At 45.2% G+C, this 144,179-nt stretch overlaps 1 protein-coding gene across 1 annotated transcript; it reads left to right on the top strand.

Moving 5' to 3' along the window:
- The first annotated feature begins 53,990 nt into the window (after positions 1-53,990).
- On the top strand, positions 53,991-113,115 carry CHSY1 (chondroitin sulfate synthase 1). Its single transcript, XM_040414254.1, has 3 exons — positions 53,991-54,709; positions 65,301-65,796; positions 110,004-113,115. Exons 1-3 carry the CDS (start codon positions 54,384-54,386, stop codon positions 111,594-111,596), a joined length of 2,415 nt encoding a protein of 804 aa, XP_040270188.1. The 5' UTR covers positions 53,991-54,383; the 3' UTR covers positions 111,597-113,115.
- Positions 113,116-144,179: the final 31,064 nt, after the last annotated feature.

Here is a 144,179-nt window from a genome sequence, read left to right as displayed (position 1 = left end):
ACCCAATCGATACTTTTGCACCGGCATTGATTCGATACCAGGATTTGACGTTTACCGATACTAGGCTGCGCTACCCCACAGTCTAGTATCACAGAACATGGCGCACGCTGCTCTCAGTGCGCTTCACGTTCCCCTCAGCAGCACAGGGGAGAAGGAGTCTTTCTCTCCCCACTGTGCCGCTGCCACCAATGAGAAGAGAGGGGCGGAGGAGGGGAGGGGCTGTGGCCACTGCGCCACCAATGATGATAACTAAACCATTAATACAAGCAATAACTGCTGCAGATCGCAGCGCCCTGTCATAGAGGTCTGGTGCCAGCTATGTGATTCTGCAGCCAGCACCCACCTCCTGTATTTGTATTAAAAGGTAACTTATCTTCATTGGTTGTATTATAATTATTGGTGGCAGTGGACACAGGGTCCCCTCTCCCCTCCTCCTCATTGGTGGCAGTGGTAGCTTCTTATCGGATGGCAGTGTAATCGCGGGGCTCCGATCGGTTACCATGGCAGCCATGATGCTACTGAAGCCCTGGCTGCCATGGTAAGCTCCCTGCTGCCGTGTGTACTGTGCACAGGGCAGCAGGGAGAGTGTGAAGTCCTATTCACCCTGATAGAGCTCTATTAGGCTGAATAGGACAAGGGATGAAAAGATCCCAGGTTCTAGCCCCTAAGTGGGGAAATAGTTATTAAATAAAAAGTAAAAAATTTTTAAAAAAAGTTTTAAAACAAACAAACACCAAAGTATTAAGTTTAAATCACCCCCTTTTCCAATTTTGCATATAAAATATATACCGTACTTTTCGCCCTATAAGATGCACCGGGCGAGAGGACGCACCAAGGTTTTAGAGGAGCACAATAAGAAAAAATATTTTTCATTAGATCTCAGATCAGGCCAGCAATCAGACCCCCAATGTTAATCAGACCTCATCTGACAGCCCCAATCAGACCCCCAATGTAATAAGCCCCTTAATCAGATCAGGCCCCCAATGTTAATAAGACCCCACTACGACCTCAGATCAGACCCCTATGCCTCAGATCAGACCCCATGCCATTTATGAGCCCCCATGCCATTTATGAGCCCCCATTAGCCCCCATTATTAGCCCCCATGCCAGTTATGAGCCTGTGCCATTTATGACCCCCCCATGCCATTTATGAACCCCCAGTGGCATTTATTATGCCCCCAGTATGAGCCCCAGTGCCACAGAGCAAATAAAATAAAAAACAAACACTTACCTTTCCTTCTGGACGCCGCCGCTCCTCACCTCCAGCGCGCTCTGTCTTCTTCCTGCTGTCGGCTGTGCTGTGACCTGGCGCGCACAGCGTGAGGTCACAGAGCGCCCTCACACTGTGCGCAGCCTTCACAGCCGACAGCCAAGGACCCTCGCTTTGGCACTGATACAGCCGTGTCGATCAGGATAAGAGAAGATGCCAACTGGGCCTGAAACAGTCTACTGTTTAGCATCTGTTTCTTTGGGATATCCAAAGCTTTGCAGTCCCTTTTGTACAGGAGCCAAGCATTGATCACAGCTAGGACAGTGGTATGCCAGGAGATGTAAAGGTACCAGCGGCAGGACTTCAGTGGAAACTTGTATTTTGCTGCAAATGAGTCTAACAAATCCACTCCGCCCATGAATTTGTTATAGGCAGCCACAATGTAAGGCCTCTCAACTTCAACAAATCTTTTGGCAGTTTTGTCCCAGCGTTGAATCTTCTCCACTGGTTGTGGGCCAGCATAGGATGACACAAGTATAACCTGCCTGTTGTCGAACCATTTCACAGCACAAATATGATCTGCATACCGTATTTTTCGCTTTATAAGACGCACCTGATGATAAGACACACCTAGGTTTTTGAGGAGGAAAATAAGAAAAATATATTTTGAACCAAAAGGTTGTGCTTTTGGTAGGTTTTGAACTAATGGTGGTCTGTGGATGCCGCACTGTTATGAGGGATCTGTGGATGACGCACTGTTATGGGGGGATCTGTGGATGACGCACTGTTATGGGGGGATCTGTGGATGACGCACTGTTATGGGGGGATCTGTGGATGACGCACTGTTATGGGGGGATCTGTGGATGACGCACTGTTATGGGGGATCTGTGGAGGACACTGATGGGGGATCTGTGGAGGACACTGATGGGGGATCTGTGGAGGACACTGATGGGGGATCTGTGGAGGACACTGATGGGGGATCTGTGGATGATACTGATGGGGGATCTGTGGATGACACTGATGGGGGATCTGTGGATGACACTGATGGGGGATCTGTGGATGACACTTATGGGGCTCTGTGGATGACACTTATGTCATCCACAGATCCCCATAAGTGTCATCTAAAGATCCCCCATCAGATGCATCAGTGTGGAGGGAGGAGGCGGAGACACTCATGGCGGGGCCCGGTGCAGTGATTCTACTCTAATACACAGGGCCCCGCAGCTGTTAAGTACATTCAATCCGATCCATATCTTAATGTATACCGCACTGTTCTGTACTTTCTGTAGTACCGTATGTATAGCATTAAGACGGCGCAGACCGGCAGCTCCCTCGGTCATGCGCCGCCTGCCCCAGCTCCCTCCTCATACGCCGCCTGCCCCGCCTGCCTGCTTATCTTACTTTATGAATGAACAGGCAGGTGGGGCAGGCGGCGCATGAGGAGGAAGCTGCCGGTCTGCGCCGTTTTAATGCTATACATACGGTACTACAGTAAGTACATAAGTGCGGTATACATTAAGATATGGATCGGATTGAATGTACTTAACAGTTGCGGGGCCCGGTGTATTAGAGTAGAGTCACTGCACCGGCCCCGCCATGAGTGTCTCCGCCTCCTCCCTCCACACTGATACTTCGCTGGCCGCGCTGTGCAGCATAGCGGCCAGCGAAGTATCCGCTTTATAAGACGCACGGCCATTTCCCCCCCACTTTTGGGGGTAAAAAGTGCATCTTATAAAGCGAAAAATACGGTAGATCTTGTAGTTGTGACCATGTGGAAGCAAGTTTCATCACAACATCCCGATAGTCCAAGTTGAGATCTTGCCCGTATTCCATTCACACTGCCTTGGTACACATCAAAATCACAAAGTATACCAGAGATTCCAGTCCTTGCCCACAGCTTGAACCCCCATGGGTTTGGCTTGCCACGCATGTACTGTTTGATGCTGCTGAATTTTCCCCTGAAAAGGATCATCATTTCATCAACAGAGTTATGTTCTTCAGGGACCACCTTTAGGCATTTCCCTCTGAAAGCATCAAGCCATGGTCTAAGTTTCCATCTCAGACACGGTTACATTGTTCACAAAATGTAATGATGTCAATAGAGACTGGAATCTGTTTGTGACATTACATCGGAGACAGGACTGTATCTTGTGTCTGCTTCCAAGTACATGCGGACTCCAGGCATTTGGACAAGACCCATCTTCAGATACATGCCAATCATCTGCTCTATTTCCTTTGTGTTTGTGTTTATGGATGATCCTTTCTTCTGAAAACTGTACTGATTGGTGTTATCTGCCAGAGCGTTGATCATGTCTTCGGTCACAAATTTCTGAAAGTACTCCAGTGGTGTGCAGAGGGATTGGACACCATTACTGACATCCTGACCAGAAAAATCAGTACTAGGACTGATGAAATTATTTTTTTTAGCCATTGATGCCTGTCACGGGGCATGGTCTGGGCATCAGGATGCACTGCCTTTGTTGGGGTGATATGAACATCAGAAGTTAGGTGGCCATTAGGTAATTTATTTTCCTTGTCCACTTCACAGATAACTCCATACTCCTCTTCATCACTTGAATCTGAGTCTAAGGACATTTCCAAGTCGCTGTCCCCATTCTGGATGGCCTCAATAACATCTGGCATTCTGAAAGTTAAAATAACAAAAAAAAAAAATCCAAGCTAAGTAATTGCAATGCAAATTAACTGTAATTATGCCAACACAAAAGATTCCCATGTTCCTAAAATTTCACACATTCGGAAGGTCCTACAATTTCACACATTCCTGAGCTCCACAACTCTTAGGCCTCTTTCACACGGGTGTCATGGATTTGGGCCGGATAAGATGTGGGTGCGTCGTGGGAAAATTCACGATTTTTCGGCACGAGTGCAAAACATTTTAATGCGTTTTGCACGCGCGTGAGAAAAATCGTCATGTTTGGTACCCAAACCCGAACTTCTTCACAGAAATTCTGGTTTGGGTTAGGTGTTGTGTAGATTTTAGTATTTTCCCTTATAACATGGTTATAAGGGAAAATAATAGCATTCTTAATACAGAATGCTTAGTAAAATAGGGCTGAAGGGGTTAAAAAATAAATAAAATGTAACTCACCTTAACCCACTTGTTCGCGCAGCCCGGTTTCTCTTCTTTCTTCTTCTTTGGGGAAAAGGACCTGTGGTGATGTCAGTGCGCTCATTGCATGGTCCATCACATGATCCATCATGTGATGGACCATGTGATGAGCGCAGTGACGTCACCACAGGTCCTTTTCCTCCTGGACAGCAAAGATGAAGAGAAGCCGGGCTGCGCGAACAAGTGGATGAGGTGAGTTAAATTATTTTTTCTTTTTTTTTTAACCCCTCCAGCCCTATTTTACTAAGCATTCTGTATTAAGAATGCTATTATTTTCCCTTATAACCATGTTATAAGGTAAAATAATAATGATCGGGTCCACATCCCGATCATCTCCTTGCGGATGCTTGCGATTTTCACGCAGCCCTATTCACTTCTATGGGGCCTGCGTTACGTGAAAAACGTACAAAATAGAGCATGCTGCGATTTTCACGCAACGCACAAGTGATGCGTGAAAATCACCGCTCATTTTCACAGCCCTATAGAAATGAATGGGTCCGGATTTAGTGCGGGTGCAATGCGTTCAACTCACGCATTACACCCGCGCGGAAATCTCGCCTGTGTGAAAGAGGCCTTATAAGGTAGACCTATTGTTCAATTAGTCATGCAAAGACTTAGGCCTCATGCACACGACCGTTGTGTGCATCCGTGGTTGTTCCGTTTTCCGTGATTTTCTGCGGACCCATTGACTTTCAATGGGTCAGTTGAAAACTCGGAAAATGCACCGTTGTTCATCCGCGGCCGTGATCCGTGTTTCCTGTCCATCAAAAAAATAGGACCTGTCCTATTTTTTTGACGGACAACGGTTCACGGACCCATTCAAGTCAATGGGTCCGTGAAAAAACGCGGATGCACACAAGATTGACATCCGCGTCCGTGGTCCATGGAAGTAGGCTATTTTCACCCCCCCCCCCCCCTCCCTCCCCTGTATTACATTCATTGGTGGCCAATGCGGCCTCCCCTCTCCCCCCCCCCCCCCAATTAAAATCCCCCCTCCCTTGTTTAGTTTAATAGCGGTCTGCAACCAGCGCAGGATAAATGTCTGCATTAATCCTGCATATAAATGTATATATATTGTTTGATACCTCCATTTGCAATATAACACGAAAAACCTAACATGAGCAAAAGCTGTTCCCTTAGACAAAATACAGTCAAAAACAAATATTGACTCAACATCATATCTTCTTAAATATCTCCGTGTCTCACTATCTACACACCGCGCACGTCTGACCTGGACATTTAAAATCTTCACAAAAAAAAATATATGTATATTTTACCTGTTTATAAGCTTATGCTGTTGCTATTTCTCATTGTATATGTACATATATCTCAGCAAGCATGCGCTGACTTCTGTATGGCCTTTAAGTCTGGGCCGGCACCAGGTGTAGATGCCCATCATTGGTGGCAGCGGAGAGTTCCGATCGGAGTCCCAGTTTAATCGCTGGGACTCCGATCGGTAACCATGGCAACCAGGACGCTACTGTAGTCCTGGCTGCCATGGTTACTTAGCAATTTTAGAAGCATTATATTTACCTGCGATGTCTGTGACCGGCCAGGCGCTCCTCCTACTGGTAAGTGAAAGGTCTGTGCTATAAGCAATGCGCCGCACAGACCTTTCACTTACCAGTAGGAGGAGCGCCTGGCCGGCCACAGACAGGCCGGCCACAAAACAACAAGATTATGTACTCCAAAGCAGGCACCCGGGTTGTATGACTTCATGGCCATATAAACAGGCCTATTTACACAGTCAACTATCCAATAGTGTTGCAGAACTGAACAATAGGACCTATCAGTAATGTACATGAGTTTTTAAAAAGAAGAAAATGGGGGAGGGTTTATTTTTGTAGCCTTAATGTGATGTTGTAATATTACAACACTGGGTCTCTGGGGGTTAACTTAATGACCGGGCGGTTTTCCATTTTTCTCTTTTTCACTTTTTACTCCCAGCCTTCTCAAAGCCATAACTTTTTTGTTTTTCCATACACATAACCGTATGAAGGCTTGTTTTTTTGCGGGACAGGTTGTACTTTCTAATGGCGCTATTTACTATTGCATGCAATGTAGTGGGAAGCGGGGAAAAATTCTAGTTGGGGGGAAATTATTTAAAACAAAACACAATTCCGCCTCACTTTTATGGGTTTTGTTTTTATAGCGTTTTCTATGTGGTAAAACTGACCTATTACCTTCATTCTCTGGGTCAGTACGATTACAATGATACCACATGTGTAAAGTTTTTTTTGTGTTTTAATACTGAAAAAAAAACTAAAAACTTTGGAAAAAAAACATTTTTTCTATGCATTTTCATATTCTTGCCACATAACTTTTTTTTTATGTGTACGGAGCTGTATGAGGGCTCATTTTTTGCGAGTTGATCTGTAGTTTTCATTGATACTAGTTTGGGGTGTGTATGACTTTTTAAACACTTTTTATTCAATTTTTTTGTGGCAGGCAAAGCAACGAAAAAAGTGAATTGACAATTTTGACATTTTTTTTCCATTTTGCCATTTTCCGTATGGGATAAATATTTTTTATATTTTAATAGTACAGGCGTTTTCACACACTACGATGCCTATGATGCTTATTTTTTTAATTGTTTATGTATTTTTATTTTTATTTTGGGGAAAGAGGGCGATTTTAATTTTTATCTTTTTTTATTTTCTTTTATATTTTTAAAACATTTTTTTTTTTTTTTTTTTTTTACTTTTCAATTGTTCCCCTAGGGAATTATAACAAGCAATAATTAGATTGCGTCTCTCATGGACTTTGGAGTCTATGAGAATGACACTTAAGTTCCTATTATAGGAGATAATGTGCAGTATCTTTGAATCAATAAAGAGGACCGAGGCTGCCGCTCACTACATCCGGCTTCCCTGATCCTTGCTAGGGTGAGCTGGTGAACGTCCGGGAGCGCGCTTTCCTGTTTTTTTTCCTCAAATGTGACTACAGCATCTGACTTGTTAAAGAGGACCTTTCATCGGTCCAAACATTGTTATCTTACAATCAGGCTGTGTAGAGCGGTGCCCCGGGCTGTGAGCTCTGCGCTGCGATTGGACAGCGCTACAGCCTGGGAGAAGGAACGCCCAGGGAGAAACAGGGCAGACTCCGCCTAGTATAACCAATCCAGCGAAAATACCGTGGGACATAGCGGGAGAACGGAGCGGCGCCCCGGATAATAGTAAGTGCAGTGAGATCCCTGGGCGCCGCTCTACACAGCCTAAGGCCTCTTTCACTCGACAGTATGGCTTTTTCAGTGTTTTGCGGTCCGTTTTAAACTGATCCGTTGTTCCGTTTTTTGTTTCCGTTGTGTTTCCGTTCCGTTTTTCCGTATGGCAAATACAGTATACAGTAATTTCATAGAAAGAATTGGGCTGGGCATAACATTTTCAATAGATGGTTCCGCAAAAAACGGAACGGATACGGAAGACATATGGATGCATTTCCGTATGCATTCCGTTTTTTTGCGGACCCATAGACTTTAATGGAGCCACGGAACGTGATTTGCGGCCAAATATAGGACATGTTCTATCTTTCAACGGAACGGAAAAAACGGAAATATGGAAACGGAATGCATATGGAGTACATTCAGTTTTTTTTGCGGAACCATTGAAATGAATGGTTCCGTATACGAACCGTATACGGAATGCAAAAAACGGCCCGCAAAACGAAAAAAAAAATCGTGTGAAAGAGGCCTAATAGTTATCTTACGTTTGGACCGATGAAAAGTCCTCTTTAAATGCGTGCGATCTACGTTATCATCGATAGTATACATTAGCACCAGGTGCCTGCTGTTTTACACTTGCGAGTGTAGTGGCCGCCATATTTAAAGTCTTGACCGCCGACGTATATCGTCGCAAGTATCGAAGAAGATGGGTCGGCACTGTGTTTTGCACATGGTGCACGCATCCAGGGAAGGCGTCCCACTAGTATATAGCAAACTTTTGCTGTATATCGTCATAAGGCAGTCGGGAATGGGTTAAGGCTTCATGCACACGACCATGGTATGGGTTTGTGTCCCAGTCACATTTTTTGCAGCTTGCACTCGGACCGGGTCCGTTAAAAATGCAGACAGCACAGGGATGTCATCCGTGTGGCTGTTCCTCAAGTTCTAAACATGTCCTAATCTTCGGTAGAGATTGCCTTGCGGTTCGCCTGGCGGTCGGTTCGCGGCGAACTTTGCTCGTTCGCGGTTCGCCGAACATGCGAACATATGGCGATATTCGCACCCGCCATATTATTTTACATTGTGAAGAACTTTGACCCATGACACATCCATCAGGTGGTACAGGACAGCCAATTGAGACATTTTAGCACATGGACATACCCCCTACCTTATAAATATACCTGATCTGGCCGCCATTTTACATTCTGTCTTTTGTCAGTGTAGGGAGAGGTTGCTGTGTGGAGCAGGAACAGGGACACCAAACGCCAGCTAATAGGGCCACAAAAGTCCTTTTAAAGACTGGTATAGGTGTACTATTGATACATAGGGGTGTAATATACTTATAATATACTTTCTAACATAGAAAGCATATTATAGTGGATTTGTATTGTGCAGCATTGTGACTGGTGAGCGGTTCTGCAGCGATACTACAACTACAAAGAGTGACAAACGCAATTAGAAAAAATTATTATAACTGGTGTCATATACCAGTGGCCCCCCAAAACGACAGATTGAAGCGGGGTGTTATATACCTTCTTCCACAAAGATTGCACTTCTCTAGAGACTTTTGTCACAGGGTCATTTAAAAAATGACAGGCAGAGGAAGGCCCTTCCGCTGAGGTGGTAGGGGTCGGGCAGGAGCACCAGGCCAGAGCCTAAGTGGGAAGTTGCAGAAGGTGATTGCGATTACGTCAAAGGACGCACTAGACTTGGTTGAGTGGCTTCTTCACCCTCCTCATCCTTTCTATCTGCACCCTCTTCACTCTCTGCTGTGTGCACCCCCAAAGACACCACCACCATATACCCTCCGCTCGAGTCACAGGAATTATTTTCCGATCCATTACAAGACATTTCCGATGCGCAGCTATTCTTGGCATCGGATCAGGAAGAGGAGGTAGCAACGGCCGCCACTCAGCAGTCTGACGACAGTACCCAGATCAGCCCAAGGAGGTTGGTGGCCGCTGTTTCTGCCTACTCTGAGATCTCTAATGTTAGTGGTGGTGAAGGTGACGTCGATGATGACGAATCTATGGACGTCACGTGGGTGCCCACAAGAGAGGAAGAGATGGACCAGCAGATAGGGAGGAGAAGCAGGCAGAACTTACATTGCACAGGAGGGAAAAACCTGACTGCTAATGTATCAGGAGCAAGCCATCTACCATGCACGGTCACATCTGGCGCTCCCAGGACGCTGGCACATGGCTCCGCAGTGTGGGCTTTTTTTTTACGTGTCCGCTGCTGACAATAGTGTTGCCATCTGCAGCCTTTGCTGTCAACGCATAAGTCGCGGTAAGCCCAACACTCAACTAGGGACGACCTAACCTCCCATTACCGAGCCCAGTGGGAGCAACGCCGTCAGAACCCACAAAGCCAGACTCCAGGCGCTCACCGTCCAGCCTCTTCTCCTTCTCCTCTCTCCTCCCATTTGTCCTCCACTCCACCTTCCATCGTGCCGTCCTCACGTTTATCTGGCAAAAGGCAGGCTTCCGTGGCCCTAAATGTTGGAGCGTAAAAAGATGATGACGCCGGATAACCCTCTTGCCCAACGGTTGACCTCTGGCTTGTCGGAACTGCTAGCCCGCCAACTAGTGCCATATAAACTGGTGGACTCGGAGGCCTTTAGAAATTTTGTGGCCATTGGAACACCGCAATGGAAGGTCCCAGGAAGGAAATATTTCTCCCAGAAGGGCATCCCACGTTCATCGGTAAGTCAATGTATCTCTGGCACACAGTGTCGGTGCCATGATACATCTGACCACAGACACGTGGTCTAGCAAACACGGGCAGGGAAGGTACATAACTTTTACTGCCCACTGGGTGAACCTTCTGACGCCCGTCAAGCATGCAACCCGTGGCACCCGTGTAGATTTGGTGTTATCGCCACGGATTGAATGCAGGCCTGCCTCTTCTTCTCCTCCTCCTACTCCATCCTCCCTCTCCTCCTCGGCTGACTCCTCCTTTTCCACTGCTACCTCCTCTTCCGCTGCGCACCCCAAGATCCCCAGAACCTATTCGACATGTCAGGTGAGACGTTGCCATGCTGTGCTGCGGCTGTTGTGCCTGGAAGTCAAGAGCCACACCGGTCCTGCACTGCTTTCAGCTTTGCGTTCATAGGCAGATCAGTGGCTAACCCTGTTCAATTTGACAGTTGGTAAAGTGGTGTGCGACAACGGTGCCAATCTGCTGAGCGCGCTGAAACAGGACACATGTCCTGAACTTGGTCGTGCATCGATTCGTTGCCAAATACCCCGGGGTCCAGGATGTCTTGTGGCAGGCCAGGAAAATCTCTGGCCATTTTAGAAGATCTTACACGGCCATGGCTCGCCTTGCTGACATTCAGCAGCGGCACAACCTGCCCGTCAGACGTCTGATTTGTGACTGCCCGACACGATTGAACTCAACCTTGTATATGCTTGATAGGCTGCTCCAGCAGAAACGTGCAGTTAACGACTACCTGTACGAACTCTGCGGCAGGACAGTTTCTGGGAGCTTGTTTTTTTTTCACCGCGCCAGTGGCTGCTCATGCGCAACGTTCAGCGCAGCAGGGGGGATCGTGACTGATAAGCGCACTCGCCTAGCTCACGACAGTGTTGACTACCTCACATTTCTAAAAATGAATGAGGCATGGATCTCGGAGGAATTCAACACGTGACCAGTAGACCATGTTTGATTCAAATTCCTCATGACAGCCCACAAATATCCGCCACCACCCATAACAATTCATGGTCCCTGTCTTAGGTAAATACAGCAGCATAAAAGGCCTTTTATGTCCGTTGAATACCTAATTTTTGGGGCCTGTAATGGCCGACACTTACTTCTTCATCCTGTGAATGCCTAATTTTGCTGACTGGAATTGAAAATCAATGGGTCTGTAACCGTTTCGCTAAATTGCGGAACGGATGCGGACCCATTTTACAGACGTGTGAATGGACCCTATATGTATTTGACATGTATTTACTGGCTGCTGTTAGTTCTAACTGATTTAGGCCGAGCTATTACACTAAAACAGAGCAATATTACAAAAACCAAAATACACGTTAAAACTGTATAAACGATTTATATAACTTATTAGAAAAATAAATACATTTTAAGGCAACTTTTCCAATAGCAGGAGCATCTCCTGCACCCCCTTCATGACCTGGCGGTGCCTCTCCTTCGTGGCCTTCATCCGCTCCTGAATGGCCCGCATATCCCGTCGGTGCTCCTTCTGCATTTTGGCCAATTTGGCCTTCAATGTCTTTAGTACTGTTTGAAAAAAAAAAAAGAACATTATTTTCAATTTATATTAAACCTTTATTTTGTGCTGCATCTGACTTTTTGATCGCTTGCTATTACACCTTTTTGGGATAAAAGTTGTCCAAAAAATGCCTTTTTGGAGAGTTTTAATTTTTTGTTTTGAAAGGTGTCCACCTGAGGGGTTAGTTGGTATGATATTTTTATACAGCTGGTTATAGATGCGGCAAGACCTAATATGTTTCCTTATTTTTTTGTTATTTCTGTTTTACACAATAAAAGCATTGTTGAACCAAAAACAATTCATGTTTTAATGTCTCCATAGTTTGAGAGCCATAATATTATTTTTATTTGGCAATTGTCTAATGGTAGGGTCTTATTTTTAGCCGAATGAAATGACAGATTGGTACTATTTTGGGGGGCATATGCCTTTATTTGATAGCTTGGTGTTGCACTTTTAGTGATGTTAGGTGACTAAATTATTATTATTTTTTATTGTTTCTATTTTTTTATTTTTACAGTGTTCACCTGAGGTGTTAGATCATAGGATATTTTTTAAGAGACGGTCGATATGTACACGGCGGTACAAAATATGTCTGTCTATTTTTTACCTTTTTTTTATTTATTTAAAGTCTTTATACACATTGACGATTTAAATCTCAATACGTTAGTGATATTTATGATGATTATATCGTTTATTAGTTTGTGATATTTCAGTACAGTATAATTTTATTTTGTTTGTTAGTTAGTGATAGTTCTATAGAGTTTAATATTATTTATTTGTTAAGTTAATGGTTTTAATGTAGATTAAAGAGTTATTGTCCAGTGTTCTTTTTTTGTATTACTATAGTGTATGTTGTCCCCTCATTGTTGGCCCTTTTAATGTTTATGTACATGTTATGGATACATAATCATATTGCTATGTGCTCATATTTACCCTCCTGGCGGGGGCTGGTGATCGCCTCCTCTTCCTCCGAGTCCTGAGATGGGGCGGTGCTGGAGGGTCCAGCACTTTCCACCTCCACCTCTTTCACTGGCTCAATCGGCTGGGAGGGTCCGGCCTCCTCCTCTTCTTCCTCCTCAACCTCCACCGATCGCCTTCTCCAAATGGAGGGAATAGGAACTTCTGTAATCACAGAATGTTCAGATTTTAGAGAAACAACTCAGAAATCTTAACAACATTAGATATAAAGAAATTCCAATATGGAGGGATCTATATATAATTGCAGTGGCTGCCAGCTTTTTGCCGCATAACTCAATAAAAAATGAACAGCATGCAAATAGACATCCCCTTCGCAGTGTCTTGATGAAACAATAGGGAGAGAGGAGACCCATGTGATGGGATTATCTCCTGAGTGTATCATAGGATGATCTACTTCTCTACACCGGAGTCGGCTACTTCTTAATCCCATCACTAACACAATAGAACAAAGGGACAAATAAACAAACACATTTATTGGGAGTTTCAGAGCAGAGTTAACCCTTAGGGTCCATTCAAGTCCGCAATTTGGTTCCGCATTGTGCGGAACGGAATTGCGGACCCATTCATTTCTATGGGGCAGCACGATGTGGTGCCCGGATCCGGAAGTGCGGATCCACACTTCCGAGTCCGCAATTTCGATCCCGAAAAAATGTAGAACATGTCCTATTCTTGTCCGCAATTGTGGACAAGAAAAGGCATTTTCTATTAAGTGGCGGCGATGTGCGGACCGCAAAATGCGGAACGCACATCGCCGATGTCCGTGTTTTGCGGATCCGAGGATCCGCAAAACACACACGGACGTGTGAATGCACCCTTATTGCGTTTTTGGATTCACACCATGCAACTTTAATGGGGAATATTAAAGATGTGGCCTCTAAACTCAACCAAAAAAATCATGGTTTATATTTCCCTCTAACCCAAATAGGTCGGAGTGGGGGTCTCCATAGTCCTGGCTCCATAGCCCATAGAAGGGAGGCTAGCCCTCAGGCTTCTACTGCAGACCCAGTGATGGTTCAGTCCGTCACTTGTCTGGCACCAAGCCACCACATCACATCACCCAAAGAATACCATCCCCACAGTGAAACATGGTGGCAGCATCATGCTGTGGGGATGTTTTTCAGCAGCTGGGACTGGGAAACTGGTCAGAGTTGAGGGAAAGATGGATGGTGCTAAATACTAGGATATTCTTGAGTAAAACCTGTACCACTCTGTGTGTGATTTGAGGCTAGGATGGAGGTTCACCTTCCAGCAGGACAATGACCCCAAACACACTGCTAAAGCAACACTTGAGTGGTTTAAGGGAAAACATATAAATGTGTTGGAATGGCCTAGTCAAAGCCCAGATCTCAATCCAATAGAAAATCTGTGGTCAGACTTAAAGATTGCTGTTCACAAGCTCAAACCATCCAACTTGAAGGAGCTGGAACAGTTTTGCAAGGAGAAATGGGCAAAAATCCCAGTGGTAAGATGTGGCAAGCTCATAGAGACTTATCCAAAGCGACTTGGAGCTGTGATTGCCGCAAAAGGTGGCTCTACAAAGTATTAACTTTAGGGGGGTGAATAGTTATGCACATTGACTTTTTCTGTTATTTTGTGCTATTTGTTTGCTTTACAATTAACCAATTAAAAAAAAAAGGTCTAAGTTGTGGGCATGTTCTACAAATTACATGATGAAAATCCTCTAACAATCCATGTGAATTCCAGGGGGTGAGGCAACAAAAAAAAGAATGAAGTCAAGGGGGGTGACTACTTTTGCTTAGCACTGTATACATTACAGAGTGTTGGCAAAACATAAAAAAGTTATTTGCGCATCTACCTGGGCATTTTTCGTCCCGGAACCTTTTTATAAACCGGGGGTGTCTGCGCTTCATGTCTGACCATTTTTTTATGATGGCCAGACGGCGGTGTTTGAGACCCGTTTTGCGCCAGATCTCAAATGCCAGCTCCCGCACAATCCGCAGCTTCTCAGCGTGGGACTGGGTGCGGTCGTATCCCCACCCCAACATCCGCTGCAGGATAAAAATGCAAGCATATAATCCCAATTTTTAACTATAATAGTATTGAAAATAATTTACTCAAGTAAACTGCAAAAAGTATTTAAGTCTTTGAAGTGGAAATATTAGATTTAGGCCGCCTGCACACGGGCGTGTTTTTTCACAACTATGGATCGTACAAACCCGTCCTGCAGAGTGTACGAGCGAACGGTGTCATTGCTTGCTATGACACCGTGCGCTTCCGGCCACCACCGCTGTATTGTGATACACTTGTATGATCTATACAAATGTATTAATGTACAGCGGTGGCGGCAAGAAGTGCACGGTGTCATAGCGAGTTAGCAACCAATGACGCAGTGCGCTCGTCCACTCTGCAGGACAGCAGCCTGGGTTTTTACGGTCCATAGTTGTGAAAAAACACGCGCGTGTGCATGCGGCCTTACTGTTACGGTTAGAAGATGGGATTGTATTACGACTGTATATGTTTGGGGTCTCAGCTATCAGATATTGTCCAGCTAAGCAGAGATGCACCTGTCTAGTGAAGTAACGATACGGTATGGGGTGTACAGCTGGTTTGCCTTCCCGGGATGCACCCTGGGTAACTGTAAATGAACCAGCAAATACTGGCGGTAAGACAAAGAAAGCTTCTCGTGAGTCGTGACCAACAAGATACAAACTACAGTATGATCTGTAGACTCTGTGTGTGCGCGCGGTATATAGTGTGTGTGTGCGGTATATAGTATGTGTGTGTGTGGTATATAGTGTGTGGTGTATAGTGTGTGTGTGGTATATAGTGTGTGTGTGTGTGCGGCATATAGTGTGTGTGTGGTATATAGTGTGTGCGGTATATCGTGTGTGTGTGTGCGGTATATAGTGTGTGTGTGCGGTATATTGTGTGTGTGTGCGGTATATAGTGTGTGTGCGCGGTATATAGTGTGTGTGCGCGGTATATAGTGTGTGTGCGCGGTATATAGTGTGTGTGTGTGCGGTATATAGTGTGTGTGTGTGTGTGTGTGGTATATAGTGTGTGTGTGTGTGTTGTATATAGTGTGTGTGTGGTATATAGTGTGTGCGGTATATCGTGTGTGTGTGCGGTATATAGTGTGTGTGTGCGGTATATCGTGTGTGGTATATAGTGTGTGTGTGTGTGGTATATAGTGTGTGTGTGTGGTATATAGTGTGTGTGCGCGGTATATAGTGTGTGTGCGCGGTATATAGGGTGTGTCTGTGTGTGCGGTATATAGTGTGTGTGTGTGTGGTATATAGTGTGTGTGCGGTATATAGTGTGTGTGGTATATAGTGTGTGCGGTATATCGTGTGTGTGTGTGCGGTATATAGTGTGTGTGTGTGCGGTATATCGTGTGGTATATAGTGTGTGTGTGTGTGTGGTATATAGTGTGTGTGTGTGGTATATAGTGTGTGTGCGCGGTATATAGTGTGTGTGCGCGGTATATAGGGTGTGTCTGTGTGTGCGGTATATAGTGTGTGTGTGTGTGGTATATAGTGTGTGTGCGGTATATAGTGTGTGTGGTATATAGTGTGTGCGCGGTATATCGTGTGTGTGTGTGCGGTATAACGTGTGTGTGTGTGTGTGTGTGTGTGTGTGTGTGCGGTATATAGTGTGTGTATGTGTGGTATATAGTGTGTGTGTGTGTGTGTAGTTGTGAAAAAACACGCGTGTGTGCATGCGGCCTTACTGTTACGGTTAGAAGATGGGATTGTGTGTGTGCTCTTGCAAATAATACTTTGCCGAAATTTTTACGATAAAAAAATAATGCTTGTAGATCGCAGATTCGCTTAATACTTCTGGTATGTCAGTGTCCATGTTGTGGGACTGTGTGTGCGCATCTAGTAAGTATTTTGTGGCTGCAAATATGACCTGGAGGTTTTTCAGGTTCGCCTGCCATTAAAATGAATGGGACCCGCCGCGAACTTGTCGTTCACGAACATTTGATTGTGTTCGCGAACCGTCCCAGCAGATGTTCGTCCATCACTATTCTTCGGTTTGTGTACAAGAAAAAGCAGTTCTATCAGAAAAATGCGGCACATCCGGTATCCATATTTTGTGGATCTGCGGTTTGCAGACCACAAAATATATACGGTCGTGTGCTTGAAGCCCCACCTGGAGCATTTTCTACACACCAATGTCAGAAAGGGTGTATTGTTTAAAGCTTGGGGGTGCAACTGCGGACATGGATGGTTCCTATAGGCGTCTCCTGTGTTTGTAGACCATCAGCATAAACCTCGAACACCTTGTGAGCCTTTGTTCTCAGGGTCCCAGCTGTGAATAACGGCCTTATCATTTACATAGAAAGAAAGAGCCCTCAGGTTGTTGTATCAAACGTCTACTCACTTATGCAGTTTGGAACTTTATTACCATTAAAGGGGTTGTCTCACTTTAGTAAGGGGCATTTATCATGTAGAGAAGTAAATACAAGGCACTTACTAATGTATTGTGATTGTCCATATTGCTTCCTTTACTGGCTGGATTCATTTTTCCATCACATTATACACTGCTCATATCCAGGGGTTACGACCACCGCTGGAGCACAGATACAAGGTGGCTGCGAAGGGAGCTGCTGCGTATGCGTGCCTATGTGCACTCTCCAACGGCCACTAAAGAGGCTGGAGTTCTTTTTATAAAACTTTTCCTATAGTGTGCAAGCACGACCACTTCCGCTGGATTGCAGGGTGGTCATAACCCCTGGATATGAGCCGTGTATAATGTGATGGAAAAAATGAATCCAGCCAACAAAGGAGGCAATATAATATGGACAATGACAATACATTAGTATGAGGCCCCTTTTCACACGGGCGAGAATTCCGTGCGGGTGCGATGCGTGAGGTAAACGTATTGCACCCGCACTGAATCCGGACTCATTTACTTCAATGGGGCTGTTCAGATGAGCGGTGATTTTCACGCATCACTTGTGCGTTGCGTGAAAATCGCAGCATGTTCTATATTCTGCGTTTTTTCACGCAACACATGCCCTATAAAAATGAATGGGGCTGCGTGAAAATTGCAAGCATCCGCAAGCAAGTGCGGATGCGGTGCGATTTTCACGCATGGTTGCTAGGAGATGATGTAAGTAAATTGATAAAAGTCAATTTACTGTATTATTTTCCCTTATAACATGGTTATAAGGGAAAATAATAGCATTCTGAATACAGAAAGCTTAGAACAATGTGGCTTTAGAGGTTAAAAAATAAAATTAAAATAAACTCGCCTCATCCTGTTTTTCGCGCAGCCGGCATCGTCTTTCTTCTTCTTCTTTCAGGACCTGCAAAAGGACCTTTGATGACGTAATAGAAATCTTCGATCTTCATTCAGCAGGACCTGCGCTGACGTCACCGCGCTCACCACGTCATCAAAGGTCCTTTTGCAGGTCCTGAAAGAAGAAGAAAGAAAACGATGCCGGCTGCGCGAACAACAGGATGAGGCGAGTCAATTTTTTTAACCTGTAAAGCCACATTTTTGTAAGCATTCTGTATTCAGAATGCTATTATTTTCCCTTATAACCATGTTATAAGGGAAGATAATAAAATATACAGAACACCAAACCCAAACCCGAACTTCTGTGAAAAAGTCCGGGTTTCGGATCTGGGTACCACAGTCAGTTTTATATCACGCGCATGCAAAAGGCATTGCACCCGCACGATAAAAACTGAACATCGGAACGCAATCGCAGTTAAAACTGACTGGAATTGCGTACCTACTCACACTATTTTCCCTGATCGCAGACACAACGCATCCGGACTTAATCCGGACACGCTCGTGTGCAGAACTGGACCTATTAGTAATGTACATGAGTTTTTAAAAATAAGAAAATGGGGGAGGGTTTATTTTTGTAGCCCTAATGTGATGTTTTAATATTACAACACTGGGTCTCTGGGGGTTAACTTAATGACCGGGCGATTTTCCATTTTTTTATTTATTTTTTGCTTTTTACTCCCAGCCTTCTTAAAGCCATAACTTTTTTGTTTTTCCATTCACATAACCGTATGAAGGCTTGTTTTTTGCGGGACAAGTTGTACTTTCTAATGGCACTATTTACTATTGCATGCAATGTAGTGGGAAGCGGGGAAAAATTCTAAATGGGGTGAAATTATTTAAAACATAACACAATTCCGCCTCACTTTTATGGGTTTTGTTTTTACAGCGTTTCCTATGTGGTAAAACTGACCTATTACCTTCATTCTCTGGGTCAGTACGATTACAATGATACCACATGTGTAAAGTTTTTCTTGTGTTTTAATATTGAAAAAAAAGTAAAAACTTTGGAAAAAAACTTTTTTTCTTCGCATTACCATATTCTTACGACATAACTTTTTTTTATGTGTACAGAGCTGTATGAGGGCTCATTTTTTGCGAGGTGATCTGTAGTTTTCATTGATACTAGTTTGGGGTGTGTGACTTTTTAAACACTTTTTATTATTTTCTTTTTGTGGCAGGCAAAGCAACGAAAAAGGTGAATTAACAATTTTGCCTTTTTTTTCCAATTTCAACGTTTTCCGTATGGGATAAATATTTTTTATATTTTAATAGTACAGGCATTTTCACACACTACGATGCCTATAATGCTTATTTTTTTTAATTGTTTATGTATTTTAATTTTGGGGAAAGAGGGCGATTTGAATTAATTTTTATTTTTAAAACATTTTTCTTATTTTTTAAACTTTTTAATTGTTCCCCTAGGGAATTATAACAAGCAATAATTAGATTGCTTCTCTCATGGACTTTGGAGTCTATGAGAATGACACTTAAGTTTCTATTATAGGAGCTAATGTGCGGTAGCTTTGAATCAATAAATAGGACCGAGGCTGCCGCTCACTACATCCGGCTTCCCCGATCCTTGCTAGGGGAAGCTGGTGAACGTCCGGGAGCGCGCTTTTCTGGTTTTTATCCTCAAATGTGACCACAGCATCTGAGTTGTTAAAGAGGACCTTTCATCGGTCCAAACATTGTAAGATAATTATCAGGCTGTGTAGAGCGGCGCCCAGAGATCTCACTGCACTTACTATTATCCGGGGCGCCGCTCCGTTCTCCCGCTATGTCCCACGGAATTTTCGCTGAATTGGTTATACTAGGCGGAGTCGCAGCGCAGAGCTCACATCCTGGGAGGTTTTTTTCTCCCAGGATGTGAGCTCTGCGCTGCGATTGGACAGCGCTACAGCCTAGGGGGAAGGAACGCCCAGGGAGAAACAGGGCAGACTCCGCCTAGTATAACCAATTCAGCGAAAATACCGTGGGACATAGCGGGAGAACGGAGCGGCGCCCCGGATAATAGTAAGTGCAGTGAGATCCCTGGGCGCCGCTCTATGTAGCCTGATAGTTATCTTACAATGTTTGGACCGATGAAAGGTCCTCTTTAAATGCGTGCGATCTACGTTATCATTGATTGCATACATTAGCACCAGGTGCCTGCTGTTTTAAACTTGCGAGTGCAGCGGCCGCCATATTTAAAGTCTTGACCGCCGACGTATATCGTCGTAAGTATCGAAGAAGATGGGTCGGCACTGTGTTTTGCACATGGTGCACGCATCCAGGGAAGGCGTCCCACTAGTATATAGCGAACTTTTGCTGTATATCGTCATAAGGCAGTCTGGAATGGGTTAAGGCTTCATGCACACGACCATGGTATGGGTTTGTGTCCCAGTCGAATTTTTTGCAGCTTGCACTCGGACCCATTCATTTCTATGGGTCCGTTAAAAATGCAGACAGCACAGGGCTGTTCCTCAAGTTATAAACATGTCCTATTCTTCGGTTTGTGTACAAGAATAGGCAGTTCTATCAGAAAAATGCGGCACATCCGGTATCCATATTTTGTGGATCTGCGGTTTGCAGACCACAAAATATATACGGTCGTGTGCTTGAAGCCCCACCTGGAGCATTTTCTACACACCAATGTCAGAAAGGGTGTATTGTTTAAAGCTTGGGGGTGCAACTGCGGACATGGATGGTTCCTTTAGGCGTCTCCTGTGTTTGTAGACCATCAGCATAAACCTCGAACACCTTGTGAGCCTTTGTTCTCAGGGTCCCAGCTGTGAATAACGGCCTTATCATTTACATAGAAAGAAAGAGCCCTCAGGTTGTTGTATCAAACGTCTACTCACTTATGCAGTTTAGAACTTTATTACCATTAAAGCGGTTGTCTCACTTCAGTAAGGGGCATTTATCATGTAGAGAAAGTAAATACACCCTGTACAGAATTATTAGGCAAATGAGTATTTTGACCACATCATCCTCTTTATGCATGTTGTCTTACTCCAAGCTGTATAGGCTCGAAAGCCTACTACCAATTAAGCATATTAGGTGATGTGCATCTCTGTAATGAGAAGGGGTGTGGTCTAATGACATCAACACCCTATATCAGGTGTGCATAATTATTAGGCAACTTCCTTTCCTTTGGCAAAATGGGTCAAAAGAAGGACTTGACAGGCTCAGAAAAGTCAAAAATAGTGAGATATCTTGCAGAGGGATGCAGCACTCTTAAAATTGCAAAGCTTCTGAAGCGTGATCATCGAACAATCAAGCGTTTCATTCAAAATAGTCAACAGGGTCGCAAGAAGCGTGTGGAAAAACCAAGGCGCAAAATAACTGCCCATGAACTGAGAAAAGTCAAGCGTGCAGCTGCCAAGATGCCACTTGCCACCAGTTTGGCCATATTTCAGAGCTGCAACATCACTGGAGTGCCCAAAAGCACAAGGTGTGCAATACTCAGAGACATGGCCAAGGTAAGAAAGGCTGAAAGACGACCACCACTGAACAAGACACACAAGCTGAAACGTCAAGACTGGGCCAAGAAATATCTCAAGACTGATTTTTCTAAGGTTTTATGGACTGATGAAATGAGAGCGAGTCTTAATGGGCCAGATGGATGGGCCCGTGGCTGGATTGGTAAAGGGCAGAGAGCTCCAGTCCGACTCAGACGCCAGCAAGGTGGAGGTGGAGTACTGGTTTGGGCTGGTATCATCAAAGATGAGCTTGTGGGGCCTTTTCGGGTTGAGGATGGAGTCAAGCTCAACTCCCAGTCCTACTGCCAGTTTCTGGAAGACACCTTCTTCAAGCAGTGGTACAGGAAGAAGTCTGCATCCTTCAAGAAAAACATGATTTTCATGCAGGACAATGCTCCATCACACGCGTCCAAGTACTCCACAGCGTGGCTGGCAAGAAAGGGTATAAAAGAAGAAAATCTAATGACATGGCCTCCTTGTTCACCTGATCTGAACCCCATTGAGAACCTGTGGTCCATCATCAAATGTGAGATTTACAAGGAGGGAAAACAGTACACCTTTCTGAACAGTGTCTGGGAGGCTGTGGTTGCTGCTGCACGCAATGTTGATGGTGAACAGATCAAAACACTGACAGAATCCATGGATGGCAGGCTTTTGAGTGTCCTTGCAAAGAAAGGTGGCTATATTGGTCACTGATTTGTTTTTGTTTTGTTTTTGAATGTCAGAAATGTATATTTGTGAATGTTGAGATGTTATATTGGTTTCACTGGTAAAAATAAATAATTGAAATGGGTATATATTTGTTTTTTGTTAAGTTGCCTAATAATTATGCACAGTAATAGTCACCTGCACACACAGATATCCCCCTAAAATAGCTAAAACTAAAAACAAACTAAAAACTACTTCCAAAAATATTCAGCTTTGATATTAATGAGTTTTTTGGGTTCATTGAGAACATGGTTGTTGTTCAATAATAAAATTAATCCTCAAAAATACAACTTGCCTAATAATTCTGCACTCCCTGTACAAGCCACTTACTAATGTATTGTGATTGTCCATATTGCTTCCTTTACTGGCTGGATTCATTTTTCCATCACATTATACACTGCTCATATCCAGGGGTTACGACCACCGCTGGAGCACAGATACAAGGTGGCTGCGAAGGGAGCTGCTGCGTATGCGTGCCTATGTGCACTCTCCAACGGCCACTAAAGAGGCTGGAGTTCTTTTTATAAAACTTTTCCTATAGTGTGCAAGCACGACCACTTCCGCTGGATTGCAGGGTGGTCATAACCCCTGGATATGAGCAGTGTACAGGGTGGGCCATTTATATGGATATACTTAATAAAATGGGAATGGTTGGTTAAATTAACTTCCTGTTTGTGGCACATTAGTATATGTAAGGGGGGAAACTTTTCAAGATGGGTGGGGACCATGGCGGCCATTTAGAAGTTGGCCATTTTGACTGCAATGACCCGGTTACTGCGTTCACCAGACATCAACACAATTTCTATTCGCTCCTCACGTGTTAACCTCGGCGACATCTCAATGGCTGTAAACAAAGAGAAACTTGTAAATAACTCATGAAAGAATAAAGTTACGTTAAAACCAAGCACACCATTGTTTTTCTTGTGAAATTCCCAATAAGTTTGATGTGTCACATGACCCTCTTCCTATTGAAAAAACAAAAGTTGGATTAAAAATGGCTGACTTCAAAATGGCCGCCATGGTCATCACCCATCTTGAAAAGTTTCCCCCCTCACATATACTAATGTGCCACAAACAGGAAGTTAATATCGCCAACCATTCCCATTTTATTAAGGTGTATTCATATAAATGGCCCACCCTGTATAATGTGATGGAAAAAATGAATCCAGCCAGCAAAGGAGGCAATATAATATGGACAATGACAATACATTAGTATAAGGCCCCTTTCACACGGGCGAGAATTCCGTGCGGGTGCAATGCGTGAGGTAAACGTATTGCACCCGCACTGAATCCGGACCCATTCACTTTAATGGGGCTGTTCAGATGAGCGGTGATTTTCACGTATCACTTGTGCGTTGCGTGAAAATCGCAGCATGCTCTATATTCAGCGTTTTTTTTTCACGCAACGCAGGCCCCATAGAAATGAATGGGTCTGCGTGAAAATCGCAAGCATCCGCAAGCAAGTGCGGATGCGGTGTGATTTTCACGCATGGTTGCTAGGAGATGATGTAAGTAAATTGATAAAAGTCAATTTACTGTATTATTTTCCCTTATAACATGGTTATAAGGGAAAATAATAGCATTCTTAATACAGAAAGCTTAGAACAATGTGGCTTTGGAGGTTAAAAAATAAAATAAAAATAAACTCACCTCATCCTGTTGTTCGCGCAGCCGGCATCGTCTTCTTTCTTCTTCTTCTTTCAGGACCTGCAAAAGGACCTTTGATGACGTAATAGAAATCTTCGATCTTCATTCAGCAGGACCTGCGCTGACGTCACCGCGCTCACCACGTCATCAAAGGTCCTTTGGCAGGTTCTGAAAGAAGAAGAAAGACGATGCCGGCTGCGTGAACAACAGGATGAGGCGAGTCAATTTTTATATTTTTTTTAACCCGTAAAGCCACATTTTACTAAGCATTCTGTATTAAGAATGCTATTATTTTCCCTTATAACCATGTTATAAGGGAAGATAATAAAATATACAGAACACCAAACCCAAACCTGAACTTCTGTGAAGAAGTCCGGGTTTCGGGTCTGGGTACCACAGTCAGTTTTTTATCACGCGCGTGCAAAACGCATGGCACCCGCACGATAAAAACTGAACATCGGAACGCAATCGCAGTCAAAACTGACTGGAATTGCGTACCTACTCACACTATTTTCCCTGATCGCAGACGCAACACATCTGGACTCAATCCGGACACGCTCGTCTGCAAGGGGCCTTAAAGAAGTTGTGCAGGGATTTTATACTGATGACCTATCCTTAGGATAGGTCATCAATATCAAATTGGCGGGGGTCCTACACCCAGTAACCCCACCGATAAACTGTTTGAAAAGGAGAGGGCGCTGCTGCGAGCACTGCTTCCTCTACATTACACTGCCCATTGTCTCGCTCTATTCACTTTAATGGAGTACTTGTAATTACACTACGCCACCGCTACAAGGGAGACAACGTGTAGTGTAATGAAGAGGCAGCAGCGCACAACCCCTTTAAGGCCGGCCTCTTTCACACGAGCGTGACGGATTGGCTCCTGATGCGTTCAGTGAAACTTGCACCAGTTTTCAAGCAAGTTCAGTCAGTTTTGTCTGCGATAGCGGTCAGTTTTTTCCACGCGGCTACAATGCGTTTGGATGAATTTTTTCACGTGTGTGATAAAAAACTGAAGGTTTACAAACAACATCTCCTAGCAACCATCAGTGAAAAACGCATCGCACGCGCTCTTGCTTACGGATGCAATGTGTTTTTCACTGAAGCCCCATTCACTTCTATGGGGCCAGGGCTGTGTGAAAAACGCAGAATATAGAACATTCTGCGTTTTTCACGCAACGCAGAACTGATGCATGAAAAAAGGATTCAGTGTGGGTGCTATGCGTTCACATCACGCATTGCACCCGCGTGGAAAACTCGCTCGTGTGAAAGGGACCTAACTGTCTACATGATAAATGTGGCGGGGACACCGCCCCTCTCCACTCTTTCAGCACTATTTTTGCACAAGTGCTGTTGAAAAAGTTGCAAACACACAGTTTGCAACTTTTTCAACTGATAAATTGTATCTGGCTTCATCCTTTTTTTCCTGTCCGGCAGCGTGCCATACGGGTCAGTGGTGGCAGCAGAACCGGAAAACCATTCATGTGATCACATATTCATCCTACATGATCCTAACATATAATAGTGGAACATGTGGAGGGGGTGTGCGTCCTTTGAATTTCCCTTTTGTACAGTCACTTGAATAAACTATTCATTGCCTTTTGCCCCCTGGTTAGTTTTTTTTCAATGTAAATGATTGTTTGTGGATCAATTAACTCGGTGTAATCTTCTCTTTTGTGGACAAGACTACTTGCAAATGATCTTGGCTTGGGTTTCAAGAAGTAAAGTCCCTTTGGATGCATACCTAAGTACCTTTCCTTGTGTTTGAGTTCTGTACACAGTCGGGGCCCTATTACACTGCCTGATGTTCGTGCAGTGCGATCGCCGATGGTTTATGAAATATTTATCACTATAGTGTTCTATAGAACTGTGGTCAGCAGGGGCGGACATATCGCCTGGGCAGCCAGTTCAGCTGCACAGGGTCCTGGTGTGTGAGGGGGCCCATTCATAATAGTGAGTGCTCCAGAAGAGCTCACTAGTAAGTATGAATGGGCCCCCTCCAGTATGCAAGAGAGAGGCCCTTACTTGCCCCTCCGGCTCCGCTTCCTTCCTGGTCTCCTCCAGCCTGACTGCGTACAGCGCGTACTATGACCTGACGCTGTACGAAGTCAGGTCACATGACTGTGCAGCGCGGGCTGTAGGAGACCAGCAGGGAAGGCACTCACATCAGGACACCCCAGCGGACATGGAGAGCAGTGGAGCAGGAGAGGTAAGTTTTAATTATTTATTTTTAGTCTGATCTGAGGTCTGATGGCGGGGTCTGTCACATCGATATGGGGGGGGGGGGGGCCTGAATAAATAATTAACAACTGATATTTGGGGGGGTGTCCTCCTGACGGGGGTTCTGAGCAAGTGACATATGGGGGGGGGCTGAGAAATTGACATATGGGGGGCCTTCCTATTTTATATACTGGCAGACATGGGGGGCACTACGGAGGCGGAAGAGCACTATGGGGGGGGCCCTATCTTGTATACTGGCAGATGTGGGGGGAACTATGGAGGGGGAGGAGCAATATGTGGGCCCTATCTTATAAACTGGCACACATGGGGGGCACTATGGAGAAGGGGGGAAAGGAGCACTATGGGGGCATCTTCTGGGGCCCTATCTTATATACTGGCACACATGGGGGGCACTATGGAGAAGGGGGGAAAGGAGCACTATGGGGCATCTTCTGGGGCCCTATCTTATATACTGGCACACATGGGGGGCACTATGGAGAAGGGGGAAAGGAGCACTATGGGGGCATCTTCTGGGGCCCTATCTTATATACTGGCACACATGGGGGGCACTATGGAGAAGGGGGAAAGGAGCACTATGGGGGCATCTTCTGGGGCCCTATCTTATATACTGGCAGACAAGGGTGGCACTATGGAGGGAAGGAGCACTTTGGGGGTCCTATCTTATATACTAGCACACGTGGGGGCACTATGGAGAAGAGGGAAGCATCTATGTGGGCATCTACTGGGGACCCTATCTTATATACTGGCACACATGGGGGCACTATGGAGAAGGGGAAGAGGAGCACTATTGGGGTCATTATATAGGGGAATTAAACTGGCACACATTATGGGGGCATTTTATACTGGCACATTGTCAGGCACCATGGGGATAAGGGGAGGTGCACTATTGGGGCACAATATAGGAGTATTTTATACTGGTGCAAATTATAGGGCACTATGGGGACCTTGTCTCAACTGGGGGCACTATGAGGTTTTTTGGGCACACAGTAGGGGGCATTGGCACACATTATGAGGGCACTATGGGGACATTGGCTCTACAGGGGTCACTAAGAGGACGTATTTTTTATACTGCCACACAACAGGGCATTTTTATTTTTACTGTAACACATAAAGAGAATTATTACTACCGGGGGCATTATGGTGGGCTTTATTACAGTTGAGGGACTATGAGGAACATGAATACTAGTATGAGCACTATGGGAGCATTATTACTTCTGGGACACAGTGCGGACATTATTACTGTAGGGGAATTACTACTATGTGTTGTCTGGTAGATAATTATTTCTATTGGTAGGACTTTGGGGAGAAGTATTACTGTGGGGGGCGCCCTGGCACAGTATCAGCTTAGCACAATTATTTTTGGGGAACTTCGGTAGACGTGAGTCATCTCTACAAACTCTGGTGGAGAGATTCCAACATCTACTGAAGGACAGGAAACATAGACAATTTGTCCGTGACCTTACAGAGTTTAGGGAGAACAGGGCATATAAACAACCCACCTCTAACAATCCCCCTATAGTTTCCGATATTTCTTCCTCTGATATTGAGTCATCAGACACTGAACCTCAATACCACAACTACGGTAGAGGTAGATATTCTGGTAATAAAAGACGTGGGAGGAGATGGCCACATGGAGGGGGTGGGAGATGAGGGGCACCGCGAGGGTCTCAATACCAAGCAATGCCTCCGCCTCCACCTCTATCTCCCTCTTCTGGTTTGCCATCTCTTTCTCAATCTATGCCCTCTTTTTTAGAGAAGGCCCAGGCTCCCTACCTACTACGGGAGCGGATCCGCACAGACAAAACATAGCGGATGGTCTACAAATTATCAACCTTACCTCCCGTGAATTAACCAATGTTGAAATTGAGGTTTTGAAAAAAGGTTTGTCATTCGTACCGACTACGAACTTCTGCCTCTTCAGTTGGACCAAGGACCTACATTTATTCAGTAGGCGCCTGAAGTGGCAGAAGTTTTTCAAACAAGCTAATAAACAAACCTGTGACAGTCTGGGACTTGATGTGTCTGACTACGCCGACTTTCAGATATTGATGGACCTTGGGGAGGAGAGTAGAAGGAACCCGGGACATGGCCCATATACGGACCTCAAGCCAAAAGGCAAAAGGATGCCACCCCCATATAACTATGAATGTATAGAGATCTTCCTGCAGATGGTAATATCGGATTTAGAGAAACTCGAGAACATGCGGCCCACAAAATATAATCTATCACGGGTGGAGATGTCTGCATTGCAGTCGCTGGAACGTGACAAGTCCATCATTATAAAGCCCTCCGATAGGGGAAACCTGGTGATCCTGGACCAGCCCATGTATGTGCAGATGTGTATGGATCTGCTTAAAGATAGGGGGGGGGGGGTGGCATATTACCATCCAACCCTACCACCCACTTTATAGCTGATCTTAAAAATATACTTGATGAGGGTATCCGCAAAAAAGTCATATCACCTGCGGAATATGACTTCCTCCTCCCGTCGTTTCCATGTACTGCCACCTTCTATGGGCTCCCCAAGGTCCACAAGGGCACTAACCCACTAAAGGGTAGACCGATTATTTCAGGGGTCGACTCGCTCAGTCAAAATAGTGGTATCTATATTGACCGTGTCCTGAGTCAGTTCGTCGTGTCCCTACCTGCATACACTAGGGACACGATGGACTTTCTCAATAAAATTGATTCCATCAACTTGGACCCGGGATGTCTCCTTGCGAGCATTGACGTGGAGTCCCTTTACAGCTCCATACCGCATGACAAAGGGCTCCATGCTGTTGAATACTTTCTGGCAACTAGGGGGATATTCTGTAGGGAACATAGTGCTTTCGTATTCAGGCTTCTAGAATTCGTCTTGACCCATAATTATTTTTTATTTAATGGGCGGTTCTTCCACCAGCTCAGGGGGACGGCAATGGGGAGCCCCTGTGCCCCCTCTTATGCCAATCTCTTCCTGGGCTGGTGGGAGGACACCCATATCTTTCCAGACCAGGACATGTGGTGGACAGACAAAGTAGTTGTCTGGACACAGTACATCGACGACGTGTTTCTGGTCTGGAGGGGTGGGTCGGATGAGTTCGGTCGGTTCATCACTGAGATTAATGTGAACAAAGTGGGCCTTCGGTTTACATCAGAAATTGACCCAAAAACAATTGCTTTCTTGGATGTGCGTGTCACGATTGAAGGTGACAGGCTAACTGCCAATATGTTTAGAAAGACGACCGCTACCAATTCCCTCCTGCATTGGGATAGTCACCATCCGGCTCCCCTGAAACGAGGGATACCGAGGGGGCAATATCTCCGTGCACGGAGGAACTGCTCAGATGACCATGCATTTTTTAGTGAAGCTAGGAAATTACAATCAAGGTTCAAAGAGAGAGGTTATCCACAGAAACCCCTGAACCTAGCATTTAAACATGCAGTGGGACAGGATCGCACTAAACTATTGGTCCCGAAACCAAGAGATTCAGACACTATGCAACCACCTCGTATCGTTTCTACATATGATTCGGCCAACCAAGAGGTGATGAGGGTGCTTAATAGGTACTGGCCTATATTGCGGATGGACCACGACCTATCAGATATTTTAACGGAAAAACCATGTGTCTGTTACAGACGGGGCAAAAGCCTCAAAGACCGTTTGGTCCATAGTCATCATACTTCCCCTACCAGGGAGGGCACATGGTTGGACCGTAAACCCCTAGGGATGTTTAAATGCGGGTCATGTAAAGCATGTAAATACGTCTCCACGGCCAAAACCATAACATGCACAGCCACCGGCCGGGTATTCGATATCAGGGACTTCTGCAGTTGCCGCAGTAAAGGGGCTATATACATCTGCCAATGTCCCTGCCCTAAAGACTATATAGGGAAGACGATAAGGGAGCTACGCAGAAGAATCTGTGAACACGTCAATGATGTTATCAATAAAAAAGTCACTCCAGTAGCTTCTCATATCAATGATGTGCATGGGGGGGACCCTCTCTGTTTAAAATTCTCCGTTTTGGAGCTCGTACCACCCTCACCCAGAGGTGGGAACTGGGACAATAAGATCCTGCAGAAGGAATGTGTGTGGATACACAGATTTCGATCCCAGGCACCCACAGGTATCAATGAAAGGCTGACATTCAACTGTTTTCTATGATAGGTGACTTTGTCCGCGATATCCCTATTCCGTTTTTATAAGCCAAGCATCTGGTGATTTAAGAAATGTACTGAAGATTAGACCACATGCGGAAAGCATGAAATATAATGTTCTATCGGATTGGACACGAGTGATTCATTATCTGATCACTGTCCCGAGGTAACCACGTATCTTGGTTATTCTCCCTAAGGATGTATACATCATAATTAACTGTTAAATATGCCGGTATGCGCATGTTGATAACCCCCGCATTATGAGAACATCATATTTATATGTATTCCGCTGAAGTTACTGTAAGGTACTGTATAAGCCCGGTGCCCAGTGTCTGCCCCTTCCTGCCCTCTTATATATGTCAATAGTAATGTGGGCAATATATCAATATACTCATTACAACACTTCAGGGGATCTCAGGGTTGCCATTTACCCTGACTAAGCTTAAGGTCTATGTCCAGATAGGATTTGGGCCCAACCTGGTACCGATATAGCTGTCAGGGAGGAGAGCATCGCATGGTGTGCACCGCACCTCACTTTACTTGAGGGAGGCCGGAAGTCGCTCTTTGGAACGCATTTGCGTTCCAGTACCCGGAAGGGCGGCACTGGCTTTAATCACACAGCCCTGCTCCAAGGAAGTCGCTCTTTGGAATGCATTTGCGTTCCAGCACTCAGAAGGGCGGCGCTGGCTTTGATTGCATAGCCCTGCCCCAAGGATATAGTATTTCCGGTTGTTGGAACGCATATGCGTTCCAACGGCAGGATATGGGACTAAGGTGGAATATAATTAATCATCAGTGGCGGAATGCGGCGGTCTTTTTAAATACAACCCGCACATTAGTAAGTGAATCGCCTACCAGGGGGATATAGCACATAGGGGGAGACTCCACCATGTGAGTACGGCATCCTTCTTGTTAACCAGAGGTCTTCTGAATTGTTTGTGTCCATTGAGTGCTGGCATCATTGCTTGTGGCTGATGATGCATCTTATTTTCAGTGTGGGTTCTGTCAAGTAACCATGGCAGGGGAGTAACAGAGAATTAACTAACTGTGGTCCACCCTATCTACTGAACCGTAAGTCTGCACTCGCTAGCAATATTGTATACATCTAGATGTTTAGACATCGATATTGACCGCGGTTTATAATTGTTTCCTGCCCCATATAGGACGTGGATAACATTACCTGTACTGGATGGAGTCTGCAGCAAGTATCTTAAATATATCCCCATCTTCCCAATTTTAATCGTATGTAGAGCGTTCATTTCAATTGTGCGATTTTGCGATTTGGCTTTTCAGCCGGCATATATCTAGGAGCACTTTTTCTATGTGACCCGGTTCTGTACCGGTACATACTGAGTCACATTAAATAATGTATAGATTAACTATATAACTACACCTCCTGAGGATCCCACAGTATTTACGTGGGTGAAACGCGTCGAGGTGACTGAGGTGTATGACTATAAGGTCATCCCTGACTAAGTGTATTCTTGTGTTTGTCTGTACTATGTTTTGTGTTTCTCTTTTGTTTCTTTTCCCATCCAGTTTACTCATATAGTTGGTAATTTATTATCCTTATCTCACACCTGGTTTAACTGTCTGCCATCTCTGCGGCACCCCTGTAGGGCACAGGTAGGGGTAGCAGTGTAGGTACGCGGACAGGGGGCCTCCACCATCAGGAGCCCTCCCTGGGCTGAGGTTTTAGGATAGGGGTAGATTTAGGGATATATTCTCCCATACCCCAGGTTCATTTTCATTCTGGATGTGGTCATTGGTCAATTATTTGTTTGTGTACTTAACCACTTCCCATCCGGGCCATTTGCCCCCTTCCTGACCAGGCCAAATTTTGCAAAACTGACATATCTCACTTTATGTGGTAATAACTTTGGAACGCCTTTATTTATCCAAGTCATTCAGAGATTGTTTTCTCGTGACACATTGTACTTCATGATAATCATAAATTTGAGTCAAAATATTTCACCTTTATTTATGAAAAAATCCCAAATTTACCCAAAAATTTAAAAAATTCGCAATTTTCTAAATTTCAATTTCTCTGCTTTTAAAACAGAAAGTGATACCTCATAAAATATTTATTATTTAACATTCCCCATATGTCTACTTTATGTTGGCATCATTTTGGAAATGTCATTTTATTTTTTTAGGACGTTAGAAGGCTTAGAAGTTTAGAAGCAATTCTTCAAATTTATAAGAAAATTGCCAAAACCCACTTTATAAGGACCAGTTCAGGTCTGAAGTCACTTTGTGGGGCTTACATAGTGGATACCCCCATAAATGACCCCATTGTGGAAACTACACCCCTCAAGGTATTCAAAACCGATTTTACAAACTTTGTTAACCCTTTAGGCGTTCCACAAGAATTAAAGGAAAATGGAGATCAAATTTTTAAATTTCACTTTTTTGGCAGATTTTCCATTTTAATCAATTTTTTTCTTTAACACATCGATGGTTAACAGCCAAACAAAACTCAATATTTATTACCCAGATTCTGCGGTTTACAGAAACACCCCACATGTGGTCGTAAACTGCTGTATGGGCACACGGCAGGGCGCAGAAGGAAAGGAACTCCACATGGTTTTTAGATGCCATGTCCCATTTGAAGCCCCCTGATGCACCCTTACAGTAGAAACTCCCAAGAAGTGACCCCATTTTGGAAACTAGGGGATAAGGTGCCAGTTTTATTAGTACTATTTTTGGGTACATATGATTTTTTGATCATTCATTATAACACTTTATGGGGCAAGGTGACCAAAAAATTGGTTGTTTTAGCACAGTTTCTATTTATTTATTTTTACAGCGTTCACCTGAGGGGTTCAGTCAAGTGACATTTTTATAGAGAAGATCGTTACGGACGTGGCGATACCTAATATGTATACTTTTTCTCATTTATTAAAGTTTTACACAATAATAGCATTTTTGAAACCAAAAAATTATGTTTTAATGTGTCCATGTTCTGAGAGCTATAGTTTTTTTATTTTTTGAGAGATTTTCTTATGTAGGGGCTCATTTTTTGCAGGATGAGGTGACGGTTTTATTGGTACCATTTTTTGGGACATACGCGTTTTTGATCACTTGGTGTTGCACCTTTTGTGATGCAAGGTGACAAAAATTGCTTGTTTTGACAGTTTTTTTTTTTTTTTTTACGGTGTTCACCCGAGGGGTTAGGTCATGTGATATTTTTATAGAGCTGGTTTTTACGGACGCGTCAATACCTAATATGTATACTTTTTTTATTTGTTTCACTTTAACACAATAATAGCATTTTTGAAACCAAAAAAATGATGTTTTAGTGTCTCCATGTTCTAAGAGCTATAGTTTTTTTTATTTTTTGAGAGATTTTCTTATGTAGGGGCTCATTTTTTGCGGGATGAGGTGACGGTTTTATTGGTACTATTTTGTGGGACATATGCGTTTTTGATCACTTGGTGTTGCACTTTTTGTGATGCAAGGTGACAAAAATTGCTTGTTTTGACATTTTTTATTTTATTTTATTTTTTTTACGGTGTTCATCCGAGGGGTTAGGTCATGTGATATTTTTATAGAGCTGGTTTTTACGGATGCGGCAATACCTAATATGTATACTTTTTTTATTTTTTCTAATTTTTTTTTTTTTTTTTCATTCCTTACTTGGGGACTTTTTTTTACATGTAAAACTTTTTTTTATTTTTTAATTTTCAACCTTTTATTTTTATTTTTTTTATTTTACACTTTTCGTCCCCCATAAGGTCATACAAGACCTCTGGGGGACATTTACTTCACTTTTTTTTTTTTTTTTTCACAGTTGATTTCTCCTGTAACTGGGGCTGACATAGTAGCCCCAGTTACAGGACAAATGCACCCCTATAGAGGCTGTACAGCAGCAATCCTGCGCTGTACAGCCTCACAGCAGGGCTGATCGAGGTCTCTGAGAGACCTCACACAGCTCCTGCACTCTCCGGTCACGGCGGTCACATGACCGCCGGGCCGGAACAGGAAGCGCACAGCGCTTCCTTCTCTGCAGACACAGTGCTCGGTGAGCGCTGTGTACGCAGCGATCCAGAAGGCAGGGACACCTGGGCACTGTCCCTGCCTTGTCTTAGGGTTGCCCTGCTGTCACTGACAGCGGGCAACGCGATCAGCAGCTGCACGATTAGCGTGCAGCTGCACTTTCTGAAAAGACGTTCTGGAACGTCCGTTCAGAAAAAGATGTCCACCCATAGGACGTTTATATCCTATGGGCGGACGTGAAGCGGTTAATAGTTTGTATCTAGTGGACCCTTATGGGATCCTTTTAACGCATACCAATAAAGTAATTTTTAGGGGTTTAATTGTTCAATGCTAGATATTCAACATTATATTTACACTATTAGTGTCAGGGACACTGTTTCATGGGCACAGTTATTTTTTAGAACACTGTGTGCCAATAATTATTGAAGGGGAACTATCTGTGTGTAACCTGTATAGGGAGCACAGCGGGCACTGTATTGGGGGTGGCAGGATGGGGTGTTCAGAAGGTGGGAGGATGATGGAAAAGTTGGAAACTAAGATGTCTGTCAAACTCTGCAGAGAGAAGAGATTGCTGAAAGAAATCATCATGGCGGTCTGGTCTGAAAGGAGAAGATGAGGACAGAGAACATCTACATCAAAGCAGACGTCACTGGATGTACGAGGCATGTGGACCTGTATTAGGCTACCTTCACATCTGCGTTAGTGATTCTGGCATGATCTTCCAGCAGAGAACAGCCTGCTGGAATTCACTGGATCCGGCACTGCTGGACGCAGACAGAATGCCCGCAGGCCCCATTGACTATTATGTGGTACGGCAGAGATCCGGCCACAATCTGGCAAAAATGCAGAGAATTAGCGGGGCACAAACCGCTGCATGCTGCGGTTTGTGTCTGGCCGATTCCTTGCATTTTATGCCGGATCAGGTGGTCGGAGCGTAGTGTCGCAGGTGTGAAAGTAGCCTTACCCTGTATGTTTTGTAATGCTATAAGTAATGTTAGGACGGAAAAGGTTAGGTTGCGAATTTGACTTTGGGGGGGGGCTGCTGTCTGTGTCCTCCCTTGGTGGTCAGGGTACTAAAGCTAGGATACAGATGCTGAAAAGTCAGTCGGCTTTAAAGGAAACCTGTTATGTGGGTATTTGATTATAATATAACACATTATATACAATTATTTACTATTAAAAAGTCCAGTGTTTTTTCTATTCAGCACAGTAGCCACTCCCCTATTTACTTGTTCAGACGCTCTAAATCACGCGCATGGGCGCTGTCGGACTAGTGTAATGACGCCCATTCAAACATCATAAAGTAAGCTGCACATGCGTCGGCTATATTTTGGCGGGGTCTATCCTCACTTCTGGTTAACCAGTAGAAGCGGGAGTTATTTGGTGTGATGAAACAACAACTTGAAGCTTCTAGAAGGAAAATAACTGGCGCATGCGCGTAGTATAAGAAAGAAGGCCAGGAGAGTGGCGTTACTGCACGCATGCGCGGGATTTGAAACGAGACTTCGGAGCCACAAGAAAAATAAAAAAAGAGCTGTAGATAATAAGATGATGAAAAACAGGGCGTGATTTGCGACGTCATTTGTTGATTTTTAATAATTGGCGGGAAAATGAATAACGAGGAATGGAAAGGCACTATATTACTAATGTGAAAAAAAGGGGGAGGAATATACTATGGAAATTAGTCATTATAATAAGTGCTAGTTTGTTCATGGGGTGATAAACACATGAAAGGTTCCCTTTAAAGCAGGGGTTCACAATGTTTTTTGGTCTGAGGGCCACATTTTAACATCGCTCCATTTCAAGGGGCTGCTTATTTGCACAAGCCAAGTAAATGGGGGGAATGATCACTACCACAGTAATTCCTCCCTCATTCAGTTCTATCGGTAGCACATGCCTGATTACATAGGGAGATGAGCTGACAATAATTGTACATCTTTTGTACTGATAAAATATGCAAATCAGCCGATAAACGAGGGATTCCTTGTTAATCAGCTGATCGGCAGCACGATTATACAGGCCAGATATCAGGAATGAGCGTATCTATGAAGACTTTTTCCCAGTAATTGTCCCAAATGTCATGCAGTGTATTAGGGGCTTAAAGGGATTTCCCAGTAAAAATTATTATTTTTTTTTAAAGTTCCCAAACATAGCCCCTGAAACCGAGGAGTTATCTGCTCCCCGCCACTGCCTTCATCTTCTGGTCCCCGTGCCGTTTACACCTGTCTGGCTGCGGTGATGTGGCCCTCAGCGGTGATGTGGCCACAAGCACCATGTCACTGCTGAAGCCAATCATTCCAGCCAAAATTCTGGAACACTACTGCACTTGCTGGATCCAGCATTAATTTCCCTTGAAATGTATTAATGCCGGATCTGGTACCAAGTGTTCCGAAAATTTCCGCATCGCCAAACTGGTTTTACGTTCTGCGCATGCGCAGTTCTTTCTAGCTTTGAAAAATACAGTTATTCCAGATGATACTGGATAGACGGATCCGGTATTTCAATGAATAAGTCTACCGGATCAGGATTTCCGGGGTCGGCAGGCAGTTCTGGCAAAGGAACTGCCTGCATAGGCGTGCGCAGCCTATTGCATTAGGGTGTGCACCCTAAAGCACAAACACACACGCCCCGCGCACGTGTGTATTTATGTATGTATATATATATATATATTATATACACACACACATATACACACAGGCTGGGCCTCACCCTAGCATTGCCGTGACTCCGCCTCTGCGCCTAGGAACAATATATAGGGGGGAGGGCACATAATATACCACAGTCAAAAATGGGGGGGCACTAATAATTTTCACCATTTAATCATACTACTGAATAAAACTAAATAAGTATATATAAATAAGATTACAAAATATGAGAGTATTGCGGTATGCAGGGATACCTTTTTATTGTACTATCCTAATACTTAAAAGACAAGCTTTCAAGAGTTTTCCTTTCTTCCTCGGTATTGCTTCAGACCTGAGAAAAAGAGAAACACTCTCCAAAACTTTTCTTTAGAGTTTAAAGCAGTTTCAGCACTATAATAAAATAATTTACTTACAAAAGAAGCTATTCAGTCGTCTGCTGTGCTGTCCTCTGCTTGCTTCCGCGGATCTTCTCCTCCTTTTAGTCTCTCCATAGTGCGCAGGTGCACTGTTATGGGGAATCTGTGGATGACACAGTGTTATGGGGGACCTGTGGATGACACAGTGTTATGGGGGATCTGTGGATGACACATTGTAATGGGGGATCTGTAGATGACACATTGTTATGGGAGATCTGTGGATGACAGATTGTTATGGGGATCTGTGGATGACACATTGGTATGGGGGATCTGTGGATGACACATTGTTATGGGGGATCTGTGGATGACACATTGTTATGGGGGATCTGTGGATGACACATTGTTATGGGGGATCTGTGGATGACACATTGTTATGGGGGATCTGTGGATGACACATTGTTATGGGGGATCTGTGGATGACACATTGTTATGGGGGATCTGTGGATGACACATTGTTATGGGGGATCTGTGGATGACACATTGTTATGGGGGATCTGTGGATGACACATTGTTATGGGGGATCTGTGGATGACACATTGGTATGGGGGATCTGTGGATGACACATTGTTATGGGGGATCTGTGGATGACACACTTATGGGGGATCTGTGGATGACACATTGTTATGGGAGATCTGTGGATGACACATTGTTATGGGGGATCTGTGGATGACACATTGTTATGGGGGATCTGTGGACGACACACTGTTATGGGGGACCTGTGGATGACACACTGTTATGGGGGGCCTGTGGATGACATATGACTGAGGAGGGCTATCAGGGGACATTATACAGGGGTAATATAACTGAGGGGTATCAGGGTAAATTATACAGGGGGTAATATAACTAAGGGGTATCAGAGTACACTATACAGGGGTAATATAACTGAGGAGGGCTATCAAGGACATTATACAGGGGTAATATAAGTTATATTACCTCTGTATAATGTCCCCTGATAGCCCTCCTAAGTTATATTACCCCTCTATAATAATGACCCCTGATACCCCTTAGTTATATTACCCCTGTAAAATAATGTACACTGATACCCCTTAGTTATATTACCCCTGTAAAATAATGTACACTGATACCCCTTAGTTATATTGTACACTGATACCCCTAGTTATATTAACCCACCCTGTATAATTTAACCTGATACCCCTCAGTTATATTATATAACTGAGGGGTATCAGGGTACATTATACAGGGGGTAATATAAGTGAGGAGGGCTATCAGGGACATAATACAGGGGTGAGGGGTAAGATAAGTTATATTACCCCTGTATAATGTCTGATAGTAGCCTAGCCCATAGTTATATTACCCCCTGTATAATTTACCCTGATACCCCTCAGATATATTATATAACTGAGGGTTATCAGGGTAATATAGGCGACAACAGAGGATTCGTAGCACTGTGGGACAGGGGGGTACATACTTCTTTTTTTATATGCCCTCACCTCACCAGCTAGCAGGCGGCCAGGCACGCAGGGTACTCAGATGCAGCGTGATGTGATGTCAGCTCAGCCTGCGCCGCACAGCACGCACTCCCTCTCTGCCTCGCCGGGTCTGGGACTCCGCCCCCCTATTTGAATACTAGCCACCGCCCGCCGGCAGCCCACAGCCAGGTATTGTAAATGAATTGACAGTGCGGCGGGCGGCGGCAGCCAGCAAAACAGACAGGGGAATCATCTGGGGGGCAGTGCGCACGGAGGTGACGAAACTATTAGGGTGTGCCCAGGCACACCCGGCATACCCCGTGCGCACGCCTATGACTGCCTGCCAGATTCTAACAACGCTAGTGTGAAAGTAGGGAGGTCTTAGGCCTCTTTCAGACGGGCGTTGCGGGAAAAGGTGCGGGTGCGTTACGGGAACACCCGCGATTTTTCCGCGCGAGTGCAAAACATTGTAATGCATTTTGCACTCACGTGAGAAAAATCACGCATGTTTGGTACCCAAACCTGAACTTCTCCACAAAAGTTCGGGCTTGGGATCGGGGTTGTGTAGATTGTATTATTTTCCCTTATAACATGGTTATAAGGGAAAATAATAGCATTCTTAATACAGAATGTATAGTAAAATAGCGCTGGAGGGGTTAAAAAAATAAAATAAAATTTAACTCACCTTAGTCCACTTGATCGCGCTGCCCGGCATCTCCTTCTGTCTCCTTTGCTGAACAGGACCTGTGGTGACGTAACTCCGGTCATCACATGATCCATCACCATGGTAAAAGATCATGTGATGGATCATGTGATGACCGGAGTGACGTCACCACAGGTCCTGTTCAGCAATGGAGACAGAAGGAGATGCCGGGCAGTGCGATCAAGTGGACTAAGGTGAGTTAAATTATTATTATTATTTTTTTTTTAACCCCTCCAGCGCTAGTTTACTATGCATTCTGTATTCAGAATGCTATTATTTTCCCTTATAACCATGTTATAAGGGAAAATAATACAGATCGGGTCTCCATCCCGATCGTCTCCTAGCAACCGTGCGTGAAAATAGCACCGCATCCGCACTTGCTTGCGGATGCTTGCGATTTTCACGCAACCCCATTCACTTCTATGGGGCCTGCGTTGCGTGAAAAACGCAGAATATAGAGCATGCTGCGATTTTCACGCAACGCACAAGTGATGCGTGAAAATCACCGCTCATGTGAACAGCCCCATAGAAATGAATGGGTCGGTATTTAGTGGGGTGCAATGCATTCACCTCACGCATCGCATCCGCGCGGAAATCTCGCCCGTGTGAAAGGGGCCTTAGGGTCTTTCTAGGAAGAGTCAGGATAGGTACGGGACCACAGGCCAGCCACCATCAGGGTGTTCCTGTGGGTTGAGGTCATAGTGAGGGTTCCCACAGGGATAGTGGGGTCCCTCGCGGTTGTCCTCTCCCTTATTCTGTCCTTCTCCCACCATTCTTTTTGCATGTTTGTTCGTATCGTAGTTTGTCTTAACGGGTGGATCATTCATTATTTATTTAAAAATTACGAATAAAAGTTACATTTTATTCATGCTTACTGTGATCTAGTGTGAAAGTACCCTAAGCCAATTCTTAGCTGGCCTGGCTTACTTTAGACTATTAATTTGCACTAGAAAACTGGCTCATGATGGTAATAAATCAGGCACGTTTTACAACTGAACAAACTACACCCCTTGTACCTTGTCTACGCATGTTTAAAACGTTTCTAGCAAGACACATCCACCTGTTCTTTTTGACGCAAATCCATAATAAATGTATTTTTATCGATTTACATTAAAAAGAATATATAACTTCCCAACTATTCTGGCTCAAGGGCCTTTAGGCCACTGTTTATGTTGCTTTACCAAAGCCCATAGGCTATGAAAACTTTACTTTTCTCCTTTTTCTATCTAGATGACAATTTGGCCTCCACCTCTCATGGTGAATTGACTGTAAAGCTAATTATTCAAGAGACGAACCCAATTACCATAGATTATTTGCAGTGGTAGATGTCTACATCGTCATTCCCATAGGGAATTGTTCTGCTCTTTTGCACTTGTTTCTTGACCTGATTCATTAGCACAGTGTCCTGTGTGTACACTTTCATACAGGTTATAGAGCGCTGAGTTCATGAGAGACCATTTCATTTTGTAAAATTGCAGCATATCTGTAAACTGAGCAGATGATGAGGATGAGTCACAAATAAATGCCACTGTCACAGCCCAGCTGACACCTTACTCTCTGGTAACTGTCTGTGCTTCCCAATGTTTAATGGCATATGCATGTTGCTTGATCAGAGGCAGATTGGGAACTGTCAGCAGATTTGTACCTATAAAACTGGCTGACCTGTTGTGTGACCATTTGGCCTCCACCCCTCATGGTTGTATGTGCTCTTGGCAGCTGAAGGCATCTGTGTTGGTCCCATGTTCTTATGTGCCCGCACTGCTGTAAAAAAATGATGTTTTCATATATGCAAATGAGCCTCTAGGAGCAACGGGGGCGTTGTTGTTACTCCTAGAGGCTCTGCTCTCTCTGCAACTGCCGCACTCTCTGCACTTTGATTGACAGGGCCAGGTGTGATGATGTTTTCAATGACTGGCCATGTCGATCCTCTGAGCACCACGGTCTCCTCTCTGTGCTTGGTATAGCGCTCAGCCACATTTACTTTTATGGGACTGAGCTGCTCCTAGGCCACGTGACCGATGAACGTATCATCACTGGCCTAGGAAAAGCACAGAGAAGGCCGTGGCCATCACAGGAGTACCACTGCCTTCTCAAACAGCTGATCTGTGGGGTTCTGGGTGTCAGACCCCCACTGATCAGATACTGATGACCTATGTAGAGGATAGGTCATCAGTAAAAAAAATCTCGGAAAACCTCTTTAAGACGGCCCTGTAAAATTTTTTTTTAAGGTGGCCTTATTTTGTAGGCATGTCTAAATTGACGGCAGGTGGGGCCAACACAAGTTCAGAAGATGGGGTCAACATAGCAACTGATGACATACGTTTATCAGATTTTTTTCTGTCCAGCTTAAGAAACCACAGGATGACATCATTCAGACTTCACCTACAGTTCAGTAAATCGTCTTTACCAGGGGCGTAGGTATAGGGGGTGCAGAGGTAGCAGTCGCTACCGGGCCCAGGAGCCTGAGGGGGCCCAAAGACCCTTGTGCCGCATAAGAAGACACCAGTATTATAGAAAGTCCATGCTGGTCAAGTGAAACCCCTGGCTGGAGGGATAGGGTTAGGTCAATAATTTGGCATGGGGTGGGGGGTGCTGTTTCTATTTTTGCCTCAGACAGCACAAAGGATATGTGCTCCCCTGCCCCTGGCCACAAAGCAAAGGGAAGGGGGGCCCCCCAAGCTGAACTCTTGCACCAGGGCCCATGAGCCTTTAGCTACGCCCCTGGTCTTTACCTGTCTGACCCCTTCATGGCTGCCCTGGCCTGCCCAAAGGAACACTTACCGTAATTTGGTGCCCATTGTGAGATAAGTGATCCAGATTCAGAGATGCTAGGTGACCACCTTGGAAACCCAGAGGTGCACATAGACAAAACAGGAAGAGACCTACTTCCAGAACAAAGAATAGTTAGGACGTCAGCTAAACTGCCAGGAACCCATCGTGCAGTGACCTGGAGGGGCGGCAAGGATGGGGGGAGTGGCAGTGGCTATGATAGTGGTAGTAGTCCTCACAGTGGCAGTCCTCACCTGGGCTTTCCCTGGGCTGTGTAGTGAATGAAGGGCACACCCTTTCATCCCTCTTGGCACATCCTGGACTTGCCTGGTCTTAGGTGGGGTGCCCTTGATAGTAAACAGTAGACAGGGTGCAACACAGGAGGGTAGATATAGGGACAAGCAGATAATGGAGGCAATGACGAGGCCCAGTTTGGTGATAACAAAGAACAGTCTCTTTACTGAAGATGATGAGAGTTACAGTACAGATAGCAGCAATTTGCACAGCTTTTCCCAGTGGCTGTCTATAGGCAGCAACAAGGATGGTAGTCATACTCCATGAGTATTACTCTAAACACTTTCCAATCTTCCCATGGGCATGAAAGTCTCTCAAAAATGTAGTAGGCACCCGAGGATGCAACCCGGTCCACATGCAGCAAAGTCCAAGGTCATCATTATTATCCCAGCACATGTGCTCACCCAGTCCTAAGTATTCTGTGGAAATCTTTCCTGCATTCTCTCAGGGTCCTTCTGGCACAATTTCTTTGCTCTGGCAGCTTCTCACTCCACAGGAATGGTGGAAGCTATCAGCTTCTACCAGGCTCACAAGTTGTCGCTTCATGCACAGCCCGAGCCAGACTGAACTCTAAACTAGACAAAACTAACCAGACAGGGGCATGACGGCACATCACCATGGCAACTACACCAAGAGGCTTGCCAGATGAACTAAATCCTTGCCTATATTCTGTCACATGGGATACACACCATGCATAAAATAAATGACATTAACCCTTTTAGCAATAATTAACCCTTGCAGTGGTCCTCTGGGTTATTTTAAGTGCTGTATGCAAAATGGAAGGGTTTGCATAGTCAAGACCAATTAATAAATTCCAACATGTTAACCAATAGGAGAAGCGCTGTAATATCATGTCAGGGAAAGGTTTGTGCCTGTTCTTACTACAACTGTATATAACTAATGTAATAGTTGTACAGATGAGGAACAGTACTAGTGATGCCACATAGTGGACTGGCCTTTGGGTCATATAGGCCCGGACTTGTGAGCTACTGAGTAGTTTCTAGGGGGTGACCAGCCTTATGATGTTATAAAAGGCTTACCAGGACTTCCCCCTGCGGAGTCAATGGCTAGTCCGCCACTGTTGTACAGGGGTATATACTTGACACTGTTTTTGCGCCCTCTCCACAGGCTTGTACTTACAATTAGCCTCAGGTCTCATATGTGGCTTCTAGTGCTGTTAGGGTAAGGCCTATTGCACATGACCGTATGGCTTTTTTGGATCCACAAAAAATACGGAAGACATCCGTGTGCATTAAGTTTTTTGCAGAACGGAACATCTGGCCCCTAATAGAACTGTACAATCCTTGTCTGTTATGCGGACAATAATAGGACTATCTTTGAACGGAACGGAAATACGGAAACGGAATGCATACGGAGTACATTTCGTTTTTTTGGGTGGACCTATTGAAAGGGATGGTTCCGTATATGGACCATATACGGCACGCAAAAAAACGAACATAAACGGGGAAAAAAAAAACGTTTGTGTGCATGAGGCCTAATGATTAGGTTAGGATGGGAAGGGCATCCCATTTTAAAGACTAATCGCTTCACCCATGTAAGTCACTTGGCTTTCCCATGCCTATGTGCTCTCACACTCTACTGGGCCCAACTATCGTGCCACTTCCATGTCGGTGTTGTACTTCCATGTCGGTGTTGTACTTCCATGTCGGTGTTGTACTTCCATGTCGCCATCTCATACAGGGCACAGGGTGTACCATAATTATTTCAGGAGAACCACTAGAACCTGTACAACAAGGATATGAACAGCAATATCATAGCGCTGCGGAATATGTTGGCGCTATATAAATAAAGATTATTATTATTAAATAGAAAAATCTTGTTTCTCCTCTATGTTTCAGGGGATGCGAGGAGAATGGCACGGTCTTTCACATTTGGTGGTCTTGCCCAGTGGTACAGAGATTTTGGAGTAAGATTTGTGACCTGATATCCTCTGTGTTGGGCTGTGCCATTCCCATGATACCTACCTTATGCCTTCTAGGCGATAAACTCTCTAGAATGCCTTATTCCAAATTTAAGTTATCTCAACATATGCTATTAGCAGCCAGGATTCACATTGCATATAAGTGGCGGTCAGCAGACCTTAACCTCCAAGCCGTAATTGAAAGAATCAACAAATTATTACTATACGAGAGATTGAACGCTATTCGTCAAGACACATACGAGGCCTTTGAGAGATTGTGGGAACCCTGGATATCCTCCTCATATTCTACGGCTACGCAACATAGCTTGATTCATTACTGAGCACAATCCTTAGAGCACATGTCATGATATTTTTACATTATAGTGGAGATGTGTGTATCTAAATATTTCATAACATTGTATTGGTCTAAGTTGGCTCTTCGATGTGATCTCCATATGTTGATCTATTTTATGTTATTTAATTTGGTTTTATTTTTTGTATTATTTCTATTATCTTCATTGTTTACTCCTCACCATATTCCACTTGGATGTAATGATACCTGCTCTACATTTAGGTCATGCTTATCATGGTGCATTTTATTCATGTACCATTGTATGTATGTTATGTGATGTGCACAATTGCATTCATTTTGAATAAAATACTTTGAAACTAAATAGAAAAATCTTTTGTATTGTGTTGGGAGATTCTCAGCTGATTAAAGAGGTATTCCAGAAGAAAAAAGGGACGGTCTAAACTGCTGCCAAAAACCCTTTACAGGCTACGGACGCCTTCACGTTGTTTTTGTTGTTGTTGTTCGTTTGCTTCCTAAATTAAGCAACTGTCTAAATAGCTGTTAATAAATGACATTTTGCTTCTGCAGAGTGTGTGTAACTTCTTCACCTAGCTGGTCATGCTGGTGAACCTGAAATAAATCTGTCACAGCACTGCTCCCGCTGTCCCTTTCTCTCCCCATCAATTCATTCAGGCTACCTGTACACGTCAGTTTTTCTACGCAATTTTCGAGTAGCAAAACTGCAGCACAATACGGTACCAGCGAAGTGTATGAGATTATAGAAATCTCATGTACGCTTTGCTTTTTCTTTCATTGCAGAAATTGACCTGCAGTTCCGCACCTTCTGTAGAGGTAGGTTTCCCCTTAAGATACCTGCACATGAGTGTAATTAGAAATTGCAGATTTGGGGGCAGTCATGTTATATAAATCTGCACGGCAATTCATGCGGATCTTATGTGTGATCGACCGCATCGTGTGCAGGCGGCCTTAGGGTGGCTGCACAACGTACAGATTTATGTGCAGAAAACCGCACAAAAAACACACATAAATCTGCACCATTTATCTCGTTTTTGTTGTTTTTTTTAATGCAGATTTTCCACAGATCTCACCCTTCCATTGAAAGGCTGGCTGCACACGTGTGCAGGTAGACGCACATAAGATCCGCAAGAATTTCTGTGCGGATTTATCTGCGTACCTACACCAAAGTCCGTGACTTCTAATTGCGCATTTTGGTGCAGATTAGATGCTGTTTCTTTATTGGAAAAGGGTGAAATCTTCAAACTTAATTGACATGCTGCAGATTTGGAAATCCGCATGGCAGGTCAATTTCCACACTAAAACAATTTGCCAAAGTGTACATGACATTTGTGTAATCTCACGCACTTTGCTGGTACTGTACTACGTTGTGGTTTTTCCACATGGGAATCTGTGCAGAAAAAAACGTACATATTCTGCAACGCGTGCAGTTGGCCTTAGCGTTAGAGATTGCAGCGGGGGGTTGTGTTTGTGAGGAGGGGAAGAGAATCCAAGATGATCAGCTCAGCCATGCTGTAGATATGGGTGAACGCACACACAAGGTTTCTTGCACAGGGAGGACAACAGCATCCTCGAAATACAGATCCAGCATGGTTTAATGGGAGAGAGACCTCCACAAAAGGAATGTCTGAAACTAGGAGCAGGTTGCAAACGGAAGAGGGGGGGGTCTGAAAATGAATAAAGGAATAAAGACTACAGACTGAAACGTAGTGCACCTTTTTCTTTAGGCAAGATAACCACTAGCATATGTTGCAAAAGATGTCCGTAGCCTTTAAATGCTATAAATGCAGCAATTAATAATAGTGATTAGCCAGGAAAGATAAGCAGTAAAGATAAAATAAGGTGTGAGCACTGCAATCATCTTTGCCCCTACCTTCATTTCAGTTTAAAGAGGTTAAACGGATCCGGTATTTATTTTTTAAAAATTTTTAAAGGTCTGCGCATGCGTGGACCAGAAGAACGGATCCGTCAATGCGGCAATTTTAATGCCGGATCCGGCACTAATACATTTCAATGGAAATTAATGCCGGATCCGGCATTCCGGCAAGTGTTCAGGATTTTTGGCCGGAGAAAAAAATTCAGCACGCTGCGGTATTTTCTCCACCCAAAAAACGTAAGAGGGACTGAACTGATGCAGCCATGGTGATGGATCATGTGACGGACCATGTGATGAGCATAGTGACGTCATCAAAGGTCCTATTCCTCACAAAAGAAGACAGAAGAGATGCCGGCTGCGCGAACAAGTGGATTAAGGTGAGTTAAATTTTTTATTGAATTTTTTTAACCCCTCCAACCCTATTTTACTATGTATTCTGTATTCAGAATGCTATTATTTTCCCTTATAACCATGTTATAAGGGGAAATAATACAATATACACAACCTTGAACCCAAACCTGAACTTCTGTGAAGAAGTTCGGGTCTGGGTACCACAGTCAGTTTTTTATCACGCGCGTGCAAAACGCATTGCACCCGCGCGATAAAAACTGAACAACGGAACGCAATCGCAGTCAAAACTGACTGCAATTGCGTACCTACTCGCGCGGGTTTGCCGCAATGCATCGGGACGCATCCGGACCTAATCCGGACACGCTCGTCTGCAAGGGGCCTAAGAAGTACTTGCCTTAAAGGGGTTTTCTCAGCACGTTGATTCACTGGCTGACAGGCAGTTTGCACTCACTCTGTCTCCTCAGGCTGTGGGGGGGTCGCCAGCAGTTATTCTTACTCGGACCGAGCAGGAGATTGTGATCTTTAACACAATTACAGGTAAAGCCATGCTTCTCAGTCCCCACAACACTTCTACCTTTTTGTTTACTGCAGGTAATCTTGCTAAACCTTATTAGGGTACCTTCACACTTGCGTTTTTCTTTCCAGTGAGAGACCTGCTGGAATGTCTAGACTCTATAGTTCATGAGTAAAGTAAAATCTACTGACCAATGGATTTAGAAATGTCTTCTTTTAACTGTCCCTTTATGTTGAAAGCTAATCTTTGTAACTAGTGAGAAAACCTTTTTAAGGGTCCATTCGCAAAACACGGACATCGCCGGCATTTAATAGAAAATGCCTATTCTTGTCCGCAATTGCGGACAAGAATAGGACATGTTCTATTTTTTTCGAGATCGGAATTGCGGACCCGGAAGTGCGGATCCGCAGTTCCGGATCCGAGCAGCACATCGTGCTGCCCCATAGAAATGAATGGGTCCGCAATTCCGTTCCGCAAAATGCGGAACGAAATTACGGACGTGTGAATGGACCCTAATCCTGTTTTCTCTAGCAGATCTGAGATGAGTGCAGCCATTCCTTCCCAGTGCCTTTTTCCTCTGATCTGTAGCGAAGGAGCTTCAGTACTGAGCATCTACATAAGGCTACATTCACACGACCGTATGTGTTTTGCGGTCCGGAAATTGCGGATCCGCAAAACACGGATACCGGCCGTGTGATTGTAGCCAGCCCTATGATAGAAATGCCTATTCTTGTCCGCAATTGCGGACAAGAATAGGACATGCTCTATCTTTTTTGCGGGGCCGCGGAACGTTTCTACGGATGCGGACAGCACATTGTGTGCTGTCCGCATCTTTTGCGGCCCCCATTGAAATGAATGGGTCCGCACCCATTCCGGAAAATTGCGGAACGGATGCGGAGCCAAAAATACGGTCGTGTGAATGTACCCTTAGGCTGGGTTCAGACCTGAGCGTCTTTGATATGCGCGTTTAACGCGCGTTTTTGACGCGCGTTTTTGACGAGCGTTTTTTGCAATAGTAAACGCGCGTTTGACGCGCGTTTGTGTGATTGACTGCAATGTCCTATGGCCACAAACGCGCGTCAAAACGCCCCAAAGAAGCTCAAGTACTTGTTTGAGCGTAGGGCGTTTTACAGCGCGTTTTTCAGCGCTGTAAAACGCTCAAGTGAGAACCAGGGCCATAGGGAAGCATTGGTTTTCATGTGTTGAGCGTTTTACAGCGCGTTTGAACGCGCTGTAAAACGCTCAAGTGTGAACCCAGCCTTAAGGGCAGCACACATTCATCTCAATTAAAAGCCTAGATCCTTAGATCAGGAATAGAACAGACATTTATAGGACATTTCATCGTTTTCACAAATTCTTATGAAAATATATTTAGCACATACTGCATTGAGCTAACTGTACCAATTTATTATATATTTTTGGAGTTGGACATGGTCCATTTTATAACGACTCCGACTCCACCAAAATGGACGCGGACTCTGACTCCACGACTCCGACTCCACAGCCCTGGTTTCTCTCTCAGAAATCAAGTAGTGAAAAAAAAGTCAGGTAAAATGGACTGTTTCGCTGTTTTCAACGTTGTTTTAAGGCCCCTTTACACAAGTAGATAAATGATTCGAAGCTAAAAACAAGTTGCAATTTGAGTCATTAATGTTCGAATGTCAGCAAATGCAATTGTGTAATAGATGGTTTGTCAGGCAAACAGTTGGATTGGTGGGGTTGCGGACACTAAGGAGGGACCCCCTTGGGATTAAGGTCATCCTTATGTTGTCCCCTTATTCGTTTTTGGCGGGAAATATTCCCACCAAAACTGTGTTGCCATCTCCGGGCAGATTGCCTGGGATGGCAAAAGGAATTTGATTGGGGTTGCCACCGCTTGGGTAATTCTGCCCTAGTGTGGCAACCTTTATTTGATTGGTCATGGTTTGACCAATGACAGGGTTGTTTTGTTATTTGCTTCTTTCTTCCTGGTGACAGGGCTGCCATTCGTCAGGGCATTTGGGCTGAAGGGTATAAATATGTGGGTTTTGCCAGAGGCTGGGTTGTTACCTCATCTTGAAGAAAAGAAGATCATCGCTCTGCCCGCCCCGCCATTTTATATGATGTTTTTTTTTTACAGTTTGTGGGGTATGAGTTTTTTTTTTTTATATAAATCTTCATTTTGAGCTTAAGGCTGAGCTCGTTTATTGTTTTTATAAAAGTTTAATTAAATATCTTTATATTGAGTTACGAATGTTACTTATTAAATTAATAAAGGCCGTGGCCAGTTTATGAAAATACTTTATTCCAAACAAAAGTGATTGGTTTCAGAGCTTTTATTTATATGTTAATGTTATTGTAAGTGGGTATGACCTTTTATCCCATCACACTAAAAGATAATTGACAGTGTGGGTGGTGTTTGGGGAAAAAAGGGATTGTGTCCTTGAAGGTGTGAAAAGGTCTGTAAAGATCCTTTGTTCCACCTTCTTCACCACCAAAGATGCTTCCCTTCTCCTGTATTCACTCTCCAGTTTGTCTTCATTTGAGACCCCCTGGCTGCCTTGCCAAGCAAATATTGGATTATGTTATGGAGGATTGTGGTGTTTGATGTTTGGCGGGTGAATATTCTCTTAGAGTTCAGAAGCGGGAAAATTGAAAAAACCAACATTCAAAGTGTTTCCTCCCACTTTCGAATCCACACCCTTTTGTGGTCTGTGCACGTATTTCGGGCTGAACATATGAGTGGCATAATGATTTTACACTCACCCTGAAATCCTCTGTGCTGTAATTGATACTTGCTTACACTTTTGGAATTCTGGACAACGAACAATGATTTAGGTGTCCACATCAGCGCGACAAACGAAACAATCATCACTTGTCGTTCACCCGTTCAGTGCTTTTACACTACTCCATAACTCATCACTTTTTTAACCGATTATTTACTGGTATAAAAGGCTCTTTACTTCCTATAATATTGCTTTGTCTTTCAACAAAGACCTTCACCATTTTCTTTGTTGTTTTGAGGTCAGAACCTGGTTTCTCCAGTAGGGGGAGTCATAGCTCTTACATAAATGACTATGCTTCCTTTTAATCCTGAAGTCATTTGTTATTTTAACCCACCGATAAAGCTTTTATTCTGCTGAACTTATAGCACTAAGTAGGAGAAAAACCCTGTATTTACGTTCTTGCTAACAGAAAACCGTACACCTTACTCAGCATGTGTCTCGGGTCCTGTCTCGTCTTACACTGTACAAAATAAACCGCAAAATATTTGGCTGATTTTGGCTCCCACTTGATGTAAGCAATTTGCACAGATCGCACAATCTGATAGTTTCTAATGCCGCATTCATCCTTAAAGGGGTTCTTCAGGCTTATAATATTGATGACCTATTCTAAGGATAGGTCATCAATATCAGATCGGCAGAGGTCCGACACCCGGCACCCCCGCCGATCAGCTGTACGAGGAGACGGCGCGCAGTGTGTACGTGCCGTCTCCTGTCTCTCTTCCTGCTCTGCTGCTGCTGCGAGGATGCTAAGGATAGGTTATCAATATTAAAAGCCCGGACAACACCTTTAAGCAGTATACATGATCTATAAAGAGAAATAAATACACGTATGACACTACAGTCACGGGTGTAACTATAGTCACAGCAGCCATAGCATTTGCTATGAGGCTGAGGTTGAGGGGGCCCAATCAGGTGCCAGAACCTATGCAATAACAATATGGCGGCTATTTGCTATAATGTGGATTTACTGATATATGGTGCTAGTATACATACCTATAATTTTTGCTTTTTATGCTGCTGTTTTAATATTCTTACACTTAGGTGGTTGGGGGGCCCCATCTTATTTTGCGATGGGGCTCTATAAATTATAGTCACACCCCTGACTAGAGTCCAAGGCTAGGTTCACACCTGAGCGTTTTACAGCGCGTTCCTATGCGCTGTAAAACGCTCAACAGGCAAAAACCAATGTTTCCCTATGGGCATGGTTCTCATCTGAGCGTTTTACAGCGCGTACGAACACGCTGTAAAACGCCCCAAGAAGTACAGGAGCTTCTTTGGGGCGTATTGTCGCGCGGAACACCTGTTTTTCATTGTACGCCTCTCTGGTCAATAGCAAGAACGCGCGTCGTACGCGCGTTTCCAAAATACAAAAACGCCCCAAAATACGCCTCAAAAACGCACGTTGCATCCGGAATAAATTCCACTTTCTGCACCTTTTGGACGTGCTGTCTCCATTTTTTTTTATTTTTCTGGATACTGACATAGTACTGTCAGTATTATCCAATACATTCCAGAACTGTAAGGGTTACATAGCATCATAAGTCAGTCAGTGCTGGGAGGTCAGGACGGGTGCTCACCCTGACACATGGGAAAGTCCAGTGCGTGGCACTCGCTAGTGTAAAACCTGCCTAAAAATGACCATCAGAGCAATTTTTCCAACCCTCAATGTTTCATTATTACCAATGAGCCTCTAGATAGGCGCTGGCTGGACACTCATTTCACCAACAGTTCTCTCCCGACTACTTCATCAACATGCACTCTCAGATCAGTCAAGCATGCATGTCTTCTGCAGTAAGGAGAAGAGGATAAGCTGCTGCCAAACACCTCAAGCTGCTTATCTCCCAAAATAAAAAGGATAGAACATGTTGAAATCTAGTGTACCTGGTACTTGTTTTCACCCAATGGCAGTTGTTACACTTAAAAGTATGCAACTGTACGCCATAGATTTGTATTTTAAAAGTCTGAACATAGGAGAAGGAATGGCCATAGACCCTACAGGGAAATTTCCTGGTGGGCCACTGCCAAGGGGGCTGCCCGAGCACTCCTCACTGCCACTGGCCGGGTACATAATGATCTGATGCTCTCAGCTTTAATTAACGCCGGGAGCATCGGGTACTTATATTCCTGGCCAGTTGTCATGTGACCTCCTGAATTTAATTGTATCGCTGTTCTCAGGTTGAATTCTGCAATGGGGCGTAGAACCCATGGCTCCCTGCTCTTCACCCTCATGGGCTACAGGCCTCTATATGATGGAGTGTACAAATGGTGCAGGGACACAGGCCTGCTGCAGAGATGGTGACCAGGAATGGCACTCGGGTACTTTATTCTTTTATTTTTTTCCTTGGATGCATGGGGAGCAGACGACAGGGGGCACTGTAGGGGTCATTACTAGGGGACTTCCAGGCAGCATTCTGAAGGCAGGGCTGGCTTGGTGCTGTGGCCCCTGCAGGAGGAGGACAAAACATGGCAGCTATCCATAGCAGCTTCTGGGGTGGTGTTCGTTTCTGCTGAGGCAGTATTTTGTACTGCCCTATGGTATTACCGTCGGACCCCTGCCGATCAGATTAATGACCTATCCTGAGGATAGACTATCAATGTCAAAATCTCAGAGAACCCCTTTAAGTTCCCAGTCCACCTCTGTCTGCACACCACGTGGTATAACACTCATTTAAAAAAAAAATGTTAATGCTTTTCAATGTTGAAAACTATCACTGGTTTCCATGCAGCTCTGCAACTGTAATAGATGAATAATTACAGCACTGAACTCAATCCAGGAGCCATATATATATATATATATACACAGGCAGAATACACGGTATATATTGGCTGGTGTGTACCCATCTATACGTTGCACACACAGTGTACACCGGGGGAGCGGAGCAGTGGACATGCCCCCCCCCCCCCCCCGCCGGTACAGTGAGTGTACACCGGGGGAGCGGAGCAGTGGACATGGCCCCCCCGCCGGTACAGTGTGTGTACACCGGGGCAGCGGAGCAGTGGACATGGCCCCCCCGCCGGTACAGTGTGTGTACACCGGGGGAGCGGAGCAGTGGACATGGCCCCCCCCCGCCGGTACAGTGAGTGTACACCGGAGGAGCGGAGCAGTGGACATGGCCCCCCCGCCGGTACAGTGAGTGTACACCGGGGGAGCGGAGCAGTGGACATGGCCCCCCCCCCCCGCCGGTACAGTGAGTGTACACCGGGGGAGCGGAGCAGTGGACATGGCCCCCCCTACAGTGTGTGTACACCGGGGGAGCGGAGCAGTGGACATGGCCCCCCCGCCGGTACAGTGAGTGTACACCGGAGGAGCGGAGCAGTGGACATGGCCCCCCCGCCGGTACAGTGAGTGTACACCGGAGGAGCGGAGCAGTGGACATGGCCCCCCCGCCGGTACAGTGAGTGTACACCGGGGGAGCGGAGCAGTGGACATGGCCCCCCCCCTACAGTGTGTGTACACCGGGGGAGCGGAGCAGTGGACATGGCCCCCCCGCCGGTACAGTGAGTGTACACCGGGGGAGCGGAGCAGTGGACATGGCCCCCACGCCGGTACAGTGTGTGTACACTGGGGGAGCGGAGCAGTGGACATGGCCCCCCCGCCGGTACAGTGAGTGTACACCGGAGGAGCGGAGCAGTGGACATGGCCCCCCCGCCAGTACAGTGAGTGTTGGCAGGAGCAGTAACGAAAGTTTTGCTTTTTCGCAGGTCACGTGAGCCGGGAACTAACTGACTCCCAGCCAATCAGATGAGTCGTACGGGTGCCGGGCGGGTTCAATCCCTCGTTCTTCGCACTGACGTGAGGAGCTGGGGCTCTGTGTGAGGGAGCTGGGACGTGGTGCTGAAAGAAGATAAGTCAGGAGGCATGAGAGGAGGGCCGCGACCGTAACACACAGCCCGCTCCAGGCCGGAGAGACAGACAAGGGGACAGGGCCTGCCTTGTGAGACCGAGGGCGGGGACCAGGACAATAGGTAGCGGCGGCTGACCCGCTAGTCGGTGTCGTGGCAGGGCGCGGGGAGCCAGTGGCAGGCGCCCCGGAGGCTGTGGGGGGCACACGTAGATGACAGCGGGGCAGGTGAGGGGGCTCCGGGTACATGACAGGACAGCGGCTCTAGGCTTTCACCTGGGACACTAGCAGTGGGGATCACTCCCGGAGCAGCCCTGCACAAAGACGGTCTCCCTGCTGCCGCCCCAGGGATGGCACCCCGGAGCCGCCGCTCGTGGCTCAGCGTGCTACTGGGACTGGTGCTCGGCTTCCTCCTAGCCTCCCGGCTCATCGTGCCCCGGGCCGCCGAGCTACACAGCCGCAAAGGGCTCCGCAGAGCATTGGGGAGACCGGCGGGAGGATGCGCAGGGCAGCCCGGGGTCAGGACGGACATGAAGTGGCGAGATCTGCAAGCACCGTACATGGGATCCCTGGAGCCGGGCAGCGAGCAGGACATTCCCCGGGACAAGAACTTCCTCTATGTGGGGGTGATGACCGCACAGAAGTACCTGCAGACCAGAGCCGTGGCGGCATACAGGTGAGCGGGGGGCACTGTATGCAGACTGGCGCTGAGGGGGCACTGTATACAGACTGGTGCTGAGGGGGCACTGTATGCAGACTGGCGCTGAGGGGGCACTGTATGCAGACTGGCGCTGAGTGGGGCACTGTGTGCAGACTGGCGCTGAGTGGGGGACTGTGTGCAGACTGGCGCTGAGTGGGGCACTGTGTGCAGACTGGCGCTGAGTGGGGCACTGTGTGCAGACTGGCGCTGAGTGGGGCACTGTGTGCAGACTGGCGCTGAGTGGGGCACTGTGTGCAGACTGGCGCTGAGTGGGGCACTGTGTGCAGACTGGCGCTGAGTGGGGCACTGTGTGCAGACTGGCGCTGAGTGGGGCACTGTGTGCAGACTGGCGCTGAGTGGGGCACTGTGTGCAGACTGGCGCTGAGTGGGGCACTGTGTGCAGACTGGCGCTGAGTGGGGCACTGTGTGCAGACTGGCGCTGAGGGGGCACTGTATGCAGACTGGCGCTGAGGGGGCACTGTATGCAGACTGGCGCTGAGTGGGGCACTGGGCACATTATATACACTGGACTGGTACTGAGGGGCGCTGGGCTGTACACACTGGACTATGGATTTTACTGGTTGGATGTGTTGTGTGCTGTTACTAAAGGGCCCGTTACACAGGCTGACAGTTGAACAGATCATCGCTAACCAGTGTTACTAGTAATGCTAGTTAGCGATGATTGGACGGTGTAAATGCGGCGTGATGCGATTGCTCGGGTAGGACCGGCGTTCCGTGTAGTGACTTGTCCTGGTAGCACCAGTAGTATTGACTTGTGATGAGACGATCGCAGTAATGACTTGTGTCTGTCTGACAAGCTGTGAGCAGTCGGTCCCTGGCCGTGTTATCCTGGTTGTGGGGTCCATGTGTGAAACGCTTTATCTTAGGCTACTTTCACACTTGCGGCAGAGGATTCCGGCAGGCAGTTCCATCGCTGGAACTGCCTGCGGATCCGTCAAAACGCATGAAAACCGATGGCATTTGTCAGACTGATCAGGATCCTGGTCCGTATGACAAATGCATTGAAATGCCGGATCCGTCTCTCCGGTGTCATCCGGAAAAACTGATCCGGTCTGAGCATGCACAGACAGCAATGCCAGATCCGTTTTGCCGGAACTCTCGGGGCCAGATCCGGCATTAATGCATGCCAATGGGGGAAAAATGCCGGATCCGGCATTCCGGAATTTTGGACGGAGATAAAACCGCAGCATGCTACGGTATTATCTCCGTCCTGAAAAGGTAAAAAGACTGAACTGAAGACATCCTGATCAGAGATGAGCGAACTTCTGTTTTAAGTTCGGCGTCTAAAGTTCGGCTTCCGGTTAGCGGAGGATCCCGATATGGATTCCGAATTCCGTTGTGGTCCGTGGTAGCGGAATCAATAATGACCATTATTGATTCCGCTACCACGGACCACAACGGAATTCGGAATCCATATCGGGATCCTCTGCTAACCGGAAGCCGAACTTTAGACGCCGAACTTAAAACAGAAGTTCGCTCATCTCTGATCCTGATGCATCCTGAACGGATTACTCTCCATTCAGAATGCATTAGGATAAAACTGATCAGTTTCTTTCCCGGTATTGAGTCCCTAGGACGGAACTCAGCGCCGGAAAACAATAACGCTAGTGTGAAAGTACCCTAAGGAGCTTTGTGACTACATGACCTTATGAAACCAGAATAGGTGTCAGCTCTAAAGGGGACTTCTCAGGGCAGCCGCCTATGGGGTATCTTTGGTGTACATCACCTCCTGATCCTCCTATGAGCAGTGGTGACTGATTAGTCGTCTATCATCTGTCCTGTAGGAAAAATCTATTTAATGGTCTAAACATTTGTACAGTACAAACTACTGATCTTCTCTCTGCACCCACTGCACTATCACTGATCTGCTCACTGTACCCACTGCACTATCACTGATCTGCTCACTGTACCCACTGCACTATCACTGATCTGCTCACTGTACCCACTGCACTATTACTGATCTGCTCACTGTACCCACTGCACTATTACTGATCTGCTCACTGTACCCACTGCACTATCACTGATCTGCTCACTGTACCCACTGCACTATCACTGATCTGCTCACTGTACCCACTGCACTATTACTGATCTGCTCACTGTACCCACTGCACTATTACTGATCTGCTCACTGTACCCACTGCACTATTACTGATCTGCTCACTGTACCCACTGCACTATCAAAGATCTGCTCACTGTACCCACTGCACTATTACTGATCTGCTCACTGTACCCTCTGCACTATTACTGATCTGCTCACTGTACCCACTGCACTATCACTGATCTGCTCACTGTACCCACTGCACTATTACTGATCTGCTCACTGTACCCACTGCACTATTACTGATCTGCTCACTGTACCCACTGCACTATTACTGATCTGCTCACTGTACCCACTGCACTATTACTGATCTGCTCACTGTACCCACTGCACTATTACTGATCTGCTCACTGTACCCACTGCACTATTACTGATCTGCTCACTGTACCCACTGCACTATCACTGATCTGCTCACTGTACCCACTGCACTATTACTGATCTGCTCACTGTACCCACTGCACTATTACTGATCTGCTCACTGTACCCACTGCACTATTACTGATCTGCTCACTGTACCCACTGCACTATTACTGATCTGCTCACTGTACCCACTGCACTATTACTGATCTGCTCACTGTACCCACTGCACTATTACTGATCTGCTCACTGTACCCACTGCACTATTACTGATCTGCTCACTGTACCCACTGCACTATTACTGATCTGCTCACTGTACCCACTGCACTATCACTGATCTGCTCACTGTACCCACTGCACTATTACTGATCTGCTCACTGTACCCACTGCACTATTACTGATCTGCTCACTGTACCCACTGCACTATTACTGATCTGCTCACTGTACCCACTGCACTATTACTGATCTGCTCACTGTACCCACTGCACTATTACTGTGTACCCACTGCACTATTACTGATCTGCTCACTGTACCCACTGCACTATTACTGATCTGCTCACTGTACCCACTGCACTATTACTGATCTGCTCACTGTACCCACTGCACTATTACTGATCTGCTCACTGTACCCACTGCACTATTACTGATCTGCTCACTGTACCCACTGCACTATTACTGATCTGCTCACTGTACCCACTGCACTATTACTGATCTGCTCACTGTACCCACTGCACTATTACTGATCTGCTCACTGTACCCACTGCACTATTACTGATCTGCTCACTGTACCCACTGCACTATTACTGATCTGCTCACTGTACCCACTGCACTATTACTGATCTGCTCACTGTACCCACTGCACTATTACTGATCTGCTCACTGTACCCACTGCACTATTACTGATCTGCTCACTGTACCCACTGCACTATTACTGATCTGCTCACTGTACCCACTGCACTATTACTGATCTGCTCACTGTACCCACTGCACTATTACTGATCTGCTCACTGTACCCACTGCACTATTACTGATCTGCTCACTGTACCCACTGCACTATTACTGATCTGCTCACTGTACCCACTGCACTATTACTGATCTGCTCATTGTACCCACTGCACTATTACTGATCCGCTCACTGTACCCACTGCACTATTACTGATCCGCTCCCTGTACCCACTGCACTATTACTGAATACTTTCATAAAGGAATACACTAAAGCATACTCGGTAAATTACTCAGCAGGTCACCTGTTAACCTTGCTGAGGGGGGCCAGGTGAAAACAGCCCAAAGTGGCAATTCCTGTTTTCTTCTCTGGAGGAATGTGGTGGTGTGGGGTGTCACTGCACGAACAAAGCCTGTCAGGGTCACTCTGAAATGGGACTCTGTATAGTAGCAGTCCATATGGTAATACCAGTGAGTGAATATGCAAGGGTGTTGTAATAGTCACTATGTGGACCTGTATTAACACTTTACTTGCGTTGTATCAAACGGCCCTTGCAGACTTCTTTTGGTCATAGGCACAAAACATAGAATTATTAGGGCGCCTTCACACGCTGCAGTTTTTGTTGCTGAAAATTCTACAACTGCAAATTTAAATGGGGCGGCAAGCACATGGATTTCTGCAAGCTCCATCCAGGTGAATGGTTTTTCAGTTGCAGAATTTTCTGCAACAAAACATGCAGTGTGTGGAGACCCTCTTAGGCTAGTTTCACACTAGCGGCAAGGAACTCCGGCAGGCTGTTCCAGCAGGTGAACAGCCTGTCGGATCCGTGCTGCTGCTGGTGCACGCGTGCCCCCGGATTACCGCTCCGGCCCCATTGACTATAATGGGGCGGGCCGGAGTTCCGGCGGCAGCATAGCAAACATGCCGAGAGGCGGCCGGAATAAAAGTACAACATGTTCCTTGCCGCTAGTGTGAAACTAGCCTTAAACAGTTTTTCGGAAATTTTTATACTGATGACCTATCCTCTGATATCTGATCAGTGGGGGTCCGACACTCGGGGACCCCCGCCCATCAGCTGTTTGAGAAGGCATCGGGGCTCCTGTGAGTGCTGCGGCCTTTTCTCAGCTCACATAGCACAGCTCCGTACATTATATAGCGGCTGTGCATTCACTTCTATGGGGCTAAGGGTACTTTCACACTAGCGTTTTTGTTTTCCGGCACGGAGTTCCGTCCTAGGGGCTCAATACCGGAAAAAAACTGATCAGTTTTATCCTAATGCATTCTGAATGGAGAGCAATCCGTTCAGTATGCATCAGGATGTCTTCAGTTCAGTCCCTCTTACGTTTTTTGGACGGAGAAAATACCGCAGCATGCTGCAGTGTTCTCTCTGGCCAAAAATCCTGAACACTTGCCAGAATGCCGGATCCGGCATTCATTTCCATTAAAATGCATTAATGCCGGATCCGGCCACAAGTGTTCCGGCAAAACGGATCCGTTCTTTCCGTCCACGCATGTGCGGACCATTAAATCTGTGAAAAAAATAAATACCGGATCCGTTTTTCCGGATGACTCCGGTTGTCATCCGGAAAAACGGATCCGGTATTGCAATGCATTTGTGAGACGGATCCGCATCCGGATCCGTCTCACAAATGCATCCGTTTGCGTCCAGATTGCCGGAATCCTCTGCTGCATGTGTGAAAGTACCCTTAGCTGCGCCTAGGTCATGTGATCGATGAACGTGTCGTCTCTGGCCTAGAAAAAGCCGAGAGAAGGCCGCGGCGCTACTTCGAGTGCTGCTGCCTTCTCAAACAGCCGATCGAAGAGGGTCCTGGGTGTCGGACCCCCACCGGTCAGATGCTGATCTATCCTGAGGATTGGTCATCAGTATAAAAATCTAGGAAATCCCCTTTAAAGGTTTGTCCGACCTGCTTTATGGTAATGTGCGCGTCCATCTACTGAGCTGATGGCTGCTGGTCACACATGCTCAGTCTCCCCAGAGCTAATCCAAAGAGCTCGTCAGTAAGGCTATGTGCACACGCTGCGGAATGCTTGCGGTTTTTCCTTGCAGATTCCCATGCACAAAAACCTCCACGTAGTACAGTACCAGCAAAGTGTACGAGATTACACAGATTCTTTTTTTTTTCTGTGCGGAAATTGACCTGCCTTGTGGGTTTCCAAATCTACAGAATGTCAATTATGTTTGCGGTTTTAGCGGCAGATTTCACCCTTTTCAATGACTGGTGAGGTCTGCCTCAAATCCGCACCAAAATCTGCTACTAGAAATTGCGGATTTTGGTGTGGATATACCGCACAGAAATTTGTGTGGATCATCAGCACCCGTTTGCAGGTTCTCTAAGAAGCAGACCTGATAAGGTACTTCTGCAGCGAAAGTAAGAAGGGACTATATTGTCAGCTGCCAGAGGGGGAAGAAGGGAGATTCTGGCCTGAACAGCTCTACCATAGCACAGATTAGAAATTATGCTAAATGGCTAATAAAAACCTTTCAGGAATTTTAGTACGAGATTTACGGGTTAACCCCTTTAGCTGCTTGGTGTGTTGATGACATGGCAGTACTTAACCCTGTCTCTTTGGTACCTTTTATACATGTCAGTGCCAGGTAGATGGGCAGTGGGGTTCTTGTATCACGTGGCCCCAGTTGTTTTGTGTGTCACTATAACTTGGGTAAGGCTACTTTCACACTCGCGTTAGGTGCGGATCCGTCTGGTATCTGCACAGACGGATCCGCAACTATAATGCAAACGCTTGTATCTGTTCAGAACGGATCCGTTTGCATTATTCTTTTAAAATAAAGTATAAGTCAAAACGGATCCGTCCTGACTTACATTGAAAGTCAATGGGGGACGGATCCGTTTTCAACTGCACCATATTGTGTCAGTGAAAACGGATCCATTCCCATTGACTTACACTGTAAGTCAGGACGGATCCGTTTGGCTCCGCATCGTCAGGCGGACATCAAAACGCTGCAAGTAGCGTTTTAGTGACCGTCTAAAAAAAAGCAACGGAGCCAAATTGATGCATTCTGAGCGGATCCTTATCCATTCAGAATGCATTGGGGCTGAACTGATACGTTTTGGGCCGCTTGTGAGAGCCCTGAAATGGATCTCACAAGCGGACCCAGAAACGCCAGTGTGAAAGTAGCCTAATGCTTATTTAAACCGCCTTTAAAAGGACACAAGCAGTAATACCATTGATTTACGCTGCAAGCAGCGTTTTGGTGTCCGCATCCAGAGTGGAATGGAGCCTGAACGGAGCCTGAACGGAGCCAAACTGATGCATTCTGAGCGGTCCTTATCCATTCAGAATGCATTGGGGCTGAACTGATCCGTTTTGAACCGTTTGTGAGATCCCTGAAACGGATCTCACAAACGGAATTCAAAACGCCAGTGTGAAAGTAGCCTTAGGCTGGGTTCAGACCTGAGCGTATTTGATATGCGCGTTTAACGCGCGTTTTTGTCGCACGTTTTTATGCGCGTTTTTTGCAATAGTAAACGCGCGTTTGACGCGCGTTTGTGTGATTGACTGCAGTGTCCTATGGCCACAAACGCGCGTCAAAACGCCCCAAAGAAGCTCAAGAACTTGTTTGAGCGTAGGGCGTTTTTCAGCGTGTTCAAACGCGCTGTAAAACGCTCAAGTGAGAACCAGGGCCATAGGGAAGCATTGGTTTTCATGTGTTGAGCGTTTTACAGCGCGTTTGAACGCGCTGTAAAACGCTCAAGTGTGAACCCAGCCTTAGTGAGTAGCCTTTGGTTCGGGGCTCTTTAATAGTCTCCTGTGTAATCCTTGAATCCATTCATTCTGACTTGTATTTGAGTGCTGGATGTAAAGGGGCTCTCTGCCCTACAGCCGTCAGTCATGTGCCGTCTGAATTCTTTCAATGTTTTCCCCTGTTCTTCTTTGGGCATACACCTCTTTTTTATTGTTCCGCACTCTATGGGAAGGCTGCACCACTGAAAAGATTACTTTATTATACAGTATTACGTGACAGCCAGGGGTTTTCTGCATGTGTAATATTGATGACCTATTGTTAGGATAGGTCATCGGCACTTGATCTGTGGGCTCTGACACCCGGCACCCCTCCCTCCCCCCGTTGATCAGCTGTTTGAAGAGCTTACAGTACCCCAGTGAGCGCTGCTGCATCTTGGCAGCTTAAATCAAGCACAGCGCCGTCCATTGGATAGTGGATGTGCTCGGTATTGCAGTTCAAGCTCATTGACTAGGTCATGTGACCATTGAACGTGATGTCACAGCGCCCACAGGAGCTGATCAGCAGGGGAGCCAGGCGTTGGACTCACAATGATTGTGTATTGATGAGCTATGCTGAGGATGGGGCGTCAGTATTAACTATCTGGACAACCCCTTTAAATCGTATTATGAAAAGTGCAAAGAGGAAGTACTGTGAAGTGGTGCAAGTCGTTCTCCTGCAGTAGTACTAGGAAATGTATTTGAGACCTCAGACCCTTCATTTGCCATATGGTATCACAGCTTTAGGGCTCATGCCCATATGCAGAACCATTCACTTTAATGTGGGCGCAAAAAAAAAAAAAAAGGAAATTGCTGTGTGTGCATTCCGTGTCCGTTCCGCAAAATAATAGAACAGGTCCTATTATTATCCGCATTCCAGACAAGGATGGGACTGTTCTATTAGGGGCCGGCTGTTCTGTTCCACACACATTTTTTATTTTTTTTTGCGGACCACAAAATACATACGGTCGTTTGCTCCCCTTTATTATCAGCGGTGTCAGGCCAGGTTGTCGTGGTCCGGTGGCTGAGGAATATTTCCTCTTCATCTCACTGGTTTCTGACGCTCTGGGGACACAGCTTTTTTTTTAATGACTCCATCGACGCTGATGAGGACGGTAGCGGCATGCCGTGTGTAGATGGGTGACGGCACATGTTGATCCCCGCTTCGGGGACATTATAACAGATGTAATTACCTTGGCTCGATTACTGGCTTATCTCTGGCTGATTAAACACGTATTGAAGCTGTTATCGGGTCAGGTGTATTAGGTTGCATCATAACCTGACCGCTGACAGGTGGTTTTCGGCTAGAACAATGCTCCTGCCTTCCTGACTCTTGTACAACCGGATAATCCGCATTACCCCCTGTGTATCATGTGCTGAACCCTTCTTCTGACGCCTTTTTTGTCCAGTTCTCTGGCCTGGTGCAGAAAGCCCCGTGGCTCACTGGAAGTGGCCCTTGTAATGGCAGGGTTTGGCCGAGTGGCTACTTCTGCGTCCCTGCTTTCATATGTATCTGAAGCAGTGCCTCCTCATCACCCATAACTCCAGTGTGAGGGTACGTCCACTCGGGAACAGAAGGTGGACAGCAGATTCTGCTTCCCTCGGTCCTGCTAGCATAGGCCCCACACTATGATAGACATAAGATGTCAATCCAGTAAGCTGATCCGAAGCTGGCCACCGCTGGAGTCCAAATATTTATGGATTAAAGATGGTTTTCTGGAAGGTCGGCTAGGACATAGAAGCACCTGCGTATCGCACCCTCTCTTTGCTGTTTAGGAAGGAGTTCAGACAAGCCCATAGATTCCTATGGAGCTCGTCTCGTGCACACATATCACTCCCCTCATTTTAGGGATCAGTGGGGGTCTCGGCGCTCAGACCCCCACCGGGTCTGAGCGTGCATGTGTTGTGGATGGGAGAGGGGATAAAGCTACTGCCAGATTGATCTCCCAGAGACCAAGGGACGGAGCTTGATGAAATCTGCTTTTGTCTATGGGCTGTGGCTGGTATTGCATTCAGCCCCATTTACTAAGACCAGACCCATGGACAAGTGTCACTTTTTCTGGGGGGAGGGAAAAGCAGATGCTTATTTGTTGTTCTGTCGTTTTAAAGACTCGTCCTTGCAGGAATGTTACTTCTATACCTAATTCTGCTAGGACAAGCCTTTCATGTAAGGCTTGGGCTACACGGTGAACTTGGGCATGACTGCGGTTACAGCGCAACTTGCATGTTTGCCCTGACCACAACCCCAGAATCTAAAAAAAAAAAACACAACTATTCCCCCCTCCCCCCCCCCCCCCCCCATTCTGGGGTCATTGTCATGGCAAACACATGAGTCGCACTGCAACCTTATTCATTTCTATGGCCGCCCTGCTACACTGCGATCCTTGGTCCCGCAACACAAGTCGAGCCCAAGATCATGTATCGCTAGCCTTACTAGATTACATTCCTTCCCCCATAGAGGACCTTCTAAGTCTTCACCTGGTTCTCCGTCTGCAGGCTAATGTAGATGTCCTCCATGAGACCATTTGGTGAGATTCACTATGTAGTGTTCTAGATTGTAGGAGATGTGACCCCCCCCAGGTTACAGCTTCCCTTCTCCTTACCTCATCAGACGCTGACTAAGTGGAGAAAACTTCACAAGTATCTTCTTACAGCGATTAAGACCGCAGGTAGTCCAGCAGAGGTAGTAAATCTAGGCCAGCACATAGTCACAAGTTGGTGTAAAACACTTTATAGAGGTGGAGGCTGGGGGTGAAAAGTAATGCGCTCTGGTGTGCCACATGTGAATGTAGCCTTATTCCATCACTTTTTATAGCCAAGTATCCCGGCCCAACGGAGACCAAAAGCATGTCAGGGGAATAGAGTAATAGGTAGTCTTAGTGTATATATATGTGTGTGTGTGTGTGTGTATATATACATATTATGTGCTTAAAGGGGTTGTCCAAAATAATAAAAAATCTCAACAATCCCTAAAATGGTTTAAAGGGGTTGTCTCACTTGCAGCAAATAACAAGGCACTTACTAATATATTGTGATTGTCCATATTGCCTCCTTTGCTGGCTTCACAGATTTTTCCATTGCATTATACACTGCTCGTTTTAAGAGGTTTCAGCCACCACTGCAGCTCGGATACGAGGTGGCAGGGAAGAGGGCTGCTGCGCACGTGTGCCTATGTGTCCTCCCACGGTCCCAGCCACCAGAGAGGCCGGTGCTTTCTCCTATAGTGTGCAAGCACGACCACCACTTCTGGATTGCAGGGTGGTCGTAACCTGTGGGCATGAGCAGTGTATGTGAAGGAAAAATGAATCGAGCCAGCAAAGGAGGCCAAATGTATCCATCCGATCACACGTCAGACCTGTATTTATCATTGTATTTTGCTCTTCTAGAACTTGGTCCCATTCGATCCCTGGAAAGGTGGAATTTTTCTCCAGTGAAGGCTCCGACACATCCATACCAATTCCCGTTGTGGCGCTGCAAGGCGTGGACGACTCTTACCCTCCACAAAAAAAGTCCTTTATGATGCTGAAATACATGCACGATCATTACCTGGATCAGTACGAGTGGTTCATGAGAGCCGACGATGACGTCTATATCAAAGGGGAGCGTCTGGAGAGCTTCCTGCGTAACCTCAACAGCAGCGAGCCCTTGTTTCTGGGCCAGACTGGTCTTGGCACAACAGAGGAGATGGGAAAGCTAGCATTGGAACCAGGTGAAAATTTTTGCATGGGTGGCCCTGGAGTGATCATGAGCAGAGAAGTCCTACGCAGGATGGTGCCCCACATGGGAGAGTGTCTACGAGAGATGTACACCACGCACGAAGATGTCGAGATTGGCAGATGTGTACGAAGGTTCGCAGGAGTACAGTGCGTCTGGTCCTATGAGGTTAGTCCCGCTAACGTCTGATTACTGTGCACAGCTTTAGTACATGTAATGCCGTTGGAACGTGCTGATATTGCTTGTCGTAAGCCGTGTACATCCCATAGACCTTGTGCATCTGTTATTTTATTATAGCTCATTGTACAGGGACATAGAATGTGAAACATAGAATGTGTCGGCAGATAAGAACCATTTGGCCCATCTAGTCTGCCCAATAGACACTAATGTATTTTTGGGCCATGGAGGACCTTTCCCCCTGCCAAAAACAGAAATGCTTGTCTACTTTTCTCTAGAGGGTCCTGCCTGTCTTTTTGGCAGTAAATCTTTATAGGTTCTACAGATTTTTTTTTTTTCCAGCCGTGAGAATGCAGAATTAAATAGTGTCAAGAAACGTGCCATGGGATCCAGAGCGCCGGACCACATTACAGCTGGTCTTGTCACCTATCTCTGCTTTGATACTGATATCTTGTGACCGTGTTTCCAGTCCAGTCTGCAGGAAATGAATAAGATATGAAGATGGATCATCCTTTCCACTGAGAACGAGCAAATCCTCTCATAAGGATAAAGGGACTTGCTGCTGCAGACGGCTAATTAGAGAACTCGGCTCAGTTTCCAGGTCGAGGGCAATGTTCGCTGGGTAAATCCTCTAGCAGATATCTTTCTAGAGAGTTTAGAGGTGCCTGCCCCGTGTCCTTGTACTGGTTAATGGATAGTACACTCACCCCATGGAGTAAGATCTATTAACATCAGTGCTGCAAAATCATATGGAAGGTTGAGCAGAATTTAGGAAATATGGAAACATTTGTGCTCTATACATGCCAGCAAAACCTAGGTGCAGATCTTTGACATTAGCGTTTTTTGTGGATCCGTCATGGATCTGAAAAACTGCTTCTGTTACCATAATACAACCGCATGCATCCGTCATGTACGGATCCGGTTGTATTATGTCTTCTATAGCCATGACTGATCCGTCATGAACACCATTGAAAGTCAATGGGGGACGGATCCGTTTTCTATTGTGTCAGAGAAAACGGATCCGTCCCCATTGACTTACATTGTGTGTGTCAGGATCCGTTTGGCTCCGCACCACATCGCGGACAGTAAAACACTGCAGGCAGCGAACTGATGCATTCTGAGCGGAAACCTTTTCCATTCAGAATGCATTAGGGCAAAACGGATCCGTTTTGGACCGCTTGTGGAGCCCATGACGGATCTCAGAAACGGAGAGCCAAAACGCGAGTGTGCAAGTAGCCTTAGCATGTTGAGACTGCGCTTCTATAAAACGAAGCTTTTATATTTTACGCATTGTGAAAATCCATGAGGCCATGGACTTAAAGGGTCGCTTCGTTTTCAAAAAACTTTTGATAGGTCATAGAGACCTATCAAAAGTTTTGATTCGTGATGGCTGAGACCGCCACTGATCGCTAGAACAAGGGAAGAAGCGCTTTCTCTCTCCTCGCTGCAGTAGACTGGCTAAGTAAAAGTCTGCAGGCCCGTCTCCATTCTGTCTAATGCAGTGAGGAGATAGAGTGTGCTATGCAAGTGCTTGTCTCTCCTCGTTCTAGTCATTGGTGAGGGTCTCGGCACTCAGACGTAGGCAACTGCAGCCAGCCATGTTTTCCTCCTGCTAGGAGGTACTTTATGGGCCTTAGTAGGGCTGCTTCAGGCCACCTGCACACGAGTGCGAGTGAATGCACGTGAGATCCGCACAAATTTCCGTGCGGATTTGTGTGTGTTTGTGCAGCATATCCAAAATCCACAATTTACAACAGCAGTTTTTGGCGCGGATTTGATGTGGTTTTCCTGCAGATCTCGCCCTTCCATTGAAAAGAGTGAAATCCGCAGCTAAAACCACGAACACAATTGACATGCTGCAGAGTTTGAAATCCGCAATGCACGCCAATATCCGCACGTGTACATGAGATCTGTGTGATCTGATACACTTTGCTGGTTCTGTAATATGCTGCGGTTTTTCTGCACGAAATCAGTGTATAAAAAAACAAGGTATTCTACAACGTGTGCAGGTGGCCTTAGTTGGGCATAAGGAGAGGAGTTGTCGATGCGGGGACCCCTCCAGTACATGAACCACGATAGGTACTAGAGATGGCACTCCACGGGTGGCACAGCTGATCAGGGTGTTTTTTGAAGACTTAGCTGTATGCAGCTGATCCCTTGTTGTATTGGACATCTTATTGGCCCCTATACCCCTATCCTCAGAAGGAATCTGTTATTTTTTATTGCTTCTGGATTCTGCATTATTTCATCCTCCCCACTTCGTTAGTCGCGCAGTATTCGGAGGCCTCTTGCTCAGTCCCGTCTCGGCTGAGGTACTTGATTGATGGAAGCAGACCATGGTTGTGTGTTCTTCAGCCGGTAACAGTGTCTGGATTCAGGTCGGTGCGTTGGATGAAGCCACCATTTAACATCTAGTGAGAGAGGCTGCCTTCTATCTGGCAATTTGTTTGCTCCATTGCTCTTGCTCATTAACCCCTCTGCTGCTGGATTCCTCAGCTTGCCCGGTGTATCTCGTGCTGTGTGACGTGCTCTCCTAGCAGCGAACGGGATAATCGCCATTATACGTCACTCGGATCAGGTCAGAAAACGCTAATCTGTTCTGCCCTGTGGGGAATGTTGACTGCAGTTTCCAGGAAAAAAGAAATTGTTTTAATGAGGACTTTGCAGGGTGAATGTGCTTTGTCATTTTCCATGCAATGTTACCAGGTATCCGGCTTTTATTGCCCTTTTCTATGTGGGCGCACATAGCCGTGCGTGAAATGGGAAAGTGAAGTCAAAGATTTGCCTCGTCTATGTATTACCAGCGAGTCCTGTGCTTTTCGTACAGAAGGCCTTTACGTTAATGTCCTCATTATGTATGATTTGGTGGCACAGGAAAGTATGACAATCTTTCCTATGTCTTGTCCGGCTCGGCCCACGCCTGCTTACTGCTGGCTGTCTATGACCTTCAGGGTCACAAGTTTACTTAGGGAATTAGGGCCAGCTTAGTCCCCCGGCTGACATTATCCCGGGAAGCTGCTTGTCTGCGCTCACTTCCTGCACGCTCCAGCTTAGCCAGACCCTCGCTGTCGCAGAGGGGATCTGTCTTGTGTCCACCTCCAGAGACCGGGAAAGCACTTGTCAGGAAGGTGAAGATTATAGTCTTGGCGCTGTGGGAGGTATTTTTACTCTTACGTCTTGTGTGCTGGTGGTTGGGCAAGTGTCCTCAGATAGCGGAGCAAGAATAGAGAAAAACAGTTAAATGGAAGCTCTCGCTCCAAGTAGTGCAAATGCCTCTGCTTTAGAATTCTCCCTTTTTTTAAGATCTCTGCTTGCTGTCATAAATTAGGAACCTTTGGTTAATTAGGGTGGATTCCCATGTGACTTCATTTTGTGCCAGAGGCAAGTCTGTCGCAGGAACCACAGGTCTTTCATGCAGATTTGCTGTGGATTTCACCCTTTGCAATGCATATGGTCCCACCCTAAAGCCGTATCCTGGTTGTAACGGACAGAGGAGCCCAGCACCTTAGGCTGAGTTCACACGAGCGTGTCCGGATGCGTTGCGGCAAACCCGCGCGAGTAGGTACTCAATAGCAGTCAGTTTTGACTGAGATTGCGTTCCGTTGTTCAGTTTTTATCGCGCGGGTGCAATGTGTTTTGCACGCGTGTGATAAAAAACTGACTGTGGTACCCAGACCCGCAGGTTTAGGTTCAAGGTTGTGTAGATGTAATTATTTTCCCTTATAACATGGTTATAAGGGAAGATAATAGCATTCTATAATACAGAATGCTTAGTAGGTGGTCAATTGAGGGTTAAAAAATAAAAAATAATTAACTCACCTTCTCCTCTTGATCGCGTAGCTGCCGGTCTCTTACTTCTTTAATCATGAGCTGCCGGCTAAAGGACCTGTGGTGACGTCAGATCACATGGTCCATCACCGTGGTGATGGATCCGTCCCCATTGACTTACGTTGTGTGCCAGGACGGATCCGTTTGGCTCATTTTCGTCAGACAGACAGCAAAACACTGAAAGCAGCGTTTTGGTGTCCGTCTCCAAAGCGGAATGGAGACTGATCGGAGGCAAACTGATGCGTTCTGAGCGGATCCTTTTCCATTCAGAAATGCATTAGGGCAAAACTGATCCGTTTTGGACCGCTTGTGAGAGCCCTGAACGGATCTCCCGAACGGAAACCAAAACCAGTGTTAAAGTAGCCGGCGGTTTTTGGTTTGATGCGGTTTTGCTGCAGATCTCGCCCTTCCATTGAAAAGGGTGAAATATGCATAAAAGAACTGCACAAAGAATTGACATGCTTCGGATTTCAAAACCCACACGGCAGGTCAATTTCTGTGTGGAACGAAGAAGCAAAGTGTACATGGCACTTGTAAAATCTCGTACACTTTGCTGGTACCGGATTACGCTGCACAAGAGCTCACACGTAATCTGCAGCGTGTGCAGGTGGCTAGGGCTACATGTACTCGGTGTGTTACGTGCAGATTTTACTCGCTGAAAATCTGCGGCTATAATGCATTACCAGGAAAGTAGATGAGATTTTCGAGATCTCATCTAGCCAGTGCAGAAATTTTGAAATCCGCAGCCTGTCATTTGTAGATCTAGAGCAAGTCCGCAAGTAACGCAGGCAGGTTTTTGTGCGGATACCCAGCAACATCCACGTAAACTACACTGCCGTGTGCATGTACCCATAGCACCTCAAAGGGTGAAATCTGCACAAACTGACGTGCTGCAGATGTCCAAATCCACACCCCAGATCCGTTTTTGAAAAATCTCCTCTACCTAGCTGGTAATGTATTCCGAAACTCTGCACGGAAAATCTGTGCATAATTTGCACCGTGTTCCTGTGTCCTTACAGAGTCCTGGATAATCCCCTTCCTGAGCCTGCGGCACCTGGTAGTGCCGTGTGGTAACGGCGCCCTGCTGGTTGGCGGTTGCTTTTGTGGACAGCCTGGGCTGGGTGCAGCTTCAGGCCGGTTGGCACACTGTGCCCAGGTGCATTTTTGTTTTGTACATTTGGTACTATAAAGAAAACATTTTGTTTCTTCCCTGAAGGAGCCATTGAAAACCTGTCGCTGAAGAGCTTCACGTGTCGGCGTCTGGGGGATTTGCTGCGGAGGAAAAGTCAGAATGTGAATTTGGAGCTTAGCAAGAAACAAGGTGTTTACTTAACTGGCTTGCTGAGGGTCTATGTCCCACAGACCCGGCCTTGTTAGCTTTCTGGAAGTCACAAGGCCTGTTTGTAACAAGCCTTCACCTAGGCTTCACAGTACTGAGCTATAATTGGCACAAGGCGCTCGCTCACCTCTGTATGGACGCTGGTGTAGCAGTAATGTGTGCGTGTGGAGCGTGGAAGGGCTGGCGCTGGGTGATCTTCACGCCCTGTGCGTAAACCACATACTGTGCCTGCAAGAAGAGTACCCCCATTGTCTTGTGTGGTGCAGCCCCTGACGCTGTGGGGGCTCGTTCCTGATCGGTTGTGCTTGGACTTGTAGTTCCCCTTCGTTAATAGTCCTAGGAAAGGTATTACTGCTTGGGTCCTTTTAAAGGCGGTTTAAATAAGCATTAGGCTACTTTCACACTGGCGTTTCTGGGTCCGCTTGTGAGATCCGTTTCAGGGCTCTCACAAGCGGCCCAAAACGGATCAGTTCAGCCCCAATGCATTCTGAATGGATAAGGATCCGCTCAGAATGCATAAATTTGGCTGCGTTTGGCCTCCGTTGCTTTTTTTTTAGACGGTCACTAAAACGCAGCTTGCAGCATTTTGGTCTCCGTCTGACTATGCGGAGCCAAACGGATCCGTCCTGACTTACAGTGTAAGTCAATGGGGACGGATCCGTTTTTCACTGACACAATATGGTGCAATTGAAAACTGATCTGTCCCCCATTGACTTTCAATGTAAGTCAGGACGGATCCGTTTTGACTTAGACTTTTTTTTTATGAATAAGGCAAACGGATCCGTTATTAACGGATACAAGCATTTGCATTATTGGTGCAGATCCGTCTGTGCAGATACAAGATGATGGATCCGCACCAAACGCGAGTGTGAAAGTAGCCTTAAACATGGCTGGCTATTACATAGGATTTAAATGTCCGCAGCCTGTGGCCAGTTTTTAAGCATACCTCCAGTAGGTGACTCCAGCACCCATCTTCTGACCATAGCTGGCTTGTATGACGAGCAAAACCATGTCGGCTCTGGACGCTCACATGCTTCATCTCAGCCGCCTTCTTCCTGCAGCTTGTGATTTACACAACTTGTGTAGCAATCATGAGGCAATTTTACTGTTATCTCATATAATTGCCAGCTATTAGCTCGAAAAATGAATGGGGTTTTATAGCCGGTATGTGCTGATAGCTGTGAGAACGAGTTCTTACCATCAAAGGTCACCATTAAAATAAAAATCTATCATGTTCTGCCAAGTCATTGCAGCGCGCGCTGACAGCCAGGGGTTTGCCATTACTGCTTTCACCCAGCTTTTCCTGGTCCCGAATGGTTCACGGCAGACACAAGAGCCGCGTAGTTTTGTCTCCAAGATGTGCTGCTCCATGTTGGGCATTTATGTCTCTGTAGCGATGGCCGGGTAAGTAGGATTGGTTCCTGGAAGGATCTGCTAGCCTTTCCTGCTGACCCAGGACTTGAGGAGGAAGGTCAGCCTCTCATGTGAGCACCGTTGGGGTAAGTCCACACAAGGCAGAAGTGCTGCACGTTTTCCCCGGGTTCTGTCTGGTACTACAGCTCCCTTCTGTGAAGGAAAGGGCTGCAATACCAACCTGTGAGCAGGTCTGGCGCTGTTTTTAAAAGAAAGCAGCCGTGTTTTTCAGGACCTGGAAAGCCCCTTTAATATCTTCAGGCTATGAGGGTGAAAACACCGCTGCGACGCAGAAGGGATTTATATTGACCATGTGTAGAAGCCAAAGACATTCTGCTCCTAATCCATGGCTTTCCTGTAGTTTTGCATCTACTGCAGATCTCATTGACCTTCTTACCCCTTGGAACTTTCCGTAGACCCGTGGACAGCTGGTCACCATACCCTCGCGCTTGATATGCAGCCACTGTATGATGCCAGCAGCAGTCTGCATGACAGTCTGTTTACTGTGGATGTGCCCGGCCATGATGTCTTCAGGTTTATCTTCTGACCATCTGGTCATCTCTGCTGTGAAGTTCTGCATAACCCTGTCTTGTCATACGGGTACCTCGTGTTAGAGGAATTGCTTCTAATGACCTCACACTCACGTTCTTATGACTGGTGTTGGTGCCACGGCACAATGTTATAGGTGTTTGATGCTTGGTGCTATTTGTGGATAATTATCTGGCCCGACTATTAATATCCATGCGGTTGTAGCTGAAGAATCCTGTCTGTATCTGGTGGAAAGGCTTTCAGGCCTCAGATACTTGTGGCAGTGTTTTATGATCCCATGCACACAACAGGGCCACTCACAGGCAAATAGGTCAGGACTGAACATCTATTGCAGGGCTGTAGGAAAGCTACCATACTGTGGCTGTACGAATCCTCGGTAGAGGGGCAGCACCACGTAGGTCCATATGGACTTAGTCCATGAGACATAAAGGGGTTATGCGTGATTATTGTAAATAATGAAAATCAGACATCGTATAGTACATAACAGTCTCTAATGACGCTAGAACCAGCCCTGTACCTCACATGGATCCCGAGATCTCTCCATTCATCGCTCTGCTACATTTATATTAAGCTCAAGGGGAGTGTCCTTTCTTCTTCAGCTCAGGGGGCGTGTCTCAGCTCTCCCTATCACAGCTCAGGGGGCGTGTCTCAGCTCTCCCTATCACAGCTCAGGGGGCGTGTCTCAGCTCTCCCTATCACAGCTCAGGAGGCAGCTGAAGATGAAACTGAGCATGTGCGGCCATCTCAGTGAGCAGGACAAAGAAATATGAAAAAACAAACAGCAGGTGGCGCTATACTAATACAGTTTTTTGAATAGCTGTATATGAAGTGGCTGTGCGAAATTTTTAATTACATGCGATTACAAAATAAATTCCACTGTAACACAACTGCTAAACTAGCGAGATATATTCATGAGGAAGTCTATAAACTAAATACCACTTGGCACCCTTCCTATGTTGATTAAAAATGAACCTTTAATAAATTCTCATAAAAAACTCAACTCAAAAACAACCCAAAACTCCACAAATCAATTGTTTGTCAGCAATATACTTGGCCTTGCTACATAGATATTACTTATTAAAACATGAGACGGCAAGTCTTACCGGAGGGACCTGTTAGTGTCCTTCTTACTTACGGTTTATAGACTCATTCACGTTTCATAGACTAATTCATTGGAACCTTGACCATATGTAATATTTAGGACCAGCAGCTTGTATACTTCTCCATAGAGAGGGACCAAAAGGCATACCTGTCCCTATAAAGTCCCTCACCTACCCCTGCCTACAGGCAGAGCACCCGCCCCGATAGGGGCCACCCTACCTCTCGGTGGCTAAGCCCTCTCTGATCTCTATTGATGCCTTATCTGCTATAGCCTATGGTTCCATATGGACAAAAAATGATGAAATGTGACAAACAAACTGTCCAAAAATTCATAAAAAGACTTAAGTCTAAAAAGAGAAAATGCTCATGTGGGAAGTAAATGCCCCTTCTTAAATATGTCCCAGGCCTTAAGGTAATGGTCCTGAAATAGGGCCAGCTGTCACTTATCAATAATCAAAGCGTCCCTCTTTATATATGCCCCATTAATCAAAAAAGAGAAAAAATGCATACGGACGTCCCTTCTTTGATACATTCCAGATTATACAGTGACAATCCAGGAGTAGGGTAAATAGTCACTTGTAGGCAATCAAAACGTCCCTCTTTAAATGCGTCCTGACGCAGCGTTTCCCTAGCAAAATACTGGTTCCTCAGGGGACCAAAGGTAAGTATATCCAATACTATTCTAGTAGAAATCTTCTAGATGCTTTACATATAGATGACACTGTTACAGATAATCCAGACTGAAGCCCTCAGATAGGGGCCCTCCAGGAGACCCGGGCTCAGATGTGGGCACTTGTATAGCAGGCGTCTCAGTAATCCATTCATATCTAGTGCGTGTAATGATTAGCGGAAAAATTCTATCTATAAAGTATATTTTCCCTATAGGTAAGCCCCCCCAAGAACGGTCTCGCGGGTTGGGGCAAGCTGGTACTTATTGCCAAGGCTTACCTAGCTCATTATTAGTACACTCACACACCCAAAGACGCCCATATGGAACGCATATGCGTTCCACAGGCGAGACGGAAATAAAAAGGCGGATAAGTCACCGGTGGAACGCTATGTGCTCCACCAGCAAACCGGAAGTGCGGGGGTCACGTGATATATCCGGTGGAACGCAAATGCGTTCCACAGGCCGCAACTCATGTACGGCCATATTATGTTATTCCAGGTGGCGCTCAAGGCACTACACATGAAGATAGCCTAGGAGCATCCAAACCTCCTACCCATAAATGGCTAAAAGATAAAAGGGGCACCAGTAATATATATATATATATATATATTTGTGTGTGTGTGTGTTCATTTATGTATTGCCCCCTATACCGTCAATGAGGTAAGAATATTGTTATACTGACCAGAGTTCCTGTAAATCAGTGACATAAAAGTTAGGGGTGGCGAGTGGGGGAGGTATACACGAGAGACAATCATATTTAATCTTTTGTATTTCTTAGGTTGGGAACAAAACAATAGATATTTTTTCCAGACTGGTGATACAATAAATTGAGAAGATTTGCCCAAGTTGAGGTCAGTTGTCTAATCTTACACTAGGGGAGAGAGAGGCCCTTTATAATTTGGAAAAGGATAATAACATTATTGTGAAACCCTCCGATAAAGGGGGCAACATTGTGATCATGGATCACAAGACATAATGTGATATATGTTATTCTCTTCTTCATGATCAACATTGTTATGGTCACCTTCAATCTGATCCATCGGAGGTCTTTATGGAAGAACTGAATAACATTTTATTGGATGCCTTTGAGAAAAGGCTGATTTCCCACGAGGAATTGAAGTTTATAACCCCGAAATATTCACAAATTCCAACATTTTACGCCCTTCCTAAGATTCATAAAGGGAGGTCCTCTCTCGTGTAGACCTATTGTATCAGGGGTTGACTCCCTCTCTCAAAATGCCAGTATTTGTGTGGACAAAAATTTACGATCATTTGTATCATCTTTACTGTCATACATACGAGATACAACTGATCTCTTACTGAAACTACAGGATACTGCTGTAGAGGATCACACACTTTTAGCCTCCATTGATGTGGAGGCCCTCTACAGCAGTATACTGCATGAGTGGGGCATGAAGGCTGTACAATCATTCCTTGAAACTAGAGGCATACAATTTCGCCCACATAATGGTTTTGTCCTCTCTCTCCTCAACTATATCTTGACTCATAATTTTTTTTTTGTTCGAGTCAAGATTTTACCACCAGCTCAGGGGCACCACCATGGGTAGTCCATGTGCACCACCTATGCCAATTTGCTCGTGGGCTGGTGGGAGGACCGTATTGTTTTCGGTGAGGTGGAGGATCCCTGGACCACCCACATCCTCTTCTGGGTAAGATATATTGATGATATATTTATATTGTTGGATGGTCCAGTGGATACCTTCAGCACCTTTTGTGGAGTCTTTAACCAGTAACCCTATGGGTCTTCAGTTCACTTCGGAAGCGAAAAATGATGAGATCTCCTTTCTTAATGTAAAGATCAAGGAGGCATACTACACGCAGGAACTTTTAGAAAATCACCAGCCACAAATAGCTTGCTTCACTGGAGCAGTTTCCATCCCCAACCCCTAAAAAGGGGCATTACCAAAGGGACAATATATACGGGTTAGAAGGAACTGCACTGACACCTCCACTTTTGTCCAACAATCAAGAGACCTCAGAAATAGATTCCTCCAGAGAGGTTATTCTGATGAGACACTTATGAGGGCATTTAAACACTCCCTTGCCTCGGATAGGAAGGAGTTATTGAGGCCTCAAGTGAAAGAACAGCAGAAAGGTCCAATGAGGATAATAGAAAATATATGAGATACTGGGGTATCTTACAGACAGATCAGGACTTGATGGATGTACTACCCCCAAGACCAGCAATTACCTTCAGGAGGGGTAGATCCATTAAGGATCGTCTAGTCCACAGCATGTATGTGAAACCAAAGGCCTCTGGTGCTTGGTTGGACCGAAGGCCTCAGGTAACCTTTAAATGTAGTGGATGTATCGCATGCCCGTTTATTCTAGTATCGAAGAACTTTAGGAGTGTATCTACAGGAAGGGTTTATGGTATTAGGGATTTTTCTAACTGCAAAGCAAGTGGAGTTGTCTATCTTATTACATGTGAGTGTCCTCTAAATAATGTAGGAAAAACAAAGAGAATTGAGAAGGAGAATTGGTGACCACCTTGGGGATATCAGACATAAGAGACACACCAGTGGCAAATCATGTCCTAGAGTTCCAGAAGGGTGATCCTAGATTTTTAAAATTCCAAGTCATTGAAGTTATTCACCCCTCTCCACGAAAGGGGGATTGGGACAGGAAGATTTTGCAAAGGGAGAGCCAATGGATTTACCGAATGAGGACAACCAGTCCGGAGGGGTAAATGAACAACTGTCATTTGGTTGTTTTCTGTAGTTTGTCCACTGCTCTCATCTGTTAGAATCAAATTCCTTTTCCTCTTTTCTTATTGATCAAAATTACTGTGTTTTGGGTAATTACATCCTCTTTTGTATACAGCCTCCTCCTCCTATGCCTTTTAGTCAAAATGGCCCCATGATATCTAAATGTTGACCATGATCAGAACAATTGGGTCGTGAAGATCCATTATTTTTATCAATTAAGTATCTCATAGGACATGTCCTTATCACTCTGGACTACTCCTGGAGATGCTTCCTCTATTTTGAGTCAGTATCACGGCATGATTTTTATTTTATTTTTTTGTTCCCAACCTAAGAAATACAAAAGATTAAATATGATGGTCTCTCGTGTATACCTCCCCATCCCCTAACTTTTATTTTTTATTTGTCACTGATTTACAGGAACTCTGGTCAGTATAACAATATTCTTACCTCATTGACGGTATAGGGGGTAATACATAAATGAACACACACTAAATATGCTATATATATTATTTTTATATATACACTCACCTAAAGAATTATTAGGAACACCATACTAATATGGTGTTGGACCCCCTTTTGCCTTCAGAACTGCCTTAATTCTACGTGGCATTGATTCAACAAGGTGCTGATAGCATTCTTTAGAAATGTTGGCCCATATTGATAGGATAGCATCTTGCAGTTGATGGAGATTTGAGGGATGCACATCCAGGGCACGAAGCTCCCGTTCCACCACATCCCAAAGATGCTCTATTGGGTTGAGATCTGGTGACTGTGGGGCCATTTTAGTACAGTGAACTCATTGTCATGTTCAAGAAACCATTTTTCCAGTCTTCAACAGTCCAATTTTGGTGAGCTCGTGCAAATTGTAGCCTCTTTTTCCTATTTGTAGTGGAGATGAGTGGTACCCGGTGGGGTCTTCTGCTGTTGTAGCCCATCCGCCTCAAGGTTGTGCGTGTTGTGGCTTCACAAATGCTTTGCTGCATACCTCGGTTGTAACGAGTGGTTATTTCAGTCAACGTTGCTCTTCTATCAGCTTGAATCAGTCGGCCCATTCTCCTCTGACCTCTAGCATCCACAAGGCATTTTTGCCCACAGGACTGCCGCATACTGGATGTTTTTCCCTTTTCACACCATTCTTTGTAAACCCTAGAAATGGTTGTGCGTGAAAATCCCAGTAACTGAGCAGATTGGGAAATACTCAGACCGGCCCGTCTGGCACCAACAACCATGCCACGCTCAAAATTGCTTAAATCACCTTTCTTTCCCATTCTGACATTCAGTTTGGAGTTCAGGAGATTGTCTTGACCAGGACCACACCCCTAAATGCATTGAAGCAACTGCCATGTGATTGGTTGACTAGATAATTGCATTAATGAGAAATAGAACAGGTGTTCCTAATAATTCTTTAGGTGAGTGTATATTAGTGTGGGGGGGGGGGGGGGGGGGTTACCTATAGGGAAAATATACTTAAAGGGAACCTGTCACCAGGATTTTGTGTATAGACCTGAGGACATGGGTTGTTAGATGGCTGCTAGCACATCCGCAATACCCAGTCCCCATAGCTCCGTGTGCTTTTATTGTGCAAAAAAAACAATTTGATACATATGCAAATTAACCTGAGACGAGTCCTGTCCCTGACTCATCTCGCATACAGGACTCATCTCAGGTTAATTTGCATATGTATCAAATGGTTTTTTTTACACAATAAAAGCACACAGAGCTATGGGGACTGGGTATTGCGGATGTGCTAGCGGCCATCTAGCAACCCATGTCCTCAGCTCTATACACAAAATCCCGGTGACAGGTTCCCTTTAATAGATCGATTTATCCCCTAATCATTACACGCACTAAAAAGGAAGTCAGGGGGTATGGTTTGGGAACACTGACCTATTTAAGGCGCCAGATATGAATGGATTACGGAGACGCCTGCTATACATGTGCCCACATCAGAGCCCGGGTCTCCTGGAGGGCCCCTATCTGAGGGCTTCAGTCTGGATTATCTGTAACAGTGTCATCTATATGTAAAGCATCTAGAAGATTTCTACTAGAATAGTATTGGATATACTTACCTTTGGTCCCCTGAGGAACCAGTATTTTGCTGGGGAAACGCTGCGTCAGGACGCATTTAAAGAGGGACGTTTTGATTGCCTACAAGTGACTATTTACCCTACTCCTGGATTGTCACTGTATAATCTGGAATGTATCAAAGGAGGGACGTCCGTATGCATTTTTTCTCTTTTTTGATTTATGGGACATGTATAAAGAGGGATGCTTTGATTATTGATAAGTGACAGCTGGCCCTATTTCAGGACCATTACCTTAAGTCCTGGGACATATTTAAGAAGGGGCATTTACATTTCACGTAAGCGTTTTCTCTTTTTAGACTTTAAGTCATTTTATTAATTTTTGGACTGTTTGTCACATTTCATCATTTTTTGTCCATATGGAACCATAGGCTATCGCAGATAGGGCATCAATAGATATCAGAGAGGGCTTAGCCACCGAGAGGGACAGGTATGTCTTTTGCTCCCTCTCTATGGAGAAGTATACACATTTATCCCCTGCTTTAAAATGAAAACCATACAAGCTGCTGGTCCTGAATATTACATATGGTCAAGGTTCCAATGAATTAGTCTATGAAACGTGAATGAGTCTACAAACCGTAAGTAAGAAGGACACTAACAGGTCCCTCCGGTAAGACTTGCCGTCTCATGTTTTAATAAGTAATATCTATGTAGCAAGGCCAAGTATATTTGTGGAGTTTTGGGATGTTTTTGAGGATTTTATTTTATTTTATTTTTTTCATGAGAATTTAAAGGTAAATTTTCAAATGTAGGAAGGGTGCCAAGTGGTATTTAAAATAATTTGCGGGAGAACCTACTTTAAGGGAAACGGCCATGCATGTTTCTTTTTATGTACCAGAGCTCCTAACCATGTATACATTCGATGCGTTGTATGTGATTAGTGCCCAGAGGGGTCATTTATAGTGCTCATCGCGAAGACCTTGTTGTCCCTTTCTCTTACGTATTTCTTTTTTTGTGGCTGCCATGAGAATTCCTTATAGGGTCATTACAAATTGACAGGAATGTTGCACAATGGAGGTTACAGGAGCGCGGCGGTGAGCATCGCGCCGCTAGAATGTGCCGTTAGATTTACCACTTGCTGACTCCAGTCTCACACTCTGGTGTGGAACAAGGTGAGCTATGAATAACCCTCTTCTGTTCTGGAGAGCGGCTTTCCTATCCTCCCCACAGTCCTGCAGAGGCGTTCAAACACACAGCATATGGACAAGTACCCTGCCCTACCCTGTGAACAAATTCAGCAAAAACCTGGTTTCATGGAGTGTGACACGAGTCGGCCTAGTGTATCCGTAGAATAGTGAAAATGATAAAATGATGGCTGCTTGGAGCTCCCACTAGGGGGAGCTGACTGTCTTCATTACATTGAACCCCATAGTAGGACGCTAAGCCATAAGCTGCCCCCCAGTGGTGGATGCAGGCAGCAGTTCACTTCATTCTGGCTATGCAGGGAGCTCGATATCAGAAAGTCCTGACCTCTGAAGAAATGAATCGGCACACAATGTTGAACCCCTTGGTATGGGAATGTACGACCTGTAGTATGATCATCCCCGCACATTTTTTTTTAAATTGTTTTTATTGGGAGCACCTCCGGTTTACATAGGGTTATGTGCTGCTGACATGAGCTGGTTTTTAGGTGCGTTCACCAGATAAACAAGCATTTGCCCGTCTGTCAGCTGATAGGTGACATTTTTGCACGCAGCAATAAACATTCATTCCTGATCATCGGACCATCTTAAGAAGTTATCCCATGACTAATTTAAAAAATGAAACTCGGACATCATATAGTACATGACAAGCTCTTTCTCACAAAGCTAGAACCAGCCCTGTACCTCACATGGATCCAGAGATCTCTCCATTCATTGCTCTGCTAGATTTATATTAAGCTCAAGGGGAGTGTCCTTTCTTCTTCAGCTCAGGGGGCGTGTCTCAGCTCTCCCTATCACAGCTCAGGGGGCGTGTCTCAGCTCTCCCTATCACAGCTCAAGGGGCGTGTCTCAGCTCTCCCTATCACAGCTCAGGAGGCAGCTGAATGATGAAACTGAGCATGTGCGGCCATCTCAGAGAGCAGGTCAAAGAAATAAGAAAACAAACAGCAGGTGGCGCTATACTGATACATTTTATTAAATAACTAATGGCTATGCTAGATTTTTTATTGCATGCAATTACAAAAGTATTCAGATCCAGGTGCTGGTTTAAAAACTGCTGAATATTTTTCAGGGGACAACCCCTTTAATGGGAAAATGAATTGCATGCACGTTCTTTAGGGTAAGGTTTTATGCTGGACTTCTACTGCAGAATCGGGATGTGCCAGGCAATTACTGGGAGCACTTGGCGGTTTTCTGCAGGTTGATGCTGGTGGTGATCGTGTAGTGTGTACAGTTCCTCAGTTTTTCGTATATCGTTTTTTTCGGACAGTTGATTATGCAATATCCCAATCTGTAGTGGTTATGTGACAATTCTAGTGCACAGCAAGAACTGTCTAGCTGGAGGATTGCACTGCACCCTGAAAGGGTTAAAGCCGTCTGTTAATAAGAGTCATTCAGCCCCCCCCCCCAGTCTCCTTCAGCTGTAAAAGGATATCGCTCAGGATATGGTTTAAGAGCAGGGGGTGAATACAGCCCTCCCAGCGCATGCACAAAGCTGGCATTGTTCAGCCCCCTGCCCAGCGTTAGCCGCAGCACTGTCCCCACCAGAGGATATTGAGTTCTTGTTATCTTGTGATAAGTGATCGGTTACAGGAGCGTTTTCTGCACAATGGCTCAGTCAGCAAACCCCAAAACACCTTCCGCTTCCATTTAGCAGCTATTAAAAGGCACATTGTCATCTTCAGGGATGATTTTAAGGACTCTTTATTCAGGAATTCCTGCGATGGGCCTGTATCTTAGCGAGCCTCCCTGCGAGCTTCTCACCAGAGAAGGGCCCAAAATGGGCTCTATTAAGCTGAATAAGACGATTCCGGCTTTGCTTCTTCCTCTATTAACCCCTTCAGGGACAGCCAAGTGGGGACGAATTTCTACCACAAAATTTGTGCGTGGAAACCTGCAGTATAAATTCAGCAGTGCAGGTCAATGTCCGCTGCAGATATTTTTCCGCAACAAGTCAATGAGATTATTACTGTAAAATGCTAATTTTCTGCTCTCCGTTCCACAGCAAAAATCTGGAGCGTACCGCCATGTGTGAACACACCCTAAACCTTTTGGTTTTGTCTTCATGTTCTTCCTCCATAGTGACTCTTAAAGGACATATTCCATGATTGATTTAAATGAAAATCAGAGATCATATAGGGGGAGTGTCTTTTCTGCTGCAGCTCAGGGGGCGTGTCCTTTCTGCTGCAGCTCAGCGGGCGTGTCCATTCTCTCCCTATCACAGCTCAGGAGGCAGATGAAGGATGAAACTGAGCATGTGCGGCCATCTCAGTGAGCAGGACAAAGAGATAAAAAAAAAAATAACAAACAGCAGGTGGCGCTGTACAGATACATTTGATTGAATAATTCAGTGCCTATGGCAAATTTTGAATTACATGCAATTACAAAAGTATTCAGATCCAGGTGCTGGTTTGAAAACTGTAGAATATTTTTTGTGGAACAACCCCTTTAAGAAGCCAGTCCTTGTAAGGGTACTTTCACACTTGCGGCAGAGGATTCCGGCAGGCAGTTCCGTTGCCGAACGCAAACTGATGGCTTTTGTCAGACGGATCCGGATGCGGATCTGTCTGACAAATGCATTGCAATACCGGATCCGTCTCTCCGGTGTCATCTGGAAAAACTGTTCCAGTATTAATTTTATTTTTGCATTTTTAAAGGTCTGTGTATGCGCAGGCCCAAAAGCCGGATCCGTTTTGCCAGAACACTTAATGTCGGATCCGGCATTCCGGCAAGTGTTCATTATTTTTGGCCGGAGATAAAACTGCAACATGCTGCGGTATTTTCTCCGTCCAAAAAAACGTAAAAGGGACTGAACTGAAGACATCCTGAACGGATTGCTCTCCATTCAGAATGCATTAGGATAAAACTGATCAGTTGTTTTCCGGTATTGAGCTCCTCGGACGGAACTCCTTGCCGGAAAAGAATAACGCTAGTGTGAAAGTACCCTTATATACAGGAGCTTGCTGTGTGGCCCTTGGGACAACCTGATAGGCTACCTTCACACACGTGTGGGTTTTCAAACAGAATTTACACTAGAATTTTGTTGCGGTGTTGGGATTTTGAGACAGATTTGCTCCAGTCTCAATCCACAGAAACCATCGACATTTCTTTCAAAGTCCGCGCAGCAGGTTAGTGTCCACGCTGGAAAGATATGAAAAGTGGACATAAGATTTGTGAATTCTTAGTAACTCTGCTGGTACTGCGGTTTTTCTGCACGATAATCTCCTCACAAAAGCCGCAGCGTAATACAGTACCGGCAGAGTTACTGAGATTTCCCAAATCTCATGCCCACTTTGCTGCTTCATTCCGTGTGGAAATTGACCTGCCGTATGGATATTGAAATCTGTAGCATGTCCTAAAACACTGCAAAAACATAGAAAAAACTGCAAGGAGCACATGCGGTATTTGGTGCTGGAACGCATGGAAATTTAGTGTGGATTTCCTGTTACAGCGCCCGCACCTGTGTGCAGGTAGCCGTCATGGAGCTTTTTCTGGCCTGTCTGTCTGGACTATTTTAGTTCTGATTACAGTGTCTGTAGAAAGCCTGCTGTTGTGTCTGGAGGAAGTTGCGTATGGTTTAACCGCTATGCTAGTCCAACACGGCACGTCTGTTTTATAGGTTAACCATTGACTGTCACACTAATGGCTGCAGTTACGTTGCCTTTTGCAGTTGTCTCTAAAGGTGGATTTAGACAGGCCGATGAGCAGCAGAGTGCCATTCTGACAGTCGGCTGCTCGTCAGTGGGGGCGAAGCTCTGTATTTACATGCAGCAATCTCCTCCACAGTATAAGGAGGAGCGGTCGCTAATGCCATTGCTCGTCCTCATACAGCTGCCTTGTTTCTGGGCAGCAGATCTCTGTATAGAGAGCACGATCTCCTGCCCAGGAATTATAATTTAGGTGCCCGCATGAACGACAGGACCACTTGATGGATGAGCGTTTTGCGTGTTCATTGGGTGATCGGCTGCACCTTTAGACGGGCAGATTGTCTGGAACGAGCATTCGCAGGGATTATCTGGCCGTCTAAGTCCACCTTCAGCTTTATCTGTATTGCTAGACAGACAGTAGACTCTTCTGCTCTGGCTGTCTCAGGCTTTTTTTCAGTTGCATCACTTTAGGGTACTTTCACACTAGCGTTTTTCTTTTCCGGCGCTGAGTTCCGTCCTAGGGGCTCAAATCCGGAAAATAACTGATCAGTTTTATCCTAATGCATTCTGAATGGAGAGCAATCCGTTCAGGATGCATCAGGATGTCTTCAGTTCAGTCCCCCTTACGTTTTTTGGATGGAGAAAATACCGCAGCATGCTGCAGTTTCCCCTCCGGCCAAAAATACTGATCACTTGCCGGCATTAATTTCCATTGAAGTGTATTAGTGCCGGATCCGGCATTAAGTGTTCTGGCAAAACTGATCCGGCTTTCTGGTCTGCGCATGCGCAGACCTTTTAAAAATGCAAAAAATTTTTTTAATACCGGATCAGTTTTGCCAGATGACACCGGAGAGACGGATCCGGTATTGGAATGCATTTGTCAGACGTATACGGACCTGTCTCAGAAATGCATCCGTTTGCGTCCGCATTGCCAGATCCGTCAGGAGTGTGAAAGTACCCTCAGTCATGAACCAGGAAGATCAGGATGGCTAGAAAAAAAGTGACATTCCCAAATAGGAAGCTGAAGTAACAGTAAGGGGTCTGTGCAATACTGGGCATGGATACACTTTCATAATGCATTGTGTTTACGGGTGCCCTTGTTTGGCATATAGGCTGCCATCTCCTCTCAGTAGGGGCTGCTGCATCAATCTCTGTGTGATTTGCCACCTGCTTGATTCCTCATTGACTCCTCTGCTCCGCTATTAAATGGATTGCCTCTGAACTGCTGCTGGCTCCATTCCAGCATGTGGGAAAGTGAAATAACTCTTAATTATAGGGCGATGGTTTACTCAAGTCATGTTTATACGGAAAGATGGCTTCCTGACAGTTTTTACCGTATAACGTACGTGGCTATACCATCAGTGATGTGCCCCATACTGACTTTATTATCTAGTCTGCTAGTGGCTTGTCAGTGTTTTTGCATGCTGTAATCCTCCCGCTGGCATGATGGCTCGTTCCAGCTCACAGGAATCCATCCGCCACCACCTTGCAGGAAGTAATTGTGATAAACCCGTCTTAGACATTATTTCCACAAGATAACAATCTCGGTCCAGTGAAAGTAAAGCCGTCGACAGGCGTCCCATGCAGTGCTGGTGAGTGGCAGAGTAGAGGACGGCTTCTAGTCACTTAGAACTTGAGTTGTGTCTTGAGGGATTGTCTTCTGGAATACATACTTGAGGGCACCAAGGCACTTTTCTAATTGTACAAGTAAATTGGGCAGATCTGGAAGAAGCTCATGGTTTGTGTGCAGAGTACAGGATGTAGCGGAGCTCGGCGGTGTTGATGATGCATTTTCTCTTCTAGACCTCATATTTTCTCATTAAATTGTTGACATGTGCGGTTTGAAGTGTTATCCTCGCCTCCCCCCTATGTTCTGTATTTTTCATGACCACACATACACTTGTGTACCGTACTGCCACCAATAACCAGACAATGCTTCACTGCAGCTCAAAGTCATGGGGGAAGTTATCTGTATTCTTCCCAATTTAAAAAACATTTATTGCTTTGCAGGAGTCTGTGTTGCAAGATGTTTGATAAATTTGGTACATCTTTAGGTCTAATGCTTACATCTTGAGATGTTACTCCACTTTCTAAGCCACCTGTTTGCTGGAGTAAGTTTGTGACCGTTTTATAAAGTCTTGGGGGTTTATCATTGTAGGTGTATTCAAGGTTAGTTCAAGGAGTCGCTATATGCATCTGCGCCAAATTTACTAAATTGTCTTGCAGTAATAATAGTCCAATGTGTTTGCCCCTACTTCAGTAAGACCAGTTTCAGACTAACGCTAAACTGTTCCGTTACAACAGGGATCAGCAATCCAGATGTTCTGAAACTACAACTCCCACAATGCTCCATTCACTTCTATGGGAGTTGTGAGAACAGCTGTGCATGTTTTGCTTGCTGGGAGTTGTAGTTTCACAGCATCTGGAGTGCCGAAGGTTGCCGATCTCTGCGGTAGAGGGAAATCCTGCTGGAGCTGATCCTATCCAACATTTCCGGATACTACCTTTCCCCTTCGAGCCCATTGACTATAATGGAATATGGCCTGATTCCAGCATTAGTGCTGGGATTCGGCAGAGAAACAGCGCTTGCAGAGGTATTTGTCCAGCTGCGTCCCAGTACTAATACCGGAAACGTGCAGGATCCACACCGTATCCCATTATAGTCTATGGGGCCTGGCAGTGCAGGTCGGGGTCGCCCAGTTATCTGTAGAAGCCCTCTGTTGGTTCCAGTCATAGACATTCGCCTGCCCTTGACCTATCCAGGCCCGTGCTGGTATAACGTCTTATGTTCATTGCTACCTGTCAGACAACTTTGCTTTTGGGCATATCTATAGTGACATGTCTATAACACGGAGAGCACTGCAGCGCCAGCTTCCCTTCTTCCTCCGTTGTCTGGGTGCCAAGTATGCTGGCTGCCTGGCACACAGATATGGAACTTTTGTTACTTTTATCATTGTTCATTGTTCAGGGAGCTTAATCCAACAGCCCATTGACATTTCTATAAGCTCCTTAAATACGTAAATGTTGCCATTTCACTAAGCTGCTTAACAAAGTGCCAATTGATATCATTCACTGGTGCCAGGCAGTCCTCAGGTAACTGGTCGTGCAGCAGAAGGCACCTGTGTACAGAGTAATACCAGTGCCTGCTTCATTAGTGGTCTTCCTGAACCCCTCCATGACCCTCTGGTATGTCCGCCATGTCAGTCCATGACCAGAGAGAGGTGCAGGTGTGCTATAGGATGAGCCTATGGACCTGCGGCACTAATGTCTGTGCATTACATGTGTAATGTCCCTGGTTTCTCCTCATCCTCTCATCACAGTCAGTATCTGACTACCTCACTGCTCTAGGCCACATTTATCTTCCAGAAATGGCGCCACACCTGGTCACAGGTTGTATGTGGTACTATCCCTACTCGCATGAAGCTTCTTAGATGCAGTATCAGCCGTGAGCTGTGTTTTTCTAATCCTGAACAACCCAGTTTAAATTGGATATGTCACGTCGAACCTGCTATTCTAGAGCAGGAGGAGCTGAGCAGGTTATATCTGAAGGGTGGTCCTAATCAGTGATTGAAGCGTGCAGGGAAGGATGGTGGACATGGCCTTGTATGCTCTATAATATACTGCCCGCTTGTTAATTGATTGTCCAGGATTCCAAAAACTTAGCTGCTTACTTCCTGAAACAGTGCCACACCTGTCCACAGGTAGTGCTTGGCATTGCAGCTCGGCTCTATTCCTACAGTCCTGATCAAAAGTTTAAGACCACTTGAAAAATGGCAAAAAATCATATTTAGCATGGCTGGATCTTAACAAGGTTCCAAGTAGAGCTTCAACATGCAACAAGAAGACATGGGAGTGAGACAAAACATTTTTTGAGCATTCAATTTAATGAAAACAACGAATAAACTGAAACAGGCTGTTTTTCAGCTGATCAAAAGTTTAGGACCACAACTCCCAAAAAAAACTAACCCCCCCCAAAACAGAAATCCAACCTCCAAACATGAACTTAGTAATGAGTAGCTCCGCCGTTATTGTTTATCACTTCTAAAATTCATTTCGGCATGCTTGATGCAAGCGTTTCCATGAGGTGAGTGGGAACATTTCTCCAAGTGGTGAAGACGGCCGCACAAAGGCCATCTACTGTCTGGAACTGTTGTCCATTTTTGTAAACTTCCCTTGCCATCCATCCCCAAAGGTTCTCAATTGGATTTAGATCAGGGGACGCCCCTGCACTTCCTGAAGCTCCATTGTTCCACTGAAGGAAAAAGCCCCCCAGACCATTATGGCGCCCCCTCCACTGTGGCGCGTAGAAAACATCTCAGGTGGGTTCTGCTTGTCATGCCAGTAACGTTGGGAACCATCAAGGTTACATTTTTTCTCATCAGAGAAGAAAACTTTCTTCCACCTTTGAATGTCCCATGTTTGGTGCTCTCTTGCAAAGTCCAAAAGAGCAGTTCTGTGGCGTTCAAGGAGACGAGGTCTTTGAAGACGGTTTTTGTTTTTGAAGCCCTTCAGTCTCAGATGCCATCTGATGGTTATGGGGCTGCAGTCAGCACCAGTAAGGGCTGTTTCACACGAGCGGATGCAGTGCGTGACATCCGCTCCGTGAATGACAGCCAAGACCCGATGCGGACAGCAGAAGCACGGAGCATTAAATGACTGTTAATGCTCCGTGCCTCTCTGTGGTCTCTTTACTACGAAATCAGAGTGAGATAAAGTTGTCACTGTGATTTCGAAGTAAAGAGATCACAGAGAGGCACGGAGCATTATCAATCATGTTAATGCTCCGTGCTTCTGCAGTCTGCATCGGTTCTTGGCTGTCATTCACGCAGCGGATGTCACGCACGGCATCCGCTCGTGTGAAACAGCCCTAAGGGCCTTAATTTGGGTCGAGGATCGTCCAGTGTCTTGACGGACAGCCAATTGGATCCTCTGGCTCAGTGCTGATTACGTTTTTTTGGGTCTTCCACTTGACTTTTTTGTTCCATAACCCTCAGGATCATTTAAGAAATTCCAAATGACTGTCTTACTGCGTCCCACCTCAGCAGCGATGGCGCGCTGTGAGAGACCCTGCTTATGCAGTTCAACAACCCGACCACGTTCAAAAAGGGAGAGTTTTTTTGCCTTTGCCATCACAACGTGTGACTACCTGACAGAAAATGACAATGAATCCACATCTTTGCACAGATTTGGCCTTTTTAAAGGCATGTGGTGGTCCTAAACTTTGGATCAGCTGAAAAACAGCCTGTTTCAGTTTAATCGTTATTTTCAATTAATTGAATGCTCAAAACATGTTTTGTCTCACTCTCATTTCTTCTTGTTGCATGTTGAAGCTCTACTTGGAACCTTGTTAACATCCAACAATGTAAAATAAGATTTTTTTGCCATTTTTCAAGTGGTCTTAAACTTTTGATCAGGACTGTATCTATTGAGCTGAGCAGCAGTACCAAACATAACCCGTGGACTGGTGTGGTGCGGTTTCTAGAAGATCCCTTTAAGTGAAACCCACTTTAAAATCTTGGGTCTCACCCTCTCAGTTTCTGTTGAGAAATTTGCAACCCTCTTTTAATATGTGGCTGCTCGTTTCATATTGAATGTGCTTTTCGGGACATCACGTTGGTGGACTCCTGTGTCTGATGAAGCAGATTGTACGTTGCCACTAAGTAGTTAAAAATGGCATCTGGATTCCGTGCACTCCAAGAACAGCGCGCAGTCATCATCCAGAGGCGTCACATAGTGTTCCTGGAAGTCCGGCTGCAGATCTAGATGGCTGTGTGAAGTGTGCAAGTTCTTCTGGTGGAGATCTCTGGCCGCAGGTCACCACTGGCCATGTATTGGGGATTGTCTTCAGTGCAGGGACTATACACCGGCTGCCTTCATCTGACCTGGCCCAGTTCTGGAAAATGCCTTAAATTTCCCAGTAATAGGAGAACAAATTGCTTTTGATTGTCCATTATCCCGTATGTCTCCTCCTTAGGGTCCATTCACACGTCCGTTTTTTCTTTCATGATCTGTTCCGTTTTTTCTGGAACAGATCTGGACCAGATCTGGACCCATTCATTTTCAATGGGTCCTGGAAAAAAACGGACAGCACAATGTGTGCTGTCCGTTTCCGTTGTTCCGTTCCGCATGTCCGTTTAAATATAAAACATGTCCTATTCTTTTCCTGAAAAATCGGATCCTGGTACAATACAAAGTCAATGGATCCGCAAAAAACGGAAGACATTCGGATGTCATTACGTATGTCATCCGTTTTATACGGAATCCGTTCCTGGAAATTACATTTTAATATTTTATTTTTATTTTTTTTAAAGAAATCCAAACAACTTTATTTGCTTATTGAAATTTATACATGTTTCCGTTTTTTGCGGATCCGCAAAAAACGGATGACATACGGAAACATTTTCAGGAACAACGGATCGGCAAAAAACGGACAGAAAATCGGATTAGTGAAAAATACTGACGTGTGAATGTAGCCTCAGTCTGCTGGGTGGGGGTTGCTTCTTGTTCTCTGCTTCATGGCCAGATGTTGCATGGGAGTCTATGAATTCTGTAACAGAACCAGTAACCAGTGTGCTTTAGGGGAGTTTTTGTGACCTTTTTGTATTCCTTATTGACCTTCAATGGAGGAAATGTAGATGTTGGCTCATCCCCTTAAAAGAGTTCTCCACCATGCTTCTATAAACAGAAGATTCATACCTTCCCGCTGCTCCTGTCCTCCGCGAGGCCTTCGCTGTATCCACGTTCTGGTGGACATGGCATGGACATGGTCACATGCTCTGGCTGCAGCCAGTAACTGGCTTCAGTAGTCACTTGCTGCTTCTGCACTTATATCACGCTATGAGCAAACCTGCCCCATCATGTGAAGATCCGTATGCGACTAAGTCTTATTACTCTACATCCAGTCTAATATAGGATATTGTAGTTGTGGCTCCTACACGGGGCCCCCGACGCAGACCTCTCTAAGCTCTGTCGCTGTGTTTCCTGTCATTTACCAGTGGGCAGACTGTGGTGTCTAGCTAGCGGGGGGAGCACTGGGGACTGGTGAATTATCCTTTTGGACGGCAGGCTTCTTTCAGACGGTGTTGGCTGAGTGTCTCTTCATAGACACACGTGACGCACTTCACCTTCCTTCATAAAAGGTTTCACAATCACTCCAGTACTGGCAGCTGGTGATGTGGTTCCAGTGTCTGCCGTCTGACTAATGGTTCTTCTAGCCGCTCTGGGTGTATGTGACGTCAGCTTTTTCCATCTTCCAGCTGCGAGACCCCATTACCTTTTTTTATCTGTATCTTATGATTGATAGAGAGTTCCCTGGGTGTGAATGATAACGCGGGGTTAGTCGACTGAGTGACAAAATGTCAGAAGATGACCCACAGCCGTATGAAAGGCAGCACAGATCCCCTGTGAAAACAATGGGGCTTGGAATAGACACGAAAATAACATTACCCTTAATGGGCCATCTCATCCAAGGGGGGCTCCCTCTGTGACTTCATATGCCCTCTTCATGGGACAACACTTGCCCTCCAGATTTTTCCTCCAGAATCGCTAAACCTAGCAATATCTCTTCCAAAAGACGTCCTTAGACCACGGAATCAAGTACACCTTCAGTCTGTCACTTACCTTTCAGAATGGGTGTGATAATTTAAAGAGAACCTGTCATCAACTTTATGCTGACCTCACTGAGGGCAGCATAAAATAGTGACAGAAATGCTGATCTCAGCGGTGTGTCACTTATAAGCTAAAAGTAAGTGGTTGCTTAAAACCAGCATCATAATCATTGCAGACTGGGCCTCAAGAGTCACATCTACCTGAGAAGAGTCCTGGTTATTCCTAATCTCCTGCTCTCCCCCATCTGCTGATGATTGGCAGTTCTCTGCTAGAGACAAAGGGAGAAAACTAGGTAGGAGACTGTCAGCCATCAGCAGGAGAGCAGGAAGTCATGGATAACCAGGACTCTTCTCAGGCGGCCGGACTCTTTTCCAGGCCCAGTCTGCAATGATTGTGATGTTGGTTCTCAGCAACCACTTACTTTTACCTTTATAAATGACAGACCGCTGAAATCAACTCACCTGTCTCTACTTTATTCTGCCGTTAGTATGGGCTGCATAAAGTTGATGACGGGTTCCCTTTAATATGTACGATTGTCCCTCATGCCGGGCTAAGAGAAACTTTACATTCCCAATGAGTTCCTTGTAAATGCATCACCAGACCAGACTGTTCATTATCACAGTCTTAAAGGGATTGTCTGGGATTTCCCTAAGTGGCTCTAGCTAGAGCTATTGTGCTATGTGGTAACGTGGCTGGTGGACATGAGGACATTATTAAAATCATCGAGTTGTGGGGCTTCATCTCTGCGATTTCCACAGACTTTTAGGTGGTTGCTATGTACGGTATTTTTTTTTCGCCCCATTAAAGCACACCTAGGTTTTAGCGGAGGAAAATAAGAAAAAAATATTTTTCATCGGACCTCAGGCAAACCGCCAATGTTAATAAGTCCCCCAATACAACTCCAGATCAGACCTCCATATGAATGACCCCCATGCTCAGGTCAGATAAAAAAATAAATAAATCAACTTACCTCTCCTGCTCTGGATGCCAACGCTCCTCACATTCGGAACTCTTCTTCCACCTGCCGTGCACTGTGCTGTAGTCCGACGCGCAGAGCTTGAGGTCACAGCACAGTGAGGACCAGGAGGCGGTCAGTACAGACCCCCGGGGAGCGCTGCATTGACTGCTTCCCGGTCCTCCGGTACTAATGAGTGCTTCCATAATGAAAGTGCTCATTAGTATTCACCCCATAAGATACACTTGGGGGGGGGGGGTCATGGTGTGTCTTATAGGAGGGAAAATACAGTATTTATTAATATATGTAGGTGACTTATCCTAGCAAGTGAGTCAATGTCTCAAATGTCTTTAGGCGTCTTAGTAATAATGAGTCTTGATGAATTTCCTCATTTGCTTGACATTACTTCTAATCTGTATTGTACAGTAATGAAGAGGTTAAAGCGACGCAGTTATGACTTGTATGTTCTTCATTCCTGAATACTCATGGACAGTGATTCCTCCTACTGCTTCATAGGTCCTAAAGTCATCACAACAAGTCTGATAATGTTTCTTGGCCTGATCCCGCTAACTACTTCCAAGATTCTCAGACAAACTGTGCATGACTTGGGATATTCTGTCTTCTGGCAGATAAATAACAGCCTCAAATATCTGCAGACCTCCTCGCACAGCAGTCACACTCTAGTAGAGGTGGGAATGGCCATGTGCCTTGTATCGAAGGTTGTATTAATTGCCTACGATTCTATCTATTAAAGGGCTTTTCCAGGGGTACAGTACTGATGGTCTATTTTCAGGATAGGTCTTCAATATCAGATCGGTGGGGTCCAACTTCCAGCACCATCACTGGTCCGCTGTTTGAATAGGCCTCAGTGCTCAGCGAAGCACCATGGCCTCCTGAGGATAGACAATCAATACTGTGTTCTTGGAAAACCCCTTTACAATAGTTTGAGGGATTTCTTCTCTGTTTTGTTAGCAAAAATGGGGTGACGGTCAGACGAGAGAACGGGGACAACCTCCCCAAACCTTTGATTTTTTTTTTTGATTTTTTTTTAGATATCCTTATTGTGATCACTATAAATTAGGATTGGATCCACCAGGTCATGATTAGTTTGTCGGGAGAATACGCCGCAGTCTGTAGATGGTGATGGGCAGGAGAAGGCCACCATAGGGATTAGTAAGGATATTTTATACGCAGTGATGGAAAGGAGTTTTCCGATCTCATCGGATGTCTGTAAAATGAGGAAAGTGATTTTGATGCTTATCCTCCGTTCACGTAAAAAGCCCCAGCGCTTCCTTTTGGCAGCTTTACATCACAGGCCTGTTCTTACTTAGCAGAGTGTTCGGGGAAGCAAATGATTTCTTCATGTGCTGGTCAGCAGGCCAAGACTTGCTCAGACAAGGAGTGATTAGCTGCTTCACTCTGTCATTTGCAAGCTAATATTTTCCCCTTCTAGAGCGCTCACCTGGATGACACCTGGATGCTTTGCAGGGTCTTGCATATGCTCTCATTAGACACACAGCTGTCTCTTGTGTGGTGACAGATGATTGCTGCGAAGTTGGTCCCCTGGGAATCACTTCTACAAGACAAGCGGAATAATTTTTTTGGTCTAATGACCACACTTTGCATGTTTATAGCTGTAAGAATTTTTCGAGTCTTGCTCATGCCAGTGCTCCGGTTGGCTTTCCACTTAATGCCATCCTGTGCCCTCGCCTGCCTTCTTGAATATTGCTCCCTCTGGCATACGCCAGACTTTTATTCTCGATCTTCTGTACTGTACTTGGCTAGAGCTGCAGTAGTCCAGCCCTTCTCCTTCCTCCCTGGACTATCTGCCACGTGTTGGTCATACAGTCCCTCTGTCTCCATCAATGGATATAAATACACTTGCTTTATTACAGTTTCTTTTTTTAATAGGCTGGCAAGCTGATGGCTTCTGTTCTCTGCCCATAGTCTAGTCTGTCTCATCCACCCATTTCTTTCCTTTTTGGCGTGCCGCAGATGTTATAAGGCCACAGCCAGGAAAAGTTTACAGGCCACGCAAAATCGCCTCATATTCCCTGTTGGGAGTGCAGGGTTCTCTAGGAGCTTTCTTCTCGTTTGAGCGCTTTCTATGTACCTATTGGCATAAGTTTATGTGCACCCACGTGTGACTTCGCTACATAGACATCATCTTTCATTGATTAGCCCGACGTAATAGCCATTTGCCTGTACTGTTCAGCAATTGTTCCTTCCATTCACCCCCCACCTAGTGCATGGAAAGTAGAAACCAGGAGCCAATGTGTAATGACACATGTCGAGCGCTTGTCTTATGGAGTAGGCAGGAAATGAGACCCCCCCTGAAGTCTAAATAAACGCCAGGGGATAGATCAATGCAGCGGGTAGACCCTGTAAATCTCCATATGGTTCTGCATGTTGGATCCATTCTGCTAAGGTGAAGTCTATGGGGGGAGGGGGGGGGTGAATTTATCATGCCCTGCACGCCAGAATTCTAGCTCTAAAAAGATAGGAAATAGGGCTTTTGCAACTTTTGCTCTTAGAAGTGCAAAAATGTGCAAAACACAAAAAAAGTTGCACATCTCATTCTATTGTGCATGGTTAGCTGTTAATTACTTTCACTCCAGACTTATGAACTGCAACTCGCTACAGTTGGGAGGGGGGGGGGGGGGGGGGGTTAGGGTGAGTCTTTGCATTTCATAGAGACATATGAAAAGTTTTGGTCGGTGGGGGTCTGAATGAGGAGAGAGAAGCACTCACAGGTTGCACGCGCTCTCTCCTCACTGCAGGACAAGAAGTGAGTTGGATTCCATGGAAAGTCTATGGGCACATCTCACTTCCGTCTCCTGCAGCAAGGAGAGATTGCAATATGTGTGCGCTTCTCTCTTTGTTCTAGGGATCACTTGAGGTCTCTGCACTCAGACCCCCATTGATCAAAACTTTTCATATGCCAATGCAGACTGAAGCAAAACTGACTTAAATATTACCCTTGTGATATGTACCAAGGGGGTCCTTCACAAGTGCCCACTTCTGGGCTGTAGAACTGATTTAGGTGTATAGGCTGCATGGTCTGCTGGGGTGCTTTTCTGTCTTGGGTAAGAAGATTGTAGAATTTATAAGCCTTCCGTTGGTTCACTAAAATGACTTTCTGAATGAAATGGCCTGGCTAGTGACCTGAGGGGCTCTCATGTGTTCCTGAACTTGATCTCAACCGCTACGTATTTCTGCAGATATAGCTGACACATCCAGACCCTCCCTGAAGAGCTCACACGTTGTAGAGAGGTTGTGCTGGGACTTGACTCTTGAAGATTGCACGGATGCTGTAGGGCTAGTTTTGTAACTGTGGGCACCCTTGTGAGAATGGCACCACTCCTGTGTGTTACAAGCAGGAGCACAACTTATTTGACTGTGTACGTGCAGGCTCTCCAGCTGCATTAAAGGGGTTATTCCATGACTAATGTTAAAAATGAAAATCAGACATTATATAGTACATGACAAGCTCTTTCTAAGAAAGCTAGAACCAGCCCTATACCTTACATGGATCCAGAGATCTTCCTATTCATTTCTCTGCTAGATTTATATCAAGCTGACCGCTCAAGGGGCGTGTCTTCTCTGCTGCAGATAAGGGGGTGTGTCCGTGCTCTTCCTATCACAGCTCAGGAGGCAGTTGAAGGATGAAACTGAGCATGTGCGGCCATCTCAGTGAGCAGGGCAAAGAAATAAGAATACAGATAAATTTAATTGAATAACTCAGCAGCTATGCAAAATTTTTAATTACATGCAACTACAAAAGTATTCAGATCCAGGTGCTGGTTTGGAAAGTGTAGAATATTTTTTGTGGGAGAATCCCCTTTAACCCTGCTCTAACCTAGAGGAACCCATGGGGAACAGAAGGATTGATGGGCCACTGAAGTATTCTACACTGTGTGCAATTTAATAAAGGTTTCATTTTTATCTACTTATTTGTGGGCACCTGTGAAGTAAACCAGGAGGATATAATATGCTCAGTATCCCCTAAACTCTAATAATTTATCTTTTTTATCCAGCAGGCAGAATGCATGGGTTGCTTTCCTTTCATAGGTGATCTTGTTTTGGGAATTTCTGTGGGTGGAATTGCTTAGCATTTTGTTGCCCTGACCGTTAAGGAGCCTCCACTTTGAAGAAGATGTAGATGATAAATTGAGCACACATAACTCCAGATGGTAGTCTAGCAGCCCTCATGCTAAGCTTGGTTCTGACCAGACGCTCTCGAGAATGTTAATTATAGGACAGAACCATGAAAATACATGTGATTGTCCTCCCACGACTCAGAAAAGAGTATGAATGAAAGGGTGAATGGAGTCTGTGACTTTATCTAGGAAACCTCAATCCCAGCTGTTGGGCTGTAGTTTTCTATTTCCAGCATACAATCTCATCGCTATTCTTGGGCTATAGCCCTAGTTCTAGAAGACCAGCCGCCCAGATGCTTTGCCGCAAGAGATGACAAATGTTAGTCTGCAAACACAGGCTGGATTCCCTGACTTCTCCATTGTACTGAGCGGTTTTTGTCCCCGGCAGTAATGAGACCATGTTCTGGATAGGTAATCTAATCTTTGGTGAAGACCTGTATAATTAATATCTTAATATTTTTCCAGTTAACTATTGAAGTCCGATTGGAGCTTACTGGGAGGATGACTAGAAGAGCTGAAATGATTACTCGATTAAATCGAGTAATTCGACACACAAAAATCCTTGATGCAAATTTTTTTGCATTGAAGATTAGTTTGTGTCATGTGACCACGGAGCAGGAGTGAAGCGCTTGCTATTACTCCCGCTCCGTGGTCTCCCGCTGTGCTTGGAGTACTCCCCTTTCCAGCAGGAGGCCTCTGGACACTTCTCAGCACATCCATGGTCCCGCGCTGCACTGACCTCCTGACGTACGCACGCCGTGACCTGACGCGCTGTGTGATGTCAGGCACAGAGAAGCGTGGAACGATGGAGTGTCGGTGGCGCCCCTGCTGGAAAGGTAAGTTGGTAAAACCAAGGTGGTGGGGGCGCGACTAAGGCCGGGCACCCAGAGTGCACAGCGTCATAGCAACCAATAATGCTGTGCAATCCGGGTGTCAGGAGGAGCAGGGCAGCAGAGACTATGGCAAAATGGTGGAGTGGAGCTGATGGCACTGGGGGAGTGGAGCTGATGGCACTGGGGGAGTGGAGCTGATGGCACTGGGGGAGTGGAGCTGATGGCACTGGGGGAGTGGAGCTGATGGCACTGGGGGAGTGGAGCTGATGGCACTGGGGGAGTGGAGCTGATGGCACTGGGGGAGTGGAGCTGATGGCACTGGGGGAGTGGAGCTGATGGCACTGGGGGAGTGGAGCTGATGGCACTGGGGGAGTGGAGCTGATGGCACTGGGGTGGGAGAGAGCTGATGGCAATGGGGGAGTGGAGCTGATGGCACTGGGGTGGGAAAGAGTAATGGCACTGGGGGAAACTGATGCATTTGGGCTGATCGCACAGTGTTGGGGACTAATGGCAGGGGGGTCTTATGAGTTTTTATAAAGGAAAACAGTCTATTAATTTAATGTTTTCTTATTAGAATACTAGATTAATCGTAGAAAATAATCGATAGAATACTCAATTACTAAAATAATCGTTTCCTGCAGCCCTAATGACTAGTACACAAATATTTTTAGTGATGTGTATGAGATGTAAGCATTTTCCAGGGCTTTACATCGCTTTTTAAACTGGCCCCACTTTTTGGAGAGAAGACCTCGCATATTCTCCTAATGCTTCATTGATTCGATGCCATTTTCTGAATTATTTGTCCTTTAAAGGGGTCCCTCCATTTTCACCCCGGCAGCCCCCCTGACAGGAGCAGCGGAGCAGTTCATGCTCTGATGCTCTCCTTTGCCCTGCGCTAAATCGTGCAGGGCAAAGGCATTTTTTAGAGATCCGGTGACGTATTGGGGCTCTCAATGGGGCTGCCAGGAACCCCGGTGATGTCACCGGCAATAATGGGCGGGATTTAGCGCTGCCCTAGCCAGTAAAACGGCTAGGGCATCGCTAAAGCCCGCCCATCAGAGCACTCCACCGAACACACTGCCGGGCAGAAGTTTCCGCCCGGCAGTGTGTTATTGAAAACAAAAGAGACCTTGCCCTGCGCGATTTAGCACAGGGCACGGGAGCGCATCGGATCATCAGATGCTTCGATGCCAACATCTGGGAGGCTGCCGGAGTGAAAAGAAGGGTATGTCTGGGTTCAGCTCTGAACCCGGACAACCCCTTTAAGGCATAAATCATTCAAGATGTCTCTTTGGCAACATTTTGTCTGTGAAGAACATACCAAGATTTTAGGCAACAAAAGCGTGGCCTCTCTCCTCTGTGTTGGTCATGGAACAGATGGTTCAGGAACAGCATGGCTGATTCCTGTGTCTGTCCAGCCGGCTGACCCCATGGAAAAATAATAGTTAATATCTTCCAGTTGCCGTTCTTTTTGTAGTTTAACCTTCCTTGCTTTTAAAGTCCATCTGTCAGTAGATCTGTACCTATGACACTGGCTGACCTGTTACATATGCACTGGGCAGCTGAAGGCATCTGTGTTGGTCACATGTTCATATGTGCCCGCATTGCTGAGAAAAATGAAGTTTTATTATATGCAAATGAGCCTCTAGGAGCAACGGGGGCGTTACTGTTACTCCTATCGACTCTACTTTCTGCATTTGCTGTTCCCCCTGCACTTTGAGACGCCAGGAAATGTAAACGTAATTACGCCTGACTTTGGCTTCTAAAAGTCTTGCACTCCGCCATACTTTAGTATCTGGCACATACAGGAACGAGGCTCACGGTACAGAACTGCTGGCAAACCCATTTCTTCTACTGCACCTGTGCTGGCTACTAAATCACACAGTGCAGCACGAGCCTTCAGGAGAAGTCGGGGCCAGGAGGGATCGCATTTACACTGCTTGGTCTTGTCAATCAAAGTGCAGATAAAGCTGAGCCTCTAGGTGTAATGACAACGCCCCCGTTGCTCCTAGAGGCTTATTTGCATATAATAAACATCATTATTCTCAGCAATGAGGGCACATATGAACATGGGACCAACACAGATGCCTTCAGCTGCCAAGCGCACATGTAACAGGTCAGCCAGTGTCATTGGTACAGATCTGCTGACAGATGGCCGGTTTTTGAAAAGGCAAACTTCAAAATGCAACTCTTGTCTTCCTGGGGAACGGTCTATGTAACTTCTGAGAACAATATGGCTGTAGACTTCTGAGTTTGGCTTTTAGGTAAAGGCTTGTTCACAGATTTCATGATTAAGAACATAAGATGGAAGAATTGCAATTCTCACACGTACTAAAACTGATTCAGTGATGACAGCAGTGCGGTTCAGTGCGAGTCGCTTGCCTGGTGCTGCTGCGTTTTGGGACTGATGGTGAGTAGTGTCAGATCAGGCCATCGGCTCGTGGAGAGCAGTTCTATAGATTGTTTCTGTTAAAACGGTCTTAATTGGACAGTAATGAGCTAATGGTCCATCTGTCTAAAACTCTTCTGAACATTTGCTGTCAAACTGATAGTATAGCTGCTTCCATGATGAGGGCAAGGTTATTTTATGTGAATCCATTGTAATATCCTGCATTTATTTTAATATCCTGCAGAATTTAATTTGAAAATAGGATAGACATCCTTTTTTTTTTTTTTTTGTGATAGCCGGACAGAAACCGCTAAAGGGCACAAGTCAGAAAGAAGAGACTCCCATGTTGTCACCAGACGCCCAGCTGGTGCTTTCCTGTTTGCTCCTCCGTAAATTCCCTTCTGCCTTTCATCTTTTGATTAATGCCCTCCTAAAGGACGCATCTCCATCTGAAGCCTTGGGCTCGCCTTTTTCTGATGTTTTATCCTTTGGTATAATGTTTTGAGGGTGAACCTTGGAACTTGAGTTGTCACAAGGTTTTATGTCGACCAAATCATCTGGTAGTGAAGGCATAGAACCATAGACCATAGAAACATAGAATGTGTCGGCAGATAAGAACCATTCGGCCCATTTAGTCTGCCCAATATATCTGAATACTATGGATAGCCCCTGGCCCTATCTTATATGAAGGATGGCCTTATGCCTATCCCGTGCATGCTTAAACTGCAGCTACCACTTCTGCAGGAAGGCTATTCCATGCATCCACTACTCTCTCAGTAAAGTAATACTTGGGGGGGGGGGGGGGGGGGGACCTAGAAAAAAACTACCACTTCCAACCTCCCCATATCTTGAACCATTTTTCCTTAGAGTTCCTTTCTTTATATAAAACATTCTCATATCTCTTAACTTTATTAACCAAATGCAACCAAACTCAATCAACAGTCTGGCTAGAAACCATTCTAATAAAAATAATCTTTTTATCCTTATGGCAGTTTACCTTGGTTAAGTCACTCAATATCCAACATTCAGGTCTAGTCGGAAATGCTACCCTCAATTTTTGGGTGATAAAATTCTGAACTGAGTCCCAGTAAGCTTTAAGACCCTGACACAACCAAAACATGGGCAAGAGATCAGCCCGCTGCTCATCACACCGTGGGCACTTTTAAGTTTCTCTTAATCCACATTTATTAAGCCAAATCGGCGTGATATACACTCTAGGGCTGAAACGAATACTCGATTAAATTGAGTAATTCGACACCAAAAAATCCTCGATGCAAATTTTTTGCATCGAGGATTCGTTTGTGTCACGTGACCACGGAGCAGGAGTGAAGCGCTTGCTTATTACTCCCGCTCCCTGGTCTCCCGCCGGCCCACACTGCGCTCAGAGAATGCTCCCGGAGCCCCCTCCTCCCTCATTCACTGTTCTCTTTTCCTCTTGTTCTCGGTCACTTCATCACTTTCCACCAAATTAGTAGCTCCACCACCTTCCTCTCCCTTTAGTTTTCCCTACTTAGACTTACATTGGGATAAGTCTCTTCCCCTTCCATGCCGGTAAAGTAACCTCACGTGACTTGTACTACACTACAGTAGTGAAAGGACTGCCCGTATCCAAAATGTCCGTATTCCTTCTGAAACGTCACACCGTCCATAGCCCTTCCCTATTGGTAGAAGAATCGTCACGTGGCCTGTATTGCGTCCTGCGCTGGCAGATCATGGTTGTCATGGCAGCGAGCACTCTGGGATCATGGCGGCGGCGTTATAGATAGAGCAGGCCGTTGGACTTGTGTAAGTAATCCATCCAAGTGGTCGTCTGAGCCCTTCTGTGTCTTGTTACCTCCATTACACCTACTCCTTTAGTTACCACTAACATCCCTATAGAGCAGAGGCAGCAGTCTGAGTGTAGAACTACAAGTGGCAGCATGCCCCGTCTGTATTAGAACATGTCAGCTTGCTGGGACATGTAGTACTATGCACCCTGCAAGCTATAGATTTGCTGCCCAGCTACCTGGAATTTCTCCCTTGGATCAATGCACAAAGCTGAAGGCATTGGGGTGGGGGGAGAGCTGATGGCACTGGGTGCGGAGATCTGAAGGCACTGGGGAAGTGGAGCTGATAGCACTGGGGTGGGGGAAAGCTAACGGCACTGGGGTGGGAACGGAGCTGATGGCACTGGGGTGGGAACGGAGCTGATGGCACTGGGGTGGGAACGGAGCTGATGGCACTGGGGTGGGAACGGAGCTGATGGCACTGGGGGAACGGAGCTGATGGCACTTGGGTGGGAACGGAGCTGATGGCACTGGGGGAAACTGATGCACTTGGGCTGATCACACAGTGGGGAACGAAGGGTGTTGGGGACTGATGGCAGTTTTTGACTGATGAGTTTTTATAAAGGAAAACAGTCTATTAATTAATTTTTTCTTATTCGATTAATCGTAAAAAAATAATCGGTAGAATACTCGATTACTAAAATAATCGTTTACTGCAGCCCTAATACACTCTATTTAAAATATTAAACTGTACCAAAATCTAATTCGCATTATGCGAAACTAATCTTAAATAAGCATATATATTTCCCCATTCCTGTGACGTGACCCTTGGACAGTCAATTCCCCAAGCCTTCTGACCTGGGGAAGCGACCTTATTAAATAGTGACCTAACTAATAATTGATATAATTGAGACATCTTGCCGTTCTGGCCTGGGCTCCCTATCAGAGCATTCAGATGTGAAGAAGGGGGCTTTTTTTGCACTAGATAGTGCTGAACGAATCAGAAAATACCTAAACCAACTTAAATCACCTAAATTACCCGTGTGTACTAAATCAGAAAAAGGAAGTATCTCACCGTTACTCACCACCTGTAAAACATTCACTTTCTTCACTCGTTTTCTTCCCCAGAGAAGATCATTAATCAGCCTCTCAATGAGTTTAAAGAACTTACCCGCAATCCAAATCGGAGAATTCCTAAGAATATAGAGAAGTTGGGGTAAAATCACCATCTTAAGCCTCATGCACATGACTGTTCCGTTTTTTGCGTCCCCAAACCGTGGATCCGCAAAAAACGGAAGCCGCCCTTGTGCCTTCCGCAGTTTATGTAACAGGCGGCCCATTTTAGAAATGCCTATTCTTATCCGCAAAACGGACAAGAATAGGACATGTTCTATTTTTTTTGCTGGGCCACGGAACGGAGCAACGGATGCGGACAGCACAAGGAGTGCTGCCCGCATCTTTTGCGGCCCCATTGAAGTAAATAGGTCCGCATCCGAGCCGCCAAAACGGTGGCTCGGATCCGGACCCAAACAACGGCCGTGTGCATGAGGCCTTAACCAAAGCAATTCTATCAGCTCTAGTCAAAGGTAATCTAAGCCATATCGTAATTTTTGATCTTAGTTTAGTTATCAGTGGAGTCAAATTAAGCTGAATAAAGTCTTCAACCCAAGGTAATATCGACATACCAAGATATTCAAATGAATCAACCACCTTTTACATCGTCAAGGGGCCCTCGCTCCGATACTCAAAATTGTCCAATAGCATAAGAGTGATCTTTGACCAATTAATGTCCAGGCCTGAAACTTCCCCGAAAGAGTTGACTATACGAATAATTCTTGGTAGAATTATATTAGTACGATCTATAAAAAATAGGACATCATCCACATATAGCGAAATCGGATCCTCTAATTGCAATACTCCAAACCCCTCAATCCCTGTATCTTGCCTAACCCTGAACTGCCAAAGACTCAATATAGATATCGAACAGTAACTGGGAGAGTGGGCAACCGTGACGAGTACTCCTTGTCAACATAAAACTCGGGGTAAGACTACCATTAAGATTCAGTTGCGATTGGACAGCGTTACAGCCAGGGAGAAGGAACGCCCAGGGAGAAACAGGGCAGACTCCTCCCAGTATAACCAAGTCAGCGAAAATACCGGGGGACATAGCGGGAGAACGGAGTGGCGCCCAGGGATAATAGTAAGTGCAGTGAGATCCCTGGGCGCCGCTCTATGTAGCCTGATAATTATCTTACAATGTTTGGACCGATGAAAGGTCCTCTTTAAGCTAATATCTGCAAGCAATGCGTGGATAGTGGGTGCGGATAGTACCAATAACTGCCCAACTTCTAAATCTATTCTGTACACCTGATATATAATATTTTTTTGGTCCAAACACAAGACTGAGTTACAACCTGATACAAACAAGGCCAATATTGGCAACAGCATCTGACTATCTCAACCACAAACCAAACAACATAAATCCCTGTAACCAGCAGTTTTTAAACATTTCTGGAATTATTTATTTTTCCCTTTCTTCATTTTTGGGAATATCATTTAAATAGAGCATTAACAAAAAAAATTTTTTTATGGTATAACAAAATAGGGCTTTTTGGCCTTTAGGGCATACGTGATTAACTGCCCATTGAGTCAGCCACACCATATTGTACAATCGCCACTCCCAGTTTCCAGAAATGGCACAGAATACATATTGGGGTATTAATAGGTCTACTAGCCACAGTGGAGACGGGTTCCTGTTGTGGAGAACCTGCCACAAGGCTGCATGGTCGTGCAGAGCTTTTCTCCTCCGTTGCTGGTACTACAGGTTCCACCACATATCGCAGCTAATTGCAGCAGAGCCCTTTACATTCTTTCTTCCTTGTTACACCTGTGAGAAATGTACATTGTAACCTTTTTATAACATTTTATGTAACCTGCAGGATTCCTAATGTACAGGTGTACCTATAGAGCGGTCAGATCATGTCTGCCGAATCCACCCCATGGTTCAGGGCTATGAGCAGAGATGGCCATCACATTCATTGCAGCTCATGGAGCTGGTATGAGATTAGTCAGGGCGGTACGTATGGGCTGCTTGGGCGCCAGTAATAGACGTGGTTAAACATGGACTCCAGTAAACCTCAGAACAGTCACTGCCACATAAATGCCTGCAAACCTTCTTTTATCTACAGCTGCCCAGCCTCAAGTGGTTGTCTGCCTTTCCTTGCCTTGTCGATGGGCACAAAAATGTGCATATGTGCTGTTCTGCTGTTAGAAAGTGAAACTTTGTTCTCCTTAATTATGTGTATTTAGATGCTTATTACAGGCGTTTAAGAGCGGGCTCTTTATACAAAGATCCAGTGAGTTGGTGACTTCTTTTTTTCTTTGGTGCCACATCATCGGTTTCCTCTCCGTTGAGTTTTTCCCTGGCATCGGCCACATTGCAGCAGCGCATTTCCTGTGAAGCCAGCCAGTCCTTTCTATTTATTGCCTTTTTGAATTTTTTATTTCTTTTGCTGAGATATTTGTCTTGTGTTTTGAGGTGACATTTATGACATGGGTGAAATCTGCTGTTCAGGATTAGAAAAATGTCTGCTTCTTCCCAGAAAATCATTGTGGGGGCAGCCATTTCCTGGTCTTCAGAGTGGTAATTCCCAAGCCATGTGAATTGAGACTTAAGGTAGATCAGCGATTGCTTGTCAGGGTTTGTACAACTTTACACATATAGGTGCAGATTTTCAGATGGCTTATGCACTTTGGCATGTTCGGTTGACGTCAATCTAATTTTATCAGGACTGGCCGACCAGTGGAATGTGTTTTGGGAAGAAGAGATAGATTGTGCAGATGGGTTTCAGTATGCCTGATGTTTTTGTTCTCATTGAGTAGATGAGCTGTTCCCAGAGGTGTCTGGCAGCAGCCTTCTCTCTTCTCCCCATTCAGAGTACATATACGTGAAGATGGGGTAGTCGGGAGAGAGCTGTTGGCGGAACGAGCATTCTGCCGGCAGCTGTTTGTATGGCCAATTGTAGAGCAGTGTCTTTGGTGCAATAGTTGAGGCAAGACGTGACAAATGCCATAAAATTTGTCTGTAGATTTGGGATGTTTCATCTTGGTAGAAAACTTCTTGACCTAGTCAAAGCAAAAAATAAAAATGTCTCTTCAGGTGATGGTGTAACTGGTTTCTAAGGCCTCTAGTAGTGTCCATCACTTCTGTTGGGGTATTTTAGCACCCACATCCAACGTCCATGTGTCACCTCAATAGCACATTTTGTTTGGAGGTGGTTCTTTGGGAACGATTTTAAATTGCTGCAAGCAACCTGTCCTAGACCGTGAGCAGGCCTGGTTGCCAGTCTAAAGATGAGCGAAGTGATTCTTCAGAATCGATTTGTCCAATCAGCAGGGCTGTTGGAATCTGTTAGTCCAACTTGCCACCACCTGCAGAGCTGCCCAGGCGGGTGAGTGGGCGGGCCTCACTACACTGCTCTACCATATATGGTAATGATGTAATCCTGCCTAGTGTATGCCATCATGGCTGAGCAGCCTGACAGGAACATTTACAAATATGTAGAATATGCTAGAGCCAGAGCGTAGTGTGTGGGAGGCCCCGACCCCCTCGCCCCTCTAGGCAGCTCTGTAACTGGAGGCATTCGATCCTGCTCACATTCTAGAACAGGTTGCTGGCGGCCATTCCCAGACAAGCCCTTTAAGGTGCTTATTGAAGAATGTAGTGTACTTTTATACTTAGATTGACTAGATACAGAAGCTGTGAATCCTGTAATTTTGATATACGTTTGCTGTCAGATCTGTTAACTAGAATGACCTGCTTCAGGACATAATGAGCCATTGTCGGTTGTCAAACACATAGCGCTACAGTAGTCTCCTATGTTATACCAGGCGCGCAGGTTCTGCTGTTGTATTTGGCAGACGTTTGCAGGTGCCCCATGCCGGTCATTGCTCACAAATCTGCTGGCTGACGCTCATGAGAACACGGCCCTTATTACGAAGACTTACTGACTTGTTTTTGCACAGGTCAACCATTAATGATTGTCAGGGCTGGATGGGTTTCCACTTGTATTGTTCTGGGCTGTGCCTTTATTTATGTGGCTTTGTAATTATACGGTATGTTTGTCATAAAATTTTTATGGTGATGTGTAATTTTTCATTTGTGCCCCCCAGCCAGACAAAATAACTGCTTACTCTCAGACTTCCGGGTATCCATGACACAGTGCGCAACCCCTTCCTACATTAAAATAGAGCGCCATATGGCATCATGTATAGTGATAATGTTGCATCAATGACTCCAAACACAACAATTCTCGGATCATCTGGGGTTATCAGAGTTCTCTGAGTGTATTGCTGTGTTGGGCTCTGGATGTGGATGTCCATCTCCGGGCAGTGATGAGTGTGAACCCGTCCTTTTTAATAAGGTAGCACACATTGCTCGCACTTATCCATTGATAACTCATTATACACAGGGCCTTGTTTGTGAAATATGCTACATTGGAGCCCGAATGTGCAGTACAATCTCTGACTGTGGTGAAATCCTCTGGGACGCTCTGCAGGCTGGAGGCCAAGTTCTCTATAAAACGGGGCCTTCTTTTTAGCCCGTTTTACCCAGTGTGTTCTGCTCTATTTGGCAGAAATGTGTCTTCATTAAAAGTCCACAACACTACACACACTCTTCAGTTGAAATTTTGGAAAGCGGCCAGAGGAGTCCACAACAGCCGTACCACAAACATTCCTGCTCTACTGGATGAGGGGGCTTTACAGCGTTGAAGGCGTTTGCAGGCCTTGGGTAAACACTAAACAGGACTGGGAAAGGCTTGGTGTCCTTTGTCGGTGAAGTGCGCAGTAAGAAATACATGGAGGATGTCTTCTTCCATGACTTTTTTTATTTGGTGGCACGTACACCTTGATGATTACAGACATCTCCTATTATTACAAACTCCAAGACTTGCAACCAAGTTAAACTTGCGATACATCATTTTCCACCTTTGGACCATAGCACTTCCCATCTTTATTTAGTTCCCCCGAGTTAAGATCCCGATGCTTACTGATTGGGAACAAACTGTTCATTCCCAACCATCGCCAACTTGTTCAGCTGCATTTACATGTAGCTTTTATAGTGGCTTATCTTCCATGAGAACGAAAGGGCCGGACATGTTGGACTCCAACAGCCTTATCCTCCTCTCCTCTGCCATTGGGAATAGTCGGGAAGTCCCCATATACATTAGATGGATGGCCAGTCCGCAAGTTTGATCCACATTAATCTAATGTGTCTGCCTGGTTATTTTAATACTGGGTTAATATTTTAGAGGGCAAAGGTTGGGGAGATGAAATCTAAGGCTACTTTCGCACTAGCGTCCTGCCGTTAGTGTGAAAGTAGCCTAATGCACATTTCCGTGTAAAATCTTAGGCTACTTTCACATCTGCGTTTTCCTTTTCAGTCATAGGATCCCAAAATCGGAGGAAATGCTTCAGTTTTGTCCCCAAAACTGAACTTAAAGGGGTATTCTCATCTTAATGATCACTATTAAATCTGTGATCATTTTTCTAAATACATTTTATTACCCAATCCCCACCCTTTTTTTTATAAAATAAGTCCCCTCTTACCTGATGTTGTCTTTGGTCTCCCCTGGTTACGGCCACCTCTCCTGTCGAATCCCGCCGGGCCGCGCTTGCACTGAAGATTCTCTCCCGGCCGGGCAATGTCCTGAACGCGCAGGCCGCCGCACATGCGCCATTATGACTTCTTCCTGGCCAGTATAGTACAGAGCCGCGAACGCCGACTCTGTACTATACAGGCCAGGAATAAGTCACCATGGCGCATGCGCGGCGGCCTGCGCGTTTAGGACATTGCCCGGCCGGGAGAAAATCTTCAGTCTTCTGCTTAAGTGCGGCCCGGCCGGGAGAAGAATCCAGGAAGTGAACGTCGCGCTCAAGGAAGGCAAGTATGAAAAGGGAAGATGAGAATACCCCTTTTACGGAACGGATTGCACCAGAATGCATTCCCATGCCGGACAGAAATGGGATGCGGAGCAAGATTGATCCGTTTTCTTGGACACAAAAGAAAACCAATCCAGTGCCCATTGACTTTCAATGGTTTTAGTGCTGGATCCTTCATGGCTATTTTAGAGATAATCCAACCGGATCCGTTCAGAACAGATGCAGACGCTTGTATTACCCTAACGTAAGTGTTTTTGCTGATCCCTGCCGGATCCAACAAAAACACAGTAGCCTTATATCTGTAGCGTAACTTTGCAGAGCTATCGATGAAATCGCTGGAGGATCGATCATCTGACCATAGCTGTACTATTATGGTATTAATTTATGACAGTATGGCACAGCAAGACCTAGGCAAAAATCTGAATAATCTGGCCAGTTCTCATTTAGTGTGTGTGTGTGTGTATGTATGTATGTGGAGATAGATAGATAGAGAGATATATATATATATATATATATATATATATATATATATACACACACACACACACACACACACCAGTATAGCATATACTGTAGTGTGCTCTACTGTCTCCACTTGAAAGCATCTTTCTGAGATTGATAAATGCTGGTTGTCAGTACATGACACTATTTCATGGTTATTGAGCTGTGTGATCTGCACTCACATTCTTGTCTTGTTTCTCTGACTCAAGAATTTACCCCCCATCCATTTTACTGTCCCTATGTACTATAGCTGCACTTTACTATGCTCTTAATGAATCCCTTTTGGCGTGTTTTTTTTTTCTTTCTTTTTTTCTAAGAAATTTCCAAATTCCTTGCATTCTCATTAAAACTTTTTTTTTTTTTTTAAAGAAATCTGACGTTAAAGGAACGTGATAAGCCAAGGCTTTGTGTGTGCATTTATAGTGAGCCTTATGTTGTTAGATTATGGTTTTGGTTGTTTTACCATGCATGTGCAGCCATGTGAACATAATGTCAGATATAAAGCACTGGAAACCTAAGACGTTTTTCTGTTTCTTCCCCAGATGCAGCAATTATTTTATGAGAATTATGAACAAAACAAAAAGGGATATATCCGGGACCTTCGTAACAGCAAGATTCATAGAGCCATCACCCTGCACCCCAATAAGAATCCCCCCTACCAGTATCGTCTACACAGCTACATGCTGAGCCGTAAGATTGCAGAGCTACGTTATCGCACCATCCAGCTCCACCGGGAAATTGTTCTCATGAGCCGATACAGCAACACAGAAGTTCACAAGGATGACTTACAGCTGGGAATGGCTCCCTCTTTTATGCGATACCAGCCACGCCAGAGGGAAGAGATCCTGGAGTGGGAGTTTCTCACTGGCAAGTATCTGTATTCTGCCGCAGATGGACAACCTCCTAGGCGTGGGATGGACGCTTCACAGAAGGAAGCTCTTGATGATCTAGTGATGCAAGTTATGGAAATGATCAATGCAAATGCCAAGACCCGTGGTCGTATTATTGACTTTAAAGAGATTCAGTACGGGTACCGCAGACTCAATCCTTTGTATGGGGCAGAGTACGTTTTGGATTTGCTCCTACTGTACAAAAAGCACAAGGGCAAGAAAATGACAGTACCTGTGAGGAGACATGCCTACCTCCAACAGACATTCAGCAAAATTCAGTTCATGGAGCACGACGAGATTGATGCTAAAGAGCTGGCTAATAAAATAAACCAAGATTCAGGTTCATTGTCATTTCTTTCGAATTCTCTTAAAATGTTAGTCCCATTCCAGCTCACCTCATCCAAGGCTGAACACAAAGAACCCAAAGATAAGAAGGTCAACATTCTGGTACCATTGTCCGGTCGCTATGAAATGTTCAGTAGGTTTATGGCCAACTTTGAAAAGACTTGCCTCATTCCCAACCAAAATGTGAAGCTGGTCATTTTGCTTTTCAAGTCTGATGCCAACCCCGACAAGGAAAAACAAGTTGATCTCATGAGAGATTATCGGGTTAAGTATCCAAAGGCCGATATGCAGATCTTATCTGTTACTGGGGAGTTCTCCAGAGCCTTGGCCCTCGAAGTTGGATCTTCTCAATTTAGCAATGACTCTTTGCTCCTCTTTTGTGATGTTGATTTGGTATTCACCACAGAGTTCCTTCAGCGCTGTAGGGCCAACACTATCCTAGGCCAACAAATCTATTTTCCCATCATCTTCAGCCAATATGACCCTAAGATTGTCTACGCTGGGAAGGTTCCCAGTGACAACCATTATGCGTTTACACAGAAAACAGGTTTCTGGAGGAACTATGGCTTTGGCATTACTTGTGTCCATAAAGGAGACCTCATTCATGCTGGAGGATTTGATGTTTCTATTCAGGGATGGGGTTTGGAGGATGTGGACCTGTTTAATAAGGTGGTGCAAGCAGGCCTAAAGACATTTAGAAGTCAGGAGGTGGGAGTTGTCCACGTACACCATCCTGTGTTTTGTGACCCCAATCTTGATCCCAAACAGTACAAAATGTGTTTGGGATCCAAAGCATCAACTTATGGTTCTACCCAGCGGCTTGCAGAACTCTGGCTTGAGAAAAATGACCCTATGTTTGGTAAAACCATTCACACAAATGACTCTGTGAGGACAGCCTAATAAGCCAGCATGGCTGGCACGAAATGAACCTTTTCACCTTTTCATAGCCATCTAATTTATTTTTTCAATTTTTTTTTTTTTTTATAGTTAAGGCAATATGGTTTTGTTAAAATGTTTTTTTAAGAGTTGTTTGTGAATGAGCGTTTTGGACATGATGAAATGTGATCAGTATTTGCCTTTCAACCATTGCAATACGACAGCTTGAACAGTTTTCCACTCCAATCCGTGTACACTTACATTCCATGAGCCCTAGTTTTTCTAGATTCCTCCAGATTGTAATGCAAGCAGTATGAATAGGAGACCCTGCCCTGTACCTTGGCGATTGTATGGTCTGCGTCACTACAGATCTGTTTGTTTTGTACCTGATACCTTTAGCATAGGAGCAAATACAAATCCATATAGTTTAAATGTAAGGATTGTGGCTGGAGAGAGATCTTTTTTTTATTTTTTATTTTACTCACTTATATAGCGCTGACATATTCCACAGCTCTATAGACGTTATCATCACATGCTGTCTCCAATGGAGCTAAGCAAACACGGGAAGAACCTACAAAATCAATGCAGATGTCGTCTTGTGGTCAGATTAGAATCTAGGACACCAGTGCTAACCACTGAGCCGCCATAAAAAATTATGTTTGAAACCAGGCATTCTCATTTTTAATACTTTTTTTTTAGGCCTCGTCCACATCTCTTTTCTTTTAAATCCAGTAGTCTGGATTTAGGGGACCAAACTAACAAAATGACAATATTGGCAAAGCCAGGCACCACTGGATTCCTATTCACTATAATGGGATCTGGCAGGTTTTCTAGCATAAATCCTGGCTCTCTGCTGCAGAAATACCACTGCATTTATGCCAGAATCCCACCGGATCCCAGTATAGCGAATGCGGCTATGTCGGATACGGTAACTCCATTAGTCTTTTCCTCTGCCGGAACAGACCGGATTTATAAAACATGAGATGTGAACCTGACCTTAATAAGTTAGGATCTAAATACCAGCTTGGGTGCAAGTTTAGAATTTTTTTATTTCTATAAAAATGTACACCAAATATTTAGAAATATGCAATACTGGGAATTTTTTTCTAAACCATTGACTCCAGGTCTGTAGTTTTATTTTTTTTTTAAATGTCTTGTCCTAGTTTGTTGAAAAAGCCATAGCAGTATTTCTCTTTTGTGCCGGTTGTAGAAGGGCCACGGTACTCTGCAGGATCTGGACGTACAGACCCGAAATTGTCTGCACAATCCTTCTGCCATGACAACCTCATGATGTGTCCTTAATGTTAATACTGGAATCTTGCCACCTCCGCAGCTACTAATGTGTGATAAGTTGACCAAATGCTTGCACATTCCCAATGTCTCATCTTGTCCCTTGAAACATTAGAAATGTTATACAACGTGCCTTACCTCTATTTTGAGTGGACACTCCTTATTTTTAGTCTTTTTCCACTGTATTGTTTCGACCATCACCGTGGTATCATCAGGTATCCACTACCATGTAGGAATGTATTTTAGAATCAAATGATCAGAATGTTTTAATTTTTTTTATTTTTTAATAATTGGAGGTTTCTCCGTGCCTTATATGTCATCCTCTCCCCTCATGAAAGGGGGCAATGCAATGGATACAAGGCGCTGATGTCTGTACCAAATAGAAGATAGAAGTTCTCCAAACCGAGCTCTGGATCTTCAGGTCTCATTTTCTCGTACAGTTTTGTTATTTTGGGTGGGAGCGCTATGGACGCTGTTTTAAATTATTGGGTTTTATTTTAATATTCAAATTCTTTTCGTCACAGTGTTTTTTTGATTTTCTTAAAATGTTTAATAAAAATGTTAAATAAAAACCTGAAATTTTTTATTCTGTATGTTACCCAGGTACATCTCAAGTCCGTTATTTTAATATGCCACTTATCAATGTTTCCTGCTAGTCCAAGAGGTTAATAAACAAAAAAAATAACTCCAAGTCTACAAAACTATACTACAGTTGCTCAACAGAAACAATACTACAATGCGTTGTCTATTAATGTTAGAGTACATTTACACAAATGGGAAAAATGCTGTTTTCCGAACCAAGAGAAGTCTATGGGGCGATTCCCATGGCGTTTTTTTTTTTTTTAATGGTCAGTGAATAGCGTCAGTCAAACAATAGGGCATGAAATCAGTGGGCCTATTTTTAATGGCTGTATACAGTGATGGCCAGTTCGCTGCCATCTTAACTCACAAGTCCGGCGGTGCACAGATAAGCCCTTACCTGTGCCGCGAGCCGGTCTGAAACAAATGCGATCACCGGGGGCAGGCAGTTCCGAGAACACCTCGGTGAAGGCCCCCGGCGGCTGTTCTCAGTAGTGCCTGCTCCTGGTGACCGCATTTGTTTCAGACCGGCTCGCGGCACAGGCACAGGCACAGGTAAGGGCTTACCTGTGCATCACCGGACTTGTGAGTTAAGATGGCAGCCCGCATGTGTTCGCTGGCTAACACTGCGAACTGGCCATCACTGGCTGTATAGACTGGAGTATACCTGTCTAATGGCAGGTAAAAAAAAACAAAAAACTTTATCCAATTGAATGTGAGGGAACACTCGCTCTGCACTGGAGGGAGCAGGACCGTACTCTGCCAGCGCCATGACCTCACCAAGCTTGGCACATGACATGACCTTGTGTTCAAGTAGATACGGTGAGTTTTTTTTAGTTTTTTTTTCTAGACCCAGCAGAGAATGAAGGTCACTATTGGGGGCAACATTTATACTGGAGGACACTATATTGGGGGCAATATATATACTGGAGGGAACTGTTGGGGGCAACATTTCATACTGGAGGGCACTATAGAGGGAGCATTTTATATACAGAGGCATTGTGGTGATAGATACTGGGGCCTCAATGGGGGACATTATAAACACTGGGGGCAGTACAGGGGGCCATTATAGATACTGGAGGCAATATGGTGACTATTATACTGGAGGCACTGTGGGGGTGCATAGTATACTGACAGCACTGCAGAGGTTGGGATGTTACAATAAAAAATGACATTCATCCATTTTTCATGGCTGTTTTTAACGGCCACCAAAAACATACGAACAGCCAGAAAATGGGATGCATACACGGATGCAGAATAGCAATATAAAACTGACAGTGTCTTCATTTGTAATGACCGTCCTTTGAATGTAGCCTTACCATAGCTTCTGTTACTGTTCGATGACATGGTCTTGATTTGTTTTTTTAAATCTTCTAACTAAACTGAGTAGCCCACTCTGCCGCTCCGCCAGCAGAGAACTCTCAGCACTGCCTCCAGCAGATATCTGCTGCATTGTTGAAGCTTCAGAAATTGCTGGTCATTAAGTTTGGATAAATGTTTAAAGTTGGCAAACATGTCTGAGAAGGGAAGTTTGGACACCAATGACTTTTTTGGGAGCGTTTTCTAGGCATGATCTGACCTGTGCAGAGGACAGGAGCTGTGATATCACCTATTGTGAATGGTGGATCCTGTTAACTATACAAAGTTATATTTGTCATTCTAATCGTGCAATTTTTTTTTTTTAATTATAGAAGATGACATGGAAAATTAGAAGAAAAAAAACCTCCAAAAATTAAAAAAAACCTGTTTAACATAAAATCGTGAGCTAAGCAGTAATATTTGATTCATTTAATTCTGATAACACATTCCCTTTAAAGGAAATATGTTCCCTTTCATGTACTGATCATGATTTACAAGGTCGTACTATTGAATTTTAACACATTTTGCAGCCTTTAAAAAAAAATAAAAAATTCTAATTTGGTGATTGCAGTTACGATGCATGGATTTGTAGTAACATATGGTTTCATTACCTTTTTGTTGTAAGACCAAATTCACATGAGGGTATCCAGTGTAAGAAATACACACTGTGGGGGAGATTTATCAAACTGGTGTAAAGTAGAACTGGCTTGGTTGCTCAGAGAAACATATTCCACCTTTTCATTTTTCAATGGAGCTGTGAGAAATGAAAGGTGGAAGCCGATTGGCTGCTATGGGCAAGTAAGCCAGTTCTACTTTACACCAGTTCAATAAATCTTCCCATGTGTGTCAAAAATATTTCCCATTCTAAATGCTTCCCCCATTATGATTTATAATTCTATGTGTTTCTGCCCCACCTCAACTCTAATGAACTGTACTCACATAGTGCCATCAGTACAAATCATTAGAGGTGAGGTCAGGCAGGAACACACAGCATTATAAATCAATAGGAAGCAGCATTCCGGACAGAAACTACCTCTGAGACATGGAGCGTATTTCTCACAATGAATACGCTCATATGATATTGGCCTAATGATGAGCATCGCTATTGCTTCAAGTTCTATGTTTAGCAGCCTTTGTTTTTTCTTTAGTTGTGATCAGTATTCTGTAGAATATTCCAAACCACACACAAAAAAAATGTAAATTAATGTGCACTTTGCCACCAGTCAGTTAATTTTTCGTTCTTGGTGATCTTTGTCCATTGTTGAGGCATCCTATGTCCAGAAGTAAGGAGTTGGGGACGTTGCCTCCTTCCAGGCTTTATGTGCGCACACACCTATAAGAGTAAAGATGACCGTTCACATTTTGGCCTACAGCAATCAGTCCTGACTCCCTCATGTACTTGCTCAACCAGTTTGACCGTGTGTGTTGTCATTGTAGAGAGAGGAGAAAGCCACTATCATGCACCTCTGGCGGATTATCTCTTGGGGCAACAAAAGGGTTGGGCAAAAATATTCACTTTTCCTGATCCTTCGCTCCCCATACATGTTAGACTGTCGGCTTAACACTCTGAAAAGGAGGTTCGGCCAACAATTAACTAATCTGTGCCTTTAAAGTGTAACTGTCATGTTTTCATTAAAAAAAAAAATGTTACTGCCGATGCAGTATTATGCATATAGCAATCTTTAGTTTCTTCACATACCACTGTTTTTCCTTGAGTTTTTCCCTCAGTTACGGCTGTTTTGAACCCTACAATATGAGGATCTTCTCAAGATGACTTCTCTGCCAGTTCTCTGAGGCCAAAACTGCTTTCCCTCACTACACATACACACTTGCTGTAGCCAGCAGCTCCCTGCCAGCCAATCATATTGAAGTACCGAGAGACACGCCTCCTCACTCTGAAGCCTAATGCAGGCATGCGGTGTGGAGGACCGCCCCTCAGTCTTCGGCTTAGACTAAAGGGAGAACAGAAAAGCCATAGCAACGGTCTTTTAAGGGAACAGTGGAAAGGGACAGAGGACATTAATGAAAGCTGTTATTATAAGGTAATTACAGAGCTTTTGACAATCATTGACAGACTAGCTCAGGTATACATGCCTAGCTCTAATAAGGACCGTTACACTTAAATCTCAAAAGCATGGGGGACGTGTCCGGACGCTGACTGAGATGGCCGCCTGAAAGACCAGCTCCTGCCTGCACCGCAGCTTACTGGCCAGCGACTCCTCTGTTCCAGCTCATATGGAGGAAAAAGTGGCTCTCAAGAAGACCCCTCTCCTTCCCCGATCCCCCTCACCTGCCAGGACCCTTGAACAGTGCTGGAATCGCGCTCCGGGTCCATCGCTTCCACCGCGCAGCACCAATGCACAGAGGGCCTCCCGCCATTCCTCCCTTCCCGCGCTCTGAGCAGGGAGAGGGATCTAGCGCTACAAACCCCTGCTGGAGCTCTCCAAGGGATCGGATTGCCGCTGGCGGTGTGTCCTCGCACGGATCCTCTGAGTTGGGGCTCTTATCGGCTGCCCTGGATTTTCGGTCAGCTGCTGCTGGAAGGAGGGATCCCACCATGATGGCTCATGGACTCGCCTCTCAGGGGGCGGCATCACGTAAAGGTACTGTGGCTCCTGTTAGGGGACGAGATATTACCCCAGGGGACCCTGCATCTAGCCTTCCTGGGACCCCCTTGCATGAGCCCTGGCAAAATAAGCAGCCCCCAGCCCCACCATTGCTGGACCAAGGGGACAGCAGCTCTCCTCTCCCTTCTGACATCTGTAGTGTCCCACTACGTAAGGGGGGGCACTACTCAAGGGTCAATTGGGTCATGTTGTTCTCCACCTCCTGTGGTACATGGTCATGGTATTTTGTTCTACATTATAATGTGCATTTTAATGTTATTTCCTGTGTACCAGGCCTGTTAGGGGTGTAGTTTCTCCTCCCAAGCTGTAGAGGGAGCTAGGAAACCCCCTACTATATATAGACAGGTCCAGTCCAGGGAAAGGGTGTGTGTAGTCAGAAGCCAAGATTTACTTCAGCCAGGCAGGAGCTGAGGTCCAGCTTCTAACATGCAGCAAGATTCCAGGAGAAGAAGTTTCCTCCTGAAGTTATCCTGCATCTAGCAAAGTACAGAGCAGTGCTAATTGTATCCAGCCAAGTAGAAAGATGAAGGGCAGAAGTTTATTTGCAGCAAGTGGATTTATACCAGAGGAAGGTTTCCCTACCCAAGGATAAAGCCAGCTATTAGGCATTCGGGCCTTGGAGAAAGTCAGACAGGATTCTGCAGAAAGTACAGCCTGATCTGTAAGTTGATTCCCTCTGAGTAATCTTGCTAGGATTCTACCTGCCATCAATGTAAAGCCTGCCTGTTACCAAATCTACTTCATATGGAACTGTCTGAAGCCTGTATATAGTTGAACTGTTCAGTAAAGAGGAGTTCTAGTTCACCATAAACGTGTGTACCTCAATTATTCCTCCAACAAATCGGTGTGCCACAGTTACCGGCACTGGCGTCACGAACTGTAAGGGATCTTGCCACCGGCACACTAAACTTCCAACACCCAGGGCACCTCACCTACCACCCGGCCTGGTCCCTATATTCAGAGAGTGCCCCAGAGGATCTATGTGCCAGCATCTCTATCACTGCTGTACGCCTGCCCAGGGTCCTCTACAAACTGTGAGTACTAAGAGCAACCCTCGTTCTGCCTATTAACCCGTGGCCTCACATTCACTCACCCTGAAGGACTGGCGTACTGCACATCTGGGCCAGATCTCCAAGCCCTCCATCACTTGCTGTTATGGACCCCCCACCCCTGTCTGAACCTCCACAGCCCTGGTTGAGCTATTTTAGCTGTTTTCCTACAAAAGATCCGCTTTCTCGGCGGAATCTTCCGCAAGGTTTTTGTTGAGGGAGTGGACTCTTCGGAGCCCCTGGTCCTCCTAGGTGGGGACTTTAATGCAGTGTTCTCTGAATCGATGAATCGCCTAGCCCTCCCGGGCAGACCAATACATTTGACACAGCAGCACTTAGCCAGGGACTTTCGTAAACTGGTGCGGAAATACTCCCTGTATGACCTCTGGCGTCTCACTTATCCCACTGATAGGTCCTTCTCCTTTTACTCTGCCACACATGGTTCACACCCCCGTATTGATTACATCTTTGGTACCATTTCGACCCTCAGATAATTGGAAGGAGCAGACATGGGTCAAATCACCTGGTCAGACCATGCTCCTGTACTAGTGGACATTAGTAGTGAGTCGGGCCATGTTCGCCATTGCCACTGGAGACTTAATGACTCCCTCTTGAAGCAGCCTATCATTAGGGAGGAACTCCGCGAACATCTGAAAACATACTTTGAACTAAATGAGGGATCAGTAGGGGATGTCCGTCCTTTGTGGGAAGTGCATAAAGCGGTCATGAGGGGTCATTGTATTGCAATAAGCTCAAAATTAAAGAAGGACTCGACTGCCTTATTCAAGACCCTTACGTCTCGCTTGCAAACACTAGAAGACAAGATGGCTGCTCACCCCTCCCGGTGCACACTCAGACGAATTGTTGATACCAGGGCCCAATTGAAGAGTCTAGCTTTAGGTCGTGTCAGCAAGTTATTACTTTACACACGACAGTGTGTAAAGTAATTCATCTGCCCCAAGATATGCCCCTACTGGACCGGAGTAGGCACCCTCCTGAGTGATATTTTTGGAGTTGAAATCCGACCTGATCCTACGTCCTTCCTGCTCAATGTGGTCCCCATTCAAGTTAAAAAACACTTACTCAAGTTATTACTATTGATACTAACAGCAGCTTGTTGTCTAATCTCCCGAGCTTGGAAAAGCCCCGAACCGCGACGGGTCTCTGATTTGTATGCTAGGGTGATGGAGGTCCGAACAATGGAGTATTCCACTGCTATGTTTTGGGTCTTTAAGGCTCTTCTGCTACTACCTGATGTCTTTTTGTCTAGGATACACCGCTAAGTATTCCTTCTTCGGACTGATTACAGATAGACACAGTCTCTATTAGTTCACTTTATTGTTATATTTCTGCTCGGTCTCTCATTTTTCATCACTGACTATTATCGAGTGATACAAGTGCTCAATCAATATGAATGTGATGTATTTCATGTGTTTCATCCTTTACCTTGTACTATTATGCATTATTCTATTGTAAATGTGCATTTTCATTTCCGTATTATTTAATAAATACACAATTATAAAAAAAACATCTCAAAAGCATGCTGACTTGGTTTACCATTAAAGATTTTTTTACAGCAAATGTAAAAAAAAAAAGAAAAACGTTATTCTTTGATCTGTTCGGTGGGATCCTCCTCGCAGTACCTGACAGAGCAGGTTTCACTGCATTATTGGTTAGATGTAGAAGTTACATTCAGTCATTCTGAAATACCATAGTCAAGTTGTCCAAGAGTTTGAGCATAAAACTGTTAAGAAGGACAGTTACATAAATGTTATAGCTACCAAAAACTTTGTACTGAGCCCTTATGTAGCATAGTTGTCCTCTGCTCACTGGGGCACGTGGCCAGATAATAGTGAAATAGATGCTAGAATGCATCACTGAATTGTATTAAACAGCACCCAAGAATTGTAACATGAGGTTGGTAGATGGTTTACCAAATGGCTTGGATATTTTTTGCTATAGACTTTTTTTTCTTGTAAAATAATCTTTCACTTTTCAGTCCATTGCTTCATTCTGGATATATAGTACTTTTAATCCCTATGAAAACAAACCGTTAAAGGGCATCTCTCAGCACATTTGTACCTGGATGACCTATTACATGTGTACTTAAAGGATAACGTCATATTTTTATTTTATTTGTTAGTTTATTAGAGCTAGGCATGTATAGAGTTAGTCTGTCAATGATTGCCAAAAGATCTGTAATTACCTTATAATAACAGCTTTCATTAATGTCCCCTGTCCCTTTCCACTGTTCCCTTAAAAGACCGTTGCTACAGTCAGGTCCATAAATATTGGGACATCGACACAATTCTAACATTTTTGACTATACACCACCACAATGGATTTGAAATGAAATGAACAAGATGTGCTTTACCTGCAGACTGTCAGCTTTAATTTGATGGTATTTACATCCAAATCCGGTGAACGGTGTAGGAATTACAACAGTTTGCATATGTGCCTCCCACTTGTTAAGGAACCAAAAGTAATGGGACAGAATAATAATCATAAATCAAACTTTAACTTTTTAATACTTGGTTGCAAATCCTTTGCAGTCAATTACAGCCTGAAGTCTGGAACGCATAGACATCACCAGACGCTGGGTTTCATCCCTGGTGATGCTCTGCCAGGCCTCTACTGCAACTGTCTTCAGTTCCTGCTTGTTCTTGGGGCATTTTTCCCTTCAGTTTTGTCTTCAGCAAGTGAAATGCATGCTCAATCGGATTCAGGTCGGGTGATTGACTTGGCCATTGCATAACATTCCACTTCTTTCCCTTAGAAAACTCTTTGGTTGCTTTTGCAGTATGCTTTGGGTCATTGTCCATCTGCAGTGTGAAGAGCCGTCCAATGAGTCCTGAAGCATTTGGCTGAATATGAGCAGATAATATTGCCGGAAACACTTCAGAATTCATCTTGCTGCTTTTGTCAGCAGTCACATCATCAATAAATACAAGAGATCCAGTTCCTTTGCCAGCCATACATGCCCATGCCACTACCATGACACTACCACCACCATGCTTTACTGATGAGGTGGTATGCTTAGGATCATGAGCAGTTCCTTTCCTTCTCCATACTCTTCTCTTCCCATCACTCTGGTACAAGTTGATCTTGGTCTCATCTGTCCATAGGATGTTGTTCCAGAACTGTGAAAGCTTTTTTAGATGTCGTTGGCAAACTCTAATCTGGCCTTCCTGTTTTTGAGGCTCACCAATGGTTTACATCTTGTGGTGAACCCTCTGTATTCACTCTGGTGAAGTCTTCTTTTGATTGTTGACTTTGACACACATACACCTACCTCCTGGAGAGTGTTCTTGTCACGGCAGACATGATACAAGATACACAGGACATAACAAACAAGTGTCTAGGCAAGAAGCTGGGGAATGGGGTCACCTCTGACAAATCCCTATCAGCTCTCCCTAGACTGCTATGCCCACATTCAGACCCTGAAGGTGGGAATGAATGTGTCCTCGTGCCTGGGCTGAAGATTCCCTAGAATCCCTAGATGGTGAAAGGAGGAAAGAGGCAGCCTACTCCCTCAGACCTGGAGGGGGCAGGCGTCTCTCTAACAGCCCAGACAGACAACCACAATAAAACAAAACCAACTTATCTTTTGCTGAGCAGACGCGAAACATTCCTTAATAGCCAAAAAGGCCTGCAATGCCTCATCCAACCAGACAGAGACATCGGCGCCCTTCTTAGTCATATCGGTCAGAGGTTTCACAATGAAAATTCACTATGGTTGAATAGTTCAAGATAAATTTTCTATAAGAGTTAGTAAACCACAAAAACCGCATCAAAGCTTTCTGATTCTCCGGTTGGTCCCATTCCAGAACCGCCGGGACCTTTTCGGGATCCATACGAAAACCAGAGTCAGAAAGCAGATATCCCAGAAACGGAAGCTCCTGCACAGCAAACACACATTTCTCCAATTTGGCATATAATTTATTCTCCCGAAGGATCGTCAAAACCTGTCTCACGTGATCCTGATGGGTCTTCAGATCAGGAGAGTAAATTAGAGTTTCATCCAAGTAAACTACCACGAACCTCCCCACAAAATGATGGAAAATGTCATTGACGAATCGCTGAAATACCGCTGGCGCATTAGTTATCACGGAACCCCTCAATTGTATGTCTTGTATTGTTGGTTAGGTGAGACTGATTGCGTCCATTTCGGCGCAGCCGGTTTAATACTTACCTTTGCTCTAGGTAAGACTGCGTGCGTCCACACAGGCGCAGCAGTTTCACTGCTTACCTTAGCATTACCAGCAGTGGGGCATCTATCACAGAAACCCCTTATATATGTTTTGTATTGTTGATGCATCCTATGGTGTATATTTTATCGTATATCTTATAAAGGTTATATTTTAAAAGGATATTTCCCCACACTTCACACTGTGGGCCTCTGGCAACTTTGAATCTTGAAATATCGGTGGGACTTTTGTCACCATTAGTCCCATTCAGGTACTGTTATTTCCCCACTGATATGGCAGGATTTCTAGCGACGGGATTTGATGCAGAGAACTGGCTACATGAGGCCAAGGACATATTCTCTGATAAACAGTTCAATCAGAAAAAGTATTTACCATGTTTTCAAACCGCCTTTGCAGATCTTACCCAGGTCTATAAAGAACAGATTACGTCCTGGTGGGAGGTGCAAAGTCTGGACAATTACATTAAAAATAATATTGTCCCAAGGGGGCTGCGTATCTCTCTCCTCCCAGCGGTTCGCTCAAGGCATCCTGGCTTTTTAACTAAGTGGGAGCACAAAGCCACCAATAGTTCCCTCAGGCTTATGAGACTTCTGCTGGATGAGGAGAGAGCTAATTTAGCCACCCTCAGTCAGAAATTGACTGAGTACACGGAAGTTGTGCAGACATTTGTACAAGAAGCGGAATTCCAGAATAAAGAAAAACAACTCCAACTCACCCTAGAAAAATACCAATATCATCTCAAAGAGAGAAAACACCGGCAGTTCATTAGAGATCTCTCCGATTTTAAAGAGAATCGTATATACGCCTCTCTTGGTAACACAAGAAGAGAAGCTGTTCCAAGCAACTCTGAGAGATCCTCTACTGAAACTGACCTGTCTAACTCTGAGAGAGAGACCGTTTCCAAAGTGAACAAACACCCCAATAGGGGAAAGTATAGAAAGGGTAGGGGTCGGGGTTCATACAGAGGACAGGAGAACCGTTTTTTAGGTCAGTTCAATCAGACAATGGAATATCCGCTACGCAGTCGCACACAGAAGCCCCTCAATTAGTCCTAGGACCACAAGTCATCAACCTCTCCTCACGTGTACTCAGCGTTGACGAGACTAAAGCCTTAGAACTAGGCCTGACTTTCGTACCGACCCCCAAATTTGATAGGTTTTCATCTGTCAAAGACATTAACTTATTCATTCGTAAACTAAGGTGGCATAAGCACTTTAGACTCATGGACCGTCGCCAATGCCTCGAACTGGGGATTCCAACAGACCTACTGAAGGATGTACAACTCCTACATTCCTTGAATTCTGAGGAGGGTAATACCCAGGGTAACGGTCCGTTTACTAATTTAAAAGTCAAAAGCACCACAATGCCACCCACTGCGAACGAATTATCATGTATTGATGTGTTCCTGAACATGGTCACCAGGGATCTGGAGGACCTCAAAGTATCTACACACCATTCTAACTGCGCTGAGTCTGTGACCACTGCCATCTCTTCATTAGCAGATGACCCCCAGGTTGTCATTAAACCTGCTGACAAGGGGGGGAATATTGTGGTCATGGACTCGGCGCACTATAAGAATATGTGCAGGAACATACTGTCAGACACAGGGACGTATGAAGTTCTGAATCACGACCCCACTGAGGGTTATAGGCGAGAATTGAAAAATATTTTGGATGAGGCAAAAACCTCTAATGTCATCACTGCCGAGGAATTTGCTTTTCTATTCCCTTTGCATCCCCGCAAATCAACATTCTATAGTCTCCCCAAAGTGCAAAGTGGGTCAGTCCTCTGAAGGGGAGACCCATAGTGTCGGGGGTGGACAATCTCAACCAGAATCTAGGTATTTTTATCGATCAGGTATTGGCACCCTTTGTTACAGCTCTCCCCTCCCATGTCAGGGACACCACTGACCTCCTTAAACGTTTGGAGGGTCTGACATTGGAGGAGACATGTCTCCTTTCCAGTATCGATGTGGAGGCCCTCTATTCATCTATACCGCACAATCTGGGCCTTACCGCAGTAGAATATTTTCTACGGTCACGGGGATGTCAGTATCGCGCCCACAGCCAATTTGTCCTGCATCTTCTTGAGTTTACCCTAACACGTAATTTTTTTACCTTTGACGGGAGGACCTACCACCAGCTCAGGGGTACTGCGATGGGGAGTCCGTGTGCCCTGTCGTATGCAAATTTATTCCTGGGCTGGTGGGAGGAGACCATCGTCTTTAGGGAAGAAGAGGCGCTGGATACTTATGAGATTGGCTTGTGGGCGCGATACATTGATGATATCTTCATACTCTGGAATGGAGAACAAGGGACCTTTGAAACTTTTGTCCAGCATATCAATCAGAACAATATAGGTATGCGTTTTACGTGTGAGTCGCACCCTACATCATTGCCATTCCTGGACATTAAAATCTCCAAGAATGCAAGGGGGGAACTTGACACGTCAATTTATAGGAAGGAGAGCTCCACGAATTCCCTCCTGAGATGGGAGAGTAACCATCCCCTCCCACTTAGGAGAGGAATTCCTAGGGGCCAATACTTGCGACTAAGACGCAACTGCTCAGACAAGCATGACTTTATTCACCAGGCAGCTGATCTGAGGACGAGATTTTTGTCCAGGGGTTACCCCGACTATGTGTTGAGAGCAGCGTACCAGTCAGCCCTGCATAATGGTAAAGCCTCCTTGAAGTTCCTGGGTATCGATCTTGTTAAGCCTCCCTTGAGAGGGGGTGACTGGGATAGGTGTCTACTTCAACAAGAATCTAGATGGATATTCCATCTCAAAACATCCGCACCACGTGGCCTTAATGAAAGGCTTGATTATGGGTGCTTCATATAGATTGCGGTGATGACCCCTTTAAAAAGGCTATATCCCAGGCTAATGGTGGCATCCCGTCCCAATTGATGGGATGAACTCACATGAAACATCTATTTCCTTATTATTTTTTCAAATCTACTTCGCTTCATGTCCATAATTCACTGTAATCTGTCCTTGTCCTTGTATTTCCTGCAAAAAATGTCAGTCTAATCTTGCTATGATTCTGTGTCATAGCGTGATCACAGACGCTTCTATCAGGAGACGTACTGTGTGGTTACTTCCTGTTGATATAGTCTCCCAGGTAACCGCTCACACCCTCCGCCTCTTGATCGGATTGGTCGCCGTAATCATGTGGTATGGGCGTCGGCGTCTGGTGCGTCGCGGCGCATGCGCGTGACGTCAGACGCCGACGCAGATGCTGACAGGGCGGTCTCCCAAGAAGAGGCGCGTTTGGGCTCTATTTAAACTCCAATAAGGTATGTGTCAGTGTGGCTGGTATTGGTTGAGGAACCCCCTAAACAATAGGGATATTACCTTTAGCGAGGATCACTATATCCTCACACACCAACAAGCGGAGGAGCATCTATCCCTCTGCAGCATGACAATCCTGCACCATGGATGTCTGCCCTCAGGTTCTTATATCAAGTGCTTGAGCCTACCTTTTTAGTGTAACCATTTGACTGCAGGATATGCTTTCCTGCTATCTGCAGTTATAGGTGGTACCTATTGTTTCTTCCTTTCTACATGTACTGAATCCCCCTGAGGAGTCGACACGACAGAAACGTGCCACGTTGGGAGGTCTGTAGTTATTAATATTGTTTGTTAGACTAGTGACCAGGTCCATAACTAGGGACAGGTATCCTGACGGGGTCGTCCTTTTCAGGGCGAGTGCTCTGTGTAGACAGGCAGTATGGGAGCAGCCCCCTTCCTACCAAGTGTATAGGGTGATATAGGGCACAGTATCCATACTCCCGTGACTGCATCTCTGTTCTACACCCAGTTTCAACAAAGCATCATTCCCCGTCATGCCGATCCTGGTCACCTGGTTGGTCAGGTAAGACTGCTTGCGTCCACACAGGCGCAGCAGTTTCAATACTTACTTTTGCTTCAACCAGCAGTGGGGTATCTATCACGGAACCCCTCAATTGTATGTCTTGTATTGTTGTTGGTTAGGTGAGACTGATTGCGTCCATTTCGGCGCAGCCGGTTTAATACTTACCTTTGCTCTAGGTAAGACTGCGTGCGTCCTCACAGGCGCAGCAGTTTCACTGCTTACCTTAGCATTACCAGCAGTGGGGCATCTATCACAGAAACCCCTTATATATGTTTTGTATTGTTGATGCATCCTATGGTGTATATTTTATCGTATATCTTATAAAGGTTATATTTTAAAAGGATATTTCCCCACACTTCACACTGTGGGCCTCTGGCAACTTTGAATCTTGAAATATCGGTGGGACTTTTGTCACCATTAGTCCCATTCAGGTACCCGCATTAGTTAACCCAAAAGGCATAACCAGATTCTCGAAATGACCCTCATGCGTATTGAAGGCCGTTTTCCACTCAACCCCTTCCTTGATTCTGATCAGATTGTAGGCCCCTCTTAAATCCAACTTGGAGAACACCTTGGCTCCAACAATCTGATCAAAAAGATCGGAGATCAAAGGAAGGGGATACGGATCCCGGACCGTAATACAGTTTAATTCCCGGAAATCCAAACAAGGTCTCAGTGATCCATCCTTTTTCTTTACAAAGAATAAACCCACTGCCACCGGAGACTTAGATGGCCTAATATGACCTTTTGCCAAACTCTCGGCAATATACTTTCGCATGACCCCTCTTTCAGGTTGAGAAAGATTGTAAAGCCGAGACTTTGGCAACTTAGCCCCTGGGATGAGATTAACTGGACAATCATAGTCACGATGAGGGGGCAATTCCTGAGCCCCACCCTCCGAAAAGACATCTGCAAAATCTGAGAGATACTGAGGTAAAGCCGTAGTAGACACACCAGAGATAGATGTGCCAAGACAATTGTCCGATCAAAATTCACTCCAACCAATGATCTGTCTTGTTGCCAATCTATAATTGGGTTATGTTTTGTCAACCACGGTAACCTTAAGACTATAGGGGCGGGCAAGTCCTTCATGACAAAACAAGACATGATCTCAACATGTGAATCACCCACCCTTAACAGAATACCATGAGCAATATGAGTGAGACTCCTTTGAGAAAGAGGGGAAGAATCAATTGCGAAAACCGGAATCTCTCTTTCTAAAGTGCAAGTACTTAGACTCAGATTTTGAAGAAAAAGAAAATCAATAAGGTTTACCCCAGCACCACAGTCAATGAATACTTCAACAAAAAAAATTCTTGAGTCTAGCGCCACCATAGCTGGAAGGAGAAAATGAGTATTACAGGGAGCTTGCATACCTGCTTGCTCTACCACCCCATTCACACTACCAAGAGTCAGGGATGTTTCTTTTTTCTCTTTAACCGCCTCCGGACCGCCTAACGCAGGACTGCGGTCCGGAGGCCGCAGCCCTGCGCTCAGCGACGCATATACGCGTCATCTCGCGTGAGCCGAGATTTCCTGTGAACGCGCGCACACAGGCGCGCGCGTTGACAGGATCGGGAGGTAAGAGAGTGGATCTCCAGCCTGCCAGCGGCGATCGTTCGCTGGCAGGCTGGAGATGCGATTTTTTTAACCCCTAACAGGTATATTAGACGCTGTTTTGATAACAGCATCTAATATACCTGCTACCTGGTCCTCTGGTGGTCCCTTTTGTTTGGATCGACCACCAGAGGACACAGGTAGCTCAGTAAAGTAGCACCAAACACCACTACACTACACTACACCCCCCCCTGTCACTTATTAACCCCTTATGAACCACTGATCACCCCATATAGACTCCCTGATCACCCCCCTGTCATTGATCACCCCCCTGTCAGGCTCCATTCGGACGTCCGTATGATTTTTACGGATCCACTGATACATGGATCGGATCCGCAAAACACATACGGACATCTGAATGGAGCTTTACAGGGCGGTGATCAATGACGGGGGTGATCACCTCATATACACTCCCTGATCACCCCCAGTCATTGATCACCCCCCTGTCATTGATCACCCCCCTGTAAGGCTCCATTCGGACGTCCGTATGATTTTTACGGATCCACTGATACATGGATCGGATCCGCAAAACACATACGGACATCTGAATGGAGCTTTACAGGGCGGTGATCAATGACGGGGGTGATCACCTCATATACACTCCCTGATCACCCCCTGTCATTGATCACCCCCCTGTCATTGATCACCCCCCTGTAAGGCTCCATTCGGACGTCCGTATGATTTTTACGGATCCACTGATACATGGATCGGATCCGCAAAACACATACGGACATCTGAATGGAGCCTTACAGGGGGGTGATCAATGACGGGGGTGATCACCTCATATACACTCCCTGATCACCCCCTGTCATTGATCACCCCCCTGTCATTGATCACCCCCCTGTAAGGCTCCATTCAGACGTCCGTATGATTTTTACGGATCCACGGATACATGGATCGGATTCGCAAAACACATACGGACGTCTGAATGGAGCCTTACAGGGGAGTGATCACCCCATATAGACTCCCTGATCACCCCCCTGTCATTGATCACCCCCCTGTCATTGATCACCCCCCTGTAAGGCTGCATTCAGATGTCCGTATGTTTTTTACGGATCCACGGATACATGGATCGGATCCGCAAAACACATACGGACATCTGAATGGAGCCTTATAGGGGGGTGATCAATGACAGGGGGGTGATCACCCCATATACACTCCCTGATCACCCCCTGTCATTGATCACCCCCCTGTCATTGATTACCCCCCTGTAAGGCTCCATTCGGACGTCCGTATGATTTTTACGGATCCACTGATACATGGATCGGATCTGCAAAACACATACGGACATCTGAATGGAGCCTTACAGGGGGGTGATCAATGACGGGGGTGATCACCTCATATACACTCCCTGATCACCCCCTGTCATTGATCACCCCCCTGTCATTGATCACCCCCCTGTAAGGCTCCATTCGGACGTCCGTATGATTTTTACGGATCCACTGATACATGTATCGGATCCGCAAAACACATACGGACATCTGAATGGAGCCTTACAGGGTGGTGATCAATGACAGGGGTGATCACCTCATATACACTCCGTGATCACCCCCTGTCATTGATCACCCCCCTGTCATTGATCACCCCCCTGTAAGGCTCCATTCGGACGTCCGTATGATTTTTACGGATCCACTGATACATGGATCGGATCCGCAAAACACATACGGACATCTGAATGGAGCCTTACAGGGGGGTGATCAATAACAGGGGGGTGATCACCTCATATACACTCCCTGATCACCCCCTGTCATTGATCACCCCCCCTGTAAGGCTCCATTCAGACGTCCGTATGATTTTTACGGATCCACGGATACATGGATCGGATCCGCAAAACACATACGGACGTCTGAATGGAGCCTTACAGGGGGGTGATCACCCCATATAGACTCCCTGATCACCGCGCTGTCATTGATCACCCCCCTGTCATTGCTCACCCCCCTGTAAGGCTGCATTCAGATGTCCGTATGTTTTTTACGGATCCACGGATACATGGATCGGATCCGCAAAACACATACGGACATCTGAATGGAGCCTTATAGGGGGGTGATCAATGACAGGGGGGTGATCACCCCATATAGACTCCCTGATCACCCCCCTGTCATTGATCACCCCCCTGTAAGGCTCCATTCAGACATTTTTTTGGCCCAAGTTAGCGGAAATATTTTTATTTTTTCTTACAAAGTCTCATATTTCAATAACTTGTGTCAAAAAATAAAATCTCACATGAACTCACCATACCCCTCACGGAATCCAAATGCGTAAAAATTTTTAGACATTTATATTCCAGACTTCTTCTCACGCTTTAGGGCCCCTATAATGCCAGGGCAGTATAAATACCCCACATGTGACCACATTTCGGAAAGAAGACACCCCAAGGTATTCGCTGAGGGGAATATTGAGTCCATGAAAGATTGAAATTTTTGTCCCAAGTTAGCGGAAAGGGAGACTTTGCGAGAAAAAATAAATAAATCAATTTCCGCTAACTTGTGCCAAAAAAAAAATATTTCTATGAACTCGCCATGCCCCTCATTGAATACCTTGGGGTGTCTTCTTTCCAAAATGGGGTCACATGTGGGGTATTTATACTGCCCTGGCATTTTAGGGGCCCTAAAGCGTGAGAAGAAGTCTGGGATCCAAATGTCTAAAAATGCCCTCATAAAAGGAATGTGGGCCCCTTTGCGCATCTAGGCTGCAAAAAAGTGTCACACATCTGGTATCGCCGTACTCAGGAGAAGTTGGGCAATGTGTTTAGGGGTGTCATTTTACATATACCCATGCTGGGTGAGATAAATATCTTGGTCAAATGCCAACTTTGTATAAAAAATGGGAAAAGTTGTCTTTTGCCAAGATATTTCTCTCACCCAGCATGGGTATATGTAAAAAGACACCCCAAAACACATTGCCCAACTTCTCCTGAGTACGGAGATACCAGATGTGTGACACTTTTTTGCAGCCTAGGTGGGCAAAGGGGCCCACATTCCAAAGAGCACCTTTCGGATTTCACAGGTCATTTACCTACTTACCACACATTAGGGCCCCTAGAATGCCAGGGCAGTATAACTACCCCACAAGTGACCCCATTTTGGAAAGAAGACACCCCAAGGTATTCCGTGAGGGGCATGGCGAGTTCCTAGAATTTTTTATTTTTTGTCACAAGTTAGTGGAACATGATGATTTTTTATTTTATTTTTATTTTTCTTACAAAGTCTCATATTCCACTAACTTGTGACAAAAAATAAAAACTTCTATGAACTCACTATGCCCATCAGCGAATATCTTGGGGTGTCTTCTTTCCAAAATGGGGTCACTTGTGGGGTAGTTATACTGCCCTGGCATTCTAGGGGCCCAAATGTGTGGTAAGTAGTTTGAAATCAAAATCTGTAAAAAATGGCCGGTGAATTCCGAAAGGTGCTCTTTGGAATGTGGGCCCCTTTGCCCACCTAGGCTGCAAAAAAGTGTCACACATGTGGTATCTCCGTACTCAGGAGAAGTTGGGCAATGTGTTTTGGGGTGTCATTTTACATATACCCATGCTGGGTGAGAGAAATATCTTGGTAAAAGACAACTTTTCCCATTTTTTTATACAAAGTTGGCATTTGACCAAGATATTTCTCTCACCCAGCATGGGTATATGTAAAATGACACCCCAAAACACATTGCCCAACTTCTCCTGAGTACGGAGATACCACATGTGTGACACTTTTTTGCAGCCTAGGTGGGCAAAGGGGCCCACATTCCAAAGAGCACCTTTCGGATTTCACCGGCCATTTTTTACACATTTTGATTTCAAACTACTTACCACACATTTGGGCCCCTAGAATGCCAGGGCAGTATAACTACCCCACAAGTGACCCCATTTTGGAAAGAAGACACCCCAAGGTATTCGCTGATGGGCATAGTGAGTTCATGGAAGTTTTTATTTTTTGTCACAAGTTAGCGGAATATGAGACTTTGTAAAAAATAAAAAAAAATAAAAAAATCATCATTTTCCGCTAACTTGTGACAAAAAATTCTAGGAACTCGCCATGCCCCTCACGGAATACCTTGGGGTGTCTTCTTTCCAAAATGGGGTCACTTGTGGGGTAGTTATACTGCCCTGGCATTCTAGGGGCCCTAATGTGTGGTAAGTAGTTTGAAATCAAAATCTGTAAAAAATGGCCGGTGAAATCTGAAAGGTGCTCTTTGGAATGTGGCCCCCTTTGCCCACCTAGGCTGCAAAAAAGTGTCACACATGTGGTATCTCCGTACTCAGGAGAAGTTGGGCAATGTGTTTTGGGGTATAATTTTACATATACCCATGCTGGGTGAGAGAAATATCTTGGCAAAAGACAACTTTTCCCATTTTTTTTATACAAAGTTGGCATTTGACCAAGATATTTCTCTCACCCAGCATGGGTATATGTAAAATGACACCCCAAAACACATTGCCCAACTTCTCCTGAGTAAGGAGATACCAGATGTGTGACACTTTTTTGCAGCCTAGGTGGGCAAAGGGGCCCACATTCCAAAGAGCACCTTTCGGATTTCACCGGCCATTTTTTACAGATTTTGATTTCAAACTACTTACCACACATTTGGGCCCCTAGAATGCCAGGGCAGTATAACTACCCCACAAGTGACCCCATTTTGAAAAGAAGACACCCCAAGGTATTCGCTGATGGGCATAGTGAGTTCAAAGAAGTTTTTATTTTTTGTCACAAGTTAGTGGAATATGAGACTTTGTAAGAAAAAAAAAAAATCATCATTTTCCACTAACTTGTGACAAAAAATAAAAAGTTCTATGAACTCACTATGCCCATCAGCGAATACCTTAGGGTGTCTACTTTCCGAAATGGGGTCATTTGTGGGGTGTTTGTACTGTCTGGGCATTGTAGAACCTCAGGAAACATGACAGATGCTCAGAAAGTCAGAGCTGCTTCAAAAAGCAGAAATTCACATTTTTGTACCATAGTTTGTAAACGCTATAACTTTTACCCAAACCATTTTTTTTTTTATCAAAGACATGTAGAACAATAAATTTAGAGAAAAATTTATATATGGATGTCGTTTTTTTTGCAAAATTTTACAACTGAAAGTGAAAAATGTCATTTTTTTGCAAAAAAATTGTTAAATTTCGATTAATAACAAAAAAAGTAAAAATGTCAGCAGCAATGAAATACCACCAAATGAAAGCTCTATTAGTGAGAAGAAAAGGAGGTAAAATTCATTTGGGTGGTAAGTTGCATGACCGAGCAATAAACGGTCAAAGTAGTGTAGGTCAGAAGTGTAAAAAGTGGCCTGGTCATTAAGGGTGTTTAAGCTATAGGGGCTGAGGTGGTTAAGTAAACCTCTTCGTGATTTTTTCTCATCAACATGCGGTTTAACAAAAGGACAAGCAAAAATAAAATGACCACTTTTTCCACAGTAGTAACATAGTTTATGCAACCTCCTAAAGTTCCTACTACCAGAACGGATAGATACCTGACCCAACTGCATGGGTTCCTCCCCTACCCCAGAGTTACATGTCATATCACCCTGGGGAGCAGGTGAGACGAAACCACTCACAGAAGGGATCCCTTGCACGGAGGGAACCTTACACCTCTCTCTAATACGTCTATCTAACCGTACTGCCAAAGACATAGCATTCTCCAATGTATCCGGGTACTCATGAGAAGCTAGGGCATCTTTCAATCTTTCTGATAACCCCTGACAAAACTGACTACGTAACGCGGGGTCATTTCACTCTGACTCGGTAGCCCATCTCCTAAACTCAACGCAGTAAGCCTCTGCAGTATGTTCACCTTGTAATAAATTACGCAATTTAGATTCCGCCATCGAGACCCTATCTGGATCATCATAAATTAATCCCAAAGCTTTAAAAAAATTCTTCCACTGATCGGAGGGCCAGAGAACCGGATGGCAGAGAAAAGGCCCAGGATTGAGCGTCCCCTTTAAGCAGGGAAATGATTATCCCTACCCTCTGACTCTCATCACCAGACGAAGATGGACGCAGCCGAAAATACAACTTGCATGACTCTTTAAAGCTGATAAAGTCATCCACACCCCCTGCAAATCTATCAGGGAGAGCGACTTTAGGCTCCCCATAAATTTGACTCCCTCCTATTGCACCTGATGCCAGAGCATTCTGACACCGTGTGACCGAATTACGCAGATCCGCAACCTCTAGGGATAATCCCTGCATGGGATCAACTAGAGCATCAATTGACTCCATCTCAAAACAGCTGAGAAATGGCAGACAAAGTATGGGTGGGTTATAATGTCACGGCAGACAGAATACAAGATACACAGGACATAACAAACAAGTCTCTAGGCAAGAAGCTGGGGAATGAGGTCACCTCCTGACAAATCCCTATCAGCTCTCCCTAGACTGCTATGCCCACATTCAGACCCTGAAGGTGGGAATGAATGGGTCCTCGTGTCTGGGCTGAAGATTCCCTAGAATCCCTAGATGGTGAAAGGGGGAACGAGGCAGCCTACTCCCTCAGACCTGGAGGGGGCAGGCGTCTCTCTAACAGCCCAGACAGACAACCACAATAAAACAAAACCAACTTATCTTTTGCTGAGCAGGAACAGCCAATCCTTCCTTCCTTCCTCTGAACCAGACAGAAGCTATAACCCGCCCAGGACACTGGGAGTGGGCGTAATTTAAACTCTTACCAATAACCCCACCCAGTGCACCTGAAGGGAGGCGGATACAGCTCCACTCCAAAACAATAAAAAAAGGCTACACATGTGCTGCTAACCTAGCAGACCTCCGCACATGACCTGAGCAGGGCATGACAGTTCTTGATCTATCCTACTGTTGTGAAGGGTGTTTTCTTCACCAGGGAAAGAATTATTCGGTCATCCACCACAGTTGTTTTCCGTGGTCTTCCGGGTCTTATGGTGTTGCTGAGCTCACCGGTCCGTTCCTTCTTTTTAATATTCGTTTGTGTTGGCAAAAATCCTTGCATCGGCCCTGATGGTATCTCTTGTAATCTAATGTTCAATAACACTGAAACTGGAGAGAGGGTGTTGTGTAATGAACATATGTTTTTAATTGAGCTCAAAACCTCTGTCCAGAACGTCTGTAGAAGTGGACAAGTCCACCACATGTGGAAATAGGTGCCCTGTGATTGGGAGCATTTCCAGCAGATATCCGAGCCAAGACACCTCATTTGTTTAAGTCGTACTGGAGTGAGGTACCATCTAGTGAGAATTTTGAATAAATTCTCCTGTAGTCAGGTACATCTGGAAATGCCATGTGAGAAGCGATACATTTGCTTAAAGGGCTTCTGTCACCCCACTAAAATCTTTTTTTGGGTACTTATAATCCCTATACTGCGATATATCAATAGATAATGTTATTAATCATTTTGATTCAGTAGATAATGCAAAAAACAGACTTTTATAATATGTAAATTACCTGTCTACCAGCAAGTAGGGCGGCTACTTGCTGGTAGCTGCCGCATCCTCCTCATGTTCATTGACAGGGCCAGCGAATGCGTTCTCTGCTGGCCCTGTCTGCATTCAAAATCTCGCGCCTTCGCCGTACCGGTGTTCAGTCGGCGCAGGAGCACTGATAGGAGGACGCTCGCTCGGCCGCTCCATCCTCAATGCGCCTGCGCCGGTGACGTCACATCTACACCCGGCGCAGGCGCACTGAGGATGGAGCGGCCGAGCGAGTGTCCTCCCCTCAGTGCGCCTGCGCCGACTCAAGACAGGTACGGCGCATGCGCCAGATTTTGAATGCAGACAGGGCCAGCAGAGAACGAGTGCATTCGCTGGCCCTGTCAATCAACATGAGGAGGGGGCGTTTTGTTAAAAGGAGGATGCGGCTGCCACCAGCAAGTAGCCGCCCTACTTGCTGGTAGACAGGTAATTTGCATATGATAAAAGTCAGTTTTTTGCATTATCTACTGAACCAAAATGATTAATAACATTATCTATTGATATAACGCAGTATAGGAATTATAAATACCCCAAAAAAAAAAAAAAAGACTTTAGTGGGGTGACAGAAGCCCTTTTAATGTTTGATTCTGACCATTTTGTCTCTAAGTCTTTGCCCCAGTCCAGGGTATATCCTTTGTCAAGAGGGTATTTGAGCTGTTGTAGAAGGTTATATGTCTGTGAAAGTAAGTGATTTGGAAGATGTGTGGATGCCATTAATTTTTCAAATGGCGTGAGGTCTCTTTCTATATTTGGGTTCTTCAGGTACTGCCGCTTCAAGGATCTAATGTGTGCTTTCTGCAGCAAGTGTAAGGAAGTGCATCTAGTGGGTCAACCTTTTCCTCTTTGTCTAAGTATGAGACTATTGGGATTTGTAATAATTCTGCTGTCTTTAGTGGTGTGTTTAAGTATTTCGGATGGTATAATTCTGGTATGTCTGCGATTGACATTAATGGAGAGAGGGCTGGGCTGAGCTTATCTCTGAGTATAAGCCAGACATTTAGCGTAGATTTGGTGACTAGATTTGTTGTATTGAGAATTGTTTGTGAGCCGTCTTTTCCCCAGATCAATGCACGCAGCGGGATGTTTGTTAAGTGCTCTTCTAGTGGTACCCATAACTTTGAGCAATCTTTCCTTATCCAGCATATCAATCTTGTGAGATATACAGCTTCATAATATAGCCTCCAATCTGGGAGAGCCATGCCGCCGCGTGATTTATGCTGTGTGAGAAGAGAGTGACTAAGGCGTGGTCTCTTACCCCTCCAAAGATACTTATTTGTGATTTTCTGAATAGATGAAAAGAAAGTGAGTGGCAGAGGAATAGGGAGGGTTTGTAACAAATTTGGGTAGAAGAATTGCTTTGATAAGGTTTTTTCCTACCCATCCAAGAAAGGAAAGGTAAAGACCACGAATCCAATGTCGTCTGAAATATGTTGAGGATGGGGGCGTAATATAGTGTGTACAAGTCTTTCCATGTTGAGCTTAATTTGAGTCCTAAGTAAATAATGTAAGATGTTGGCCATTGAAAAGGGGAAGTTTGACTGTAAAAACTCTTGCTCCTTCGCGTTAATGTTCATCCCCAGAGCTTTGAAGTTGGATATCTGCCCATATTTCTCAAATATGGATTGGAGGGCAGGGAAGGCTGTTATAGGGTTGGTTAATATTATCAGAATTGTCGTCTGCGTATGCCGCTACTTTGTGGGAAGTTTTTCCACTTGTGAAACCTTCTATGTCTGGGTGTTCTTTTATAGTTTGTAACAAAGGTTCTAGGGATAGCACAAATAAAATTGGGGAGAGGGGGCATCCCTGTCTTGTTCCATTTCTGATTTGAAATGGGGATGTTAAGGTATTATTGATGCGAAGTCTGGCTGATGGAGATTTATACATGGCAAAAATTGCCTCTATAAAGGGGGGATCCCAAAGTGGCTTAGTACTTGCCGCATATATGTCCAGTCCACCCTTTCAAAGGCTTTCTCGACATCTGTTCCCAAAAGGGCCAAAGACAGCTTCTTTTGAGAGGCTATCTGCAACAAGGATAGTATTCTCATTGTGTTATCCTTTCCTTCTCTGCCCGCCACAAACCCTACCTGATCGCTGGCAATTAACTTTGGTACCAAAGGCCGCAATCTGCCCGCCAGCAGACTCGCATACAATTTCAGATCCGTATTTAGCAGAGAGGTCGGCCTGTAGCTACCGCAGTTTGTAGGGTCTTTCCCTTCTTTTTTAATTAGTGTGATATACGCTTCCAATGATTGTTTCGGAATAGGGGTACCTGAAAGGCAGGCGTTAAAAGTTTCAGCCATTCTAGGAAGGAGGGCAGAGGCGAAAGTTTTATAATATAAGCAAGGGAAACCGTCCGGGCCAGGGGCTTTACCTTTCGGGCACTTCGACAGGATGGATCTGATCTCGTCTAGAGAGAATGGTTTTAGTAAGTCAGCGTGGGAAGTTGGCGAGAGAGTGGGGAGAGACAGTTTTGATAAGAAGTCTATAGTAGCTGTCTTTGTTTCCCCTTGTGTCCGCTGGTTTGATCTGGTAGAGGGAAGTGTAGAACTTTAAAAATTCTTGCTCTATCCCGGCTGGGCTGGATACTAAGGAACCATTTTGTGTTCTTATATCAGATATGTGTGTACGAGGCTTTCGTCTCTTAATTAAGGACATCATCAGTTTTGAGGCCTTATCTCTGTGAGCGTAAAAAGAGTGTTTCACGGACATAAACACTTTAGCAAGGTTTTTATTTAAAATGTCTCGTAACTGTTGTCGTGCCAGGGTGAGTTGTTGTAGGTGAGAGATGGCTAGAGACTGTTTATGTAGTTTCTCCATTTTACTAACCTCAAGTTGTAAAAGCTGTATTTTTAAGTCTCTTTGTTTTTTCAGGTATGTGCCTAATGAAATGAGCTCCCCTTGCCTTATGTGCCTCCCATACCATGGGGGTAGAGACCTTTGTGTTCGAGTTTAGTTGAAAAAAGCACTCAATGGATTTCTGAATTTTAGTGTGTATATCTGGTATAGATAGCAGGGTTTCAGTAAGTCGCCATGGGGATTTAGAAGGCCTGTGTGCTGATAGTTCTAGGACTAATTCAACAGGGAAGTGATCTGAGTGAACACTGGATCTGATGTCAACTGATTGTATTTTGTTTAGCGAAGTCTGGTGAAGAAAAAAGTAGGCGATCCTATGATACGAGTTGTGAGGAGTGGAATGAAGAGTTTAGTCTTTTCCAGACAGATGTGCAAAACGCCAAGTATCCGTAAGGGAAAGTAGTTGTATTGATTTCTTTATGTGCTTGAGTGCTGAGTATGAGAAGGAGGACTTCCCTGAGGAGGTATCTATTAGCGGATCTAGGGCCACATTTAGGTCACCTCCAACAATTAGCTCCCCCTTCCGTAAACTGTCAATTAAGGTCATCGTGGTTCGGATCCCGGATGGCTGTTTTGTGTTAGGCACATATAGGTTGGCGATCTTAATCAAGGAGCCATTTAGTTTCCCTATAACAATTAGCACTCTACCGTCTGGGTCCGAATACACATCTAGTTTTTCAAATGGTAAGTGCTTGGCTATGGCAATGTGCAATCCTTTAGAGTTTTTAATGTTTGTATGGAATGGCACCATTGATTAAAGTAGTGTCTATGAAAGGAAGGAGTCTTGGATTCTTGGAAGTGCGTTTCTTGTAGTATGAGAAACTTAACTGCGGCCCTTCAAGTAGGCTCCTGAACCGGGCCCGGCCCGCCCTTAACAACGTTTATACATTCATAGATTTACTCACAGTAACAGAACAAACTTAGAGAGTATCCCCTGAAGAGGGAATTAACTTTAAACCAATTCACTGGCAGGTGGATCAGGTGAAGTCTTCCTCCATCCTTCCGTGGGACTGTTTTCCATGACGTCTGCGTGCTTTATTTCTTTTATCTTCACCTACAGTTTCCCAGGAAGGTGGCAGAGGTATCGTAGGCGTGGAGTCCAGATCTTGTATGGGGGACCATTCTGGAATATCAAGGTCTTTGATCTTTAACAGCTGTAGAAGTTCTGGTAGTTCCGCGTGGTCTCTTAGCGTATATCTCTTGCCTTCCACTGTTAATGATAGCCCGAAGGGAGAGAGCCACCTGTAAGGGATATTCTTGTGACGAAGTACTTCAGTCAAAGGTCTCTGGATATTTCTTTTGGAGAGAGTGATCCTAGCTAGATCTTGATATATAGTGACCTCTGAGCCTTCCACTGGTGAAGGTGGATTGTTTCTGGCTGTTCGTAGGATGTCATCTCTGACTTTAGAATGGAACAGTCTACAAATAACATCTCTGGGAGGTTCAGTGGGTCTAGGCTTGGCCTTAAGGGACCTGTGCGCTCTTTCAATATTGATTTCTAGTGGATAAGAGTCCACTCTTAAGTATTGAGATAAAAATCTGTTTAACAGTGTCTGGCAAGGCCTCCGTTTGAAAAGATTCTGGTATCCCTTTTAAACATAGATTGTTTCTTCTCGCTCGGTTTTCCTGGTCTTTCATCCAGTTTACCATTTTGTTCATGTGTTTCTGGCAAGACGTGAGAGCTATGGATGTCGCTTCAGTGTAGGATATCAGTTGGGATTGAGTAGATTCTAATTGTTCCACTCTGCCTCCAATACTCTTCATGTCTTGTTTAATGTGCTGCAGTTCTTTGACCACCGGTTCTAGGGCTTTTGTGAGAGCCTTGCTAAGGAAGGATCTTGATAAAGGGAGTCCTCTATCATCGGGGGTGTCTTTAATGTCACCATCCATTTCTAGTATGTTTGATGAGTGTTCTCCTCCTATGTTTTTGTTTGGAGAGTTGCGGTGTGGGTGAGCAGGCTTGCTTGTGCTTTGTGATCTGCCCTTCTGTATGAAGGCGTCAAGGGATCCTGTTTGTCACCGAGGGACAGAGCTATTGGATTTTTGTGAACCGATTTTAACCATAACTTCTATGGAAAATTCGTTCCGTCAGTATGAGCAACTGAATGAGGATTTTTGGGCCTCTCCCCTTGCTGGCCCTTCTGAGCTGGACTAGTGAGGTTTAATAAAGCATGTTGTAGTCTTGTGTAAGACTGAAGATTATAGGTGTTGAGGCAGCTCGATGGTCGAGCTAATAAAAAAGTGGGTGGTTGGCCCTTTAAATATCTAAGTTATGCAGCAGAACTCCGAATATTGTAGTTAGAGTTCCTTTTAAAACATTAAGGCTGTGCCTTCATATACTGCTGCCCTGTGAAGTCTGAAGATATGATGGTGTGTCTTCAGGGGCGAATCTGCAGTGGCTGCAGGATGGTGTCAGCAGTGCCTCGTGCTGCAGAGGGTATTGTCAGAGCCTTTCAGGTAGGCTGGGGTTCTGCTCAGGAGGACTTTGAACTGCGGGTTTGTGTAAACCCCACTCTCAGGGATTCTACGGGGAGATGCATCTAGGTAGCCTCCCGCCGTGAAGGCCGAGGGCAAGGGCCACTAATATGGTGGACAACTTTTCTGAGACCAGGACGGCCAGGTCTCTGTGACTCCAGCGCTGCCAGACAGGGGGGTTGTCTACTATGATGAGGGATGGTTTGACTCACCGAGACCCGACTTCTGTGCCAACCGGTCGTCTGTACTCCGACACCACTCCTGCTGGGTTCTGGTATTCACTAGTCTGCCTTCTGTCCTTCCAAGCGGACGTCAGCCATTTTCATAGATACAAATCTGCTGACAGATGCCCTTTAAGTGTTTGCTTTCATAGGGATTAAAAGTACTATTCATCCAGCCCCCTTTGCTCCTAGAGGCTTATTTCCATATATTAAAACATAATTTTTCTGAGTAATGCGGCCACATATGAACATGGGATCAACACAGATGTCTTCAGCTGCCAAGTGCACATGTAACAGGTCAGCCAGTTTCATAGGTACAAATGCCCTTTAAAGGGGTTGACCCATCTGGGGTATTTATGGCATATCGCTAGGATATGCCATCAATCTCAGATAGGCGCAGGTCCTACCTCTGGAAGGCATTTGGTGGGGCATTCTGGAGACAGGAGTGGGTCCTAGAGGTGGGACTGGCACTAATCTGACATTGATGGCATGTTATAGGGTAGGTTTTGCGGACAAGCATAGGCAGTTATATTAATGGCTGTCCGTGCCGTTCCGAAAATTGCGGAACGCACACGGATGCCATCCGTGTTTTGCGGACCGCAATACACACAACAGTCGTGTGCATGTAGCCTTAAGCCCCCTGCACACGAACGTGTGCACCCCGTGGTCGTGCTGCGGCCCGCAAAATGCGGGCCTCAATGCACAAACACAGTCCGTGGGGCAGCCGCAGCGGATCGCCGACCCATTCACTTGAATGAGTCCGCGATCCGGCCGTTCCACAAAAAGATAGGACATGTTCTATCTTTTTGCGGAATGGAAGTACGGGGCGAAACCCCACGGAAGCACTCCATAGTGCTTCCGTAGGGTTCCGTTCCATACCATTCCGCATCTCCGGATTTGCGGACCCATTCAAGTGAAACATAACAGGTAAAATTTTGTGTTAGGAACCCGTCTAACTAGAGATCGTCTTGACGTGCGGCAGACGGGCTCAAATAATTTTGTACAAAACGATTTGCCAAGCATCTCTAACTTATTAGTATAGCATTTGCAATTATGATGCAATTTTGTACTTTATTTGGTTTGCAGTGAGCTGTTGCATTGCATGTTTTGTTTAACAGTCTTGTTCTCAGCCATAGCAACGTGCCCCTGTGCTTTGGGATGTGCGAACTGACCCCCTTTTTCTTTGTAGCTTGTGCTGGAGGTGCGGCTGCCTCCTTAGTCGTGCACTCCTGACCAGCTCGTCTGCCCCATTGGCTGATTTTAATTAGTGTTAGTATATAGCTTGGCCTGCTCCCCCTCACTCACTGAAGCCATCTGGCACCAGGAGAGAGATAGTGTGTGGACTCTCATTGCAGTCTTTGGTGACCTTTTGGCGCCAGGGGTGGTGTGGAGTGGGCCCGGCGTGCATGCTGGTAACTGCTTTCCGTGGATATAATGGAGGCCATTTTGGCACCAAAAATGACAAAAATTCAGGCGGATCCAGCATGCATGTGGAACCTGCACTTTCTGAATTATATGGTAGCCGTCATGGCACATAACAGGTAAAATTTAGTGTTAGGAACCCGTCTAACTAGAGATCGCCTTGACGTGTGGCAGACAGGCTCAAATAATTTTGTACAAAACGATTTGCCAAGCATCTCTAACTTATTAGTATAGCATTTGCAATTATGATGCAATTTTGTACTTTATTTGGTTTGCAGAGAGCTGTGGCATTGCATGTTTTGTTTAACAGTCTTGTTCTCAGCCATAGCAACGTGCCCCTGCGCTTTGGGATGTGCTGACTGACCCCCTTTTTCTCATTCAAGTGAATGGGTCCGCATCCGCTCAATGAAGCCGCTGCCAGGAGTCCGCGGCACATCAGGCTGAGCCTAGTGCGCAGGCGCCGGATCTAGCAGAGGGACGGGAGGATTGCGGAGGCGGGGCTGAGGTGAGGAAGGCGGCGCTGGGCACCAGACGGCGAGGGGTGCGGGCAGGCACCCTGGGTTAACGTAAAACCCCATGGGCACCTTAGGTAGGTGAGTGACAGCTTATAAAAAACAGTTTTTTGGGCTAATAGAGCCACAAGCAGGTTTAATAAGGGCAGTTTAGGATTCATGTTATTAGTACGGACCTGGCCATATGTTTAGCTTATAGGGCTCAAATCAGAATCCCTTTAAGAATGCTATTATTTTCCATTATAACCATGTTATAAGGGAAAATAATAAAATGAATAGAACACCTAACCCAAACCCGAACTTCAGTGAAGAAGTCCGGGTTCGGGTCTGGGTACAACATTCAGTTTTTTTTCAAAAACCCATTGCACTCGCGTGGAAAAAAATTAACACCGGAACGCAATCGCAGTCAGAACTGACTGCAATTGTGTGCCTACGAGCGCGGTTTTCCCACAATGCACACGCAATGTTTTTCACTGATGGTTGCTAAGAGATGTTGTTTGTAAACCTTCAGTTTTTTATCACGCGCGTGAAAAACGCATCAAAACGCGCGAAAAAAACGGAACAACTGAACGCAATTGCAGACAAAACTGACTGAACTTGCTCGCAAAATGGTGCGAGTTTCACTGAACGCATCCTGAACGTCAGGAGCCAATCCGTCACGCTCGTGTGAAAGACTCCTAACACTCCTGTTTTGAAGTGTTAATCCACTTTCTACACCTCCCCTTCACTGGAGTGAGATTGTGATAATTTTTGTGACTTTGTGAAAGTTGGGGTTGATAAACTGGATTTAAAGAAATGTCGTGTTTTTTTTGTTTTGTTTTTTTCAGCAGAGAATACAAGATAGTATCTTTTATTTTTCTAATCAGTTTTTTTCTGATTTGTGTGATATATATGTATACACACACACCGGTATATATTATTTTATTTTTTTATTCTATTTCCTGAACATACATGAGTGTGGGTGCAGCTAGCTTGCCTGTGCTGGGGTTAACAGCATTTAGGCTGGGGCTACATGGTGACATCTGCTGCATGACAGTGAGTTGCAGAAAGGTCGCGCAACAGAAAAATGTGTGACATGTCGTTGTAA

Source organism: Bufo bufo, chromosome 1 (assembly GCF_905171765.1).
Source record: "Bufo bufo chromosome 1, aBufBuf1.1, whole genome shotgun sequence".
NCBI classification, from domain to species: Eukaryota; Metazoa; Chordata; class Amphibia; order Anura; family Bufonidae; genus Bufo; species Bufo bufo.
This window is presented reverse-complemented; position numbering and strand designations above follow the sequence as displayed.

Bases quoted from the DNA above. Each gene is read 5' to 3' on its own strand.
- CHSY1 (XM_040414254.1), top strand. From the start codon at position 54,384: ATGGCACCCCGGAGCCGCCGCTCGTGGCTCAGCGTGCTACTGGGACTG. The intron at 54,710-65,300 runs GTGAGCGGGGGG...TTGCTCTTCTAG, and splicing joins AGAGCCGTGGCGGCATACAG to AACTTGGTCCCATTCGATCC. The intron at 65,797-110,003 runs GTTAGTCCCGCT...TTTCTTCCCCAG, and splicing joins AGTGCGTCTGGTCCTATGAG to ATGCAGCAATTATTTTATGA.